This window comes from Dendrobates tinctorius, unplaced genomic scaffold, assembly GCF_039654945.1.
Source record: "Dendrobates tinctorius isolate UK_male_01 unplaced genomic scaffold, ASM3965494v1 ptg000104l, whole genome shotgun sequence".
In the NCBI taxonomy this organism is placed as follows: domain Eukaryota; kingdom Metazoa; phylum Chordata; class Amphibia; order Anura; family Dendrobatidae; genus Dendrobates; species Dendrobates tinctorius.
The window spans coordinates 7883521-8003751 of NW_027361772.1; the positions used below are offsets into that span (position 1 = coordinate 7883521).

Genomic DNA, 120231 nt, shown 5'->3' on the forward strand with positions numbered 1-120231 from the left:
GACAATGTGATTTTCTGGATTTTTTTTTCTCAGTTTGTCTCCCATAGTTGAGGTCTACCTATGATGTAAATTACAGACGCCTCTCATCTTTTTAAGTGGTGGAACTTGCACTATTGCTGACTGACTAAATACTTTTTTGCCCCACTGTATATATTAGGTCTCCCCTAAGTCTTCTCTTTTCTAGAGTAAATAGACCTAATTTTGATAACCTTTCTGGGTATTGTAGAGAACCAACTCCATTTATCATTTTAGTAGCCCGCCTTTGAACCCTTTCAAGTTCAGTAATGTCTTTCTTGAGCACCGGCGTCCAAAATTGCACACAATAGTCCAAGTGTGGTCTGACAAGTGATTTGTACAGAGGGAGAATTATGTTTTTGTCTCGTGTCCCCAGACCTCTTCTAATGCATCCCATGACCCTATTTGCTTTGGTGGCAGCTGCCTGACACTGGGCACTACAATTTAGCTTCTTATTGGCTAAGATGCCTAAGTCTTTTTCCATGTCTGATTTCCCCAGCAGTTTCCCATTTAGTAAGTAACTGTAGCATCTGTTTCTCCTTCCCATGTGCATAACCTTACACTTATCTGTGCTAAACCTCATTTGCCATTTTTCAGCCCAATTATCCAATTTACTCAAATCTGTTTGTAGTTGCAAACTGTCCTCCTTTGTGTTAACTACCTTACATAGTTTTGTATCATCTGCAAATACTGATATTTTACTGTGTAAGCCATCCACTAGATCATTAATAAATATATTAAATAGTAGGGGGCCCAATACAGAACCCTGTGGTACCCCACTAGTAACCCTGGCCCAATCTGAGTATGCCCCATTGATAACCACTCTTTGCTTTCTATCACTAAGCCAGCTACCTACCCATCTACACACATTTTCCCCTAGCCCAAGCTTTCTCATCTTACTTCCCAATCTTTTATGTGGGACAGTGTCAAATGCTTTAGAGAAGTCGAGATAAATGACATCCAATGATTCTCCTTGGTCCATTTGAGAGCTTACATCCTCATAGAAGCTGATCAGGTTAGTTTGTTTAGTTTGACAGGAACGATCCTTCATAAATCCATGTTGATATGGAGTTAAACATTTATTAACATTGAGATATTCCATAATGGTATCCCTTAGAAACCCTTCAAAAATTTTACCCACAACAGATGTTAAGCTTACCGGCCTGTAGTTTCCAGGTTCCCTTTTACACCCCTTTTTGAATATTGGTACCACATTTGCTTGCCGCCAATCAAAAGGAACAGACCCTGTTTCTATAGAGTCTTTAAATATAAGGAATAGAGGCCTGTCTATCACATTACTTAACTCCCTTAATACCCGAGGGTGAATGCCATCAGGGCCTGGTGATTTGTCAATGTTAATCTTACTAAGGCGGTTCTGCACTTCTTCCTGGGTTAGGCAGGTAATACTTAATGGGGAGTTAACATTATCACTCTGCATTTCCCCTGGCAAATCCTTTTCCTGTGTGAACACTGTTGAGAAAAAAGTATTTAAAACATTTGCTTTTCCCACATCGCTCTCTATGATTTCACCCTCATTGTTCTTTAACCCCTTCACTACCAAGGGTGGTTTGCATGTTAACTCCCGGGCCAATTTTTACAATTCTGACCACTGTCCCTTTATGAGGTCATAACTCTGAAACGCTTCCATGGATCCCAGTGACTCTGACATTGTTTTCTCATGACATATTGTACTTCATGTTAGTGGTAAAATTGCGTTCAAATAATTTGCGTTTATTTGTGAAAAAAACGGAAATTTGGCGAAAATTTTGAAAATTTCGCAATTTTCCAACTTTGAATTTTTATGCCCTTAAATCACAGCGATACGGCACACAAAAAACTTAATAAATAACATTTCCCACATGTTTCCTTTACATCAGCACAATTTTGGAACCAAAATTTTTTTTTGTTAGGAAGTTATAAGGGTTAAAAGTTGACCAGCGATTTCTCATTTTTACAACACCATTTTATTTTTAGGGACCACATCACATTTGAAGCCACTTTGAGGGGTCTATATGATAGAAAATACCCAATAGTGACACATTCTAAGAACTGCACCCCTTAAGGTGCTTAAAACCACATTCAAGAAGTTTATTAACCCTTTAGGTGCGTCACAGGAATTTTTTGAATACCGTATATACTCGAATATAAGTCGAGATTTTCAGCCCAAAAAATTGGGCTGAAAGTCCCCCTCTCGACTTATATTCGAGTCAAATACAAAGGGGTCGGAGGGGGCGGATGTGTCAGGTCATACTTACCCGTCCTGACGCTGTCTTGAGCCCCCAGCTTCTCCCCGTGCTCTCTCTTCCTGCCTTCAGCGGTCACGTGGTGCCGCTCATTAAAACTCATCAATATGCGCATATTGATGAGTTTTAATGAGCGGCACCATGTGACCGCTGAAGGCAGGAAGAGAGAGCGCGGAGAAGCTGGGGGCTCAAGACAGCGTCAGGACGGGTAAGTACAGCGATACTCACCTGTCCTGCGTCCATGGCTGCTTGCTGCTGTCTGTCATCGGTCAGTGACTTCAGACAGCAGAGGGCGCGATGACGTGGTTAATGCGCGCCACGCCCCCTGCAGTCTAAACGTCACTGACTGATGACGTGCAGATAGCGGTGAGCAGCCATGGACACAGGACAGGTGAGAATCTGACACCCAGCGACGGAGAGGTGAGTATGTCATTTTTTTATTTTTACATGCAGCAGCAGCAGCGGCAGCACATGGGGGAATAATCTAAGGAGCTTCTTATGGGGGCAGCATATGGGGGAACAATATGGAGCTTCTTGTGGGGGCAGCATATGAGGGAACAATATATGGAGCTTCTTATGGGGGGCAGCATATGGGGGAATAATCTGGAGCTTCTTGTGGGGGCAGCATATGGGGGAATAATCTGGAGCTTCTTGTGGGGGCAGCATATGAGGGAACAATCTATGGAGCTTCTTATGGGAGCATCATATGGGGGAATAATCTATGGAGTTTCTTCTGAGGACACCATATGGGGGAATAATCTATGGAGCATTTCCCACCCTAGACTTATGCTCGAGTCAATAAGTTCTCCCAGTTTTTTGTGGCAAAATTAGGGGGGTCGACTTATACTCGGATCGACTTATACTCGAGTATATACGGTATTTAAAAAAAAAAAGAACATTTAACTTTTTTTCACAAAAAAAATACTTCAGGTTCAATTTTCTTTATTTTACCAAGGGTAACAGGAGAAATTGGACTGCAAAAGTTATTGTGCAATTTCTCCTGAGTACGCTGATACCTGATATGTGGGGGGGAACCACTGTTTCGGCGCATGGCAGACCTCAGTAGGGAAGGAGCGCCGTTTGACTTTTTCAATGCAAAATTGGCTGGAATTCAGATTGGACGCCATGTCGCTTTTGGAGAGCCCCTGATGTACCTAAACAGTGGAAACCCCCCCAAGTGACCCCATTTTGGAAACTAGACCCCCCAAGGAACTTATCTAGATATGTGGTGAGAACTTTGAACCCACAAGGGCTTCACAGAAGTTTATAACGTACAGCGGTACAATTAAAAAATCATATTTTTTCCACAAAAATGCTCTGTTCACTCCCAATTTTTATTTTTCCAAGGGTAACAGGACCCTAAAAGTTATTGTGCAATTTGTCCTGAGTACGCTGATACCCCATATGTGGGTGTAAATGACTATTTGGGCGCATAGCAGAGCTCGGGAGGGAAGCAGCGCCGTTTGACGTTTTTGGCTAGAATTGAGATCGGACACCATGTCGCGATTGGAAAACCCCTGATGTACCAAAACAGTGGAAACTCCCCACAAATGACACCATTTTGGAATCTAGACCCCCCAAGGAACTTATCTAGATGTGTGGTGAGAACTTTGAACCCCCAAGGGCTTCACAGAAGTTTATAACATACAGCCGTACAATTAAAAAATCATATTTTTTCCACAAAAATGATCTTTTCACCCTCAATTCTTATTTTTACAAGAGTAACAGAACCCTAAAAGATATTGTGCAATTTATCCTGAGTGCGCTGATACCCCACATGTGGGGGTAAACCACTATTTGGGCGCATGGCAGAGCTCAGAAGGGAAGCAGCACCATTTGACGTTTTTAGCTGGAATTGAGATCGGACACCATGTCACGTTTGGAAAGCCCCTGATGTACCAAAACAGAAGAAACCCCCCACAAATGACACCATTTTGGAAACTAGACCCCCCAAGGAACTTATCTAGATGTGTGGTGAGCACTTTGAACCCCCCCAGTGCTTCACAGAAGTTTATAACGCCCGGGCGTGAAAATAAAAAAATCGTATTTTTTCCACAAACATCATCTTTTAGTCCCCATTTTTTTTATTTTCCCAAGGGTAACAGGAGAAATTGGACCCCAAAAGTTGTTGTCCAATTTGTCCTGAGTACGCTGATACCTCATATGTGGGAGAAAACTACTGTATGGGCACACGTCGGGGCTCGGAAGGAAAGTAGTGACATTTTGGAATGCAGACTTTGATGGATTGGTCTGGGGGTGTCATGTGCGTTTGGAGAGCCCCTGATGTACCTAAACTATTGAAACTCTCCACAAGTGACCCCATTTTGGAAACTAGACCCCCCACAGAACTTATCTAGATGTGTGGTGAGCACTTTGAACCCTCAAGTGCTTCACAGAAGTTTATAACGCCTGGGCGTGAAAATAAAAAAATCATTTTTTTCCGCAAATATGATATTTTTGCCCCCAATTTTTTATTTTCCTAAGGGTAACAGGAGAAATTGGACCCCAAAAGTTGTTTTGTAATTTGTCCTGAGTATGCTGATACCCCATATGTGGGGGTAAAACACTGTTTGGGCGCATGGCAGAGCTTGGAAGGGAAGGAGCACCATTTGACTTTTTCAACGCAGAATTGGCTGGAATTGAGATCAGACGCCATGTTGCCTTTGAAGAGCACCTGATGTGCCCAAACAGTGGAAACCCCCCAATTATAACTCCAACCCTAACCCCAACACACCCCTAACCCTAATCTCAGCCCTAACCCTAGCCCTAACACTAACCCTAGCCCTAATGGGAAAATGGAAATAAATACATTTTCTTTTAGTTTTATTATTTTTCCCTAACTAAGGGGGTGATAACGGGGGGTTTGATTTACTATTTATGGCAGTTTTTATGTTTGGCGGCTGTCAGACGCTAAAAGACGCTTTTTATTGTAAAAATAGTTTTTGCATCACCACATATTGAGAGCTATAATTTTTCCGTATTTTGACCCACCGAGTCATGTGACATCTTATTTTTTGCGGGACGAGTTGACGTTTTCATTGGTACCATTTTCGGGCACGTGACATTTTTTAATCGCTTTTTATTCCGATTTTTGGGACGCAGAATGAACAAAAACCAGTGTTTCATGAATTTCTTTTGGGGGGTGCGTTTACACCGTTCCACGTGCGGTAAAATTGATAAAGCAGCTTTATTCTTCGGGTCAGTACGGTTACAGCGATACCTCATTTAGGTCATTTTTTTAATGTTTTGTCAGTTTTTTGCAATGAAAACAATTTTATATAAAAAATAATTATTTTTGTATCGCTTTATTCTGCGAGCTATAACTTTTTTATTTTTTTTCGGATGATGCTGTGTGGCAGCTCGTTTTTTGCGGGACAAGATGACGCTTTCAGTGGTACCATGGATTTTTATATGCGTCTTTTTGATCGCGCGTTATTGCACTTTTTGTTCGGTGGTATGATAATAAATCATTATTTTTTGCTTCGTTTTTTATTTTTATTTTTTAAGGGGTTCGCTAAAGGGGTTAACTAATGGGACAGTTTTATAGGGCAGGTCGCTACGGACGCGGCAATACCAAATATGTGTACTTTTATTGTTTGTTTTTTTTTATTTTGAAAAAATGGATTTATTGGGGAATATTTTTTTTTTTTTTACTAATTTATTTAGCGATTTTTTTAAAATTATTTTTAACACTTTTTTTTTTTTTACTTTATTACCTTGTCCCATGTTGGACATAACTGTCCTGTGACAGATCGCTGATCTGTCACATCACAGATCACTGTGACAGATCAGCAATCTGTCACAGGCAGTTCTGCAGACTTCCTCATGCCTGCGCTTTGCAGGCAGTGAGGAAGTCAGCTCCCTACAGGCCCCCGAAGGCCCCCGTCGCCATCTTGGATCCGGGGGCCTGTAGGGAAAGAGCCCCCAGAGCAGCGCTGCACATTGCGCTGCCGTGGGGGGCTCAGGGAAGCAAGGAGGGAGCCCCCTCCCTGCCGATGCTTCCCTTTAACCCCCGGTACACCGCGATCGCGTTTGATCGCGGTGTACAAGGGGTTAACGTGTCGGGGGCGGTCCGTGACCACCCCTGACACATTGTGCCGGGTGTCAGCTGTGATAACCAGCTAACACCCGGCCACGATCAGCGGCGCTCACCACGTGGGCGCCGCTGATCGCTGGGACGTAATATTCCGTCCATGGTAATTAGGTCCAGGGTCACATGGACGGAATATTACGTCCATTGTAGGTAAGGGGTTAAAAGGCCGACACCATCAATTTTAATCTTTTTACTGTTTATATAATTAAAGAATAGTTTGGGGTTTGTTTTACTTTCCTTAGCAATGAGTCTCTCAGTTTCCACTTTTGCTAAATGTATTTGTTTTTTACACATTTTATTTTTTTCTCTATAACTTTTTAACGCTTCTTCATTGCCTTCTTGTTTTAGCTTCTTAAATGCCTTGTTCTTGTTATTTATTGCCCTTTTTACATCCTTATTTAGCCACATTGGTGTTCTCCTGTTCCTAGCCCTTTTATTTCTGTACGGTATGGCTAGCTCGCAGTGGGTGTGTAAAACTGATTTCAATATTTCCCATTTATTTTCTGTGCTCCTATTTTTGAGGACAGTGTCCCAATCAATTCGGCGAAGGTCCTCTCTAAGCTGATCAAACTTTGCTTTCCTGAAATTCAGCGTTTTTGTAACCCCCTTCCAGGGCACCTTACTGAAGGACAAGTGGAATTGTATTATATTGTGGTCACTGTTCCCTAGGTGCCCATCGACTCGTACTTCTGTTATTCTATCTGGCCTGTTGCTTAAAAGTAAGTCCAGAAGGGCTGTCCCTCTAGTTGGGCCCTGCACAAGTTGTGACAGATAATTATCCTTGGTCACTGACAGAAATTGGTTTCCTTTCTGAGATACGCAGGTTTCAGTTTCCCAGTCTATGTCGGGGTAGTTGAAGTCCCCCATAATAATCACCTCATTGTGATTTGCTGCTTTGTCTATTTGTTTCAATAATACATTCTCAGTGGTTTCTGTTATATTTGGTGGCTTATAACAAACCCCTATGAGGATTTTATTACTTTTCCCTCCTTGTATCTCCACCCATAGAGACTCCACCTCTTCATTTCCCTCTTGTATATCTTCTCTTAGTGTGGGCTTTAAAGTGGACTTTATATATAGACAGACTCCGCCCCCTTTCCTTTTTTTACGATCCCTCCTAAACAAATCATATCCTTGCAAGTTAGCCGCCCAGTCATAGCTGTCGTCTAACCATGTCTCAGTTATTCCTACTTTGTCGTATTTTTCCTCATACATTACCAACTCCAGATCTTCAATCTTATTGGTCAGGCTTCTTGCGTTGGTCAGCATGCAGGAAAGAGGTTTTGCTTCCTTTTTCTTAGCTTCCTTCTGAGTACCCTGTCTTGGGTCCTCTTTACCACATCTAGTATCCTTGATTAGTTTGTCCTTCTGCTGCATGTTCTTGTCTGCTGTTTTTCCTCCCATCCCCTCTTCTTCAAGTTTAAAGCCCTCCTGATGAGTGTGGCAAGTCTTCTGGCGAATGTGTGTTTCCCAGGTTTTGTGAGGTGTATCCCATCTCTTGCGAGAAGTCCATCGTAGAGGTAATTCACACCATGGTCCAAGAATCCAAATATGTAATGTTTTCGGACTTTTATGCTAGATCCGTTATCTTCGCTTTTAGTGTGTCGGCCATCTTGTTTCCTGGACTGTGCATTGACTTTTGCCCTCAACCAATATGGAGTCCTCAGCTTGTCGTTGGCCATCTTGTTTCCTGGCATGTGCAGTGACTTTGCCCTCAAATAACATGGAGTACTCAGCTATGATGTCCCTGCCCTGTTTCCTGCCAATTGTCCTTTTAATCAGCTCCAGCTGATTCACCTGTGCTCCTGAATCAGCTCTATTCCCAGTTTGTGACTTGGTCTGTGAAGCCTGGATCTCCTCTGCTTGGAACCATTTGTGGACACAGAACCCTTCTGCTTGCCAGCTACTTCTGACAGGAAAGTAATAGACTCTGAATATCGTTGGTTGTTTGCCTAACTCTGCAACTATCCTGCTACTGCACTACTTGTATGGAGTAATACAAGAAATGCTTAAGAAGCTTATGTCTCATGTGTCTTATTATACCCATGCGTTAGACTCTAGATAGACTGTATACCACATGACAAAATCCTTGCTGCCTGCACCACCGTCGTAGCCAGTTGTTCACCTCTAGTATCCTATTCCATCTTCTGATGCCATGGCCTTAGACTGGGAGGATTGATGAGAAAACAACCTGTACGTTCCGTTCCTTTATTTTCTTCCCCAGAATTTCAAAGTCTTCGCAAACAGTTGGTAGGTCATTTCTTGCTGTGTCGTTTGTGCCTACATGTATCAGTAGGAAAGGGTAGTCGTCCTTGGATTTGAGGATAGTTGGTATCCTGTTGGCCACATCCTTGATTTTTGCTCCTGGGAGGCAGCATACTTCTCGTGCGGTTATGTCCGGCCTGCAGATAGTTGCCTCCGTGCCTCTTAGTAGTGAGTCGCCCACAACTACCACTCTTCTTTTCTTTCCGGACACACTGCTTGTTGCTCGTGAGTGTTTTTGAGTGTCATTTGTTTCCGCTTTTGTTGACAGAGTAACTTTTGTTGATAGTGTGTCTTCTCTTGTAGATACGGTATCATCCTGAGCTGTGCCATTTTCGTTCTCCAGCATGAGGGCTTCATATTAGTTGCTAAGCTGTGTGGGTGGTGATGACCACTTGATCCGTTTGCTTCTTTTCGTCACATGGCTCCACTTTTCAGCCTCTGTATGTGCTCAGAAGCTTTTCTCACTTTCCGTATCCTGAATGGTTGCTTCTGCTTCATCCAAGAAGTCCTCATGTTCTTTAATTACCTTTAATGTTGCTATTCTTTCTTCCAGTCCCTGCACCTTTTCCTCTAAGAGGGCAACAAGTTTGCACTTCTGACAGGTAAAGTTGAGTTTTTGGGCCGGAAGATCCGTAAACATGTAGCATGTGTTGCAGGTGACCATGTGGATTTTCTTCTCTTCCATATTGCTGATGCAGGCTATTTGATGGGTGGAAACTCGCGCGCCTAACGGCGTGCGGTTTTGCGATGTCCTCAAACAGCGAGACCCGGCAAGTCCCAGCGATCGATCAGCTTAAAGGGAAGGTGCCGCAATTTTATATAATTTGCAAAAAAATAGTAAGTTACAAAACATGTTGTTTCAGCAAACGTTGTACTAACCAGGATTTATGGTTTGTTTGTAATAATGTTTTAATGTAGCCACTGGGCGCTGACATCTTGATTTGCAGATCTGTGGAGGACTCATACAGTCTGCAAATATGGCCGTCCCTGCACATAGGAAACTGCGGTCGGCTTCAGACCGCACATTGCAGCCTCAGTAGCAGAGAACTGGGCACGCCCCTGTGGGCTGCACCATTCACTGCTGTAGGTGTGGCTGGGCGCCATTTTACTGTAGCCCAGTGCTATCTGCTGAGCTCCACTTACCCTCTATCACAGGACCACTTGTGGCATAACGGGTCCTGTGTTGTGAGGAGAGGCTGAAGAAAAGGAGAAGGTGGTCAGCAGAGGAGAGAAGCGCTCACTGGAGCCGGAGGATGGAGAGTGGTGAGTGCGGGTGACTTTCATCTATGCTCCTCTGTACTGCTTACTCCAGGCTCAGCCCTGTGCTTCCTGCTCCAGCGTCCTCCTGCTCTGTCTCCTCACTCACAGCCCCAGTGATCTCCGGTAATCTGACACCTTTGCTTTTATGGCTGTCTGAGGAGGACAGTGACTTATACAGCCCATAGTCTTGTGTATAATTGGGGGGGGCTGGAAGTTTCACCAGTGTGGGCATATCTGTAATACTGTCTGCTGAGCCGTGTATCTAATCCTCTCCTGTGTGATACTGCCTGCTGAGCCGTGCATCTAATCCTCTTCTGTGTGATACTGCCTGCTGAGCCGTGTATCTAATCCTCTCCTGTGTGATACTGCCTGCTGAGCCGTGTATCTAATCCTCTCCTGTGTGATCCTGACTGCTGAGCCATGTATCTAATCCTATCCTGTGTGATACTGACTGCTGAGCCGTGTATCTAATCCTCTCCTGTGTGATACTGCCTGCTGAGCCGTGCATCTAATCCTCTTCTGTGTGATACTGCCTGCTGAGCCGTGTATCTAATCCTCTCCTGTGTGATACTGCCTGCTGAGCCGTGTATCTAATCCTCTCCTGTGTGATCCTGACTGCTGAGCCGTGTATCTAATCCTCTCCTGTGTGATCCTGACTGCTGAGCCATGTATCTAATCCTATCCTGTGTGATACTGACTGCTGAGCCGTGTATCTAATCCTCTCCTGTGTGATACTGCCTGCTGAGCCGTGTATCTAATCCTCTCCTGTGTGATCCTGACTGCTGAGCCATGTATCTAATCCTATCCTGTGTGATACTGACTGCTGAGCCGTGTATCTAATCCTCTTCTGTGTGATACTGCCTGCTGAGCCGTGTATCTAATCCTCTCCTGTGTGATCCTGACTGCTGAGCCGTGTATCTAATCCTCTCCTGTGTGATCCTGACTGCTGACCATGTATCTAATCCTCTCCTGTGTGATACTGACTGCTGAGCCGTGTATCTAATCCTCTCCTGTGTGATACTGACTGCTGAGCCGTGTATCTAATCCTCTCCTGTGTGATCCTGACTGCTGACCATGTATCTAATCCTCTCCTGTGTGATACTGACTGCTGAGCCGTGTATCTAATCCTCTCCTGTGTGATACTGACTGCTGAGCCGTGTATCTAATCCTCTCCTGTGTGATACTGCCTGCTGAGCCGTGTATCTAATCCTCTCCTGTGTGATACTGACTGCTGAGCCGTGTATGTAATCCTATCCTGTGTGATACTGACTGCTGAGCCGTGTATCTAATCCTATCCTGTGTGATACTGTATTCTGAGCCGTGTATCTAATCCTCTCCTGTGTGATGCTGCCTGCTGAGCCGTGTATCTAATCCTATCCCGTGTGATACTGCTCTCCTGAAATACTCTGTGCTGCTGTCACTCTGCTCCCAGAATCCTTGCTGCCTGCCATCCTCGGTGACCGAAGACCCCATTCCTCTCCTCAGATCCCGTCCTGGCGATGTGTGAAACCGAGGGGACAGGGGCCTGATGTATGGTGGAAGGAGCAGGGCGACAGCAGCACAGAGTATTTCAGGAGAGCAGTGTGCTGGTCTGTGGGGGGCGCCCTGTTCGGTGCCAGGGATTGTACAAAGAGCGCTGTGTTTTATTCACATGGATGGACCGTCTGCTTGTCTGCTCCACAGAAATCCAGGAAACATGTCTGCTGATTGATGGCCTGTTCTGATCCAGACTTTACATGCAAAGACAGTCAGTAACTTTGCAAGCCCCATCAAAATGGCTGCTCACTGTGTCTATAGATGTCATAGGTTTTTGTGCCAGATTTCAGTAGCTGCTCCCCCTAGTGTTAACAAGTGGAAATGCCAAACGTTTTAAAATTATTTTTCATATTTTGCAAAATTAAAAACAAACGATAATATTTTTTAAGAAAATGTAAACATTAATTCTTTACATTTTTTCAATTGCTGAAAAAAAATTTTTTGGATGGCACCTTCCCTTTAAGGCGACTCTTCTCCTCTTCCCAGAATGCACCGGAAATATGCAGATGAGCTTCCTGCTTCTCCAATCCCTGGTTTAGTGGGTCGCCCTCCCAGGGCTGGCGGGGTACTCGGTACCGGGCCTGAGGAGCTTCAATGGGAGATGTCACAGTAGCTGGGACCCGGCCCGTGGCCCTGGGCGCCCATTGTAAAAGGGGAAAAGTTCAGTGTGATTAAAGTTTATGAATGATTGTTTTGTGGCACCACCTGTGGTATTCGGCAATGAAGATGTAAAGCCGACGCTGCAGACAGATCCTCTGGGACAGATGTTGTGGTGCAGCAATGATAGTGTAGCCCTCCGCAGGCAGGGCTGTAGTCCCAGGACAGTGTAGATGAAGAGATAGGGGAGAGACATGGATGGTGCAGGGCTAGGCACAAGGATGTAGCAGTGCTGGGTGTGTTGACGCAGGAATAAGTGGAGGACACCAGGGCATGTAGTTCCAAAGCTTTACTCACAGTCTGTTGCAGGTACAGGTGCCTGCCTCGGTGCCGTGTCCTCCGGGTCAGGAGCTCAGCCAACTTCCAGGCAAGATGAAGTACTCCTCCCCAACACTCCGCCAACATATGTCCCTTTTCTGAACGTCTCCCTTTTGCGCCTATAGTGAAGTACTCACAGTAGTGAGTTACACTGGAGTTCCTCCTGTCAGATGTTCCTATGAACTCTACTTGTATGGCAGACAGCTGAAGCCTGCTTCGGGGACTCCTTGTTACTAAGTCCCGGCTCACTCACGTTGCTGTTGTGCCCCCAAGTCTTGTGTGGAATAAAGTGGTGACAACTTCTATTCCTCCGGTGTCTGCTGCAGGACCATTAGTATCCATACAACCTCGGGGACCGGACCCTGGCCTTGCGTTGTGAACTTGGGAAGGGTTCTGCTCTAACCCTAATCCTTAGTCCTCCTCTCCTCACGTTCCATACTAATCCTTTCTTATGGAGAGAGTCAGGCTTTCTATCAATGTTCCTTTCCTGTGCCAGTGGACCCAGGTCACTGAGGTCGGCTGCAGCACTTCCTTCATCCACCCCACTCAGGGGATCTTCACTCCTCCTCTGACTCTGTCAGACTGACTAAATCTCAAACTCTTCCCGCTCTTTTGATGCCAGCTAAACTCCACCCGCCTCCCAGCACGATTCATGTTCCAAGCAGGGAGCCACCAAAGGGTGCTTTGCTACACTACTGTGTTGTGTGGGATGCAGGTGTTGGAGTGTGGTCAGGTGTCTCCTCCTTACCTGGATGGTGGGGCACCACACCTCAGGAGGAGGTGCAGTACCTCTGTGGCGACTGAACCCTCAGGGGCACCACATAAGCACTAGTGATGGGTGAGTAGCATCGTTGCTTGGGTGGTCTCCGAGTATTTTGGCGTGCTCGGAGATTTAGTTTTCATTGTCTCAGCTGCATGATTTGCGACTTGTAGACAGGCTGAATACATATGGGAATTCCCTAACAAACAGGCATTCCACACATGTATTCAAGCTGTCTAGCAGTCGCAAATCATGCAGCTGAGACGGAAATCTAAATCTCTGAGCACGCCAAAATACTCGGAGACCACCCAAGCATGCTTGGGGAGACCCGAGCAACAAGTATACTCGCTCATCACTAGTAAGCACGTGTTGCACAACATCAGCCGTGCTCTGGCCAACACAGTCACAGGGAAGGTCTACTTTACCACAGACACATGAACAAGTTCTTGTGGACAACGATGATACATTTCCTTATGGCACACTGGCTGAACTTGGTGGAGTCTGGGACAGAGACTGGGACATCACACATCTTACCCACACCAAGAATGGCGGCCCCAACTTCCATCAAGGTTTCAGTCTCCTCATATTACAGTTTCTGTCTCTCCTCCTCCTCACCGAAAGTAGCCCCCCCATCACTCTCCAGCTGGGAGGTGTGCAGCACTGCCTTGGCGCAATGCAGCCGAGCTGTTGAAGGTGATAAAAGAACAGACCGATCAGTGGCTCTCCCCGCTGATCCTCTAACCAGGTCTGGTTGTGTGTGATAATGGGTGTAGCTTGTTGTTGGCTTTAAAGCTTGGCAAGCTGGTAAACATGTTCCATGCATGGCCCATGTGCTGAACTTGGTTGTATAGCATTTTTTTTAAATATACCCTGACTTGCCAGACCTACTTGCCAACGTACAGCGTGTCAGCACACTTTTCCAAAAGTCATCTCAGACTTTCGGTGGACTAGCTTTGCTGCAGCAGCGCTTTAATTTGCCTTGTTACCCACTGATTTGTGACATGCCCACACGCTATAATTCGGCGTTTAATAATAATAATAATAATCATAATCATAATAAAGAATAATAATTTTATTTATATAGTGCCAACATATTCCGCAGCACTTTACATTTTAGAGGGGACTTGTACAGACAATAAAAGACATTACAGCATAACAATAATCACATAAATCAACAGATGCAAAGAGGAATGAGGGCCCTGCTCGCAAGCGTACAATCTATGAGGAAATATGAGAGACACGAAAAGTGGATGGTAACAATTGCTTTCATTGTTCTGACCAGCTGCAATGTAATAAATCAGGTGTTCATGTAATGCTGCATGAACCGGTTAGCAACCAGTACATGTAAAAGTACAGACACAGAGTGCTATTAAATGCATATAGCGTGTGAAAACATGATACAAGGATCTTGGTTATGAAAAAAACTTTGAATGGGCAACACAGGGATAGTTAGATAAATGTGTTGAGGCGTTAGGCAGTTCATATGTTGGCAAGGCTTAGTGAGCAGCAGAGGGCAATCTCCGAATTCCAGCTTCTCAATGTCCATCAGAGTAACACTCAGCCCCCACACATAACAACTGCCGAATGGGTGTGGATCGACGACATTTCTGAGGTTTTTCAAAAACTTGAGTACTACACCAAGATGGTGAGCGCTGATGACGCTATTGTCAGTGTAACCATCCCGCTACTCTATTAAAATGTTTGCTGCATAAATCTCAACGAGGAACCTTTGAATGCCGAGCAGGTGGCTATGGAGCAAGATTTTACAATGGCTGATACCACACAGCTCAGCCTCACACAATATTCTCAAACCACATTAGGTGATGATGAGGAACAGGAGGAGGAGGCAAAACAGTTTTTGGTCTGCTCCACAGAGGAGACTCCCAATCCCAGCTTCATGCCTGTCCAGCATGGAAGGCCTGAAGACGATGGCTATGCATCATGAGGAGGAGAGTATGGTTAGTGTTCTTCCTGGTGAGGACGCTGAATGTTTGACCATTTGTAGTCTGCCACACATGGCAAAGTTCATGTCCTGATGCCTTTCCCAAGACCCTTGCGTGAAACACATTTTGTCCAACATGAAATACTGGCTGTGCACCTTTCTTGACCCTTGGTACAAGGAGAAAATGGCAAGTGTATGCACAGTTTGCCCGCTGAGATCTGGTGGCCGGCACCCGGCAACAATAGGAGATTTTTCCTATTGGTTCATTTTGATTACTGAGATAGACCCTATCACAGTGATCAAAATAACATAAAATAGTAAATCAAACCCCCCTTTATCACCCCTTTAGTTAGGTAAAATAATAAAATGTAAAAAAATTTTTTTCCATTTTTTTCATTAGGATTAGAGTTGGGGTTAGAGCTAAGGGGTAGGGTTTGGGCTTGGGTTAGGGCTGGGGTTGAGGTTAGGGTTGTATTGGGGTTAAGGTTGTGTTGGTATTAGGGTTGTGTTGGGGTTAGGTCTGTGGTATTGGGTTAGTGTGGTGTTGGGGTTAGGGTTGAGATTAGGGTTAGTGGTGTGTTGGGGTTAGGGCTGTGTTAGGGTTGGAGTTAGAATTGGGGGGTTTCCACTGTTTAGGTACATCAGGGGGTCTCCAAATGTGACATGGCACCCGCCAGTGATTCCAGCCAATTTTTCGTTCAAAAAGCCAAACGGTGCTTCATCCCTTCTGAGCCCTGCAATGCGCCCAACCATTGGCTTTCCCCCACATACTGGGTATTGCTAGCACAATGCAGGATCCCTGCTCTGACAGGCAGGGTCTCCGGCGTGTCACTTCACTCACCCGCGCTGCGGTCGGTTCTTCCCTTCTCCATGCTCTGCATGCTTCTGGCAGAGCTTCCAGCCCGGCCTCCAGCCATGTCCATAGGGCATGTGCACGCTCCCGCCTTCTTAAATTGCCAGTGTGTGCACCAGCTATTTCCTCCCCAGCCAATGGCTGTAGGGCATTATGTATATATTGCTTCCTTACCACTGGGGAGGTGCCTGAGCAACCTTCCAGTTCAGCAGTCTAAGTTGTGTAAGGTTGCATACCAGTCCCTGCTGCACTCTCTTGCAGATCCTGCTTGCTGCACTCTGGTGCAGATCCTGCCTGCTGCACTCTGCTGCAGATCCTGCCTGCTGCACTCTGATACAAACTGCCTGCTGCACCATCCAGTCTGTACTACTGGGTCCAGCAGCGGCGCGTCTGTTAGTCTGTCCTGGAGTGGCACCTGGCGTTCATCGGGAGCCAAGTCTAACCTCACCATCAGAGGCTCTATTGAACAGACCGGTGATTGCTTAGTCACGCCCCTCAAGGCTCTCCGCGATCCGTGGCACAGTGGTTCCACAAACCACATCCGTGACAGGTATTAGCGTACTTGGGAGAAATTGCCGAACAAATTTGGTGGGCCATTTTCTCCTCATTTTCTGTCATATTGACCCCCCAAACTCACTTCAAATGTGAGGTGGTCCCTAAAAAAACGGCTTTGTAAATTTCGTTGGAAAAATGAGAAATCGCTGGTAAACTTTTAACCCTTGTAACTTCTAACACAGAAAAAAATCATGTTTCCAAAATTGTGCTGATGTAAAGTAGACATGTGGGAAATGTTATTTATTAACAATTTTGTGTGAGACACCACTCTCTGATTTAAGGGCACAAAAATTAAAAGTTTGAAAATTGCAAAAGTTTCAAAATTTTTGCCAAATTTCCGTTTTTTTCATAAATATACGGGTCATATCGAAGAAATGTTACCGCTAACATGAAGTACAAAATGTCAGGAACTAACATTCTCAGAATCAGTGGGATCCGTTGAAGATTTCCAAAGTTATAACCACATAAAGTGACAGTGGTCAGAACTGTAAAAATTGGCTTGTCATTAAGTACAAAACTGGCTCTGTCACTAAAGGGTTAAAAGAGTATCTGCAGTTTTTTACATGCATTTTTTTTTTTAGAGATCCTCCCCTGTAGATATTAAAATTTTGTTTGCATACACCAAATGCATAGTCCCAAAATAGTGTGAGCAGAGCCCGACAATAAGGGTGTGTGCACATGTTGCGGATTCTGCTGCGGAATTTTCCGTGCGGATTTGTCTATATCCGCAGGTAAAAAGACCTGCGGTTTAGCCTGTGGGTTTCCCCTGTGGTTTGACACCTGTAATGGAGCAGGTGCCAAACCACAGCGGAATCCGCACAAAGAATTGAGATGCTGCGGATTTGAAACCGCAGCAAATCCGAGCTGAAAATTCCGCACAGTGTGCATTGCGGATTTCATTTCCCATAGACTAAAAGGGTACTGTACAACGCAGCAGAAACTGCTGCGGATCTGCAGGGCCAATTTCGCTGCGGATCCGCAGCAGAATCTGCAACATATCCACATACCCTAAGCCTATAACTTGTGTGATAAGGAAGCCCTGAGAACAGAACCCACCTTGTCTTACCGGAGTTGAGAAACAATGCATTAGGTCATACCCCATAGAATTGTGACACTTGTAGAATGTGATGACAAAATGATTTTTTCCTTTAAAAGTGTCGCTATTTAGAAGTTTGGTTAGGTAAGGTGAAGAAAGTAAGAGAAGCATTGTACTGAGAACTTGTGTTAGGCAATCATCTCTGCAGGAAATGGCCACACTATAGAGAAAAACGTCTAACCACATCCCTTCTTGACAATGTGACATATACAGCATGGAAGTAACAGAAATACTTATCACTTCATACAGCTACAGTTCGGGCTGGTCGGTTTACCCACAAGCTATCCAAGCTGAGTGCACGAACAAGGGCCCCAATGCATAATTTGTGATTTATTTAAGGCCTCTTTCACACTTTAGTTTTTTGCATCAGTTCAAATCCGCCAAAAAGTCAGACAAGCGGATCCGTTCTTAACTGATGTGAACGGATGGCACAGGATCCGTTTTCAGACGGATCCTGAAAATGAGGAAATTTAAAGGAAACGCTGGGAGAGAGAGAGAGAAAAAATTTTGTTGTCCGGCACCCAGAAAGAATTTCGGGTTAAATGAGTGTCTGGAGGATCCGCCAGAGAAAAAAACGTTACAAGCTCCGTTTTGAAATCTTTGAGGATGGTGACGGACAGCAACTTTTGGCGGATCCTCAAAAAAAACGGATGCAACGGACGGCAATCCGTCACAATCCGCCACTATTGCAAGTCAATGGGGAAAAAAAACGGATCCTCCAAAAAAATTGAGGATCCGTTTTTTTTCAAAACCTGGCGGATTGTGACTGATTGTAAAAAACTGAAGTGTGAACGAGGCCTAAGGCACTTTCCTATTTTTTTTGCCTTATGGTATTAGCTGACACTTTAGGTGCCAAGTTCTTCAAATTGGTGCAGGCGTATTATGAATTTGGCGCAATATCTAAAAATCCTCTTTTTTGTCTTCAACTGTTTTTTTGCGGCTTTTAATCTCAAAAGTTGCAAATCCTTTATGAAAAATAAAAGTTTCAAAAATGCCCACAATTAAAAACTGCTCCAAAATCTGTTCTCCGGGAACGGACTGGAACGAGATACACCGAAAAAGGTGACATTTGGCAAAAGCCGCATTTCATGAATCTGCCTAAAACATCTGGCTAAATTAAGTTGCTGAGGAAGATTAACAAAAGACTTAAAAAAGGCAGCTTAAAAAGACGCAAGTGCTAAAAAGGGAGGAAAATACTCCAGGAAAGTGGAGACACAGCAACAATGTATTGGGGCCATAGTCTACAACGGTTGTGGGCCAAGAAGATAACTCCAAAAGGAGAATCTTTTCCATTCATCCATAGGTCGCTCCTTCAGCCCTGGCAGAAAGCACATTTTCAGATTCCTTGTAATGTAAATGTATTGGCAGTGTTACTTTTCATAAGAGGCACACAGCATAATGTTTACACATCTGTTGAGGCACACAGATAAATGAGGCACATATCCAAAGAGGCCCACAGTCTTTGTGATTAAACACCCAACAAAGAACATGTCGTGGTGGTTATTTATGCAAAGAGGCACATAGCCTCAGTAGTGACACATCCGAAGAGGCACCCAGCCTCAGTAGTGACATATCCAAAGAGGCACACAGCCTAATTGGTGACACATCCGAAGAGACACACAGCCTTATTGGTGACACATCCGAAGAGACACACAGCCTTAGCGGTGACACTTCTGAAGAGGCACACAGCCTTAGTGGTGACACATCTGAAGAGGCACACAGCCTTTGCGGTGACACATCCAAAGAGACGCACAGCCTTAGTGGTGACACATCTGAAGAGGCACACAGCCTTAGTGGTGACACATCTGAAGAGGCACACAGCCTTAGTGGTGACACATCCGAAGAGACACACAGCCTTAGTGGTGACACATCCGAAGAGGAACACAGCCTTAGTGGTGACACATCTGAAGAGGCACACTTTATCATTGGTGACACGTCCAAAGATGAATAGAGTTTCAATGGTGACACATCCAAACATGCACAGAATTTCAATGGTGACACATCTGAAGAGGCACACAGCCTTAGTGGTGACACATCCGAAGAGACACACAGCCTTAGTGGTGACACATCCGAAGAGGAACACAGCCTTAGTGGTGACACATCTGAAGAGGCACACTTTATCATTGGTGACACGTCCAAAGATGAATAGAGTTTCAATGGTGACACATCCAAACATGCACAGAATTTCAATGGTGACACATCTGAAGAGGCACATAGTCTCTATGGTGAGACAGACAAAGATGCACACCTTCTGATTGGTGACACATCCAAAGAGACACATAGTCTTAAGGCTGTGATCACACACAGCGTTTTTTAAGCGGTATTTTTAGCGGTTTTTCCAATAAAACCACTATAAAACAGCTAAAAATAAGCTTCCCATTCAATTCTATGCATTTTGCACTTTTTGTGCATATTGATGCGTTTTTTTACGGCGAAAAAACCGCATCGCGGTAAAAAACGCAGCATGAGGTTGTTATCTTCAGTGATATGAAATTCGAAAAATGCTCCAGCCCACTAAGTGCTGGGAGGGGGTATCGGACATGTTAAAGGCTAGGTTTTAGTGAACATCTGAAGAGTGGGTAGGAGGATGTTCACCATATCGCCAACCCAAGGTGGAGTCCAGAAGTTAAATACACAGCCTTCTGAGTAAGCGTGGTGTGTGCCTGGAGATGAGAGCTCCAGAACTGTGTTTCATGAAAAGGAAAGCTGAACCTTTTTATGTTTGCTTCCTGAGCGGGCGGATCCCAGCAGCAACACAGACTGTGCCATTTGTTATGTTTTGCTTTGCCGTTAGAACGGCTGTGTTTATTTTGCTAACTCTGCACTGGTTTATGCAGTACATTTAATGAACCAGTGGAACATTTAGAAAAGACAGAGTTCCTGTGTCTACCTCTGTGTGCAGCCGAGTGAGCCGATCTACCACAGTTGGTGGCGAATCCGGGCAACTTTTCCAAGAAGCACATGTGACGGCTGTGGACAAACCGCATGTCTTGGGTGAAGGTGGTCATAAGCCAGGAAGGGACTTTAGACAGCATTAGAAGCTTATTAAACACCTGCAGTATCAAAGCAGCAGCTAGCCCAATGGTAGCAGCATCTAGCACAACAGGAAACAAATAAAATGTTTGTGCAGCAGCTCCAACGATAGCAGCAGCAACAGCAACTGGAGGTGCTTAACTCCTCACAGAGGCCGTTCATAAGCGGTGGCAGTGGGTGGAGGTGATAGCCCCTTATCTAACTGGCCAACCCAAAAGACTTATGATCTGCCCTAACAGGATGCACAGAAATATGCTAAATTAACTGAGAAATTGGCACGCTCAGGTGTGACTATAACTGTCAGAGCATAAAAGGTCCAGCGCCGGCCGTAATGTGGTGACAAACCCCTCACTCCCAAATGTTCGACTGCATCTTGTACAGAAGTGGTTGTAGCCACCACAGCCCAGATGGTTGAGCATGTTTTCATAGACAGAATTATCCACTCCCTTCCTAGGACAGTGCAAACCTAAGTTGCCCAGGGGGACCTCTGGAACGCGGATGACCCAAGAAGTCCTGAAGGAAATCTCGTGTTCTTGCATCCCTGTACTGGGGTAACCATAATGAGCCTGGTGCTCAAAAGAAGGGTAATAGAGCGACAACTGGGGGAGGACTTGAGGACTTGAGAAACCAAATTGTGAGGAAGCATGAGCAATTTCAAGGCTACAAGTCCATCTCCAAAGACCTGAATGTTCCTGTGTCTACCGTGCACAGTGTCATCAAGAAGTTTAAAGCCCATGGCACTGTGGCTAACCTCCCTAGATGTGGCCGGAAAAGAAAAATTGACAAGAGATTTCAACGCAAGATTGTGCGGATGTTGGATAAAGAACCTCCACTAACATCCAAACAAGTTCAAGCTGCCCTGCAGTCCGAGGGTACAACGGTGTCAACCCGTACAATCCGTCGGCGTCTGAATGAAAAGGGACTGTATGGTAGGAGACCCAGGAAGACCCCACTTCTTACCCCGAGACATAAAAAAGCCAGGCTGGAGTTTGCCAAAACTTACCTGAAAAAGCCTAAAACATTTTGGAAGAATGTTCTCTGGTCAGATGAGACAAAAGTAGAGCTTTTAGGGCAAAAGCATCAACATATTTACAGGAGAAAAAAGAGGCATTCAAAGAAAAGTACACGGTCCCTACAGTCAAACATGGTGGAGATTCCCTGATGTTTTGGGGTTGCTTTGCTGCCTCTGGCACTGGACTGCTTGACCATGTGCATGGCATTATGAAGTCTGAAGACTACCAACAAATTTTGCAGCATAATGTAGGGCCCAGTGTGAGAAAGCTGGGTCTCCCTCAGAGGTCATGGGTCTTCCAGCAGGACAATGACCCAAAACACACTTCAAAAAGCACTAGAAAATGGTTTGAGAGAAAGCACTGGAGACATCTAAGGTGGCCAGCAATGAGTCCCATAGAACACCTGTGGAGATATCTAAAAATGGCAGTTTGGAGAAGGCACCCTTCAAATATCAGGGACCTGGAGTAGTTTGCCAAAGAAGAATGGTCTAAAATTCCAGCAGAGCATTGTAAGAAACTCATTGATGGTTACCGGAAGCGGTTGGTCGCAGTTATTTTGGCTAAAGGTTGTGCAACCAAGTATTAGGCTGAGGGTGCCAATACTTTTGTCTGGCCCATTTTTGGAGTTTTGTGTGAAATGATCAATGTTTTGCTTTTTGCTTCATTCTCTTTTGTGTTTTTTCATTTAAGACAAATTAAATGAAGATAATAATACCAAAGAATTTGTGTTTGCAATCATTTTCAGGAAGAAACTGAGTATTATCTGACAGAATTGCAGGGGTGTTAATACTTTTGGCCATGACTGTATCTCTGCCGAACAGATGGACTGCCACATAGAGAGGCGCTCTTTGTATTATGCCTATACAGCCTGCAGTGTGGACTATCAGACTGGGGGCTGCAGGCATGTCCTATGACAATAAATGGTGTATTGGTGTCTGGACTCTTGTACTTGGGGAGTTTGGTGACCCTGGAAATAGCCACACTCCCCCACCAGATGATTTCTGGAAAGCTTGTGGGTGTCTGCTGTATTCATGGGGTCACCAAGGACTACCCAGAGTGACTAAAAACGAACTGTGGCATGGCGTCCCATGAGGTCAGAGTAGTTAAAGATCTGCTGCACCAGGGTGAGATTGTGAACCATGAGGCCAATGATCCTAAGTTTAGGGTTTCTGGGTGTATTTTTTGGACTTCTCAATTGGAGGAGCATATGTTAAAAGGGGCAATGTTACTGTGATAAATGGGGCTGCCCAAGAGCCGAGAGCCGACACCGGATTTTCAAATTTCGCGGTAAATGAGGTTTTGCTATATGGATCACTAAACTGAGAGGGGAAGTATTAGAGTAGCTGTTAGTACTGGGACCCTATAGGTGAAGAATAGAATAGACTTGGCCCATTCTCATGTCATGGGTGGGCACCTGGGCACAAACAAAACCAATAGCGGGTCCTTCATATATTCTACTGGCCTGGGTGTCACAGAGAGATTGTTAATTATTGCCGGTCCTGTTCTACCTGTCAGCTAATTGCTCCAGTCTCCAACTTCTGCAGTCCACTATTGCCATTACCCATTATAGAGGTCCCATTTGACCGGATTGTCATGGACCTTGTCAGGTCCCTAATTAAGTCCGCCAGTAGTCATGGACTATAAAACATGGACACCATAGAAAAACTTCTCCCCCAGGAGTATAGCTCAAGAGCTAGTTTATATTTTCTCCCGGTCGAGCCTACCAAAGGAAATCCTGATAGACCAAGGAATGCTGCTTATGCTCAAAGTAATGAGAGAGTTATGTAAGGCTCTCCAGATTACACAACTCAGGATGTCAGTGTACCATCGGCAGATGAACAGCCTTGTGAAGAAGTTCAATAAGTCCCTGCTTAAGAAGGTCGAGGGAAGAAGCATGGCCGAGAGTGGGACTGCCTACTTCCGTACCTGCTTTTCTCTGTGAGGGAGGTTCCACAGGCCTCTACGGGGCACTCACCATTTGAGCTGTTATACAGACGGCACTTTTGGGGACTTCTGGATATTGCAAAGGAGACCTGGGAAGCAGAGGTTACACCTCATCAAGCATGTGGCCCAGATGCGGAATTGCAAAGGTGATGCCGATTATGAGGGAGAGTGTCCTTCAAGCACAAGAGCCCCAGGCAAGGGTCTACAGTCGGTTTGTGAGGCTGACACAGTTTAGCCCTGGAGACCGAGTGTTGGTGTTGAACCCAAAGGCCGAAGTAAATTTTTGGTCAAGTGGCAGGGCCATTTGAGGCGGATGAGAAGCCAAGTGATGTCAACTGCAAGTGAAGTGCCCTCACTCACCAGGGCTGTGGGCCACTCGGTACCAGGCCGGTTGATCTTCTCAACGGGGGGTTGTCACGGCAGCAGTGACCCGGTCCGTGGCCCTGGGGCTCTATTACAAAAGGGGTTGTTTCAGTGTGCTTATGGTGGTGAAAGTTTATAAGTGATTCGTGACGCCACCTGTGGTGTTCGGCAATGAAGATGTAAGCCGACGCTGCAGACAGATCCTCTGGGACAGATGGTGTGGTGCAGCAATGATGTTATAGCCCTCCACAGGCAGGGCTGTAGTCCCAGGGCAGAGTAGGTGAAGTGACACTTAGATGGTGTAGTGTCGGGCGCAAGGGATGTAGCAGTGCTGGACGGGTTGGCGCAGAAATAAGTGGAGGACACCAGGGCATGCAGTTCCAAAGCTTTACTCACAGTATGTTGCAGGTACAGGTGCCCGCATCCGTGCCGTGTCCTCCGGGTCAGGAGCTCAGCCAACTTCCAGGCAAGATGAAGTACTCCTTTCCAACACTCCGCCAACATTTGTGCCTGTTCTGAATGTCTCCCTCTTAGCGCCTTTGAGTGAAGTACTCACAGTACTGAGTTACACTGGAGTTCCTCCTGTCAGATGTTCCTATGAACTCTACTTGTACGGCAGACAGCTGTAGCCTACTTCGGGGACTCCTTCTACCTAGTCCCGGCTCACTATCGTTGCTGTTGTGCCCCCAAGTCTTGTGTGGATATAAAGTGGTCACTACTTCTATTCCTACGGTGTCTGCTGCAGGACTATTAGTATCCATACAACCTCGGGGACCGGGCCCCGGCCTTGCGCTTAGAACTTGGGAAGGGTTCTCCTCTAACCCTGGTCCTTGTTCTCTTATTCTCCTCACGTTCCATACTAATCCTTTCCTTCTTATGGAGAGTCAGGCTTTCCTTCAATGTTCCTTTCTTGTGCCAGTGGTCCCAGATCACTGAGGTCGGCTGCAGCACTTCCTTCCTCCCTCCCACTCAGGGGATCTCCTTTCACAGACCCCTGTGACTAACTAACTGCCTCAATCCTATCCTCTTCCCGCTCTTTTAGTGCAAACTCAGCTCCATCCACCTCCCAGCACGTTTCGTGTTCCAAGCAGGGAGCCACCAAGGGGTGCTCTGCTACACTCCAAGCAGGGAGCTGCCGAAGGTGCTTTGCTACACTACTTTGTGGTGTGGGGTGCAGGTGTTGGAGTGTGGTCAGGTGTCTCCACCTTACCTGGATAGTGGGGTACTACACCTCAGGAGGAGGTGCAGTACCTCTGTGGCGACTGAACCCTCAGGGGTGCCACATACCCCCCCGTTAAACACAGCACGTCCGCGGGCTGCAAGAAAACAAAGATTGACAAATACAGGAACATACAAAATTGTTATAATGCTAATAAACAGTTCTTATCTATTCTCAATATGAGAGGCACTCATTCTTGAACATTGCAAACAATTTTAACTAACTATCTATATCTTACTACAGTTCCTAATTCAAAGTGCTATTTCAAGCATTATCATCAACACATTTCTTCATCACTTCTTCTTTCACATTTTCTACTTTCTTTTATTAACCTTAAGTGACAACTGTTGATGCCTGGTTTGTCACCCACATTTCTCAAATCTTCATCTTTATTCAAATTTCTTTATTAAAACATTCCTATTAGTCATTGCTATTAACTAGATTCTATATAAAAGCTATTCTCTATTAATACGTTCATAAGGCACATTATAAAATACTTCACATCAAAACTTCAATAATTCTTGTAAGTGCTGGACACCGCTCCCAGCCGGGATCTCTTGCAGTGTCCTTTTGGTAGGAGCCATGCTCCATGATGAGGTAGTTCTTATCCATAAAAGGGCTATGTAAAACCAAGAAAGGGCACCTAAAGAGGTGCAACTATATACATCAAAGTTCTGGATCACTCAGTGTCCATGATCTCCACAGTTCAAGTGCTAGAAACGCTGCCAATAAAACTGGGCAACCAAAAGAAAAACAGGGAAAAAACATGATGAACAAACAAAAATAACTTTAAAGCACAGCGGTGCAAATACCCTCCTGGGTAACAGAGTTAGTTATTTGAAATGGTATGGCTAGTTGTCCCCTCCTGGGGTTCTGGAAGCTGGTTGCTTGGGCTGCTTCCAGGGAAGATGCTCTGGGTGTCTTCATCCCGTTGCTGGCTGTCGACAAATTGCAGGTATTCCTTTTCTCCGGGAGTAAGGTTGTCATCTGCTGGTGTTAATGGGATGGCAGCAGAAGTAACTGCAGCCTGTGCGGGCAACACATCAACTGCCACTAATGGTATCCCAGGTGCCTGTGACTCTGCAGGAGTTGCAGCTGGTACCAAGGAATGTTGTTCTGTCACTTCAGGTGGTACTGCTGCCAACAAGTCAGCAAGGGCTGTAGCCGGCATCGATAGGTGCTGCTGCGATCTCCAGTGGTACCACAGTTGACGGTACTATGGCCGGTTGTTGCGGGCTGGATGTAATTTGAGTGCCACCTCTCATGGTCATGGCAATCAACGGACCATTTCTGTCCACTGGTACGGCTCCTAGTACCAGGATCATGGCAGGGGCGGCGACCATACCTGGTGCTTCCCGGTGATGTTCTGACTCCTGCTTAGGTACCGGGTGGCGAATGATGGCGGCCGTAACCCCTGGAGTGGGTTGAAGAACGGCCGGTTGCTTCATCCGTGTCGGCACAGGACTGGGGCATGCCGGTAAAAGCCTACGCGGCCGCGCCAGATCTGGGCTGGGACTCAGCTCCTGTCCCACAGCCTCCGGAACCCTCACGTACCTTCTCCTGGCATGCCGCATTCAGTGACAGCATCAGCCTAAACGTGGTGGCGGGAGCTGTAAAGGGTGTCGCAGCAGCCGTATGCTCCGCGGGTGTTGCCTGGGGGAGGGTTGCTTCTCCCCGCCATTTTCTCCTGGCCTCCGCGCTCCTTCCATCATGGCATTCTCTCCTTCTTCTTCCTGTCTGGCCTCTTTTCCCGCCACCGGCTCCCGCTCCTCCTTCTGGGGGCGACATCTTCTTCCTACTCCTCCATACCAGGCCAGTATACGAACCCCTCGGGGGGTGGGACATGTTGCTATCGCATAGAAGTTCAGACAGGGGAGGCCCAGGACAGTTCGCGGTCTTTTCTTAGAACCACCCATGTTGTCACGCCCTTCTTCTCCGCGCTGGCGGCCATTTTTAGCATTCATTTTACAGTCTATCAAATTGGGTCTTTTGCACATTTCAACAAACTTTTAAGTCCAATAAATCGTAGGCACACAGAACCCGGTGGCACCGGGTCTCGTCATCCTGTTCGTGACACCAAGTTGGAGCACCCTCACTCACCAGGGCCGTGGGGTACTCAGTACCGGGCCGGTTGATCTTCTCAACGGGGGGTTGTCACGGCAGCAGTAACCCGGTCCGTGGCCCTGGGACTCCATTACAAAAGGGGTTGTTTCAGTGTGCTTATGGTGGTGAAAGTTTATAAGTGATTCGTGACGCCACCTGTGGTGTTCGGCAATGAAGATGTAAGCCGACGCTGCAGACAGATCCTCTGGGACAGATGGTGTGGTGCAGCAATGATGTTATAGCCCTCCACAGGCAGGGCTGTAGTCCCAGGGCAGAGTAGGTGAAGTGACACTTAGATGGTGTAGTGTCGGGCGCAAGGGATGTAGCAGTGCTGGACGGGTTGGCGCAGAAATAAGTGGAGGACACCAGGGCATGCAGTTCCAAAGCTTTACTCACAGTATGTTGCAGGTACAGGTGCCCGCATCCGTGCCGTGTCCTCCAGGTCAGGAGCCCAGCCAACTTCCAGGCAAGATGAAGTACTCCTTTCCAACACTCCGCCAACATTTGTGCCTGTTCTGAATGTCTCCCTCTTAGCGCCTTTGAGTGAAGTACTCACAGTACTGAGTTACACTGGAGTTCCTCCTGTCAGATGTTCCTATGAACTCTACTTGTACGGCAGACAGCTGTAGCCTACTTCGGGGACTCCTTCTACCTAGTCCCGGCTCACTATCGTTGCTGTTGTGCCCCCAAGTCTTGTGTGGGAATAAAGTGGTCACTACTTCTATTCCTCCGGTGTCTGCTGCAGGACCATTAGTATCCATACAACCTCGGGGACCGGGCCCCGGCCATGCGCTTAGAACTTGGGAAGGGTTCTCCTCTAACCCTGGTCCTTGTTCTCTTATTCTCCTCACGTTCCGTACTAATCCTTTCCTTCTTATGGAGAGTCAGGCTTTCCTTCAATGTTCCTTTTTTGTGCCAGCTGACCCAGATCACTGAGGTCAGCTGCAGCACTTCCTTCCTCCATCCCACTCAGGGGATCTCCTTTCACAGACCCCAGTGACTAACTAACTGCCTCCATCCTATCCTCTTCCCGCTCTTTTAGTGCAAACTCAGCTTCACCCACCTCCCAGCACGTTTCATGTTCCAAGCAGGGAGCCACCAAGGGGTGCTCTGCTACACTCCAAGCAGGGAGCCGCCGAAGGTGTTTTGCTACACTACTTTGTGATGTGGGGTGCAGGTGTTGGAGTGTGGTCAGGTGTCTCCACCTTACCTGGATAGTGGGGTACCACACCTCAGGAGGAGGTGCAGTACCTCTGTGGCAACTGAACCCTCAGGGGCGCCACACAAGATCCACCGGCTAGGGAGAAGAAAGCCATATCAGGCGTACCACATCAACCTGCTTAAATCATGGTGAGACAAGAAACCAGTGAAAGCTAGGTGCGTGGGGGACAGTACTGAAGCCAAGGTGGAGGATGTCACAGTAGCAGAAACAATGTAACCGGCCCAGAAACAACAGTGCCGAAAACTGCTTTAGTGGAATCAGGACCTGATTTCGGAGTTGCCAGGACATACGCAGGTTGTTGAGCATGAAATCCTGATGGAACCACATGTGCGGGTGAGCCAAAATCCGTATCAAATCCCCGAAGCCTGCCGCAAAGTGATTTCAAAGGAGGTGAGAAGAATGTTGAGTCTGGGGAGAATGTTGATTCTGGGCATTATCAAGGAGTCAAAGAGCGGTTGGTCGAACCCCATTGTTCATGTGCCGAAGTCTGATGGAGAATGGCGTTTCTGTAACGACTACAGGAAACTAAATGAGATGTCCAAATTGGACGATGCCCCAGGTCGATGAACTCATTGAGAGGCTAGGGTCAGCCAGATATATCATCACTCTGGACCTGAGGAAAGGGTACTGATCGGGTTGGAAGTTGTGTTGTCCCAGGAAGTAAATGGAGAGGAACTCTAAGTAGGAAACTCTCCTCCCGTGATAAAAACTATGTCTTTGTAGAAAATGAATGCTTAGCCATCAAATGGGCAATTGACACCCTGAGGTGCTACCTGTTAGGCCGTAAGTTCAGGCTAGCGTCAGATCATGCGCCCCTGAGATGGATGAAGGAAAGGAAGGGAAAGAAAGCTCCAGTGACTGGATGGTTTCTAAGGCTCCAGGACTTCGTTAGCTTCAGTGATATGAACCTAGGAATATTCTCCAGAACACTAAGTGCTGAGAGGGGTTAATCAGCCATGTTTAGGGCTACGTTTTAATGAACATCTAAAGAGTGGGTAGGAGGCTGTTCACAAAATCTCCACACCAAGGTGGAGCCCAGAAGGTAAATACACAGTCTTCTGGCTCATTCAGCATTGGGTTTGCCTGGAGATGGGAGCTCTAGATCTGTGTTTCGTGATAAGGAAAGCTGAAGTTTTTGTTTTTTTACCTGAGCGGGTGGATCCCCGCAGCAACATGGACTGTGCCATATGTTTTGTTTACCATTAGGCCAGAAAAGTTGTGTTTGTTTTACTAACTCTGCACTGGTTTATGCAGTAAATTTAATAAACCAGCGGAAGATTTAAAGAGACAACGTTCCTGTGTCTACCTCTGTGTGCAGCTGAGTGAGCCGATCTAGCACAATGGCCATAAACTTTATATACCTGACAGATGAATTCTTTTTTTCTTGACCCCCCCATAAACACCCATGGAGATTTGTGCGCAGCTGAGCATGCATATGTTCTGTATGGGGAGAGAGGAGTTAACTGATGCCACATGGGTTGTGACTTATTTGCCCTTAAAAACAGAAGAATTCAGCATGTTAAAATACAAGTGTCTAAGGCCGGGGTCACACTTGCAAGTGTGATGCAAGAAACTTGCGCGAGTCTCTCGCATCAATACCCGCCACTGCCGCCTGCACTCGGGACCAAAGTGTGCAGCTGCATGTATTTCTATGCAGCCGCATACTCCGGTCCCGAGTGGCGGTGGCAGTGGCGGGTATTGATGCGAGAGACTCGCGCGAGTTTCTCACATTGCACTCGCAAGTGTGACCTCGGCCTAATACTTCTCTTCCCTGAGATTTCCACCAGGGGAGAGTAGGAAAGCCCCATACACATTAGACAGGTGTCTGATCCTGATGAAAACATCGGGTTTGACCGACATTGGTGTCATGCACATGGGCAAATGCAAAATTGCTTGTAGCATTTTATTCTGTTTCGACTCTGACTCATAGTGCATGACCTCGGCTGTCAGGTGTGGGATCCCTTAGTTTACATTGGTAGCTGTCACTTTCACTAGTGATTGGTGATAAGGATTATTGCTCCTGCGGTTAGTACATGACCATGTGCTCTATTTATGGCGGCTTTACGAGATTAGACAAATAGCGTGATACATCCCTGGGTACATACATTGGATATTCATGTGTTACAAAGTAAACAGTGTTAATCTATAAAAGAACCCTGTAAACTGTATGCCAAGATGAACTTCGTATTTACATTTATGACTTAATGTTTGCTGAAATCCTAAGGTATTAAAAGCAAATCTACACCAAACATAACACAGTGGCAATAGCGGTAATGCACCTGTGTACACTGCTGGAATAAATCATCGGAAGGGTATGCATGACCGCCATTATGGCTGCCATTCCAGGGCCTCATATGGTTTATCAGCTTTACCAGACCCCTCTATGACATGGTGATACAGATACAATCATGTATGACCACGCACAGCTAATATTCTTGAAAATAACAATTCTGGAACAACTCTGCAATCTGCTGTTCCTCTGTTATCCCTAAAGGAATTATATGAATAAATTAATGAATGCAAGTTACCATTCCCCTTAAAGGGGTTGTCCAGGATTTTAGTATCAATAGCCTATCCTTAGGAAAGGTCATCAATGTCTGACTAGTTGGGGTGCGCCACCCGGCACCTCCGCCGATCAGCTGTGCCTAGTGTTGGCCGATACTGCTCAGTTGCGGAGCTTCACAGCACAGCTCCATCAACTGTACAGTGGTCGCGGACAAATGCTACACATCTGCCCCCTATTCAAATCAGAAGGTGGAGGTTGCGCAGTACCCGGCACAGCCACTATTCAATCCCTGGAGCTGTGATCTGCTGTTCCGCCACTAAGCATTTCCAGCTGCCACCTACACCAGGAACTGCTGGTCAGAGGGGTGTCGCACCCCTCGCCGATCACACATTGATGAACTATCCTAAGGATAGGCCATCAATGTTAAAGTCAACCTCTTTATTAGATTGTTCATAGAGGGGGCTCCCAATAAGACCCTAAAAAGGGAATGGCCTGTCTAAGTATTTTAGAGATAAATCCTCTTTAAAGGTTGTCTCAACATCATAAATGGTTAAAATTGCAAAGAGCTTGTAAAAGCAAGCAACTTTTCAATTTACCTTCTATTAAAACTCATCTTCGTTCTCAAGAATGGGAGCTTTTTAGTTGTTTAGTTTATTGCTCGATGTCAAGGTTATCAGCCACCTCTGCAGTGTATCAGTAGTGGACGGTCTCCTGGTGCAGTGCTTACCAGCTCTTTGCTATATAGTGTGTGAGTATGGCTCTGAAACTGTCCAGATTGCTGGATGCAGCCTCCTTCAATGTCTGTAGAGGTAAAGCTGCTTGTGGTTTCAGTATCGAGTGGCACAACCATGCCACTGATGGAAACTGGCAACCAACCACCAGGAACATGGCACTCACTGACAAGCAAAAAAGTGGGAGGGAGGGGAGCGGTGCGCTCCTGAAGCACTGCCTTGAGACAATCCCTTTAACCCCTTTACCCCAAAGGGTGGTTTGCACGTTTATGACCGGGCCAATTTCATGACCCCGTGGTCACCCAGCTATCTGTTTTTATTGACACTTTTCGTCGGGAGTTTGACGAACCGGGTCGTCTAGCCTCTACCACTGAGGCTCTGTTTAATCTTTGCCAAGGTTCTCAAACCGAGGGCCAGTACGCCATCCAGTTCCGGACCTTTTCCTCTGATTTAGGCTGGAATAACGAAGCGTTGGTGGGCTCTTTTTGGCGGGGTCTTTCAGGCCATATAAAAGATGAGCTTGCTGGTCGGGACACTCCCACGGCCCTAGAAGATCTCATTTCTCTAGCCACCCAGATTGATCTCCGGAACGAGCTCGTGAGAGAAGGCTTTCTCGACCGTTGCCTTCAGCTCGCAGACCACCCAGTCCCCCACCCAGGACCTTCGCTCCCGCCTCTGCGCCCGAACCAATGCAGGTGGACCGCCTTAAGCTCTCCGACCAGCGTCGTAGGGAAAGGAGCCTCCGGGGTCTTTGTTTTTATTGTGGCAGCAGTTCCCATTTGCTTCGAACTTGTCCTGATCGTCCAGAAAACTTCTCCGCCTAGGCCAGGTAAGAGAGGCCTCCCTAGGTGCATGTGATACCTCTCAACCCCTCACTTTGTCTATCCTCTTGCATGTCGGTGGGAAGCGGGCTTCTCTGGTGGCCTATGTGGACTCGGGCGCCACCAGAAATTTTATTAGGCTTGAGGAGGTCAACAAATTTTCTGTCCCCGTGAGGACCTTGGAAAATCCCCAGGTTCTCGCATCCGTAGATGATCGACCCTTGCAAGAGACCGTTACGCTTGTTACCCAGGAGATAGAGCTGCAAGTTGGGGCCCTGCACAAAGAGAAAATTACATTTTATGTCTTAGCTGGTATCTCTCACCCTATCCTACTTTGTCTTCCTTGGCTGTGGCTCCACGAGCCCACCTTAGATTGGCATACCGGTAACATCTTGCGCTGGGGGGAGTCCTGTCGGGCTCGGTGTCTGCTGTCGGTGCGTCCTGTAGGTATAACCCGTCCTCCCTCAGTTCCCTCGGGATTGCCTTTTGCATACAGTGCTTTTTCAGATGTTTTTGACAAGAAAAAAGCTGAGACTCTTCCTCCGCACCGTCTCTACGACTGCCCCATCGAGCTCGTTCCGGGTACCACTCCTCCTCGTGGAAGGATTTATCCCCTCTCCCTGGCAGAGACCCAAACCATGTCAGAGTATATTCAGGACAATCTGGCCAGAGGCTTCATTCGGAAATCTTCATCCCCTGCAGGAGCAGGCTTCTTTTTTGTGATGAAGGATGGGTCTCTTCGCCTGTGCATCGACTAGCGTGGCCTAAATCGCATCACGATGAAGAACAAATACCCACTGCCACTCATCTCTGAGCTCTTTGATCGCCTGAGGGGAGCACGAGTATTTACCAAGCTCGACCTATGAGGAGCCTACAATCTTGTTCGCATACGTTCCGGGGATGAGTGGAAGACTGCGTTCAACACACGAGACGGCCACTACGAGTATTTAGTTATGCCGTTTGGTCTCTGCAACGCACCTGCAGTATTCCAGGAACTCGTTAATTACATCTTTCGAGATCTCCTCTACTCCTGTGTAGTGGTCTACTTAGACGACATCTTAGTCTTCTATCCCAACCTGTCCACGCATCGTCGAGATGTCCGCCAAGTCCTCCAACACCTCAGAGAGAACCACCTTTTTGCCAAGTTGGAGAAGTGCATCTTTGAGCAAGCTTCGTTGCCTTTTCTTGGTTATATCATCTCGAGTTTGGGGTTGGAGATAGATCCTGAGAAAGTCTCAGCTGTCCTCAATTGGCCTTGCCCCCTTGGAGTAAAAGCAATCCAGCGTTTTTTGGGGTTTGCCAATTATTATAGGCAATTTATCCCCCACTTTTCTTCTCTGACTAAACCTATTTCTGCCCTCGTCCACAAAGGAGCCAACCCCAATCTTTGGCCTCCCAATGCAGAGGTCGCCTTTGAGGCTCTGAAACAGGAATTTATGAAGTCTCCTGTGCTCCATCGCCCGGATACCAATAGACCATTCATTCTCGAGGTTGACGCTTCTTCAGTTGGAGCAGGAGCAATCCTTCTGCAAAAATCCTCCTCTGGCCGTTTACTCACCTGCGGGTTTTTTTCAAAGGCCTTTTCCGCTCCTGAACGAAATTATTCCATTGGAGAAAGAGAGCTGCTGGCCATAAAAATGGCTCTCGAAGAGTGGCGCCATCTTCTCGAGGGAGCCGTCCATCCGTTCATCATATTCACGGATCATAAGAATTTGGCCTACATTCAGTCCACTCAAAGGCTCAATCCACAGCAAGCCAGATGGTCCTTGCTTTTCGGGCGTTTTGATTTTGAACTCCACTTCCGACCCCAGGATAAGAACATCAAGGCTGACGCCCTATCACGGTAATTTTTGTCAGTGGATAAAGAAGATGGTCCGGCATATCTCATCGACCCTGCCAAAATCCTTACCGTGGCCCCACTGAGCGTGGTTTCCCCACCGGCTGGTAAAACCCTTGTTCGAAGTGGAGATAGACTGAAGGTCCTACGTTGGAGCCATTCATCGAAGTTTTCTGGACATGCAGGAGTTAAAAAAAACTCTCTCTCGTCTCTCGCTATTATTGGTGGCCCTCGCTTCACAAAGATGTCCAGGATTTCATCGCCTCCTGTCCCTCTTGTGCCAGGAACAAAGTCCCTCGTCACCCTCCTTCGGGACTCCTACATCCGTTACCTGTGCCTGGCGAATCCATGGACCCATATTGCTATGGACTTCATCACAGATTTGCCTCCTTCCTCAAGGTGTACTGTTATATTGGTGGTCGTTGATCGATTTTCCAAAATGGCCCATTTCATTCCTTTGCCTAGCCTTCCTACTGCTCCTGAGTTGGCGAAGATTTTTCTGCTCCACGTCTTCCGACTCCATGGCTTCCCTCAGTATATTTTCTCGGATCGAGGAGTCCAGTTTACCTCACGTTTTTGGCGAGCTCCTTGCGGATTGTTGAAGATAACTCTGGATTTTTCCTCAGCCTATCATCCCCAGTCTAATGGTCAAGGCGAGCGAGTCAACCAGGCTCTAACATCCTACCTCCGGCAGTTCTCCAATGCTCACCTAAGATGACTGGGTCTCTCTTCTTCCTTGGGCAGAATTCGCCTACAACAATCATCCAAGTGAGGCATCCTCTATGTCTCCCTTTTTTTGTGGTTTTTGGTCAACATCCCGGCATCCCCCTTCCTGTTTCCCCCGCCTCGGATGTACCGGCAGTGGACTCCTTGTCTGTGGACTTCTCTTAGATTTGGAGGGAGACCAAAGAAGCCCTTGAAAAAGCCAGTCTCAAGATGAAGAGGTATGCTGACAAAAAACGGTTGGATCCCCCCCATATCTCCCAGGAAATAGGGTTTGGCTATCCTCACGGTACATCAGGTTAAAGATTCCCTCCTATAAGTTGGGCCCACGTTATATTGATCCCTTTGAGATCTTGAGTCGTGTCAACGATGTGGCCTACAAGTTGAAATTGCCCGCTTCGCTGAAGATCCCCAATACCTTTCACGTATCGCTCCTCAAACCTGCGGTATTTAACCACTTTCACTTGGCTTCTTCTCAAACTCCCCAACCTAGTAGTTCAGATAATATCATTGAGTTGCAGGATATACTAGCTATGAAGACAGTTAGAGGGAGAACTTTGTTTTTGGTCGATTGGAAAGGTTTCGGTCCTGAGGAGAGATCTTGGGAACCCCGAGAAAATATTAATGCTCCTCTTATTATGAGACGATTTCTCACCGGCATTAGAAAGAGAGGGAGTAAAGGGGGGTACTGTCACGGTCCCTGCCACGAATTCTTACCGGCCCGGTCCCATCTCCCGGCGCGCTCCTGCTTCTCGGCGCGTCCCCGCGCCTGACCTCCGGGTACCCCGGCGTTGGCCCTGCGCGCCTGCGCACTACCTAGCCTCTGACACGCTGTCCTCTAGGAACTGTGATGCGGTGGCTCCGCCCCCAACATGGCGGCGCCCACCGGCTATTTCTGCTCGGCGTCAGGCCAGGTAAGACGCCTGACAGTCACTTGTGGTGACGCTGCCCTTCCTGTCAGCGCTCGCTTTGACTCAGGCCCTGCCCTCCATCCTCTGTCCCTGTTTGCGCTACCGCCGGTAGCTTCCTCTCTGCACCTTCTGCTTGCTCAGAGTCCGCCCTAGCTCCTGTGTCTCTCCCTGTCCTACCTCTCCCATCTACCTGCCTGTGCCTCCTATTCCCTGTCGTCCACCTCAGCCTCCCATTCGTTGCCTTACCTGTACCCTGCTCCCTCTCTTGCCTCCAGTCTCCGCCGTCCTCTGTGCCCTGGTTCTGTGTCCTGCCTTGCTCCGTGGTCCCCGTGTTTCTTCTGTGCCCTGGCGGCTCGGTTTCCTCTGTGCCTGATTTCCAGTGGTTTGCCCCAGTCGTCCCTTTGGCTCCAGATGTCGCGGTTCCATCCTCCGTGGGCCTGCCCCTAACACTCCCTGTATAGGTGGTGGCTATACCTGGTCCGCTCGCCCTCGGGGGCTCTGGGGCCGTGACTCAGAGGGTCAACTTCCGGGTTGTCGTCACATTTCCTCCCCTGTGACAGCATACCGTAACAGTAACAGGAGAAATTGGACCCCAAAAGTTGTTTTGCAATTTGTCCTGAGTAGGCTGATACCCCATATATGGGGGTAAAGCACTGTTTGGGTGCATGGCAGAGCTTGGAAGGGAAGGAGCACCATTTGACTTTTTCAACGCAGAATTGGCTGGAATTGAGATCAGATGCCATGTTGCATTTGGAGAGCACCTGATGTGCCCAAACAGTGTAAACCCCCAATTCTAACTCCAACCCTAACCCCAACACACCCCTAACCCTAATCTCAGCCCTAACCCTAGCCCCTAGCTATAACCCTAGCCCTAATGGGAAAATGGAAATAAATACATTTTTTAAATTTTATTATTTTTCCTAACTAAGGGGGTGATAACGGGGGGTTTGATTTACTATTTATGGCTGGTTTTTATGTTTGGAAGCTGTTCCATGCTAAAAGACGCTTTTTATTGTAAAAATAGTTTTTGCATCACCACATATTGAGAGCTATAATTTTTCCATATTTTGACCCACTGAGTCATGTGAGTTCTTATTTTTTGCGGGACGAGTTGACGTTGTTATTGGTACCATTTTCAGGCATGTGACTTTTTTGATCGCTTTTTATTCCGATTTTTGGGATGCAGAATGAACAAAAACCAGCGTTTCATGAATTTCTTTTGGGGGGGTGCGTTTACACTGTTCCGCGTGCGGTAAAATTGATAGGGCGGTTTTATTCTTCGGGTCAGTATGATTACAGCGATACCTCATTTATGTATTTTTTATGTTTTGGCGCTTTTATGCAATGAAAACAATTTTATATAAAAAAAAATTTTTTTGCATCGCTTTATTCTGCGAGCTATAACTTTTTTATTTTTTTGCTGATGACGCTGTATGACATTTTAAGCGGTACCATGGATATTTATATCCGTCTTTTTGATTGCGCGTTATTGCACTTTTTGTTCGGCGGTATGATAATAAAGCATTAATTTTTGTTTTGTTTTTTATTTTTTAAGGGGTTGGCTAAAGGGGTTAACTAATGGGAAAGTTTTATAGGGCGGGTTGTTACGGACGCGGCGATACTAAATATGTGTACTTTTATTGTTTTGGGTTTTTTTATTTCCAAAAAATGAATTTATTAGGGAATTTTTTTATTTTTTACATTTATTTAGCGATTTTTTTATAAATTATTTTTACACTTTTTTTTTTTTTAACTTTATTACACTGTCCCAGGGGGGACATCACTGTAATGTGACAGATCGCTGATCTGTCACAGGCGCTTCACAAGGCTTTGCAGGCAGTGAGGAAGCCGGCTCCCTGCAGGCCCCCGCCGCCATATTGGATCCGGGGACCTGCAGGGAAGGGGGTTCCTGCAGCAGCGCTGCACACTGCGCTACTGTGGGGGTCTCAGGGAAGCACGGAGGGAGTCCCCTCCCTGCCGATGCTTCCCTAAACCCCCGGTACACTGCAATCGTGTTTGATTGCAGTGTGCCAGGGGTTATTGTGCCGGGTGTCAGTTGTGATAATCAGCTGACACCCGACCGCGATCAGTGGCGCTCCCCACGGGGGGCGCCTCTGATCGCTATTACGTATTATCCCGTCCCCGGTCATAGGGGCCCGGGTACCGTGGACGGGATAGTACGTCAAATGTCGGGAAGAGGTTAATAAATACTCTGATCATCTATGATCAGATCAATCATTTATTCATTGTTTGTGTATGTTTCCACGGTCAATAAACGCTGCGGGTTGGACGTTGCATACAGCCGCAGAGGCCAGATATTACAGCATAGTGGAGGGGATTTCATGAAATCCCATCTCCACTATGTGTGCAGGGACGCCTCAGACTTCCCTGCGTAACCAGACATGCGGTGCGTCTTTATACACCGCAGAATGTCTATTTATACAATGTATTGGATGCGGTGATTCTGCACGGTTCAATGAACACATGCGGAATCACCGCGCGTATAAACGCCGGCAGCGCTTTGGACGGAGCGGACACCCGAATGTCACAGATTTCCAGACACTACATACGTACCCCTTTCTCGAGAGCAGTCCTGCCTGGTTCCCATTGAGGAGCTAATGAGATGTACAGTACTGCTGCCTGACTCCTGATGACGGCGCTATGCCCAGCATTACACGGCAGGGATGTAGGATCAGTACAGTACCCTGATGAACTCGCCGGGCCGGTTCCTGCAGATTCCTAATGCTCCATATAATGAGATTTTTTTTCTTGGACTTTTCTGAATAACACTAATGATGAAAATGCAGGACTGACATCTAGGTCATTGGGATGTTTAACACCCAGAGATAATAGCTGGACTGATGCGTAATAATGATCAGCTGTCGTGCACCGCAGGTTCAGTCGCCTCTCATCCCGCAGGATGCCAGCCATAACTGGATGAATTGAGTGATGGAGGGTAAGAAGACCTGTGCAATGAAAAAGAGCTGCAAATAAGGGGCCAATGGGGTAAGCAACCAAAACTCCAAAAATGCATCATCAAACGGTGACCCCACTGAGGATAGTATACTGTTATGGGGCATCTGTGGCTGCCACACACTGTTATGGGGCATCTGTGGCTGGCACACACTGTTATGGGGCATCTGTGGCAGACACAAACTGTTATGGGGCATCTGTGGCTGGCACACACTGTTATGGGGCATCTGTGGCAGACACAAACTGTTATGGGGCATCTGTGTCTGGCACACCCTGTTATGGGGCATCTGTGTCTGGCACACCCTGTTATGGGGCATCTGTGTCTGGCATACACTGTTATGGAGCATCTGTGGCAGACACACACTGTTATGGGGCATCTGTGGCTGGCACAAACTGTTATGGGGCATCTGTGGCTGGCACACTCTGCTATGGAGCATCTATGGCAGACACACACTGTTATGGGGCATCTGTGGCTGGCACAAACTGTTATGGGGCATCTGTGGCAGGCACACACTGTTATGGAGCATCTGTGGCAGACACACACTGTTATGAGACATCTGTGGCAGACACACACTGTTATGGAGCATCTGTGGCAGACACACACTGTTATGGAGCATCTGTGGCAGACACACACTGTTATGGGGCATCTGTGGCTGGCACACTGTTATGGAGCATCTGTGTCTGGCACACACTGTTATGGAGCATCTGTGGCTGGCACACACTGTTATGAGGCATCTGTGGCAGACACAAACTGTTATGGGGCATCTGTGGCTGGCACACACTGTTATGGGGCATCTGTGGCAGACACAAACTGTTATGGGGCATCTGTGGCTGGTACACACTGTTATTGGGCATCTGTGGCAGACACACACTGTTATGGGGCATCTGTGGCAGACACACCCTGTTATGGGGCATCTGTGTCTGGCACACACTGTTATGGAGCATCTGTGGCAGACACACACTGTTATGGGGCATCTGTGGCTGGCACAAACTGTTATGGGCCATCTGTGGCTGGCACACACTGTTATGGGGCATCTGTGGCTGGCACACACTGTTATGGGGCATCTGTGGCTGGCACAAACTGTTATGGGGCATCTGTGGCTGGCACACACTGTTATGGGGCATCTGTGGCTGGCACACCCTGTTATGGGGCATCTGTGGCAGACACAAACTGTTATGGGGCATCTGTGGCTGGCACATACTGTTATTGGGCATCTGTGGCAGACGCAAACTGTTATGGGGCATCTGTGGCTGGCACACACTGTTATGGGGCATCTGTGGCAGACACAAACTGTTATGGGGCATCTGTGTCTGGCACACCCTGTTATGGGGCATCGGTGTCTGGCACACCCTGTTATGGGGCATCTGTGTCTGGCACACACTGTTATGGAGCATCAGTGGCAGACACACTGTTATGGGGCATCTGTGGCTGGCACAAACTGTTATGGGGCATCTGTGGCTGGCACACACTGTTATGGGGCATCTGTGGCAGACACAAACTGTTATGGGGCATCTGTGGCTGGCACACACTGTTATGGGGCATCTGTGGCAGACACAAACTGTTATGGGGCATCTGTGGCTGGCACACTGTTATTGGGCATCTGTGGCAGACACACACTGTTATGGGGCATCTGTGTCTGGCACACACTGTTATGGGGCATCTGTGGCAGACACAACTGTTATGGGGCATCTGTGGCTGGCACACATTGTTATGGGGCATCTGTGGCAGACACACACTGTTATGGGGCATCTGTGGCTGGCACACACTGTTATGGGGCATCTATGGCAGACACAAACTGTTATGGGGCATCTATGGCTGGCACACACTGTTATGGGGCATCTGTGGCAGACACAAACTGTTATGGGGCATCTGTGTCTGGCACACCCTGTTATGGGGCATCTGTGTCTGGCACACCCTGTTATGGGGCATCTGTGGCAGACACACACTGTTATGGGGCATCTGTGGCTGGCACAAACTGTTATGGGGCATCTGTGGCTGGCACACACTGTTATGGAGCATCTGTGGCTGGCACACACTGTTATGAGGCATCTGTGGCAGACACAAACTGTTATGGGGCATCTGTGGCTGGCACACACTGTTATGGGGCATCTGTGGCAGACACAAACTGTTATGGGGCATCTGTGGCTGGTACACACTGTTATTGGGCATCTGTGGCAGACACACACTGTTATGGGGCATCTGTGGCAGACACACCCTGTTATGGGGCATCTGTGTCTGGCACACACTGTTATGGAGCATCTGTGGCAGACACACACTGTTATGGGGCATCTGTGGCTGGCACAAACTGTTATGGGCCATCTGTGGCTGGCACACACTGTTATGGGGCATCTGTGGCTGGCACACACTGTTATGGGGCATCTGTGGCTGGCACAAACTGTTATGGGGCATCTGGTGCTGGCACACCCTGTTATGGGGCATCTGTGGCAGACACAAACTGTTATGGGGCATCTGTGGCTGGCACACACTGTTATTGGGCATCTGTGGCAGACACACACTGTTATGGGGCATCTGTGGCAGACGCAAACTGTTATGGGGCATCTGTGGCTGGCACACACTGTTATGGGGCATCTGTGGCAGACACAAACTGTTATGGGGCATCTGTGTCTGGCACACCCTGTTATGGGGCATCGGTGTCTGGCACACCCTGTTATGGGGCATCTGTGTCTGGCACACACTGTTATGGAGCATCAGTGGCAGACACACACTGTTATGGGGCATCTGTGGCTGGCACAAACTGTTATGGGGCATCTGTGGCAGACACAAACTGTTATGGGGCATCTGTGGCTGGCACACACTGTTATGGGGCATCTGTGGCAGGCACAAACTGTTATGGGGCATCTGTGGCTGGCACACTGTTATTGGGCATCTGTGGCACACACACACACTGTTATGGGGCATCTGTGTCTGGCACACACTGTTATGGGGCATCTGTGGCAGACACAACTGTTATGGGGCATCTGTGGCTGGCACACACTGTTATGGGGCATCTGTGGCAGACACACACTGTTATGGGGCATCTGTGGCTGGCACACACTGTTATGGGGCATCTGTGGCAGACACAAACTGTTATGGGGCATCTGTGGCTGGCACACACTGTTATGGGGCATCTGTGGCAGACACAAACTGTTATGGGGCATCTATGTCTGGCACACCCTGTTATGGGGCATCTGTGTCTGGCACACCCTGTTATGGGGCATCTGTGTCTGGCACACCCTGTTATGGGGCATCTGTGGCAGACACACACTGTTATGGGGCATCTGTGGCTGGCACAAACTGTTATGGGGCATCTGTGGCTGGCACACTCTGTTATGGAGCATCTGTGTCTGGCACACACTGTTATGGAGCATCTGTGGCTGGCACACACTGTTATGAGGCATCTGTGGCAGACACAAACTGTTATGGGGCATCTGTGGCTGGCACACACTGTTATGGGGCATCTGTGGCAGACACAAACTGTTATGGGTCATCTGTGGCTGGCACACAATGTTATTGGGCATCTGTGGCAGACACACACTGTTATGGGGCATCTGTGGCAGACACACACTGTTATGGGGCATCTGTGGCTGGCACAAACTGTTATGGGCCATCTGTGGCTGGCACACACTGTTATGGGGCATCTGTGGCTGGCACACACTGTTATGGAGCATCTGTGGCAGACACACACTGTTATGGGGCATCTGTGGCTGGCACAAACTGTTATGGGCCATCTGTGGCTGGCACACACTGTTATGGGGCATCTGTGGCTGGCACACACTGTTATGGGGCATCTGTGGCTGGCACAAACTGTTATGGGGCATCTGTGGCTGGCACACAGTTATGGGGCATCTGTGGCTGGCACACCCTGTTATGGGGCATCTGTGGCAGACACAAACTGTTATGGGGCATCTGTGGCTGGCACACACTGTTATTGGGCATCTGTGGCAGACACACACTGTTATGGGGCATCTGTGGCAGACACACACTGTTATGGGGCATCTGTGTCTGGCACACACTGTTATGGGGCATCTGTGGCAGACACAACTGTTATGGGGCATCTGTGGCTGGCACACTCTGTTATGGGGCATCTGTGGCAGACACACACTGTTATGGGGCATCTGTGGCTGGCACACACTGTTATGGGGCATCTGTGGCAGACACAAACTGTTATGGGGCATCTGTGGCTGGCACACACTGTTATTGGGCATCTGTGGCAGACACACACTGTTATGGGGCATCTGTGGCAGACACACACTGTTATGGGGCATCTGTGTCTGGCACACCCTGTTATGGGGCATCTGTGTCTGGCACACACTGTTATGGGGCATCTGTGGCTGGCACAAACTGTTATGGGGCATCTGTGGCTGGCACACACTGTTATGGGGCATCTGTGGCAGACACAAACTGTTATGGGGCATCTGTGTCTGGCACACCCTGTTATGGGGCATCTGTGTCTGGCACACACTGTTATGGAGCATCTGTGGCAGACACACACTGTTATGGGGCATCTGTGGCTGGCACAAACTGTTATGGGGCATCTGTGGCTGGCACACCCTGTTATGGGGCATCTGTGTCTGGCACACACTGTTATGGAGCATCTGTGGCAGACACACAGTTATGGGGCATCTGTGGCTGGCACAAACTGTTATGGGGCATCTGTGGCTGGCACACACTGTTATGGGGCATCTGTGGCAGACACAAACTGTTATGGGGCATCTGTGGCTGGCACACACTGTTATTGGGCATCTGTGGCAGACACACACTGTTATGGGGCATCTGTGGCAGACACACACTGTTATGGGGCATCTGTGTCTGGCACACCCTGTTATGGGGCATCTGTGTCTGGCACACACTGTTATGGAGCATCTGTGGCAGACACACACTGTTATGGGGCATCTGTGGCTGGCACAAACTGTTATGGGGCATCTGTGGCTGGCACACACTGTTATTGGGCATCTGTGGCAGACACAAACTGTTATGGGGCATCTGTGGCTGGCACACACTGTTATGGGGCATCTGTGGCTGGCGCACACTGTTATGGGGCATCTGTGGCTGGCGCACACTGTTATGGGGTATCTGTGGCAGACACACCCTGTTATGGGGCATGTGTCTGGCACACCCTGTTATGGGGCATCTGTGTCTGGCACACACTGTTATGGAGCATCTGTGGCAGACACACTGTTATGGGGCATCTGTGGCTGGCACAAACTGTTATGGGCCATCTGTGTCTGGCACACACTGTTATGGGCCATCTGTGGCTGGCACACACTTATGGGGCATCTGTGGCTGGCACAAACTGTTATGGGGCATCTGTGGCTGGCACACACTGTTATGGGGCATCTGTGGTTGACATGAGCTGTTATTTGGCATCTGAGGTTGGCACACACTAGGCCGTGATTGTTATTATTACCCTTTGCTTATATAGCGCCATTAATTCCACAGCGCTGTACAGACATTATCATCGCTGTCCCTGTTGGGGCTCACACTCTAGGTCAGGGTTCCCCAACAGGTCATGTTTTGAGGATTCCCCTTGTATTGTACAGGTGACGCAATCATCACCTGAGCAATACTCAGGAAATCCTGAACACATGACCTGTTGCTGGGCCCTGGAGTTGGGGAACCCTGCTCTAGATTCCCCATCACTAGGTCTTTGGATTTTTGCAGTGTCCTGAAGTATTGCCGTATCCAGTACGAATGATCCAACGATCGCAGCTTCGTGTCCCTTGGGGGGCTGCAACATACAGTCAGGACGAAAGCTTAAGGCTGTGTGCACACGCTGCGGATTTTACTGCGGTGTACAGTACCATGATTCCCTATGGGAATCAAAAACCGCAATGCAGACGGTGCGGAATTTTCCGCGCGGATTATCTGCGGTTTTCAATCCGCAGAAAGAATTGACTTGTCAATTCTTTCTGCGGATTCTCCTGCGGTTTGCCATCTCCTCCATTGAGGAGATGAAAAACCGCAGGGCAAAACCGCAGAGCAATCCGCAGGTAAAACCGCAGGTCTTTTGACCTGCGGTTTCACCTGCGGATTTTACAAAATCCGCGCGGATGAATCCGCAGCGTGTGCACACAGCCTTAATCTCCCCCTCATTTTTCTCCATTTAAAAATAAAATAAAAAATGGCTGCATCCATAAAAATCCAACCTATGAGGATATAAAGCGATGTAAGCTGCACGGTAACGGCCCTGAGGGAAAAAAGGCAAAATCCAAAACCCGCTGGTGCTCGATACTACACAATGTCCCCCGTCGGGCCTCGATACCACACAATGTCCCCCGTCGGGCCTCGATACCACACAATGTCCCCCGTCGGGCCTCGATACCACACAATGTCCCCCGTCGGGCCTCGATACCACACAATGTCCCCCGTCGGGCCTCGATACCACACAATGTCCCCCGTCGGGCCTCGATACCACACAATGTCCCCCGTCGGGCCTCGATACCACACAATGTCCCCCGTCGGGCCTCGATACCACACAATGTCCCCCGTCGGGCCTCGATACCACACAATGTCCCCCGTCGGGCCTCGATACCACACAATGTCCCCCGTCGGGCCTCGATACCACACAATGTCCCCCGTCGGGCCGCACCCGGCGCTGCCACAGAAACACCAAGGGGCGCATTGTGGAAAGTGCCGGAAAACCAAAACGTTCGGGGTCTTTTTTTTTTTTTTTTCACGTGTTCTTAGTTTTTTGGCCCCACTAAAATAATAATAAAACTATGCTACAGGTCGGTCCGGCCGCACTCGTACAGGCGCTGGGTCATTACTAGCGTACGGAGACCGCGGAGAAAACAAAACCGGAGAGAACGCGCAGAATGGCGGCTTGTTTCCTCATTTCTTCCCACTTCAGTCTTTTTTTCCTTTATGGTAAAGTGAATGGTGTCATTCAAAAGTACAACTCGTCCTGCAAAACACACACAAGCCCTCACAAAGCCATGGGGACGGAGAGGCACGGCGGTGTCCGCCATGGGGACGGAGAGGCGCGGCGGTGTCCGCCATGGGGACGGAGAGGCGCGGCGGTGTCCGCCATGGGGACGGAGAGGCGCGGCGGTGTCCGCCATGGGGACGGAGAGGCGCGGCGGTGTCCGCCATGGGGACGGTCTCCGCTCCCCTCAGTGACCTCTGCGCCCGCCTCCGCCATTACTGCTCAGTGCCGCACGCTGTAATGTGACCTCTCTCTCGGCTGCTTTTATTATTTCCGGTAAACACAGAGAGAGAGGCTGCTCCATCTGTAGAGCGAGGAAGGAGCCTCTCACCGACACTACCGGGCGCCGCACTCAGGGGAGTCGCCCCATTTATTACCCAGAGCACAGCGCCCCCGCCGGAGACCGGGCGGCCCCGGGACAGCACACAGCCGCAGGCAGCGCTAGGTAAGGAGGGCTGCTGCTGGGACTTGCAGTGCTGTGGACATGGCAGGGATTAGGGTCCCCAATGGCTGCGCTGTATGAATGGGATGTGTGCCGCCCCCATGTACAGTGGCGGACACGGCAGCACCCCACAGTGCGGACCCTCTGGGACCACCCGGACACCGGGGGCATCAGGCACTATTTTATTCCCCCACATTAGCTGCTGTGTGTTTTATATCCCCCATTATGGTGGCACCAATAATATATTTGTTGTTGTTTTTTTAGAGCAGAGAAAAAACAGAAAAGCTGCGGTTTTATATCCGCAGTAAGAATTGACATGCCAATTCTTTCTGCGGCTTCTGCTGCGGTTTGCCACCTATTCCATTATCCAGGTGTCAAACCGCAGGGGAAAACCGCTGGCCAATCCACAGGTAAAACCGCAGGTCAATTTACCTGCGGATCCACACGGAAAAATCCGCTGGTGAATCCGCAGCATGTGCACGCAGCCTAAGGATGCACCCATCCCACTACACATGTGGGCGCTGCGGGGGCAGTAGATTTATTTCATTTAGTTTACTCACTTATATAGCGCCATTAATTCCACAGCGCTTTACACACATTATCATCGCTGTCCCCAATGGGGCTCACAATCTACATTCCCTATCAGTATGTCTTTGGAATGTGGGAGGAAATTCACGCAAACACGGGGAGAACATACAAACTCCTTGCAGATGTTGTTCTTGGTGGGAGTATATGGGCACTGCAGAAACTGGGGTCAGTATATCTGACTATATGGGCACTGCAGGAACTGGGGTCAATATATCTGACTATATGGGCACTGCGGGGGCTGGGGTCAGTATATCTGACTATATGGGCACTGCGGGGGCTGGGGTCAATATATCTGACTATATGGGCACTGCGGGGGGCTGGGGTCAGTATATCTGACTATATGGGCACTGCGGGGGGCTGGGGTCAGTATATCTGACTATATGGGCACTGCAGGAACTGGGGTCAGTATATCTGACTATATGGGCACTGCAGGAACTGGGGTCAATATATCTGACTATATGGGCACTGCAGGAACTGGGGTCAGTATATCTGACTATATGGGCACTGCAGGAACTGGGGTCAATATATCTGACTATATGGGCACTGCGGGGGCTGGGGTCAGTATATCTGACTATATGGGCACTGCGGGGGGCTGGGGTCAGTATATCTGACTATATGGGCACTGCAGGGGCTGTGGGCAGTATATCTGACTATATGGGCACTGCAGGGGCTGTGGGCAGTATATCTGACTATATGGGCACTGCAGGGGCTGGGGGCAGTATATCTGACTATATGGGCACTGCAGGGGCTGGGGGCAGTATATCTGACTATATGGGCACTGCGGGGGGCTGGGGTCAGTATATCTGACTATATGGGCACTGCAGGGGCTGGGGGCACTATCTGACTATATGGGCACTGCGGGGGCTGGGGGCAGTGTATCTGACTATATGGGCACTGCAGGAACTGGGGTCAGTATATCTGACTATATGGGCACTGCAGGAACTGGGTTCAGTATATCTGACTATATGGGCACTGCAGGAACTGGGGTCAATATATCTGACTATATGGGCACTGCGGGGGCTGGGGTCAGTATATCTGACTATATGGGCACTGCAGGAACTGGGGTCAGTATATCTGACTATATGGGCACTGCAGGAACTGGGGTCAATATATCTGACTATATGGGCACTGCGGGGGCTGGGGTCAGTATATCTGACTATATGGGCACTGCGGGGGGCTGGGGTCAGTATATCTGACTATATGGGCACTGCAGGGGCTGTGGGCAGTATATCTGACTATATGGGCACTGCAGGGGCTGTGGGCAGTATATCTGACTATATGGGCACTGCAGGGGCTGGGGGCAGTATATCTGACTATATGGGCACTGCGGGGGGCTGGGGTCAGTATATCTGACTATATGGGCACTGCAGGGGCTGGGGGCACTATCTGACTATATGGGCACTGCGGGGGCTGGGGGCAGTGTATCTTACTATATGGGCACTGCGGGGGGGCTGGGGGCACTATATATGACTATATGGGCACTGCGGGGACTGGGGACACAATATCTGACTATATGGGCACTGCGGGGGGGCTGGGGGCACTATATCTGACTATATGGGCGCTGCGGGGGGGCTGGGGGCACTATATCTGACTATATGGGCACTGCAGGGGCTGGGGGCACTATATATGACTATATGGGCACTGCGGGGGCTGGGGACACTATATCTGACTATATGGGCACTGTGGGGGCTGGGGACACTATATCTGACTATATGGGCACTGCGGGGGGGCTGGGGGCACTATATCTGACTATATGGGCGCTGGGGGCACTATATCTGACTATATCGGCACTGTGGGGGCTGGGGGCAGTATATCTGACTATATGGGCACTGGGGGCAGTATATCTGACTATGGGCGCTGGGGGCAGTATATCTGACTATATGGGCACTGTGGGGGCTGGGGACAGTATATCTGACTATATGGGCACTGTGGGGGCTGGGGGCAGTATATCTGACTATATAGGCACTACGGGGGCTGGGGGCACTATATTTATTATTATTATTATGCATTTATATAGCGCCATTTATTCCATGGCGCTTTACATGTGAAAAGGGGAAATATAGTCAAGTATAATAAACATGTGTAAGACAAGGGACACACGAGTACATAAGGAGAGGGGACCCTGCCCGCGAGGGCTCACAGTCTACATCTGACTATATGGGCACTGCAGGGGCTGGGGGCAGTATATCTGACTATATGGGCACTGCAGGGGCTGGGGGCAGTATATCTGACTATGTGGGCACTGCAGGGCTGGGGGCAGTATATCTGACTATGTGGGCACTGCAGGGCTGGGGGCAGTATATCTGACTATGTGGGCACTGCAGGGCTGGGGGCAGTATATCTGACTATGTGGGCACTGCAGGGCTGGGGGCAGTATATCTGACTATATGGGCACTGTGGGGGCTGGGGGCAGTATATCTGACTATGTGGTCACTGCAGGGGCTGGGGGCACTATCTGACTATATGGGCACTGCGGGGGCTGGGGGCAGTGTATCTTACTATATGGGCACTGCGGGGGGGCTGGGGGGACTATATATGACTATATGGGCACTGCGGGGGCTGGGGACACTATATCTGACTATATGGGCACTGCGGGGGGGCTGGGGGCACTATATCTGACTATATGGGCGCTGGGGGCACTATATCTGACTATATCGGCACTGCGGGGGCTGGGGACACTATATCTGACTATATGGGCACTGCGGGGGCTGGGGACACTATATCTGACTATATGGGCACTGCGGGGGGGCTGGGGGCACTATATCTGACTATATGGGCGCTGGGGGCACTATATCTGACTATATCGGCACTGTGGGGGCTGGGGGCAGTATATCTGACTATATGGGCACTGGGGGCAGTATATCTGACTATGGGCGCTGGGGGCAGTATATCTGACTATATGGGCACTGTGGGGGCTGGGGGCAGTATATCTGACTATATGGGCACTGTGGGGGCTGGGGGCAGTATATCTGACTATATAGGCACTACGGGGGCTGGGGGCACTATATTTATTATTATTATTATGCATTTATATAGCGCCATTTATTCCATGGCGCTTTACATGTGAAAAGGGGAAATATAGTCAAGTATAATAAACATGTGTAAGACAAGGGACACACGAGTACATAAGGAGAGGGGACCCTGCCCGTGAGGGCACACAGTCTACATCTGACTATATGGGCACTGCAGGGGCTGGGGGCAGTATATCTGACTATGTGGGCACTGCAGGGCTGGGGGCAGTATATCTGACTATATGGGCACTGCAGGGCTGGGGGCAGTATATCTGACTATGTGGGCACTGCAGGGCTGGGGGCAGTATATCTGACTATATGGGCACTGCAGGGCTGGGGGCAGTATATCTGACTATGTGGGCACTGCAGGGCTGGGGGCAGTATATCTGACTATGTGGTCACTGCAGGGGCTGGGGGCAGTATATCTGACTATGTGGGCACTGCAGGGCGGGGGGCAGTATATCTGACTATGTGGGCACTGCAGGGCTGGTGGCAGTATATCTGACTATATGGGCACTGCAGGGCTGGGGGCAGTATATCTGACTATGTGGGCACTGCAGGGCTGGGGGCAGTATATCTGACTATATGGGCACTGCAGGGCTGGGGGCAGTATATCTGACTATGTGGGCACTGCAGGGGCTGGGGGCAGTATATCTGACTATGTGGTCACTGCAGGGGCTGGGGGCAGTATATCTGACTATGTGGGCACTGCAGGGCGGGGGGCAGTATATCTGACTATGTGGGCACTGCAGGGCTGGTGGCAGTATATCTGACTATATGGGCACTGCAGGGCTGGGGGCAGTATATCTGACTATGTGGGCACTGCAGGGGCTGGGGGCAGTATATCTGACTATGTGGGCACTGCAGGGCTGGGGGCAGTATATCTGACTATATGGGCACTGCAGGGCCGGGGGCAGTATATCTGACTATATGGGCACTGCAGGGCCGGGGGCAGTATACCTGACTGTGTGTGCAGTGGTAGTAATCTCTATATGGGTATGGCATGCAGTTAATATATTAATGGACCCTACTAGGTAATAAAATTGACTCGTGTAGGATAAAATTACAGATATTGAAGACCTATCCTTAATGGGGTTTGCCAATTGACACTCAGTTATTACATTTGCCACAGGGGCGCCAGACTAGAAGTGATGATGTCCCCAAATTTATTGACCTAACTGCTGTGGCCACTGATTGGTTGCAGGGTCACGCTCTCAGCCAATCAGTGGCCACAGCAGATAGGTTACTAGCGGTCATTGATCCCGGTCTGGCGATGAGTCCCGGAGTGAGTATATCTTCTTTATTGTTTTACCACCATTTGGCCTCTGGCAAATTTAACAATTGAGTAGAGAACCCCTTTAAATCAGTGTTAGACTGACCCCCATCACACACACTGATATGGCACCAGGTCCTTGTATGGAGCAGCACAGTGCCGTACACTGTATAGTGGCCATTCTCGGGTACTGCTGCTCATTGATGTGAATGAGGGCTGAGCCGCAGTACCAGAGGACGGCCACTACATAGTGCATGGCGCTATTGTTTTTCAGCTATGTACACTTCTAGTTGTCATGGAGTTGTCAGGTGTCAGACCCCCACTGATTTCAGCCCTGGACAAGTCTTTTAAAAGTGTTGTCCAGTTCAGACAGTTCCTCTTTGTCCAGAAGATTCCTTCACAATTTGCTGATAATTAGTGACCTGATGCAGGGCCCCTCAGCAATCGACTGTAATATAAGTGGAGAAACCAGGCAGCAAGTGTATGGCCACCACAGGGGAAATGAATCATGAGACTCTGTGTTACGGGGCACTCCCAGTCCATTTCCAATTGCAAAATGTACATTTCCAGGAGGAGTAACTGAGGAGTGTCAAAATGCATAATTGTAAGAAAACATGCTCCAGAATTGGTATTTCATAGGGAACACAGGTACTAAGACAAGCCTGGCAGGAGAGATGGAAGGACCCTATTAAGGAACTTCTCTATCAGTTGATGTGCATGGGTTTTCTGGGGTTAATACTTACTCATTCTAGCTTTAGGGCTATCCATTTTAGTTCCTGTGCATCTGCTGTAGATGTGCAGATCCAGTATAGACATTGCTATGTGTCGCTACATGTCCTGGTAGGTCTGCAGATCTACGTGAGATCCAGGCAGCGGCATGTTCCTGCAGGACCGGATGCTGCCGCAATCTGATCTTGTAGGGGCTCGGGGTCTGGTGCCAGGATTGTGTGTGATTTTCTGGAATGAATCCCACAATAATTACTCCCACAGAAGTGAGAGCCGGCCGTGGGCACGAACAAAGGAGCCAGTGTATGCGGCTCTGCCCCAGCTGCTCTGTGGTGCGGACGTCATGGGCATCTATATGTCCGCGTGTCAGTGGTCTCGCTATAAGGCCCATTCATTGGGAACCAGAATCGTCCTATTGTGGGGACATAAGGGGTAACCGCGCTTCTTCCTCCTGAACGTCCATTACTATAAGGAGCACTGTGGATGTGATATTGATGGTCAGCGGCGCTGCACGTTCATTATCATTTCCTATAGAAGTCCTCTCACTTTAAAGGTGACATTTACGGCGAGTCCATCTGTGCTTTGGATGGGACGGAGACTTCATTTCAGCATGGTCTGATGTTACTAACGGGAACGTAACTTAGCAGGCAAAGGACAATCAAAAGAAAGATTTTAGCTCTGAAGTCTTCAAGATGTGAATGTAGCTCAGAGCTACAATGTACAAATCAAACAAAAATTGGGTATCAAAGTATTTGGCACCTAATGAGTTATCAGCTAGTTCTCACTGGGGGCGTGTTCTTCTGCCTCCTGTATGACACTGACCAATCATAAGCAGGCAGCAACATCAGGAAGGCAAATTTCCAACGGATGAGAGATGATCTTGGTGTAATTAACTGGGACGATATCCTGAGACATAAAAATACACAAAGAAAATGGGAGACGTTTATTAGCATCCTGAATAGGACCTGTGCACAATATATACCGTATGGGAATAAACATGCGAGAAATAGGAGGAAACCACTATGGCTAAATAGAGCTGTAAGGGGCGCAATAAGAGATAAAAATAAAGCATTTAGAGAATTAAAGCAAGTAGGTAGTGATGAGGCATTAACTAAATACAGAAGATTAAATAAATTCTGTAAAAAGCAAATCAAGACAGCAAAGATTGAGACAGAGAGACTCATTGCCAGAGAAAGTAAAAATAATCCCAAAATATTCTTTAACTACATAAATAGTAAGAAGCTAAAAAATGATAGTGTTGGTCCCCTTAAAAATAGTCTGGGTGAAATGGTGGATGAGGATGAGGAAAAAGCCAATATGCTAAATGACTTTTTTTCAACAGTATTTACACAAGAAAATCCCATGACGGATAACATGATCAGGGATAAAAATTCTCCATTAAATGTCACCTGCTTAACCCAGCAGGAAGTACGGCGGCGTCTACAAATCACTAAAATTGACAAATCCCCGGGCCCGGATGGGATACACCCCCGAGTACTGCAGGAATTAAGCACAGTCATAGATAGACCACTATTTTTAATCTTTAAAGATTCCATAATAACAGGGTCTGTACCACAGGACTGGCGTATAGCAAATGTGGTGCCAATATTCAAAAAGGGGACAAAAACTGAACTTGGAAATTATAGGCCAGTAAGTTTAACCTCAACTGTGGGTAAAATCCTGGAGGGTTTTCTAAGAGATACTATACTGGAGTATCTGAAGAAGAATAACCTCATGACCCAATATCAACATGGGTTTACAAGGGACCGTTCCTGTCAGACTACTCTGATAAGCTTTTATGAAGAGGTAAGTTCCGGACTGGACCAAGGGAATGCAGTGGACGTGGTGTACATGGACTTTTCAAAGGCTTTTGATACGGTGCCACACAAAAGGTTGATACATAAAATGAGAACAATGGGGATAGGGGAAAATATATGTAGGTGGGTTAAGAGCTGGCTCAGGGATAGGAAACAAAGGGTGGTTATTAATGGAGCACACTGGGACTGGGTCACGGTTAGCAGTGGGGTACCACAGGGGTCAGTTTTGGGCCCGCTTCTTTTTAACATATTTATTAATGACCTTGTAGGGGGCATAGAGAGTAGAATTTCAATATTTGTAGATGACACTAAACTCTGCAGGGTAATTAATACAGAGGAGGATAATTTTATATTACAGGAGGATTTATGTAAACTAGAAGCTTGGGCTGATAAATGGCAAATGAGCTTTAATGGGGATAAATGTAAGGTCATGCACTTGGGTAGAACGAACAAGTTGTATAATTATGTGCTTAATTGTAAAACACTGGGCAAAACAGTCACTGAAAAAGACCTGGGTGAATGGGTGTACGACAAACTCACATTTAGTGGCCAGTGTCAGGCAGCTGCTGCAAAGGCAAATAAAATAATGGGATGCATTAAAAGAGGCATAGATGCTCATGAGGAGAACATAATATTACCTCTATATAAGTCACTAGTGCGACAACACTTAGAATACTGTGCACAGTTCTGGTCTCCGGTGTATAAGAAAGACATAGCTGAACTGGAGCGGGTGCAGAGAAGAGCGACCAAGGTTATTAGGGAACTAGGGGGTCTGCAATACCAAGACAGGTTATTACACTTGGGGTTATTTAGTTTGGAGAATCGAAGGCTTAGGGGTGATCTTATTACAATGTATAAATTTATGTGGGGACAATACAAAGACCTTTCTAATGATCTTTTTACTCTTAGACCTGTGACGGGGACAAGGGGGCACCCTCTACGTCTGGAGGAAAGAAGGTTTAAGCATACTCACAGACGCGGATTCTTTACTGTAAGAGCAGTGAGACTATGGAACTCTCTGCCATATGATGTTGTAATGAGTGATTCACTACTAAAATTTAAGAAGGGACTGGATGCCTTTCTTGAAAAGTATAATATTACAGGGTATATACACTAGTCTCCTTAATATTGCGTTGATCCAGGGAGCTAGTCTGATTGCCGTATGTGGAGTCGGGAAGGAATTTTTTTCCCCAATGTGAAGCTTACTGTTGCCACATGGGGTTTTTTTGCCTTCCTCTGGATCAACATGTTAGGGCAAGTTAGGATAGGATATGGGTTGAACTAGATGGACTTAAAGTCTCCCTTCAACCTTAATAACTATGTTACTATGTTACTATGTAGAAGTACAGAAAGATCTGTGATGATGTCATCTTGGATACATGACCTGAGTCCACGGGTGTGCAACCTAAATAACTGAGATATATTACACAGCACAGAAGTTAATATTTCTACACTTCTGGCGCTGTGTAATATATTGTTGCCCCTCACAGGCTGTACAGCATGGTCTTCTGCACTATAAATGCCGTCAGTCAGTAGAGAAGACGGAGCAAATAGAAGAAATTCTGTCTAAATCGTATGTCAATTTAGTAGATATCTCCTCCATTAATCAGCCCCTCCTCACCATCATGGGAATTAAAGGGTTATTCCTGAAATGGTAAAAATTGCAAAGTGCTGGTAAAAACAGTAATAATAATTATTATTATTATTAAAACACTCTGCTCTCAAAAACTGAGAAATTTCTAGTTTTATAGCTAATGCTCATTACCAAGTTTACTGATCTCCTCTGCAGACCATCAGCGGTAGCCATTCTCCTAGCTCTGTACTTACAAGCTCTCTTCTATAAATCTTGTAAGCGCTGCAGTGAAGCTTGATGGAGCGTTGGGTTCGGCCAGCGTCCGTGCCCCTGGGCTCCTCCCATGCTACAAAGGTAAAACTGCCTCTGCTTGCAACATTAGAGACTACACAGTGTGAGCCAGCAGCAGGTAAATATTTCTCCCATGAGCCGCCGGCTAACAGTCGTAGGGTTGTGCCCGATGCAGCTCCTGTGAGCCGCAACTGTAAGCACTTCCCGGCATTTTCATTGGCAGCCTGCTCTGCACAGATGCGCCGCCCCGCGAGCTGTCAATCAATCTGGCTGCTCTCGGGAGGAATAAAGCTCATTTTCTCCCGGCGGCCAGGCAGCATTATAGCGTTATTTACCTACAGATTTACCCTATATCTGCAGGTAAATAGTTTTTTTTTCAAGGTGACAGGTTCCCTTTAAATAAAATAGCTAACTCCAATGATGGAAATATTAAAACTTTTGGGATCTAAAATTTTAATTTTTTTTTTTTTTTCAAGACTTCTTTATGATGAATCCATTTTTTTTTTTAACTCTTTACCCCGCAAATATTTTTTTCTCCCTTTTTCCAGTAAATTATATGATACACCATCTCTGTATATAAATCTGAATGTGTGTATCACCAACCAATCACGAAGCAGCAGAGTGGGACGCGGTTGGAGAGCAGGGCTGAGGACGGATACAGCAGGACAGTGCATGGAGAGCGGAGCTGTGAGGAAGACAGTCTTCAGGACAGGGGCCGAATAGTGCCGACACCCTCCCAGCCCTGTCCAGGCTCAGTTGGTGCTCCCCGTCGCCAACTGCGCTATCCCCCCTCTCCCCTGCAGCTTCCCAGCCTAAATTTAGTCCCCGGCTTCTACTGCGGCCTAATACAGCGCTAGGCCACTCCCCCACAGGCCGCCCAATCACACGCGCTGCAGCTCCGCTCTAGCTCCACCCACTCCAGCAAGCTCCGCCCGCACTAGGCCACGCCACCCGCAGACTGCCCAATCACATGCTGCAGCTCCGCTCTAGCTCCGCCGAACGAATAATCTGCGCACCTCTCTCCTGGTCCCGGCGTCACCACATGTGATGCATGGAGAGCGAGGCTGTGGAGGAAGGAAGACAGCGGGGCTGTAGAGGGAGAGAGCGGTAGAGCAGGGCTGTGAAGGAAGAGAACGGAGCTGTGGATGGGGAGAGCAGGGCTGTGAAGGAAGAGAACGGAGCTGTGGACGGGGAGAGCAGGGCTGTGAAGGAAGAGAACGGAGCTGTGGACGGGGAGAGCAGGGCTGTGAAGGAAGAGAACGGAGCTGTGGAGGGAGAGAGCGGGAAAGCAGTGCTGTGAATGAAGAGAATGGGGCTGTGGACAGAGAGCAGGGCTGTGAAGGGAGAGAGCGGTAGAGCAGGGCTGTGAAGGAAGAGAACGGGGCTGTGGAGGGAGAGAGCGGTAGAGCAGGGCTGTGAAGGAAGAGAATGGGGCTGTGGAGGGAGAGAGCGGTAGAGCAGGGCTGTGAAGGAAGAGAACGGGGCTGTGGAAGGAGAGAGCTTTAGAGCAGGGCTGTGAAGGAAGAGAACGGGGCTGTGGAGGGAGAGAGCGGTAGAACAGGGCTGTGAAGGAAGAGCGGGGCTGTGGAAGGAGAGAGCGGTAGAGCAGGGCTGTGGAAGGAGAGAGCGGTAGAGCAGGGCTGTGAAGGAAGAGAACGGGGCTGTGGAGGGAGAGAGCGGTAGAGCAGGGCTGTGAAGGAAGAGAATGGGGCTGTGGAGGGAGAGAGCGGTAGAGCAGGGCTGTGAAGGAAGAGAACGGGGCTGTGGAAGGAGAGAGCTTTAGAGCAGGGCTGTGAAGGAAGAGAACGGGGCTGTGGAGGGAGAGAGCGGTAGAGCAGGGCTGTGAAGGAAGAGAACGGGGCTGTGGAGGGAGAGAGCGGTAGAGCAGGGCTGTGAAGGAAGAGAATGGGGCTGTGGAGGGAGAGAGCGGTAGAGCAGGGCTGTGAAGGAAGAGAACGGGGCTGTGGAAGGAGAGAGCTTTAGAGCAGGGCTGTGAAGGAAGAGAACGGGGCTGTGGAGGGAGAGAGCGGTAGAACAGGGCTGTGAAGGAAGAGCGGGGCTGTGGAAGGAGAGAGCGGTAGAGCAGGGCTGTGGAAGGAGAGAGCGGTAGAGCAGGGCTGTGAAGGATGAGAACGGGGCTGTGGAAGGAGAGAGCGGTAGAGCAGGGCTGTGAAGGAAGGGAACGGGGCTGTGGAGGGAGAGAGCGGTAGAGCAGGGCTGTGAAGGAAGAGAACGGAGCTGTGAAGGAAGAGAACGGAGCTGTGGATGGGGAGAGCAGGGCTGTGAAGGAAGAGAACGGAGCTGTGGACGGGGAGAGCAGGGCTGTGAAGCAAGAGAACGGAGCTGTGGACGGGGAGAGCAGGGCTGTGAAGCAAGAGAACGGAGCTGTGGACGGGGAGAGCAGGGCTGTGAAGGAAGAGAACAGAGCTGTGGAGGGAGAGAGCGGGAAAGCAGTGCTGTGAATGAAGAGAATGGGGCTGTGGACAGAGAGCAGGGCTGTGGAGGGAGAGAGCGGTAGAGCAGGGCTGTGAAGGAAGAGAACGGGGCTGTGGAGGGAGAGAGCAGTAGAGCAGGGCTGTGAAGGAAGAGCGGGGCTGTGGAAGGAGAGAGCTTTAGAGCAGGGCTGTGAAGGAAGAGAACGGGGCTGTGGAGGGAGAGAGCGGTAGAGCAGGGCTGTGAAGAAAGAGAACGGGGCTGTGGAGGGAGAGAGCGGTAGAGCAGGGCTGTGAAGGAAGAGAGCGGGGCTGTGGAGGGAGAGAGCGGTAGAGCAGGGCTGTGAAGGAAGAGAGCGGGGCTGTGGAAGGAGAGAGCGGTAGAGCAGGGCTGTGGAAGGAGAGAGCGGTAGAGCAGGGCTGTGAAGGAAGAGAGCGGGGCTGTGGAGGGAGAGAGCGGTAGAGCAGGGCTGTGAAGGAAGAGAACGGGGCTGTGGAGGGAGAGAGCGGTAGAGCAGGGCTGTGGAGGGAGAGAGCAGGGCTGTGGAGGGAGAGAGCGGTAGAGCGGGACTGTGGAGGGAGAGAGCGGTAGAGCGGGACTGTGGAGGGAGAGAGCGGTAGAGCGGGACTGTGGAGGGAGAGAGCGGTAGAGCGGGGCTGTGGAGGGAGAGAGCGGTAGAGCGGGGCTGTGGAGGGAGAGAGCGGTAGAGCGGGGCTGTGGAGGGAGAGAGCGGTAGAGCGGGGCTGTGGAGGGAGAGAGCGGTAGAGCGGGGCTGTGGAGGGAGAGAGCGGTAGAGCGGGGCTGTGGAGGGAGAGAGCGGTAGAGCGGGGCTGTGGAGGGAGAGAGCGGTAGAGCGGGGCTGTGGAGGGAGAAAGCGGTAGAGCAGGGCTGTGGACGAAGAGAGCGGTGCTGCGGAGGGGGAGAGCAGGGCTGTGGAAGAAGAGAGCGGTGCTGTGGAGGGAGAGACCAGGGCTGTGGAGGGAGAGAGAGCGGGACAGCAGGGCTGTGGAGGGAGAGAGAGCGGGACAGCAGGGCTGTGGAGGGAGAGAGAGCGGGACAGCAGGGCTGTGGAGGGAGAGAGAGCGGGACAGCAGGGCTGTGGAGGGAGAGAGAGCGGGACAGCAGGGCTGTGGAGGGAGAGAGAGCGGGACAGCAGGGCTGTGGAGGGAGAGAGAGCGGGACAGCAGGGCTGTGGAGGGAGAGAGAGCGGGACAGCAGGGCTGTGGAGGGAGAGAGAGCGGGACAGCAGGGCTGTGGAGGGAGAGAGAGCGGGACAGCAGGGCTGTGGAGGGAGAGAGAGCGGGACAGCAGGGCTGTGGAGGGAGAGAGAGCGGGACAGCAGGGCTGTGGAGGGAGAGAGAGCGGGACAGCAGGGCTGTGGAGGGAGAGAGAGCGGGACAGCAGGGCTGTGGAGGGAGAGAGAGCGGGACAGCAGGGCTGTGGAGGGAGAGAGAGCGGGGCTGTGGAAGGAGAGAGCGGTAGAGCAGGGCTGTGGAAGGAGAGAGCGGTAGAGCAGGGCTGTGGAAGGAGAGAGCGGTAGAGCAGGGCTGTGAAGGAAGAGAGCGGGGCTGTGGAGGGAGAGAGCGGTAGAGCAGGGCTGTGAAGGAAGAGAACGGGGCTGTGGAGGGAGAGAGCGGTAGAGCAGGGCTGTGGAGGGAGAGAGCAGGGCTGTGGAGGGAGAGAGCGGTAGAGCGGGACTGTGGAGGGAGAGAGCGGTAGAGCGGGACTGTGGAGGGAGAGAGCGGTAGAGCGGGGCTGTGGAGGGAGAGAGCGGTAGAGCGGGGCTGTGGAGGGAGAGAGCGGTAGAGCGGGGCTGTGGAGGGAGAGAGCGGTAGAGCGGGGCTGTGGAGGGAGAGAGCGGTAGAGCGGGGCTGTGGAGGGAGAGAGCGGTAGAGCGGGGCTGTGGAGGGAGAGAGCGGTAGAGCGGGGCTGTGGAGGGAGAGAGCGGTAGAGCGGGGCTGTGGAGGGAGAGAGCGGTAGAGCGGGGCTGTGGAGGGAGAGAGCGGTAGAGCGGGGCTGTGGAGGGAGAGAGCGGTAGAGCGGGGCTGTGGAGGGAGAAAGCGGTAGAGCAGGGCTGTGGACGAAGAGAGCGGTGCTGCGGAGGGGGAGAGCAGGGCTGTGGAAGAAGAGAGCGGTGCTGTGGAGGGAGAGACCAGGGCTGTGGAGGGAGAGAGAGCGGGACAGCAGGGCTGTGGAGGGAGAGAGAGCGGGACAGCAGGGCTGTGGAGGGAGAGAGAGCGGGACAGCAGGGCTGTGGAGGGAGAGAGAGCGGGACAGCAGGGCTGTGGAGGGAGAGAGAGCGGGACAGCAGGGCTGTGGAGGGAGAGAGAGCGGGACAGCAGGGCTGTGGAGGGAGAGAGAGCGGGACAGCAGGGCTGTGGAAGAAGAAAGCAGTGCTGTGGAGGGAGAGAGCGGGAGAGCAGGGCTGTAGACGAAGAGACCGGGGCTGTGGAGGGAGAGAGATCGGGAAAGCAGGGCTGTGGAAGAAGAGAGTGGTGCTGTGGAGGGAGAGAGATCGGGAGAGCAGGGCTGTGGAAGAAGAGAGCGGTGCAGTGGAGGGAGAGAGCGGGACAGCAGGGCTGTGGAGGGAGAGAGATCGGGACAGCAGGGCTGTGGAAGAAGAGACCGGGGCTGTGGAGGGACACGGATGTAGAGCGCGGCTGCGGATGGATATAACGGGACAGTGGGTAGAGAGCGGGGCTGCGGAAGGAGAGCCTGATGGCGGGTGGGGAGCGGGACTGTTAAGGAAGACAGTGGGACCCACAGTTAAGTACTATGCCCGGGCAACGCCGGGCTCTTCAGCTAGTTAAAGAATAAAACTCAAAAAAATTAAAGCCGGCTGAATCAGCAAAAGATGAAATGAAAGTTATGGCTCTTGGAAGAAGAAGTGAAAATGAGCTAAAATTGGCGTGGTGCTTAGAGGGTTAAGCTTTGCCCCAGGGGGGTGCTGGTAAAACCTCTGCCCTTCTACCTTGCACTGCCCGCTCCCACTTCATTATCCTCTGGGAGAAATGCCACTTCCCCTTTCGCCCCGAACATTGTGCTCTGGTGGGCTGCGAGCTTGCCAAGAACAGCTGGCGGCCTGCGAGCTTCCTGCCCGGCAGACTGACAGCACCTGTGTCTCAGCTGCTCGTGTCAGTTTGGGCTCCTTGATCATCCAGTGAAGGGTGACAGCGCAGAACAATAGGAAGGAGACGTCTACGGCCAGGTAGGAGGAAACTTCTGGTTTATGGGAAGGTCAAGGGTGCAAAAAGCGACTAAAATCCATAAAGAAAAGCTGTGAGGCAGTGGTTATAGAGGGCTGGTTACAGAGAGGATCAGCCTGATCCACAGCTGCTGGGAATCGGATCTGTGCCATCTCCTCCTCTGTGACCTCAGATTAGTTTACAATAAAACAAAAAGTTTCGAAAAACGTTTGCTACTGTAACTTTGTTGAAAATCATGTAGGTTTCCTTTAAAAATACGAGGCAGACCTGACATGTGCGATCAGATGTCTGATCACTGAGCGTCACGCGCCTGACGTGCATGATGAGACTTGATTACCCCTCCTGCTTTGTCTATTAGACGCCACTCCAAACACCAAGGGGAGCGACACGAGTCTCACGTGCTAGTCACATCTACGGCGATCACTTCTACATGGCATTATAACATCCTGCAAATACTGCATATCTGAACATAGTCCGATTTTTGCAGCGCCCTGCAGGTTCCATTACGGAGTTGCTTAAAGAGCAATTCCATAATGTAGTGAATGGACACATTCACATTGGCATTCAGATGAGTAGTGTTTTCAGTAGACTATAACTTCAAGTATGTGCTGGTTCTCTTTAAAGGACTTTTCCAAAATTTTATGTTTTCCCCTATCCGTATGATAGCTGATAACTTGCTGACCGCTGGGACCCCCCATGATCCTCAGAGCTGGGCTCTGCGCTTTGTCATGAATGGTCTAGGGGTGATCGTGCTCGATCTCCTCCATTCCTTGTCTATGGGACTGCAGGGGGCGCTTTATTCACAGAAAATCCTACTCCTATAAAAACATTTCTTTACATTGCAAACTCACAAATGTGGTACAAATCTGGAAAAATGTGGGTTAATCTACCGGACCTATTTGTCTGTGTGTGTGTATGTATATATATATATATATATATATATATATATTATACACACAAAGGGGTTAGAAGATCGCGGTTATCCTATTGTCTATAAAACCACAACAAGGAAAAAATACCCTACCTGACTGAAGTTGGCTCCCTAATGTACGGTGTGCCGCTTCGTTCCGGCATCGGGGAGTGTGCCACTTCGTTCCGGCGTCGGGGAGTGTGCTGCTTCATTCGGGCAACAGGAAGTCATGTCACCTCCAGCACATCCAGAAGTACCTCTGATGGGTTGGAAATATGTCACTGCTCCAGCCTGGACCGCAAGTATATGGTGTAATGAATGACCATAGTCGGGTAAGGGTCCAAAATATCAATACGTTCCAGCATGAAGCGCTTAGGGGCCTGAAGTCAGCTTGCTACTTAATTACTTGGGCCTTATTAGCGCACTACAATAAGAAACGTTATTGGCGGCCATAAAATTATATGAATTCAATTAAGCAAAGCCACCTCAATGAGTGACCGGTATCAACAGAGAACGTTACCCCTGTCCATACAATGGGTAATATACACTAAGCCAAATAGTCACCAGATTTTCATCTTCAATAGATATATACTACCCCAGTATCGTAATATGGGGAAAATATTAAATTCATCCTAATACCCATCTGGGTCAGTGGGATTTTAGCGGGAAAAAGGAGTCCTCGATAAAAATCAAGATTATGCTAGAAATGTAGGCCTTAGAAGTGTTTACAGGAATTATTGAGAATATCAAGCTGAAAAAAGGGGAGGAATCAACCTATTGGGTCAGCTGAACTTATAAAAAGCAGCCAAAGTGGATCTGTTCGTTGAGGCCCAATGATTTAGTGGTCCCCATACGGTAGATCCACCTTGTCTCCTTTTGGAGGATCCTTCGGTTCCAATCTCCTAGTGGGTGGATTACTTCTGCGACACTGAAATAAAAAACAATCAAGGCCCCCCCCCTATACTTCCCTAACGTTTTCCGAGATTGGCGTATCTCTTGCGTTCCTTATCTCCCAGGTGGTCCCTAATTCTGGTCCTCTCATCAGCCTGGTTGGGTAATGGCTGTTAGTGGATGTTGGTTTCCTATATGTCTTAGTTGATAGAGGCCCTGTTTCATCCCTGCTATTTGTAATGTCTAAACAAATGATATCATAGTTGATCTCTTAAGTTTCATTGCATTAATATTCAGATGGAATGAGGTTGTGTCCCTCAACCACAGAACAAGCAAAAAATTGCTCCTCGGATACAGTCTTCCATTAACAAGCACAACAAAAGGGACTAGTGAACAATTTTTAACGATTATTTGGCAGATTTTATTTATTTATTTTTTTTAAATTTCTTTGGAACTAGATTGGGGCACCATCTGGAGTATCCTGCGTTACAACCTTTCATCAGTTTTTCTCTGCCGTCCCCGTCCAGGGAGATTAGCTACCTTGCCATGGTTTGTAATCCTCTTCATTATGTTGCCCAACGTGGACAAAGGAACATCAAGATTTTTCAACAATTTTGGTTCTCAAGTCCTCAGACAGTTCTCTTCTCCTCTTTCTGTTCTTCATGCTTGGTGTGGCACACACAGACACACAATGCAACTTCTCCCCTTTTTATCTGGTTTCAGGTGTGATTTTTATATTGCCCACACCTGTTACTTGCTACAGGTGAGTGTGAATTAGCATCACATGCTTGAAACAAAGTTGTTTACCACAATTTCTGAAAGGTGCCAAGAATTTTGTCCAGCTCATTTTTGGGTTTTGTGTGAAATTGTGTCCGATTTGCCTTTTTCCCCTGTTTTTTTTTTTTGTGTGTTGTACCAATACACACAAAGGAAATATGTGTATGACAAAATACAGCTCTGGCAAAAATTAAGAGACCACTTCCAAATGTTCAGTTTGTCTGATTTTTCTCTTTATAGGTATATTTTTGAGTAAAATGTAAATTGTTCTTTTAGTCTATAAACTTCTGACATGTCTCCGAATTTCCAAGCAATAAATTTTGTATTTTTTTTCTGACAAAGTAAAATGGTCAAAATAAAAAAAAAAACAGTGCTTTCAGACCTCAAATAATGCAAAGAAAACAAGTTTATAATCATTTAGAAACAACAATACTAATGTTTTAACTCAGGAAGAGTTCAGAAATCAATATTTTGTAGAATAACCATGATTTTTAATCACAGCTTTCATGCGTCTTGGCATGCTTTCCACCAGTCTTTCACACTGCTCCTGGCTCAAAAATGTAAGCAGTTCTTCTTTGATGGCTTGCGACTATCCATCATCCTTTTGATTACATTCCAGCGGTTTTCAATGGGGTTCAGGTCTGGAGAATGGGCTGCCCATGACAGGGTTTTGATGTGTTGGTCTCTTAATTTTTGCCAGAGCTGTATATGTAATTGCAATACTTTTCTGGTAGAAATACTTCATTTTCTGGAAAAATTTGAGGAGTGCCAATACTTTCGGCCCTGTATGTATCAAATAGATCACCATCATGAGATCAATGTGGCCTGGCACCACCATCAATCAGCTGAAAATCTACTCTGGCAGAGGCCACAGACAATCTTCCAAAAGGATCTAGCAAACGTATGTCAAACTTTGGCCCGCGGGCCAAATCTGTCCCTCAAGGTGATTATATTTGGCCCACTATGTGGGGGACATTATACAATTTGGGGGACTATGTGGAGGCCATTATGCAGTACGGAGGACTATGTTCAGGCCATTATACAGTACGGGGGACTATGTGGAGTCCATTATGCAGTGTGGAGGACTATGTGGGGCCATTATGCAGTATGGAGGACTATGTGGGGGCCATTATGCAGTAAGGAGGACTATGTGGGGGCCATTATGCAGTATGGAGGACTATGTGGGGGGCCATTATGCAGTATGGAGGACTATGTGGGGGGCCATTATGCAGTATGGAGGACTATGTGGGGGGCCATTATGCAGTATGGAGGACTATGTGGGGGGCCATTATGCAGTATGGAGGACTATGTGGGGGCCATTATGCAGTATGGAGGACTATGTGGGGGCCATTATGCAGTATGGAGGACTATGTGGGGGCCATTATGCACTATGGAGGACTATGTGGGGGCCATTATGCACTATGGAGGACTATGTGGGGGCCATTATGCACTGTGGAGGACTATGTGGGGGCCATTATGCAGTGTGGAGGACTATGTGGGGGCCATTATGCAGTGTGGAGGACTATGTGGGGGCCATTATGCAGTGTGGAGGACTATGTGGGGGCCATTATGCAGTATGGAGGACTATGTGGGGGCCATTATGCAGTATGGAGGACTATGTGGGGGCCATTATGCAGTATGGAGGACTATGGGGGGGCCATTATGCAGTATGGAGGACTATGGGGGGGCCATTATGCAGTATGGAGGACTATGTGGGGGGCCATTATGCAGTATGGAGGACTATGTGGGGGGCCATTATGCAGTATGGAGGACTATGTGGGGGGCCATTATGCAGTATGGAGGACTATGTGGGGGCCATTATGCAGTATGGAGGACTATGTGGGGGCCATTATGCAGTATGGAGGACTATGTGGGGGCCATTATGCAGTATGGAGGACTATGTGGGGGCCATTATGCAGTATGGAGGACTATGTGGGGGCCATTATGCAGTATGGAGGACTATGTGGGGGCCATTATGCAGTATGGAGGACTATGTGGGGGCCATTATGCAGTATGGAGGACTATGTGGGGGCCATTATGCAGTATGGAGGACTATGTGGGGGCCATTATGCAGTATGGAGGACTATGGGGGGGCCATTATGCAGTATGGAGGACTATGGGGGGGCCATTATGCAGTATGGAGGACTATGTGGGGGGCCATTATGCAGTATGGAGGACTATGTGGGGGGCCATTATGCAGTATGGAGGACTATGTGGGGGCCATTATGCAGTATGGAGGACTATGTGGGGGCCATTATGCAGTATGGAGGACTATGTGGGGGCCATTATGCAGTATGGAGGACTATGTGGGGGCCATTATGCAGTATGGAGGACTATGTGGGGGCCATTATGCAGTATGGAGGACTATGTGGGGGCCATTATGCAGTATGGAGGACTATGTGGGGGCCATTATGCAGTATGGAGGACTATGTGGGGGCCATTATGCAGTATGGAGGACTATGTGGGGGCCATTATACAGTATGGAGGACTATGTGGGGCCATTACACAATTTGGAGATGCGGTATGGAGGACTATGTGGGGCCCATTATACTGTGCAGAGGTTTGTGTGGGGATCACAGTTGGGGTATCATACTCTGATGGGTTGCAATACTTTGCTGGGGGGTGTGGTGTAATGACCACTGTGTCCGCTAGGAGGCGCTGTGTGGATGTCCCAAGAGAGAGGATGAGTGGCAGAATACGGAAGGACCGTTATGTATCTCAAGGTGGGTGGCCTTGAGATGGAGACTGATGCGTGTATTGATCAGCAGTGATACTGCTGAGGTGCTGGTTCAATGTGTTAGGGAGAAGTCTCCAGGTAACTAGGGAGACTGGTGGGCCTAGTTACCGTGTTTCCCCGAATATAAGACAGTGTCTTACATTCTTTTGACCCCCAAAAGTCCCACTATGTCTTACTTTCGGGGTTTGTCTTGTATTAGAAAAAAAAAATGACGATTTTTGTTTTAACCAAAAAATAAAATTTATTAACAAGCTGAACAGTGTGGTGTTCAGTATCCCACAGCCTGCCATTGTACAGTATCCCACAGCCTGCCATTACGGTATGGTACAGTATCCCACAGCCATTGCTTACCGGATGGCGATTCCTCTGCGGTGCGGGACAGGGCAGGGCAGGCTTCTTCTTCCTCGTGCAGGGGGACACTGGCCATTGAGCGGTGACGTCAGGGCGGCGGCCGGCGGGCGGGCTCACAGAAGCCGCTGGGCCAATCAGCGAGGCCCTGACTTCTGGCCGGGCGGGGGACACAGGGGGACACTGCCTACCTAATGAGCGGTGACGTCAGGGCGGCCGGCGGGCGGGCTCACAGAAGCCGCTGGGCCAATCAGAGAGGCCCTGACTTCTGCCCGGGGGACACAGGGGGACACAGGCACCGGTACCGGTATGTTAAACCTAATGCATTATACCGGTACCGCACAACGTCTTACTTTCGGGGCACCGCTGATCCGCTATGTCTTATAAACGGGGGATGTCTTACATTAGGCATCCCCCATTATTCCCCTAGTACGTCTTACATTCGGGGGTGTTTTATATTCGGGGAAAGACGGTACCTACAAACCCACCCAGGGGGTGTGTTTAGTACACTCATACACACTCTACCATAGTGTATGAAGGACCTGTGATGAGGTCATAGCCATGTGACCCGGTGGGCGTGGCTACGGACCATATAAGGTGGCCAGGGTAGGTCACATGTGGTGAATGTAGGGACCTGGTTGGTCCAGTGTGGAAGGTCCCGCTAGGAGATGTCTCCTGGCACACAGCATGAGAAGTGGCTGTGTGGAATGACTGCCAGCGTCTAAGAGATCCCAGAGGAGGGAAGGAACGTCTGCAGCGAGCTGTAGCAGCCATGAGGTAAACCCTGATGGGGTGAGAAGTCTGTGAGGCTGAAGAGCCTGAGTACTGGACATTGAGACCCTGTGTCACCACTGGCTTAACAGAGGGAAGCTCTGTAATGGACACTATGCTGGTGATATAATCTGTATGTTATTGGTCACAGTTTATGCTGCATAATAAACCGCAGGGACTGATATGGTTTTATGGAAAACCTGTGCCGGATGTGATTATTGGGCTGCCAAGCGAGAATCCCCTATCCGAATGACAGCGCAGCCTCACAGGGGGCACAGTAATGCCGTCATACCGTGCGTGTGGAGGGTATTGTGGGGGTATCATACTGTGTTTGGGGGACACTTTTGTTGGCATCATACTTTATTATCTGTATTATTTGTTAATTCAAGGTTTTTTTTATCCTTTGTTATTACATATTTAAATTAGGCCATTGGCTCACATGCTTGTACTGCTCTTACATAGCATATTAGGTTATTCCAGTACGCCCCATTTATGATTATCTGCTAATTTTATTCTAAGATTTATTGATTAAAATGTCCTTTGCCCATGGAACAAGCCCTTTAAGTTTGTTTCCATATGGAAAGGTTTATCATTATATTTGACAATAAGGAAAAATTTCCTCAGTTGTAGATATTCTTTTTAATGTATGAAAGTTGGCCCACGACTTTGTCCAGGTTTTTAGTTTTGTCCCTCTGTGTATTTGAGTCTGACCTCCCTGATCCAGCATGTCTGATCTTATGCTCTCAGTGAGATGGGCCGGCCAGCGGAGGAGCCGGCCAGCGGAGGAGCCGGCCAGCGGAGGGGCCGGTCAGCGGAGGAGCCGGCCAGCGGAGGAGCGCTGGGCAGAGTCTGAGGTTTATAAAGAAATCCCTTAGGACGTGTGCTGATATCATGGCGTGTTTCAGAGGCATCCATTGGAGTCACTACATGCAAATCCTCCTGACCTAAAGCCCCGACATAGACTATAGAATGCAGTGTGACTAGATCCCTAGAAATGGCCGTTTTCTCTTCTAGACTAGCTTGTAAAGGCGAGCCGCTCAGTTAAAGGGGAAGTCCATGTGCTATTAGTGACTATGGACATCCTAGAGTAAGGTCCTCCTATCAGGCCTCTCCTCCGTGACAGGTCCGTCAGCCATTCTCTATCCGCTTGTTACATGATCTCTGACTGCAGTGGTCAATGTGTAATGCTTCATTCCTCCTGTGGGGGCGCTGCAGGGAAATTTGGCTTTTGCTGTTGGTTTTCCAGGGGTCAGTAACACAGCAGGGCCCCATGAGCATTTTTCCAAAAGTGGATGACCCCTTTTAGAGAGATTTTTTTTTTTTGCCCAAGTACTTATATCTCTGCCCCTTATGATGTTGGTGTTAACCCTTTCATAAACCGACCTTCACGTGATCTGCTATGTATCCGATATATGAAACATCGGGGACTTGCACCGGCCCCGTGATGGGCTGCATGAATCACTGAGCCGTCACTATTTTGTCAGGCAGAGCTGTGCTGAATGTGGAAACATGGAGTCACCGATCGGCTGCAGAGATTTCCTGTACCTGGCCCATTCGGGAGCGCTGGCCGGTGATGCGCTTCCTCTGGAGGTGAGCTGATTTCCTGCCAGCCCGCTGCGTAGCTGACAGATAACACACAGTCATCGGATCCTCTTTACCTCTTCTGGCTCCTGTGACATGACACGCTTCCTTCTGCTCTCTTGCTGTGGTCATTGTGCTAGTATAGCGGCTACGAGACAGAGTTCGGACAGCCCCTGTCCACTGCCTGCTTCCACAACGAGATAGCACTTGCCGTAGCTGCGTTAGATCCCAACTCCAGGAGTGATTCCTTCACTCCTGCGGGTGCTGAATTTTCCTTAGGTAAGTTGTACGTCCTCAAGTCCACACAATTGTTTCCTTTTTAGTTGCGGGTTTGCGCTGCCAGTATGCAGCAGAATCCACCCCATGCAGGTTGTTGACCAACCACCACTTGCCATAAATAAGTAATTTTCTCACCTGTTGTAAATGCCGCTGTTCTCCTGAATCCGGCAATGGTTTTCTTTTCTTTCTGCTCCTCTCCGTTCCTGAGATATGCCCCTTTTCTTCCCTGTATATAAAACTGGCCTTGTTAGCCATCTGGGTGTGGTCTTCAAGAAGAGTAAAGGACGACGCCCACTTCGATAAAAGGGGTTAGATTTACATAGAGGGAAGAAAGGGCCATATCTCAGGAATGGAGAGGCCCAGGAAGATAGGGAAAACAACGTCGGATTCAGGAGAACAGCGGCTTTTACACCAGGTGGGACCAAAAATTATTCATGGCAAATGATGGATCCCCTGTAAGCGTGGGATTTTACCAATTTTTCACAATTGACTTCAAATTGGAAGAAACAGCCTGCCATCAAATTGGCCTGTAATGTTAGGTTGCAGTTTTGTCGTGTTTCGGCATAATCCATAAATACGGAGTTTGATAGAAAAAAAAAAAAAATATGTATATATATATATATATATATATATATATATATATATATATGTATATATATATATATAAAACTCCGTATTTATGGATTATATTAAATGTATTAAAATAAATATATATATATATATATATATATATATATATATATATATATATATATATATATATATATATATATATATAATTTTTTTTTTTTTTTTAATCTGCAGAAGTAAATCCACAAGATATAGTGGAAAAAATGAAATCTGTGTAGGCTTGTCTTTAAGGATTTTTCCAGCTATGAGCTCAGACTTGTACTGCAGGACTGTCCAAAAACAGTGCCACATGTGTCCACAGGTCGTGTGTGGAATTGCAGCTCAACCCCATTCACTACAATAGAATGGAATGCAATGTCGGATACAATCTATTGACATGTGCCTCTGGGATGGAACGCAGCCATGCTTTTCTAGTCTTGGTGAACCCCTTGAATATAGACACGAAGGCGCTGGGCGTCAGCCTTCTGTCTAGCACAGCTGACATTGCGGTAACCAGTAGTGTGCGGATGTGAGGTTTTCCTGTTCATCTGGAGGGAGCCGATGGTGGTGCCGATATATACTGTACATGTACACCTTCCTCTGCTGCCCTCCCCTGTGTCTACATGTACCGTATATCTAATGCGCCTTCATCAGGTGTCTGATACAATATCCCATATAAACTATTTACACCCTGTGATCAGCCGCAGCACATGCAGGGATTATCTAACAGACAGACAATCCCTGCATGTGTTGCGCCTGTCGAACATCCGCGAGACCTGCAGCCGCGGGGACTAGAACATATTTTTCGAGCACGTCGTAGACACTCAGTTTGCACCTGAGCATGCTGAGATAACACCTTCTCCCAGCACGCCCGCTCATCAATATTAACAATATGTTGTAGAAGTAATCGGATGTTTTACACATCAGGTTCCGCTTGAATGTAAAATTAGAGGCTCGCATATATTATACATATCCATATGAATGGGATTTGGATATTTATTTTTGGCTTTATGCGTTCCTACACTTATATTAGGAGCCTGCCAATAATGTCGGTTCTTTATTGGATCTCAAAATTTCAAACTTTTATATTTAAAATTTAAACGTTTATCCTATGAGACCTTTAAAAAAAAAAAAAACGGTCACAGTGATTGGATAAGGGTGTACATAGTTGATATGGGGCTTATTGTATCAGGCACCTGATGAAGCCTTTTATAGGTGAAACGCGTTGTGCGTAATGGTTTTTTTTTTTTTTTTATTATTATTATTATTATTATTATTATTTCTATCTTGTTTATTAATTTGCCTGTGAACTGTAATCACAGCAAAAATAATAAAAAAAAAAATAAAAATATTTTTTAATAATTGCTGAACATCAAATCAAAATCATGGCTGATATCCCTCTGACTACCTAGTGGGACTCCTTCCTACAAGCAGAAGCGCCTTCTCGATTTCAACTGAAAGCTATTTAGTTCTCCAGAAAGGGGTCTGCTTATACAGAAAGGCTCTTAGAGGGGGTCCGAATGTCCATGTTTCCTATTAGGTAATGTATATACAGTATGTATACTGTATACCACTAGGTGATGGCATCATTTCATAGGGTTCTGTGTTTCCGTGCACATTCAACTTTGATGTAGTCATAAATTAGATTAGAGACCAGAAAAAAGACAGATAAACGATTTTCTAACTGTCCTGCCAGAAGAAGCTCACTGCTGGATTCCCCGTTAACTCATTCTGCAGCTATCAAAAGACAGTGCAATTCCAAATGCTGCAAAATGATGATTGAATTCTAATTGCAAAACTGATTTTTGCCATAAATGTTTCCAAGATAAGAAGGAGCTGCCCACAAGCATGGCCCTAGGACTGCTCCCATCACTGTGCTGGTTTCCAGTATAGCATCAGCACCAGTGGTACTGGGAGGGAGCGGAAGCACCACATGAGAGAGTGTCCCCTGTGTGTCATGGGGCCGAAGGATGTGATCAGTCATGGATTTTGTGTGAAGGAGCCTGAGGGTGAAGTTCTTGCTTCATATGCCGAAACATGGTTATTTTCTCGTAACAACAGCGCCACCCTTGTCCCCAGGCTGTTCCTGGTGTTACATCCCAGCCTACAAGAAGGCAGCCATGTTTTTCTGATATACAATTTTTAGTATCCTATAACTAGATATAAATGGACATTATACACGGCATTGTAAGCACCGGTTCAGAGAGGAGCACTTCACGGTCCATATACCCTCGATACCCGGACTGGCATGGAGACCCTTGGTCTGTCCGGGCATTGTGGTCAGTATACTCTTGTCTGAACCCGGCCTAGATGTCAGGGCGGAGGGCGAATAGATATTTGCTGTGTGGGCAGACATCACAGCGTCCTACTGCACAGACCTCCAGCGATCAGCGCTAATATGGGGCAAAACATGGCAGGAAGTGTTTCACTTCCCTGCAGCGCCACCACAGGGGAAATGACAAATGACACTGTGCCCATTGAGATGAATGGGTTGTTTGTGTAGGACAGGATGGGGTCGGGTCCTCCAGAGAGAGGCGCTGTAACCGCTTCCCACATTGCCCAAGAGATGAGGATCCGGAACTACAGACCCCCCCATGTCACCTCAGAAGTACTGAATTGTTATATGTAAATGGCCTGTTGGAACTGAATAGGGGCAGTAATAGGTCATAAATGGTCACAGGCTCCATAGTGGGACATCTGCAGTCTGCTGAGGCTATGCTATCAGTAGTGATAGATGAGACCCCGCTGTACTCCAGGTAGTACGTCCCATTGTGGTGCCGTAGTCCGGGGCAGTGCCGTATGCAGCCAGTGACCGGGTCATGTAATGTCTCACGGTGCCCATTGTACATTGGACTAGAACGCTTCCTGTTACACATTTACTGAAGAGGTCACAGCAGCGATGAGGACACCGGCCTCCTGTATACTGGGGGCAGGGAGGGCAGCCGGCCTGCTGTATACTGGGGGCAGGGAGGGCAGCCGGCCTGCTGTATACTGGGGGCAGGGAGGGCAGCCGGCCTGCTGTATACTGGGGGCAGGGAGGGCAGCCGGCCTGCTGTATACTGGGGGCAGGGAGGGCAGCCGGCCTGCTGTATACTGGGGGCAGGGAGGGCAGCCGGCCTGCTGTATACTGGGGGCAGGGAGGGCAGCCGGCCTGCTGTATACTGGGGGCAGGGAGGGCAGCCGGCCTGCTGTATACTGGGGGCAGGGAGGGCAGCCGGCCTGCTGTATACTGGGGGCAGGGAGGGCAGCCGGCCTGCTGTATACTGGGGGCAGGGAGGGCAGCCGGCCTGCTGTATACTGGGGCAGGGAGGGCAGCCGGCCTGCTGTATACTGGGGGCAGGGAGGGCAGCCGGCCTGCTGTATACTGGGGGCAGGGAGGGCAGCCGCTACAGCCGGCCTGCTGTATACTGGGGGCAGGGAGGGCAGCCGGCCTCCTGTATACTGGGGGCAGGGAGGGCAGCCGGCCTGCTGTATACTGGGGGCAGGGAGGGCAGCCGGCCTGCTGTATACTGGGGGCAGGGAGGGCAGCCGGCCTGCTGTATACTGAGGGCAGGGAGGGCAGCCGGCCTGCTGTATACTGGGGGCAGGGAGGGCAGCCGGCCTGCTGTATACTGGGGGCAGGGAGGGCAGCCGGCCTGCTGTATACTGGGGGCAGGGAGGGCAGCCGGCCTGCTGTATACTGGGGGCAGGGAGGGCAGCCGCTACAGCCGGCCTGCTGTATACTGGGGGCAGGGAGGGCAGCCGCTACAGCCGGCACCTCTCTGCAGCAGGTGATAAACTGAGGAAAGTGCATGGATTAGCTGCAGTGGGAAACATTCACTGCATATGTATGAGGTGACTGTAGATCTGTGTGTGTATGGCGTGCTCTGTGTGGGGCCAAGATTGGATGTTACCTCCAGAGATCCTGGGTAATGTGTGCGTCTCGTGTATCTCTCTCGCTTGTATTTCTCCATGATGTCTTTCTCGCATGCTCCCACCTCTCTGGTCTCTGTTTCCCTCTGGTATCTCTTTCATTCTCTAATGAATCTTCCTCTCATCTCCCTCTTGTCTCTCCCCGTCCCGCTCTGGTATATTGTTATATCTCTCCCTTCTGTTTCTTTTACACCTGTGTATCTCTCTATTTCAATTTCATACCTCTCTTTTGTACCTATTATTTTCTTGTGTATCTTATTCTCTTCTTTCTTTCGATCATTCATTCTTTTGCTCTAGTTTTTTTCTCTTTCTCTTTTCTTTCTCTTTTCTTTCTCTCTTTTCTTTCTCTTTCTCTCTTTTCTTTCTCTCTTTTCTTTCTCTCTCTTTTCTTTCTTTCTCTTTTCTTTTTTTCTCTTTTCTTTGTCTCTCTCTTTTCTTTGTCTCTCTCTTTTCTTTGTCTCTCTCTTTTCTTTGTCTCTCTCTTTTCTTTGTCTCTCTTTTCTTTCTCTCCAGCATTTCTACCTCTGATCTCAATCTCTTAGCTCACGTACATTTTAAGGCCCCCATACACATTAGACGAACCTCAGCTAACCCAGATTGTCTAATGTGTATAGGGGCTTCTTACTCTGATGCTGAGTTAGAGAAATATCCGGCATGTCAGATTTCCAACGGCCGATCCTTTTCTTCTTTGGTAGAGGAGCCGCTGCCAGAGGAATGAATAGCATCTTCCACTCGGAGAGCACAGGACCGAGCCGAGTGTTCCTGTGTGTTGGGGATTCGGGGTAGACAGCTGTTGGTCGCATGATCATACCATGTTATCAGCACCACATTGCCTGTTTACACAGGACGATGTGCTGCAGAGAAGGAAGATTTATACGCAGGATTAAATATCGTTTCGCTCCTTCATCAGGAGATGGCGAGCTGTTTTGACGAGCTGATAACCGAGGAAACGGGATTTTCTAGGAAGACTTATTTCCCCATTATCAGCCAGTATAAAGTCTCCTTATTCTGGTGTCTCGTTCTTGTCTATCTCTCGTGCACTTCTATCTGGTATCTTTCTCGTCTCTTATATCCCTGCCTTTCTTTCTCTTACTCATCTCTTTGGTGTTTGTATTTCGGTATTTTTCCCCCTCAGCCATATCCATCATCGGAACATCCTGCCTTTAAGAACTTTCTGATCTTAGCTACAAATAGTTTTTTGTTTGCGGCTGTGGAGCGGCCTCTGACGTCAGATATTTTATGTATTTTTTTTTTTCCCTCGAACAGTCTAGATTTCCAGGAGACCTCTCTCTTTTTTTTTTTTTTTTTTTTTTTCCATTTCAGTCATTTTTATCCTCTGTTGCTTCTAGACTTGTAGCATTCGTTACGATTCTGCAGATTTGTAGAGGAATTTTGCTTTGTGCATAACATAAGCCTATGTCGCCCGGCTTTGCTTATGCCTTTCTTTATATGTGGCAATCACATATTTAAGCTACTTGAGTCTTTACTAGTTTTACTATTCCTGATTAACCATTAACCTTTCCTCTCTGTTTGCTTTTCTTCCTGTGTCTTCCAGGGCAGATGTTAATGCCAAAGCCTCCAAAGTGGCTATGAAAACTCAAGCTCATCCAGCCCACGACTCCAGGAATCCATATTTTTGGGGTCAAACTAGAAACCCCTAAATACAAATGAGCAGCGTAAAATGGAAAAGCAGCAGCTTTCGGTGGATGATGACCTCCTGCCTATATATTATCTGCAACCTGACCTAAGAACTACTACCTTTTCTAGGGTTTGTGAGGAACACGAGGGATTAACATTTGGTGCTGATGCCAATCTGGGCCCCTCAAAGACCCGCGAGAGGTCTTTGCCCAGTAAGCGTGATCACAAACACCAAACGGAGACCAAAGAGTTTGGTTTTATCCCAGGTACTAATGCTGAGAACTGTTGTAGAGACCAGACATATTCGCAAGTCCACAAAGAAGTCCGTCAACCCACCAACATGAAGACCCAAGTCAACCCGTTGGCCAAGGACTGCGCTGCTCCGGATGTGTTTTTGGCCAGTTTACTTCAGGCACAGCTGTGTTTTATGGATCTCCAAGACGAGATCGAACACTCTGAGATCTGTCCGCCCCAAGGATGGACTCCGGAGACCAAACCTCATATTGAGGTTAAGGCTTTAATGGACGAGGAACTTCCCACCTTAGAAGAGGAGCAGGAGAGCGATGACGCTTCCTACTCTGAAGTGGAGGTAGAAGACGAGAGCTTATTTTGTGATAATCCTTTGTTTAGGAACTCGGAGAATTCAGATCCTACGTCTTGGAGTAAACCGCAATGTATTCCTGCAGGCAATTGTGAATATGGATTTGACACTTGTGGCAGAGCAGAGACCCCCGAGACCAGGCTAGCATTGGTACAGAACGTTTGGGATATTAAAATATCAGGTACGAGAACAGATGGGTGGCATCAGATCGCAAGGGAAGAGTCACTGGAAGAGCTCCAGATTTACGAGGATGAGTGGGAGGAGAGGAGGGCGTTGTCTGCCAACCCAAGGACCAAGAAGTGGCAAGTTCCTGAGTGCCAACACAGTACACAGAAGGTATGTGACATCCATATTAAATATCGTCATGATATGCATATCATGCATATTGCATTCTGCACAGTTCCTCCATAAAAGAAGCAGCCCTCCCATGAAGTTCTTTTTCACTATATCTGTAAATGGGAGTGCAGTGTCAGTGCGTCATACTCGCCTACCTCAGCTTCTCCGGGACTTCGCACTGTTCTGCTCCTCTTCTCAGTGATGTCACCACTCTTCAAACCCTTCCGGCACTCTCTGTACGCTATGCATGAGCCGCAAGTCTCTTTTAATGTAGACCTTGGTCTGTCAAAGCCTTTTTGGGGTCACACAGAGCGCAGCGTGACCCGCAGAGGCTGCTGAGCGGTGACTTCACTCAGAAGAGGAGCAGAATGGTGATGGACACCGGAGAACCGACTGTAGGTGAGTATACCAACACACTGACACTACACTACTAGCACATACACACAAGTTTAGTGAAAAATTTTTTTTTAAAAACTACACGGGAGGGCTTCTTTAGTTACACTGTACACACAGGAGGTACTTTCTGTGGATGTGACATTATTGCAGTTTTTGCTTACTTTGCTACTTTAGGCTATGTTCACACGTTGCATTTTTGCAGCCTTTTTTATGTAAATTTTCTGTGTTTCACAGTATCAGCAAAGTCTGAGATTTCAGAAGTCTCATGCCCACACCTTGTTTTTTCCTGACTGTTTTGTCAAAGAGCTGCATTTTTGCAAAATGTAGCATGTCACTTCTTTCAGCGTTTTTTTTTTCCAGTGCTTTTGCAGCATTTTTCACACATTGAAAGCAATGGGTGGTGAAAAAAAAACCTCCCCAAAAAAAATAAAAAATTGCAGATATCAGATTTTGCTGCGTTTTTGGTGCTGAAACCTGATGACTTTGGAATCAGATTATTTTTTTTATGCACAAAATTTTATCAGCCTGTACATGAGGCAAAAAAAATGCAACAAAAACGAAGCAAAACCTGCTTTTCGTAAGCAACTTAAACTTTGCATAAAAAAGCAGCAAAAATGCTACATGTTAACATCGCCTTACTGTCAGCAGATTTCATCTTCGAAGGACTCAATCAGGTTTAAAATAATGGAGAAAGAGCTCCTCAGCTGCACCGATGCTCCACAAGTCACATTTCTGGTCTTCTCTGGTCTGTAAGACACAGGAAATGGCAACTTAGCAAATCACTGGCAGAGACAGGTCACTTGAGTGGTCATTTCCGAAGTGTCCAGAGTGGGACCAGGAGCTAATGTGGACCGGGTAAGCGCTGAAATGACCCCTGCGGATACAATTGATTATTACTTCTTTTACCATGTTTATCCGGTCTTAAAAGAAAATATTTTTTTTATCACCTGCAAAACACCTTTAAAGGAAATCAGTCACGAAAATCAATTTTCACCCCTAACCATATATATGGGCAGGCAGCTCTATAAAATGTAAATCCACTGACACCTTTATATAATCTATCTGTTGCTGCATTCTCGAGAAACCAGCATTTTCATTCATATGCAAACAATTAGTTAAGTGCTCTGGGGGTGACAGAGCACATCCCAAGGTTCTGCTTCCTGAGGTTGTTTCTCTGCCCAGCACCAGTGACTATAACTTGATTGATGTCACACAAACCGATCTATCAGGTGCTAGGGAAGGAAATCCGAGAGTGAACGATCAATCAAGCTGGAGAAGGTGGTGCTGGACAATGTGGGGTGGCAGAGGCTCAGGAAGTGCTCTGCTATGCACAGAACATGTAACTCCTCATTTCTGTTAACTCAATGATTTTTCGGGAATGCAGCAACAGATAGAAGATATAAAGGTGTCGATGGATTTATTTTTCAAAAACCTGCATGCTCCGATATGTGGTTTGGTAGGGGTTGATCTTAGTGACAGATTCCCCTTAAAATTGTGCTGGGACTTCTGGGTCAGAGAGCTGCTCCATTCACGTCGTACTTGTGATCTAATCCACTAGCGTTGGTGACGTTGGACTTTTTTAGACCACCGTTATGCATACAGCCACAATTGGAGGTAGTAAGGCGTTGATCGGACGTCCTGGCTTTTGAGCTGATCAGAGACATGAACGCTGCTGCGGTGGATGTTTTCAGACAGATTCATACGAATTGTGATCGATTCTGTTTTAGTTCCAAGACAGGAAATCCCAAAACTTTTTATTTTCTCTACACATCTGTGAATTTTAGTGTCGCCTTTCCCCATTTGTGGTACAGATTTGGTGGTGGCCTACATGATGCAATGCTTTATGGCGTTTGCTCTTCCTCTGCTGGTACCAGCGGTTGTTACACAGACGAGAGGAGAGAGTCACATGTCTCTGCTTTCATTGTGGCGGTCGTCGTGCTGACATCCGTTTTCAGCAGAAACCACGGGTGTGTGCAGCCCTCGCTGTAGGTGACATCAGTATGGTGTCGTCAGCTCTGCACGGCGAGGACTTCTCGGCACAGCATACAACAGCAGTCATTCTCTGATGGTCTGTACCTTTCAGGATGTCCTAAGCAACAGAGAAGAACCGGAGAACATTATGACGGCCTTCACCTCTGCAGCGACCATGCCGGAAACTTGTAAGTGTGAATTTCCTTTCCTCTTGATCATGTATACACGCCGGTTTTTAGCTTGTGACTCAGTGCTGCAGAGTCAGTCGGTGTCCATTTTAGTGGGGTCGGTATAAAATGGGCCCACTCAGACTCCTAGAATATACTCACAGAAAGATAGAGCTATTTGGCTTTCGGGCTAAATTTATTGGAAATGTTAAAAGTTCACACTACAGTGATATTTTATCATGACTGTAGGGCATTTCACTAGAAGCAATGGTGATGTCCTCATCTCAAACTATTTTTGAAACAAAAGCCAACAATAGTGGTGGCTATACCCTCAACAAAAAAATGTCAAGGTCTCCCATAACTTGTCATGGGGCCTTGAGCTTCAAATACAGCTGGACAACAACATCTCGTGCCGTTCTCAAGTGGAGTTCTTGTCTGCCGAGGCTTGGCATCCCACTCTTCTTCAACGGTGGCCCTCACGTCATTGAGGTTCTGGGGTACAGGGCTACAAACCTCTGCAGGGAGACTCCGCTGATCCCATAGGTTTTCTATGGGATTCAGGTGTGGAGAAAGTGAAGGCCGCTCTATTTGAGGTCCCCAGTCTGCACCAGCCATTCCCTAATGATGCGACCTCGATGAGCTGGAGCATTATCATCCATGAAGATGAAGTTAGGCCTGTGGTGTTCGTGCAGAGGCACAATGACTGGATTAATGATGTTATTCAGTAGTAGGGTCCTGTCACTCTACCATTCATAATGTGTAGGGCAGTACTGTATTGACTAGACACCTCTGCCCACACTGTAACACCACAACCACCAAAGGCTTGTCTGGTGACAACTGTGGCTAATACATAGCGCTCTTCTTGACGCCTTCAAATTGACGGCCATGATTTCTGCTCCGAGTGAATCGACTTTCATTGGTTAACAGCGCTGAGGCCCACTGGTCCCTCGTCCAGCATAGATGCTCCCTGGCCCGTGCAAGACGATGATGCCTGTACTTGGTGGTGTGGTCAGGTACCCTTGCAGGTCATCTGGCACCAGACCACGCTGATGTAAATTGGTTTCGAATGGCCTGACGTGACACTCGAGTGCCTCTCACCTCCCTTACATGTGTCTGGAGTTGTGAGGACTTCATCAACCGGATCCGAAGGGCATTGTTCACACAATGAAGCGATCATCAGTGTGGGATGTGGCCAAAGTACGTCCACTTCTCTGCCGTTCTGTGACTCTTCCATTCTCTCTGTATCTCTGTTGCACCCTGCTGATGACTCTATTACCCTCTGAGCTCAGTGGCCTCTTCCATCTGAGAACATCCTGCTTGAAGCCTCACAATAGGGAGGTACTGTTCATCAGTTAGATGTCGTCTTGGTCTCACGAAGTCAAAATGTGAACAGTGTGATGAGGAGGACTGATTAATACCAATACTAACTAAACCCTTAAATGTATTGGTCGATTCATGGATCAAACACCTGTTGTGAATTTTGCCATTAAGCTCCTTGTGAGAGAACAGCAAGTTGTTCACAAAGTACTGAAACATTGAACAGTTGGACATGTGCATCCAAAAGTGTAGAGACGGTCACATTAAGGTCACCTGGAAAAGTTAGAGTGTGCATTATAGAAGCCTAGAATGTTAGAGTTGGAAGGGACCCTCCAGTGTCATCGTGTCCAACCCCCTGCTCAATGCAGGAGTCACTAAACCATCTCAGACACATGTCTGTCCAGCCTCTGTTTGAAGACTTCCATTGAAGGAGAACTCGCCACCTCTCGTGACAGCCTGTTCCGCTCATTGATCACCCTCACTGTGAATAAGTTTTGTCTAATATCTTATCTGTATCCTCTCCCTTTTAATTTCAGCTCTTCTCTGAACTTGCTCCAATTTTTCAATGTATTTTTTAACATGTAGTGTCCAGAACTGGGCACAGTATTCCATATGAGGCCTGACCAATGAGGAGTAGAGGGCAATAATGACTTCACGTTATCTAGACTGTATGCTTCTGTTAAAACATCATAGAACTGTTTGCCTTTTTTGCTGCTGCATCACACTGTTTATTCACATACCGTCTGTGATCTATTGATACGCCCAAGTCTTTTTCACACGTGCTGTTGCTTAGTTCTATTCCTCCCATTCTGTAGATAGAATTTTCCTTTTTCTTGCCCTGATTTAGAGTCTTGCATTTCTCCCTGTTAAATACAATTCTATTAGTTGCTGCCCATTGTTCAAGCTAATCTAGATCCTTCTGAATCCCTTCTCTGTCGTCTCCAGTGTTAGATATCCCTCCTATCTTTGTATCGTGTTCTAATTTGATTAGTTTTAAGTTTATCCTGAAACTTCACCCGAAAGCCAAATATAACTAACTTTTTGTGAGTAGTGTATATAATACATTGGGTGCAGTAGCACAATGCAGGAAGAGTTGTAAATATTTTCATAAGAATTCGGGAAAGTTCTGAAATGTCCTATAAATGTCTGTTCTGTTCCTGATCTAAGGATCTCGGCGTTTAGTTGAGGTGAATCTGTGCAGCACTTTATGTACCTGCTCAGTAGTCAGGCAGTGCTGTGGGGTTGGGAGTCAGGGAAATTGAGGATTCGGAGGTTTGGCTTACCGACTCCACAGCCCTGGTTATTAATATATTAGGAAGCAAAAGTCTGCAGCACAAGCAGATTTGAAGGGAAAGCTTCCATGAATGCACTTGCTCTACTTGAGTATTTTATAATAGATTTTTGTTTTTCACTGGAATTACATTGCTTTCTTGGTAGTTTTTAATAAAGTCTTGTGATTACAGCAGCATAGACACACATTCATATTGAGAGCAACAAGCTGGTAGGAGCAGTGGCTATAACTAATTGGTTGAAGGTAAAGTGTCCATTAAGGTACTTACTGTATATGAGGATTGTAGAATGCATTTTTGTTACTGAACACTTTAATTTAAAGGGGTTGTACTGAGATTGTAAGTAATGCCTTAGCCACAGAATAGGTAACATACTGATCAATGGGGGGTCCGACCAGCGGATCCTCCAGCAATTCCAGTGGAGCCAAGATCGTACAAGACCACCGCTGCTCCATTTATTGTTAATGAGACTCCCGTAGAAAGCAGATTACGGCGCGGCTATGGTTGGCGGTCCCATAGCCCATTGATTCAGCAGAGGTATTCATGCTTGACCTCCTGTGCACCATTCAGAAGAGGAGAGCCCTTTTTTTAGGATTGGTGCAGGTCCCAGTGGTCAGAGCCCACTGATAAGCAAATTATCCCCTATTTTGCTGACGGGGTAGAATTGAAGCAATAGATGATTCCCGTTTCTTCATTCTGCATGGTGGACCATTATCCCAAGTTCTGTAGACTCCTACTCATTGTGGTTCATTTTTAACTTTCCACCCCCTAAGAAAAATCCATATATTGCAAAATTAGTGAATGGTATGCTGAAAAACGCATTTCCTAAAAATTTATGGATTCCTATGTGTCTAAAACCTTACCCCACATTTCTTGCGGATGGTGGGGGTTTTTTTATGCTTTTTTTCTAAATAATTGCTCACCGCGGCGTTTCCCTTTTAAGTGCATAATTGCCATCGTTTGCCGTGACACTTCATACAGATGTGGTGTTATGTGAGAGATGTTATGTGACCCACATTTCCCCAAGTAATAGCATAAATACCGCAGTCATTACGGAGCGCTTGCTCGCTGTGATGTGGGGCGTGCTCCACGGCTATAAATCCAGAGTTTACAACCTGCTGTACAAATACCACAGTAGATGTGTGCACATTCATGAGATGACGATGTGTTCGGGCTCGTTACGGCAGATATCACCTAGGAATCTGTAATGTGTGTTGTGTCATTCACGCCGGCGGTGTCCCCGTGTAATTAGGACACCAGTAATTTACCAAAATTACATGAGATGTTTGGCAATTGCAGGGAATTTTTTTTAGATTATTGCCTTTATAAACTAACGTGTTTTGCGTTATTGTTCATATTAAAGAAAAAAAAAATTGTGCCGATGCTGCTGTAATCACAGGACTTTATTAAACTACCAAGTCCCACCTACAGACACACACAAGCTGAAAAACCTGAACTAAAATTGGCTGGTCATTAAAGCCCTTTCTGTACTGTTTATTAAGGGGTTGAAAGGTTTATCCACATCATTATTTTTTTTTTTTCCAGGAGTGCACTGCTCCCCAGCCTCGCGGCTTCCTGCTCACAGTATGGGAGGTGGTGTGCTCCTGAATGATGGACAGATCAGAACTGTGCTCTCTCCATGCAACTAGCAGATGAATATTTGCCTCTGCAACATCAGACGAGCACACCGATAATTAAACTGGCCCCAGTGCTTTATAACTAACCCTTCTTCTTGCCTAGGAAACCGGCCATCGCTGATAGACGGCAGAGGTGGCCGATAACCTTGGCAACAAGTAGTAAACTATAAAGTTAAAAATCTCTCTACTCTTGAGAGCTCTTGTTTTTACAAGTATTTTGCAATTTTTTTCCCCTTTTTATGATGATGAAAAAAATTCCTTGAACTGTTGATTGGTTTCTATCCGTATTGGTGACTCCTACATGTCTGTACCAGCAATGGCTAACTCCCGCTTACTCTTATCGTAGCATCCAACCACAAGACGGCTGTAGAAGACGAGGGATTACTGTTTTCCGATACGGGTTTCTGGGCCAAATTGTTAATAGAAGATGATAATTTTGACCAGAAGAATCCACCTTCTCCTTCATCTGTGGACCGTACGCTCCTTCCTCCATCAGAAGAGACCAGAGAAGAACTTGTGCTCCTGCATGATGGAGACATGCTCATGGAGGACCATGATGAAGATGGCGCTCATCTGCTGTGTCAGGGCTGCCAAGGAAAGGAACATGTGGCCAGCAGATTTCCATCAAAAGATAAAACGGAAGAAAAGGATTGGAAACCTCTGCAGCAATCTCCGGGGATCGAAGTGTCTGATGATGTGTCCACAGATTTGGAGACTTCTGGGTAAGTTCTATGGAAGTGATGACACAACTAAAGGTGACCACACAACTTCATAAGGTGGCTATTTTTCATAACTCCCCCATACGCATGCACTCTCGATTTGGCCGCGTATGTGTCTTCAAGCCGCTGTACCTGGAAGCAGGTTATCTCCTGTAGAAATGGTTCCCATTCATTTCTTGCCTCCTTATGGACGTAATCCATGGGTGAAATCCAGGTGCAATATCTGGAAACCTCTACATACCTATATGTGAACACTAAGTAGTTTTTTTGGTTGGCAGGTCTGAGGAGGTGACCTATGTGGAGGCCATAGCCCGGACTCAGGATGTGGAGGCCGCCCGATGTTTGGCATTGAAATTATTCCAGCTGGACGGTTTTGAAAAATCTCAGGTCGCTCCCTACCTGCAGAAAAAGTAAGGCAAAGGACAGCAGTCTCACAGCATGCCCATAGGCTACGCAACAGACAGTTCTGATCATGTCGGACGAGCCCTTCCTGGGGAAACATTGCCCCTCTTAAGAGTTGGTTTTGGAGAAGTTGCTTATGAGCCTAGGCAGGAGAAAGTAGTCGCTGTCCAGCACACACTACGCTAAATAGCTGTGACATGGTGGGACGAGCAAGGACCTCCACAGCGAGACAGCAGCGCTCCATTGTGACAGATAGCAGACCTTCCCAAGTATCAGACAGCCCTATTGATGTGCTCTAGGTTCTCTGCAATGAGTCATAAAGGAAAAAGACAGATCCTATTTCTGTTGTAAGAATTAACACTTCCTACGGTCAGGACTAATCATTTCAGGAACATAATTGGTAGCCACAGTTATTTCCTTATCGGTTCTCATCACATGTATGATCACATTTAAAGGGGTTGTCCAAGAGACGGCCGCTGTCACTTGTTTTAGGCTACAACCTGTCCTAGTGTGTCCGTGCCACCCTGAAGAAACGCTGCTCGAGACATGCATCTCGGCTGGCAGGCTGCGGAGCAGCATCCTGAACTAATCTGCTCACTCCACCTGACAGGTTTACAATGGGACACGGACCAGGAAGAAAAAGCCGGTGTGCACTCCTCCCCTCTCTGCTGTAAGCGGTAAACCGCATAATAATAATCTTTATTTATGTAGCGCCAACATATTCCGCTGCGCTTTACAGTTCAACAGTTCATATACAGTTGTGGCCAAAAGTATGGACACCCCTGCAATTCTGTCAGATAATACTCAGTTTCTTCCTGAAAATGATTGCAAACACAAATTCTTTGTTATTATTATCTTCATTTAATTTGTCTTAAATGAAAAAACACAAAAAGAATTGTCCTAAAGCCAAATTGGATATAATTCCACACCAAACATAAAAAAGAGGGTGGACAAAAGTATTGGCACTGTTCGAAAAATCATGTGATGCTTCTCTAATTTGTGTAATTAACAGTACCTATAACTTACCTGTGGCACCTAACAGGTGTTGGCAATAACTAAATCACACTTGCAGCCAGTTGACATGGATTAAAGTTGACTCAACCTCTGTCCTGTGTCCTTGTGTGTACCACATTGAGCATGGAGAAAAGAAAGAAGACCAAAGAACTATCTGAGGACTTGAGAAACCAAATTGTGAGGAAGCATGAGCAATCTCAAGGCTACAAGTCCATCTCCAAAGACCTGAATGTTCCTGTGTCTACCGTGCGCAGTGTCATCAAGAAGTTTAAAGCCCATGGCACTGTGGCTAACCTCCCTAGATGTGGACGGAAAAGAAAAATTGACAAGAGATTTCAACGCAAGATTGTGCAGATGTTGGATAAAAAACCTCGACTAACATCCAAACAAGTTCAAGCTGCCCTGCAGTCCGAGGATACAACAGTGTCAACCTGTACTATCCGTCAGCGTCTAAATGAAAAGGGACTGTATGGTAGGAGACCCAGGAAGGCCCCACTTCTTACCCCGAGACATAAAAAAGCCAGGCTGGAGTTTGCCAAAACATACCTGAAAAAGCCTAAAACGTTTTGGAAGAATGTTCTCTAGTCAGATGAGACAAAAGTAGAGCTTTTTGGGCAAAGGCATCAACGTAGAGTTTACAGGAGAAAAAAAGAGGCATTCAAAGAAAAGAACAAGGTCCCTACAGTCAAACATGGCGGAGGTTCCCTGATGTTTTGGGGTTGCTTTGCTGCCTCTGGCACTGGACTGCTTGACCGTGTGCATGACATTATGAAGTCAGAAGACTACCAACAAATTTTGCAGCATAATGTAGGGCCCAGTGTGAGAAAGCTGGGTCTCCCTCAGAGGTCATGGGTCTTCCAGCAGGACAATGACCCAAAACACACTTCAAAAAGCACTAGAAAATGGTTTGAGAGAAAGCACTGGACACTTCTAAGGTGGCCAGCAATGAGTCCATACCTGAATCCCATAGAACATCTGTGGAGAGATCTAAAAATGGCAGTTTGGAGAAGGCACCCTTCTAATATCAGGGACCTGGAGCAGTTTGCCAAAGAAGAATGGTCTAAAATTCCAGCAGAGCATTGTAAGAAACTCATTGATGGTTACCGGAAGCGGTTGGTCGCAGTTATTTTGGCTAAAGGTTGTGCAACAAAGTATTAGGCTGAGGGTGCCAATACTTTTGTCCTGCCCATTTTTGGAGTTTTGTGTGAAATGATCAATGTTTTGCTTTTTGCTTCATTCTCTTTTGTATTTTTTTCATTTAAGACAAATTAAATGAAGATAATAATACCAAAGAATTTGTTTGCAATCATTTTCATGAAGAAACTGAGTATTATCTGACAGAATTGCAGGGGTGTCAATACTTTTGGCCACAACTGTACAAGTCATAAGTAACAACGTTAAAGATAATAATACAATAATTAAAGCAAAATAATGACGAGCCTGCCCATAAGAGCTTACAATCTACAATGAGGTGGGGGGAGACAAAGTACAGGGGCTTATTTACAATGATGGTCCAGCCATCTGGAGAGAATGGAGATAGCTAAAGGCTGCATGAGGTTATCACCAGCTAGTATGTGTGGTGTTTTTGGGTGCAATGCAGTGATAGGCCGCTCTAAGTCTTGGAGTCGGGAGTGGGAGGTACGGATTAGTGCAGATGTTAGTCGAAAGTTGTCTGCGGAGCGTAACAAGCAGTTAGGTCGATAAACCGAAATGAGGGAGGAGATGAAATGGGGTGCCGCACTGTGGAGAGTTTTGTGGGTGAGAACAAGCAGTTTAAATTGGATCCTATAATAAATGGGCAGTCCGTGCAATGACTGGTGAAGAGCGGGCGTGTCCGAGTACCGATTAGCCGGATGGACGACCCTGACTGCTGCATTAAGGATGGACTGGAGAGGGAAAGTCAAGTGAGGGGGAGGCCAGTAAATAGAGCATTACAGTAGTCCAGGCGGGATTGGATCAGGGCGACAGGGTTTTCATTGTTTCCATGGAGAGAAAAGGGCGGATTCTAGAGATGTTCTTTTGGTGTAAGCTGCAAGAGCGGGCAAGAGATTGTATATGGGATGTGAAGGAGAGATTGGTGTAAAAAGTAACACCAAGACAGCACGCCTGCTGCCGGGGTGTTATTATGGTGCCACCCACTGAGATGGAAATGTCAGATTTAGGGAGGTTAGTAGACAGCAGTAGCAGAAGTAGTTCAGTTTTGGAAAGGTTGAGTTTCAGATAGAGAGTGGACATGATATTGGAGACTGCGGACAGAAAGTCACTGGCGTTCTGTAGTACAGAGGGGGTAAGGTCGGGGGAAGACGTATATAGTTGTGTGTCATCAGCATAAAGATGGTACCGAAAGCCAAATCTGCTGATGTTCTGTCCAATTGGGGCCGTGTAGAGAGAGAAGAGAAGGGGGCCAAGGACTGAGCCCTGTGGTACCCCAACAGCGAGAGGAAGAGGAGATGATGTGGAGCAAGCGAACAAGACACTGAAGGAGCGGTCAGAGAGATAGGCAGAGAACCAGGAGAGAGCAGTGTCCTTAATGCCTAGTGACTGGTGCCTAGAGAGTAGGAGACGGTCGTCAACAGTGTCGAAAGGTGCAGAAAGGTCGTGAAGAATGAGCAGAGAGTGGTCACCGTTACGTTTTGCTGTCCGAAGGTCATTGGTCACTTTGGTGAGTGCAGTTTCTGTGGAATTTAGGGAGCGGAAGCCGGACTGTGAAGGGTCTAGGAGGGAGTGAGTGGAGAGGTAACGGAAAAGGCTGAAGTAGACTAGGCGCTCCAAGAGTTTAGAGATGATGGGGAGATTGGAGACTGGTCTGTAGATATTTGTGCAGGATGGGTCGAGAGGTTTTTTTTAATAATGGAGTAATGATATAGTGTTTGAAGGAGGAGGAAAAGATACCAGAGGAGAGGGAAGATTGTAGTTAGGTGAGTAGTGACGACTGGAGGAGATGTGAGGGAATGGGGTCAGTAGTGGCTGTAGTAGGATGAGAAGAAGAGAGGAGCCTGGAGACTTTCTGTGATTGGATAAAATGTGGAGAGTGAGCCAGGGGAGATGCAGGGAGGGGTGGGAGTCAAAGCACTTGGCTGGGAGCGGATTTCCAGACAGATATTTCCTATTTTCTCTGTGAAGTGTGAGGCAAGGTCATCAGCACAGATGTCTGTAATAGGGGCCAGTGTTTTCGGACTGAGTGAAAGGTGTCAAAGTTTTTTGGGTTGATAGATAATGAGGAGATCAGGGTGGTGAAGTAAGTCTGTTTGGTGGAGCAAGGAGACTTTCAGAGGGTCTTTTTTTTTTTTTTCCCTTTTTCTTCCTTCTCCGTGACCCATTTTAAACCTGTCAGGCTGAGTGAGCGGATAAGTTGTTTATTCACGCCAATACTCCTCAGCCTGTCAGTCGAGACCCATGTCCCAAGCAGTGCTTATTTAGGCTGCAACTTCGTCCTAGGACGTGTTGAAGCCTGAGACAGTTAACACAGGCCATCTTAGTTCTTGGAAAACTTTTTTAGGCATCTGTAGATATCTAATTTTGTATCCCCCAAAAGGCCGGAATAGTTTCTCTTTTTAGGCCTCCTGAGTGTGATACTAGGGTCAATGAGCTCTCCAAGCGCATGTACTGTCTTTGTACTTCTGTTTGCCCACCCCTTCAGTGTCAAAGAGAAAGGGCGAAACTGCAGCTGCATCCCCTTCCTCCCCCTCCTCTTTTCTACTGTTAGACTTTGGAGGCCAGAAAGGATCTAAGCATTTGCACACTAGGAAGTAGATATGGATTGCTGGAAGGTGAGGGAGATGTCACGTCCCAGATGTAAAAAAAAACAAAAAAAAACGAAATTAGGTTCGTGGAGTCCATTATATACGGAATCTTGCAAAATAATAATGACCAGTACACGTTAATGACGTGGGGTCAACTACTACATTATATATAATAAAAAGGAAACCCTGACACTGTACCTATGAGATAAAATGGCCTCTGAGTTTTATTAAGAGTTAAATATAGCTTTAACAATCCACCTAATTACATTTGGAGCTCGGCCAGAACATTTCAAGCTCGTAATAACCATAGACCATAAAAAAATTACCCAATAATTCAGTCCATGCGTAACGCTGGATAACAGGAGCCTGTAATGGGCCCAAGACAGCAAAGGGGTCTATGAAGAAATAGGGAGGGTCTTCAGCCTTCTTAAAAGGGATTTGTAAGCCAAGGTTCTTTTCCCTCCACAGGAATGAACCAGGGCGATAGTCACACTTAACAAGCCGCAGCAGGAAGATTCTGGGGGGTCGCCACTGAACCCGTTCATAGCCGTAAAATAGAGATCAATTTAATTAATAATTATTAGCTTAAAGGGGGTTTCCACTTTAACAAAAGTGGACCCCATAAGCTTTTATTTCTGTAAACTAAAATCAGAGCAGTTAGTCTCTGTCCGGGCGTCCTGCTCCAGCCCCCCATCACTGTTCCGGGGTCAGAGTTTTGGCTGCAGCGGTGATGTCACATGGCCAGCACTGCAACCAATCACTGAGGGGGCGGCTCGTGCTGTCTACATCGGCAGAGCCAATGAGTTTAATGATTGGCTGCAGCGGTGATGTCACATGGCCAGCACTGCAACCAATCACTGAGGGGGCGGCTCGTGCTGTCTACATCGGCAGAGCCAGTGAGTTTAATGATTGGCTTCAGCAGTGATGTCACATGGCCAGCACTGCAACCAATCACTGAGCGAGGCGGCTCGTGCTGTCTACATCGGCAGAGCCAGTGAGTTTAATGATTGGCTGCAGCAGTGATGTGAGCTGTTGACCTGACATCACCGCTGCAGCCAATACAGCAGACGAGCCACGTTATTGGACCCAGGAAGGATTACAACCTGATCTGATATGGTGTGTATATAAAAGCTTTAGGTTCCAGTGGGAAAATTCCTTTAAATAAAACACTACTTGCTTTACGGGCGGGAGAGAAGTGGCCATAATCCCATGTGCCTCCTTGTCCTTAAAGTGGCAGTCGGAGGCTGTCATTAGGGGAGATCATCTTCCCCCTCGGCCTGTGTGTAGAGAAGTAAGTGATCTGTATGGCGGAATATGGGCTAATAATACGTCTTCGTTCTGTTCAGCAATGACTTCAGTGCCTTGGTGGCTGAGGAATACCTTGCACTTTTCGACTTCGCAGGGAAAAGCCTGGATGCGGCTCTCAGGTGAGACACCATTTTTTTTTATTTTGCAATTACATTTTTTTTCATATTTTTGGGGGGTTTTACTCTTTAGAAAGTTTGGACGGTGCCATAAATTTATACATACGGTCATAGAAAACACAAAATCGGATCCTCCTTTACTGCATCACTGAGCCCCCTGCCTCCCATAGATCCTGTATGTAAACGCTGAACCCCGGGTTGCCCTGTCCGTAGCTCCTAAGAAGGAGGCAGTCACATAATTTGGCCTTGTTTTGCATGGACCAGTGATTAGTAAATTTGTAGGCTGCGTATCTCTGCGTATTCCAGTCTGCATTCTATCCCTATAGATATGAGGGTCACATCACTTTCCACAATTTAGGTCTCTGCTGCAAGAGCTGGTACTGACTGGCGAAACACAGGAGCGAGAGCGGGTCCTCTACCACTTCTCCAAACGCTTCCACCACTGCAACCCTAAGGATTTCCGATCCGCAGGTGAGTGATCCCGGTATTTGGACCGTATAGATCATGTTCTGGTCATTCGTGATCCGGAGCGGAGCTCATCAGATGTCATTGTATTTCAGATGCTGTTCACACTATGACCTGTGCCCTCATGCTGCTCAATTCAGATCTACACGGACAGGTAATACGCATGTGATACTGACCTGTCTATTAGATCTGTGTGGTTGTAAGTGCACATGGAGAAGGCTTCTGTAAGGCGCCGGTCACACAGATACGTGTAGCCTCCAATATCAGATTGCTGGAGGTCTGACAGCTTTCATGGTGGCTGGATGTGCCCAGTGTACAGAACTGGAAAGTGGCTCAGCTCCCATTCACTTCAGTAGGAGCTGAGCAGCACCCGAGATCTGCCGCTACACTGTGCACGGAGATGTGTGTTGTAAATTGTGTACATCCAGCCGCCACTAGAGCTGCAGATAGGTGACTGAGTGCCGAGAGTGGGTGATCAATATTTGTCCCGGAAAGCCTCTGGTTCTGCTAATGAAGGCATCGGCTGCCAGAGAGATATCCCCCTATACATCTAAGAAGCCAGTCGTGTCAGGAGCTCCCTACTGACGTTTGTGTTCTATGCAAGATGGAGGTAAGGCTGGTCCCCCCGGATTTACAGTACTGTGCAAAAGCTTAAGTTTGAGCCATTTTTTCCACACCTGCCTAAGATTATCTTGAAGAATAGAAGAATGGTTTATTTTTAGCAATTACCAAAATTCAAAGTGAATAAATAAAAGGGAAATTAAATCTGATCAATATTTGCTGTGACCGCACTTCGCCTGACAAAGTGTCACTTCTAGGTACTTGTTGCTTGCACACAGGTTTTGAAGGATCTCAGCAGAGAGTTTTTTCCAAACATCTTGGAGAACTAACCACAGATCTACTGTGGATGTCGCTTGTACAAATCCTTCTGTCTCTTCATGTGATCCCAGACAGACTGGAGGAAGATGTGATCAGAGCTCTGTGTGAGGCATATCATCACTTCCAGGATGTCTTGTTCTTTACACTGAAGATAGTTCTTAATAACATTGGCTGTATGTTTGGGGTCATTTTCCTGCTGCAGAATAAATTTGGAGCCAGACGCCTCCCTGATGGTATAACATGATGGATAAGTGTCTGCCTGTAGTTGTCAGTATTGGGCACACCATTAGTCCTGACCAATTCCCCAACTTCATTGGCTGAAATGCAGCCTCAAACTTCCAATGACCCTCCACCATGTTTCACTGCTCCTGCAGAAACTCATTGCTGGTCTGCTCTCCAGCCCTTGGTGAACAAACTGCTTTCTGTTACAGGCAAATATTTCACATTTTGACTTATCAGTCCAGAGCCAAGGCTGGCATTTTTCTGCACCTCAGTTCCTATATTTTTTACATAATTGCATTGTTCGGTTTTGTTTCCATGTGGAAGGTATGACTTTTTGGCCGCAATTCTTCCATGAAGACCACTTCTGGACAGACTTTTGGTGTATCTGGGTCTCACTGGTTGCTGTTAAATCTGAACTGATGGCACTGCTGGACATCTTGCAGTTTTGAAGGGAAGTAGCCATGTAGTGTCCTTCAGCTGCTGCATTAAGTTTCCTTGGCTGACCACTAGGTCATTCCTCAACGTTGCCAATTTCTTGGTGCTTCCTTAAAAGATCCTGAAGAGCACATCTTGGTATTCCAGTCTTCTTTGGAATCTTTGCCTGGGAGAGACTTTGCTGATGCAGTGTAACTACCTTTCGTTTTATTTTTGCGCTCAGTCTTGCCATGATGTATGATCTGTGCCATGAAACTCTTCCACAACCTCACCTTTGTAGCGGAGTTCAACTGTTCCTCACCCAGCTTTTTACGCCTCTTGCAACTTTTACTGATTGAGTTAATGACAACTTATATATGAAAATGATGATAATTATTACCTGTTTGGTGTATTTGTTTACACATACACTTGACTGAAATCTTACAAAGTACCTGAGTTTGTGTAAATGTGGCTAGAAGAATTGAGGCTGTTTTGGAGGAAAATATCGGTCACAACAAATATTGATTTTATAACAGCACAATGGCATGTGACGCGCCTTGCAGGAAAATTGCAGGATGACCACCATGCAACGTAATATTATTCTAGTGAAAAAAGTCACAGGCGACTTTATGACTGTGCAAAAAAGCCATCATGAAGCAATCTGCCTCAGTTATTGGTGTCATGAGTCTAGTGCAGAAAAACTGCATAAAAAGCGTGTCTTACCAGAGGTTAATGTAGAAGCGGCTGCTCTAGCTGGAATCTGTACACTGATAAATGAGAAAATTGTGAATGAATCAATGATTGCATCTTATCTAGACTCAAGGGAAACTATATCCTACAGTCATGGCCAAAAGTATTGACACCCCTGCAATTCTGTCAGATAATACTCAGTTTCTTCCTGAAAATGATTGCAAACACAAATTCTTTGGTATTATTATCTTCATTTAATTTGTCTTAAATGAAAAAACACAAAAAGAATTGTCCTAAAGCCAAATTGGATATAATTCCACACCAAACATAACAAAGAGGGTGGACAAAAGTATTGGCACTGTTCGAAAAATCATGTGATGCTTCTCTAATTTGTGTAATTAACAGCACCTATAACTTACCTGTGGCACCTAACAGGTGTTGGCAATAACTAAATCACACTTGCAGCCAGTTGACATGGATTAAAGTTGACTCAACCTCTGTCCTGTGTCCTTGTGTGTACCACATTGAGCACGGAGAAAAGAAAGAAGACCAAAGAACTGTCTGAGGACTTGAGAAACCAAATTGTGAGGAAGCATGAGCAATCTCAAGGCTACAAGTCCATCTCCAAAGATCTGAATGATCCTGTGTCTACCGTGCACAGTGTCATCAAGAAGTTTAAAGCCCATGGCACTGTGGCTAACCTCCCTAGATGTGGCCGGAAAAGAAAAATTGACAAGAGATTTCAACGCAAGATTGTGTGGATGTTGGATAAAGAACCTCCACTAACATCCAAACAAGTTCAAGCTGCCCTGCAGTCCGAGGGTACAATGGTGTCAATCCGTACTATCCGTCGGCATCTGAATGAAAAGGGACTGTATGGTAGGAGACCCAGGAAGACTCCACTTCTTACCCCGAGACATAAAAAAGAAAAAAGCCAGGTTGGAGTTTGCCAAAACTTACCTGAAAAAGCCTAAAACATTTTGGAAGAATGTTCTCTGGTCGGATGAGACAAAAGTAGAGCTTTTAGGGCAAAAGCATCAACATAGAGTTTACAGGAGAAAAAAGAGGCATTCAAAGAAAAGTACACGGTCCCTACAGTCAAACATGGCGGAGGTTCCCTGATGTTTTGGGGTTGCTTTGCTGCCTCTGGCACTGGACTGCTTGACTGTCTGCATGGCATTATGAAGTCAGAAGACTACCAACAAATTTTGCAGCATAATTTAGGGCCCAGTGTGAGAAAGCTGGGTCTACCTCAGAGGTCATGGGTCTTCCAGCAGGACAATAACCCAAAACACACTTCAAAAAGCACTAGAAAATTGTTTGAGAGAAAGCACTGGAGACTTCTAAGGTGGCCAGCAATGAGTCCAGACCTGAATCCCATAGAACACCTGTGGAGAGATCTAAAAATGGCAGTTTGGAGAAGGCACCCTTCAAATATCAGGGACCTGGAGTAGTTTGCCAAAGAAGAATGGTCTAAAATTCCAGCAGAGCATTTTAAGAAACTCATTGATGGTTACCGGAAGTGGTTGGTCGCAGTTATTTTGGCTAAAGGTTGTGCAACCAAGTATTAGGCTGAGGGTGCCAATACTTTTGTCCGGCCCATTTTTGGAGTTTTGTGTGAAATGATCAATGTTTTGCTTTTTGCTTCATTCTCTTTTGTGTTTTTTCATTTAAGACAAATTAAATGAAGATAATAATACCAAAGAATTTGTGTTTGCAATCATTTTCAGGAAGAAACTGAATATTATCTGACAGAATTGCAGGGGTGTCAATACTTTTGGCCATGACTGTATATGTTTTATCTTTAGAAATAAAATTTATTATTATTACCTACTTTTTTCGAAACCTCTTAAAAGGAACCTGCACAATTGCAGTCAGCAATTCCGCGGCATAAAACTTACCTGGTTGCAATCATGTCCATGGTTCGGGCACAAGGAATTTAGTAGCACGTTCACTTGACGTGATCCAATACTCTGGTGTGATTCAATTGAAAGGGTTTTCAGAGATTTTGACATTGCTGGTCTTTTTTGATTAGTCTTACTGCTGGCACCTCCACGATCTGCTGATTGAAGGGACTGCGGCTCTTCAGCGAGTGCTACCGTCTTGTCTGTCAGGTGCAGTGCTGCACAATAATCTGTGGCGATGCATGGCATTACTGTTCACTTCCATTTACTTAAATGGGGCTGAGGTGTAATTCGCTTCAGTGTTCGGAGCTCATGGTACCGCCATGGCCACGTTAATCACCCCATCTGTGGAGGGGTCTGTGGAGGGGCCAGCAGTCAGACACACACCAATCTGATATTATTGTTGTATCCTAAGGATTGATCATCAATATCTAAATGTCAGAAAACTCCTTTAAACGTGTGACTATCTTTGCACAATATTAGTTGTCGGTTCTTACAATGACCCTTCACGTTGACCACCATCACATGCTTTTCCACATTGGACAGTATAACATTTAACCAGGTGCAGTGTTCTGATTTCCGACAACTTTCCTTTCTGCAGAATATCGGGAAGAGTATGACATTACAAGAATTCATTAATAACCTTGATGGGATGAACGATGGGACCAGTTTTCCTCGGGAGCTCCTGAAGGTAAAGAACTGCTCTTTCTTTTTTTTTTTTTTTTAACCGGAGACACTATGTATGCGTGCACATTTTCATTATTGTGTCATTTATGCACCATATGACCCTATTTTCTTTTCTTGTAGGGCTTCTACAACTCGATCCGAACGGAGAAGTTGGAATGGGCAATGTGAGTAGACCTAAAACAAATTCACCATAGCCTCTTTCAATTTATTTCCAAGCCAATTGTCTTATATACGTCATATAAGGAGACAGGTCTGGCTCTGCTGTCCGATGTGTGGCTACAAAAGAAAGTTGGCCCTGGTGGGGGAGTGTATTGCATGGTCAACATTGGGATGTACAGACGTCCTAAGTCCAGCAAATAAGAGCTATTTGGTAGACCCAGTAATAGGGTGTGCAAACATGAGATAATCTTATGGGACAAGCCATTATAAAGGGGCTTTGCCCAATCGAAATTGTTCTATACAATAGAACAATGGCACCTAGTCCTATTGTGTGTATGTATCCAGCTCCGTTATATCTTAAGTATCTCTTGTATATGTTCCTTGCTTATATAGCGCCAACATATACCACATCCCTGTACAGAAATCGTCACTGTCCCTATTGGGGCTCACAATCTAAGTTGCGAGAGTGGGAGGAAACCCAGGCAAACACGGGGAGAGCATACAAACTCCTTGCAGATGTTTCCTTGGTGAGATTTGAATCCAGGACCCCAGTGCTGCAGTGCTAACCACTGAGCCACCGTGCTACCTCATCACCAACATAACAAATGATTATACAGAAAGTGTCTTAGTGGCTAAAGTAGAGGCACGGTTATCCGTCTGGATTCGATCATTATCTCCTTCCTACAGACTGCTGTCACATCCATGTTTTTACCTTTCTCTCCCCCTCGTGTTGCTGACCTGCTTATTGTTGTTTAGGAGTGAAGAAAAGCTAACAAACCCTCTGCTCACAAGACCGGAGAGCATGATGTCTATCCGAAAAAAGAGCAATCCTTTCCTGGACATACCCGCTCCCAACCCTGATGATCCAGTATACAAGCAAGGGATGCTGTGCCGGAAAGTACACGCTGATACCGACGGAAAGAAAAGTGAGTCAGCGCCTGGTTATAGGCCTATGTGTATAACCATCAGACTCCCTCCTACTATAGGAGCAAAAGAGAATATGACCATATACAGGACTGAGAACCTTTTAGCAGGTGGGGGAAAATATGCTGCAAACGAAGAATAATTTTTAAAAAATAGAAGTGTTAACTGGGTTGTACGCTACTCGGACAACCCCTTCTCAATCCCTATGTTTCCACCTTTTAAAATATTAACGCTTATACTCTCCTCCAGTACTTGCTCCATTCCAGCGTTGTCGGCACAGGTTCTCGCGAGGATCACATTGTTGCATAACGCAATCTCTTTGACCAATCAGCAGCCGGTTCACTCTCCCTGCCATTGCATGCTTTACTGCTGGAATGGCGCTGGCAACGCAATTGAGTATAAGTGTTATTATTTACTAGGGCACACATATGTATTGAGAAGAGGTGACTTGAGTAGTGGACAACCCCTTTTAATAGTTTATTTTTAACAGTTAACAAAATGCAAAGTGAGTGTACAAAAGAGAAATCTAAATCCCATCAATATTTTGGTGTGGCCGCCCTTTGCCTGTGAAGCAGCATCACATCTCCAAGATGCACTTGTAATTTTGAAGGAACTTCACAGAGAGATTGTTCCAAACATCTTGGAGAACTAACCACAAAACTTCTGTGGATGTCGCTTGTGCAAATCCTTCTGTCTCTTCATTTAATCTTAGACTGGATGATGTTGAGATTAGGGGTCTATGGAGGCCATATCATCACTTCCAGGACTCCTCCTTGCTCTTCTGAAAATAGTTCTACCTGGCATTTTCTGTATGTTTGGCGTCCTTGTCCTGCTGCAGAATAAATTTGGAGCCAATCAGACGCCTCCCTGTTAGTATTACTTGATGGATGAGTATCTGCCTGTATTTCGTAACTTGGAGGACAGCATTAATCCTGACCAAATCCATTTGAGCCCTGGAGGTGATAACCCAGCTCCGCAGAGCCCTGATCCAGTCTTTCTGGGATCACTTGAAAAGACAGAAGGACATGTACAAGCGACAGCCACAGAAGATCTGTGGTTAGTTCTCTAAGATGTTTGGAACAATCTCCCTGCTGAGATCCTTTAGAAACTGCAAGTGACAAGTACTGAGAAAAGGTGATGCTGTTTTGAAGACAAAGGACAGTCACACCAAATATTGATTTTGATTTAGATTTCTCAGTTGTTCATTCACTTTGCTTTTTGTTAATTGATAAAAATGCCCTATTAACCTTTCTATTTCTTAAATCATTCTCGCTTTGTAGCATTTTTTTCCACAGCTGCCTAAAACTTTTGCATGCTACTGTATGTAAAAAAAAAAAAAAAAAATTTAGCTGCAGCTTAGTTTCCTCCTCTTCATCTTGTGACACTGTAGGGAACAAAATGGAGCAAGAAGTTTAGCTCCTCTTTTCCCTGTACAATCCCAGGTGGATCCAATGCACGGATTTCTAGGCGCACAAGATTGACTGACTAATTTACAAAAACAAATTCTAGCATCTAGTTCTTTGCCCTTTTAAGACAAATCTAGTTAAAATTGCCGGCTTTCTAGTGTTGTACGGTGACTACCAAGGTTTGTAAAATGGTGAAATAAAGAGTAATACTTTTGACAAGGCAAAGAACTGGACTCCGGGGTTTGTTAGGGAAGTGACTGCGGCTTGTACTGAGCGCCGTGCCCCCCGATCCCCTGACATTAACCTGCTTTTTTTATTCCATTTCCGTATTATTTTCTGAAGGGGGAAGTAATGTAATATCTAGTGCACAAAGAAAATTCTCCTTAACGAGTATCTAAGTGTTTAAGTGGATTTTTTTCATACATCTACTTTTGTAGGCACTTTAAATGCCTGTAGATCAATGGTGGTCTGTCTGGGTCCTGAGACCTCCCCCCCCCCCCCATCCCAACGGCTGAGAAAGGCAGAGATAACGAGGCAGGAGCGCAGCTCCACTGCCTGAGCAAGTTGGCGGAGTGGATCATGGGATTCACTAAAAAGTCATAGGCCGCTATGTGCGCTGCTGCCTCCTTAGTTGCACACTTCTCAGCCATCTTCCGAGCGATTGGTGAGGGTCCCACTTCTGAGACCCCCTCCGATCTACTGACACTGATCTATAGGAACACAAATAAAGTGCCTACAAAATATTTAAAAAAAAAAAAAGCATGTAAACCATGTAGTTACTCATTGTCCGCTACTCTGTCAACTTTTTCTGAATCTCTGTTTGAACTCACGTGAGCTCCAGAAAATTCTACAGGTAACAACTGTTTTTGTTTTCATAGATTTTTTCCCCTTCAGCCATTGCTCCCACATAAGCCTACTGCTCACATTAGTGTCACAGCTTCTGTTATTAGCACAGTCATGTTGGCTATAACAGATCTGTGTCCAAAGGGTTAAGGACAAATTGTAAATGGCCCCCATTAGCTTTGATGGGGATAGTCGGGGGTCCTAGCATTTTGAGCAGCAACATTAGTCTTGTTGTTTTGTTATTTTGCTTACATGCACATTATATGATATTGGAGCCGTTACCTAGAATTCTGTGTATCACACCTTGTTCTTGTATCATTATAGCTCCATGGGGGAAAAGAAGCTGGAAATCCTTTCACGCTGTGTTAAAGGGGATGCTGATCTTCTTGTTAAAGGTGAGACATCTACCAAAAAGGAAAAACGGATGTCCTCTAGTTGCCGCCTTTGCGAAATGCAATGAATAACTAAACTTTAAGAAATATATATATCCACATATCAGAACTTTTGATTGGTAAGGACTCCGACGGAGGGGCAGCAGGGGCTCAGCAGACCCTCGGAGCACCGATGGACCACCTGTGAGTCCATACCCATTCCGCATGCTCTTTCTGTGATGGCTGAGAGTTTCTGCGATTGGTAAGGGGCTGAGGATCAGGCCGGCCATCGATCAAAACTTCTGACATTTCAAAAGTTTTTAAAAAAGTTTAATCACCCTTTAAAGTGATCCACCCAGTTATGATATATGAAAAGGCTGCTGGTATTGGTGGGAGTGCTGTGCCGCTCATCAGTAACCAACACAAAGGGGCTGCAGGGGCGCACTGGGACATTTCTTCTTATGGTTATTACTGTGTTTTATTTTTGAGGGGCTCAAAAAAAATGATTGTATGTTTTAAGAAAGAATGATCCTGTGTTACACTTCTCTTTTGGGCAGGATGAGTACAGATCGGACTTCCAGTTCCCAGAGGAGGTGATCAGTGTGCACCATTCTCTGGCTGAGAAAGCCAGCGAGTACACCAAGAGGCCGCACGTCTTCCGGCTGCAGACCGCTGACTGGCGGGTATTTCTTTTCCAGACTCAGTAAGTATCGTGCACCCACCTTTTACCGCCACATCCTGAGTCTTATTGTCTATAGGTTCAACCAAATTTTCTATTGAGCCACTCTTACCTCTCGGAGGAGCTTCTGTCCCTCTGTTTTACCACCCGACTCCTCTCTGATCTAAATTTGTGACATCTCTACATGACATTAACTCTTTTCTGAAAGTGCAGTTATATGTACCCACAGTGGCAAGAAAAAAGCCGCCGAGCTCCGTATCGGCACAGACCAGAACAAGACGACGCCAATCAAATGCATGGAAGAAATAAATCCTATTTATTCTTAATCACCTCCACTAATAATGAAATATGTCATCTGCCTCTCATTAGGACGCCCGAAGAGATGAACTCGTGGATCACCCGTATTAACTTGGTGGCCGCCATGTTTTCATCACCGCCATTTCCAGCTGCCGTAGGTTCTCAAAGGAGATTTTACAGACCAATCCTCCCCTCCACTCCGTGCAAACTGGACCTGGTAGGTGCTGATGTAACACTGTAGCCCATCACTTCTGCATGAAGGCTGCAGGCGGCTACCACGGCATCGTCTGTCGGTTCCACAATGGTGGATACAGGAACCAGTATTCATCAAGAGATTAGAGTATGGCGGTGGGATGTGACACGTAATATTAACACTGAGGATGTGTTCTGTCGCCTTCACAGGAAGAGCAGCTTCAGTCCCAAGAATCCTTGATGGACAGGTTTACAGACGACCTGACGGAGCACCAGCGAAATCTTCCAGACTCAAAGAGCAAAACTCGTGAATGGGAGGACTATCATCTGCGCGGAGACTACCTGCGATTTGAGGTGCGGCTTGGATTATTATACATCTCATTACATTTGTGCATGACGGGTTGTCAGATTTCCGACCACGTGAATAGTTCATGGTCAGTGATGAGGACTGTTAGGAGGACGTTCCGACGCCCAATCGTCGCTCCCTTCGCTCTCTTTGGGGCTGCCAGATAAATGCGAGTGCAGCGCTCGGCAGCCCCTTAGGGAATGATGGAGCGACGGTCGAGCGTGCGCACTGTGACTCCATTGTAACGGGGGAATGAGCTCCCCGTTCTGCAGTCAGACACCCCCCATCAATAAGTTATCACCTATGTTATGGATCGGCGATAACTTGTCATTTAATGTGGATATATACAGTGCCTTGCGAAAGTATTCGGCCCCCTGGAACTTTTCAACTTTTTCCCACATATCATGCTTCAAACATAAAGATACCAAATGTAAATTTTTGATAAAGAATCAACAACACGTGGAACACAATTGTGAAGTTGAACGAAATTTATTGGTTATTTTAAATTTTTGTGGAAATTCAAAAACTGAAAAGTGGGGCGTGCAATATTATTCGGCCCCTTTACCTTCAGTGCAGCAAACTCACTCCAGAAGTTCATTGTGGATCTCTGAATGATCCAATGTTGTCCTAACTGACTACTGATGAGAAATATAATCCACCTGTGTGTAATCAAATCTCCATATACAGTACAGACCAAAAGTTTGGACACACCTTCTCATTCAAAGAGTTTTCTTTATTTTCATGACTATGATAATTGTAGATTCACTCTGAAGGCATCAAAACTATGAATTAACACGTGGAATTATATAATTAACAAAAAAGTGTGAAACACCTGAAAATATGTCTTATATTCTAGGTTCTTCAAAGTAGCCACCTTCTGCTTTGATTACTGCTTTGCACACTCTTGGCATTCTCTTGATGAGCTTCAAGAGGTAGTCACCGGAAATGGTTTTCACTTCACAGGTGTGCCCTGTCAGGTTTAATAAGTGGGATTTCTTGCCTTATTAATGGGGTTGGGACCATTAGTTGGGTTGTGCAGAAGTCTGGTGGATACACAGCTGATAGTCCTACTGAATAGACTGTTAGAATTTGTATTATGGCAAGAAAAAAGCAGCTGAGTAAAGAAAAACGAGCGACCATCATTACTTTAAGAAATGACGGTCAGTCAGTCTGAAAAATCGGGAAAACTTTGAAAGTGTCCCCAAGTGCAGTGGCAAAAACCATCAAGCCCTACAAAGAAACTGGCTCACATGAGGACCGCCCCAGGAAAGGAAGACCAAGAGTCACCTCTGCTGCGGAGGATAAGTTCATCCGAGTCACCAGCCTCAGAAATCGCAGGTTAACAGCAGCTCAGATTAGAGACCAGGTCAATGCCACACAGAGTTCTAGTAGCAGACACATCTCTACAACAACTGTTAAGAGGAGACTTTGTGCAGCAGGCCTTCATGGTAAAATAGCTGCTAGGAAACCACTGCTAAGGACAGGCAACAAGCAGAAGAGACTTGTTTGGGCTAAAGAACACAAGGGAATGGACATTAGACCAGTGGAAATCTGTGCTTTGGTCTGACGAGTCCAAATTTGAGATCTTTGCTTCCAACCACCGTGTCTTTGTGCGACGCAGAAAAGGTGAACGGATGGACTCTACATGCCTGGTTCCCACCGTGAAGCATGGAGGAGGAGGTGTGATGGTGTGGGGGTGCTTTGCTGGTGACACTGTTGGGGATTTATTCAAAATTGAAGGCATACTGAACCAGCATGGCTACCACAGCACCTTGCAGCGGCATGCTATGCCATCCGGTTTGCGTTTAGTTGGACCATCATTTATTTTTCAGCAGGACAATGACCCCAAACACACCTCCAGGCTGTGTAAGGGCTATTTGACCAAGAAGGAGAGTGATGGGGTGCTATGCCAGGTGACCTGGCCTCCACAGTCACCAGACCTGAACCCAATCGAGATGGTTTGGGGTGAGCTGGACTGCAGAGTGAAGGCCAAAGGGCCAACAAGTGCTAAGCATCTCTGGGAATTCCTTCAAGACTGTTGGAAGACCATTTCTGGTGACTACCTCTTGAAGCTCATCAAGAGAATGCCAAGAGTGTGCAAAGCAGTAATCAAAGCAAAAGGTGGCTACTTTGAAGAACCTATAATATAAGACATATTTTCAGTTTCACACTTTTTTGTTAATTATATAATTCCACATGTGTTAATTCATAGTTTTGATGCCTTCAGAGTGAATCTACAATTTTCATAGTCATGAAAATAAAGAAAAGTCTTTGAATGAGAAGGTGTGTCCAAACTTTTGGTCTGTACTGTAAATGCACCTGCTCTGTGATAGTCTCAGGGTTCTGTTTGAAGCACAAAGAGCATCATGAAGATCAAGGAACACAACAGGCAGATTCGTGATACTGTTGTGGAGAAGTTTAAAGCCGGATTTGGATACAAAATGATTTCCAAACTTTAAACATCCCAAGGAGCACTGTGCAAGAGATCATATTGAAATGGAAGGAGTGTCATACCACTGCACATCTACCAAGACCCGGCCGTCCCTCTAAACTTTTATCTCAAACAAGGAGAAGACTGACCAGAGATGCAGCCAAGAGGCCCATGATCACTCTGGATGAACTGCAGAGATCTGCAGCTGAGGTGGGACAGTCTGTCCATAGGACAACAATCAGTCGTGCACTGCACAAATCTGGCCTTTATGGAAGAGTGGCAAGAAGAAAGCCATTTCTCAAAGATATCCAGAAAAATTGTTGTTTAAAGTTTGCAACAAGCCTCCTTGGGAGACACATCAAACATGTGGAAGAAGGTGCTCTGGTCAGATGAAACCAAAATTGAACTTTTGGCAACAATGCCAAACGATATGTTTGGCGTAAAGTCAACACAGCTCATCACTCTGAACACACCATCCCCACTGTCAAATATGGTGGTGGCAGCATCATGGATTGGGCCTGCTTTTCTTCAGCAGGGACAGGGAAGATGGTTAAAATTGGTGGGAAGATGGATGGAGCCAAATACAGGACCATTCTTGAAGAAAACCTGTTGGAGTCTGCAAAAGACCTGAGACTGGGACGGAGATTTGTCTTCCAACAAGACAATGATCCCAAACAAAGCAAAATCTACAATGGAATGGTTCACAAATAAACGTATCCAGGTGTTAGAATGGCCAAGTCAAAGTCCAGACCTGAATCCAATCGAGAATCTGTGGAAAGAGCTGAAAACTGCTGTTCACAAACGATCTCCATCCAACCTCACTGAGCTCGAGCTGTTTGCCAAGGAAGAATGGGCAAGAATTTCAGTCTCTCGATGTACAAAACTGATAGAGACATACCCCAAGCGACTTGCAGCTGTAATCGCAGCAAAAGGTGGCGCAACAAAGTATTAAGTTAAAGGGGCCGAATAATATTGCACGCCCCACTTTTCAGTTTTTGTATTTCCACAAAACTGTAAAATAACCAATACATTTCATTCAACTTCACAATTGTGTCCCACTTGTTGTTGATTCTTCACCAAAAATTTACATTTGGTATCTTTATGTTTGAAGCATGATATGTGGGAGAAGGTTGAAAAGTTCCAGGGGGCCGAATACTTTCGCAAGGCACTGTATGTAGATCCTATAACACTGATCCCACAACGCCACCATTTTGGAGGATGTTTTCTTCAATTCCAATTAATCTAAATCAAATAAGACTTATTTAATGTGGATTTTTTTCTCCATCACATGCAGACTAAATCCACCCGCAATGCTCGTACCGAATTACTTTCCACCCAAAAAGTCTATACCGCCGATCTGTTGCTGATCCGACCCTCGTGGACGTGCTCATTCACTCCTGGATTTTTCACTATTTTGTTTTTCCTCTCTAGAAATTACGGTACGAAACATACGTGAAGCTTTTAGCCTTACGGATGGAGAATGACTGCGGAGATCTCCAGGCCTTAGAGTCTCGCCTTACAGAATCTGACGGAGGACAGGAGAACTCCGGCCTAAAAAGGTCCTACTCCAGCCCCTCGCTGAACCCCGAGAACTCTCCCATGGCGGTGAAGGTGAAACGTAACATCTCCGAGCGCCGGACGTATCGCAGGATTATCCCCAAACGGAATAAAAACTTAGTGTGACCGGAGATCCCTGCTCAGGACCGACACTGAATGGACTTTCTGCACTTTTCATGGTACCTCTGCATGTGCAGCACAACAGGAAATCTGTCCTGGGCTGCAAGAGGCTATGACGCAAGGCTATTAGCCGAGTAGGAACCCTATGGGATTCCTGATCAGTATTCATGGTATTGTCTGTGTTTAATAATTGGACAAGATGGCATTTTACAGATTTGTGGATCCATAGCTACTTACCTAGGAGCCAGATCCTCTGCAAGCCTGCGTCATCCTGCACTTATAGCCTTGTGCCACTAGCTGGCACTGTTGCACCACTGAGCCGCCGTACACTTACTGATGACCAGGATTTCGGAGGAGAACGTCCCCTATGATAGGAGAGGAGCCAGTTATTAGGTTGTCCTCAGAAATGGATCCGATGGCTCTCTGTCTGATCTGTTCCGAAGAAAGCTGGGTAGCCAGAATGCTCCTTCTGTATTAAAAGGGCCGTCTATTATGTGACCACCCCTTTAAACGTAGTTATCCATTTCTGTAAAGGATACTGAAACCTTCAGGGACATTTGTTTTTCTTGTTGAATGCATGTCTTTTAGGCTAAAAATATATTTTGTTTTCAATAGAGTTTGATTAAAAATGTTGCACCGGTCGCCTTCTATCGCTTCTGTGTTGCACAGTTTATTGCTGGCTGCAGAATGAGTTTTCTGAGAATCTGTCAGTGAGCTCCTTCCGACTTGCAGTTTCATCAGTATTGTTAAGCTCCTCTCTGCTGATTTATGACCACTGAACTTTGTTGGCTGAGAGGAGCTCTGAAAATGACAAATAAAGGAATTACAAAACTCTGCTGTCAGAACCAGCTCACTGATGGACACTCTGTTAACTCATTCTGCAACCAGCAATAAAAAAAAAAAAGCCTGTAAAAGCCAAAAAGGTGCACACTTTTTAATGAAACCCAATGTAAGAATAATATTTAGCACAAAGCGCATGCATCTAAAAGGGATAAACATATATCAGTTTGGTTGGGGGTCCGACACCCATCACCCTCATCTAGCAGCTGTGGTGGGAGTCGGATGTAAGCAATGTAGGGAGTCAGAAGAGCCAGCGCTGCTCCCTAGTACTGCACCACAGTAAGGTGAATCCAGCTAAGCTGCAGTACCAAGCATGGCCACTAGAACACAGGCTGGTGAACAGCAATGCGACCAGCGCTGTGGCCCTTTAATCAGCCTATTAGTGGGTTTGCCAGGAGTATGGCCCCTGTAATCTATATGGATGACATATTCTAAGCCTTCAGTTTCAAAATCAGATGCCTCCTTTAAGGGGGATGTAAAAAAAATGGCTTTGCCAGGGACGTCTGTTTTACCCAGCTTTCCTAGAAAAGGATATATCTAGGTATTTATTACCAGTGGATTTGCTTCTGCTGTTGACCGTTTATGGTGACGCTCTTCATTCCAGTTCTTTCTCTTTTAAAGGGATTGTCACGTATACGACATCTGTCACCCGTCCCAGGATGGTGATAAATGTCTGATCGCTGGGAATAAACTAATCCCCTATGTGAATGAAGCGGATGTGTGACCACCACTCCTGCAGACAGCCAATGAGGGAGCGGTCACACATGCTCGGTACTGCTCCATTCAGACAGGACATTAGTACCCCCATCTTGTGATCAGTGGAGTCCCAGCGGATCATACATGGGAGAACCCCTGGAATTTGTATGACTATCGAGGTGGACAACCAGAATGTACGAGGGAGATGCCGGCCACGCCTGATTTTGGGTAGTCATGACTAGGTGCTACCCTTGCCGGACTGATGAAGGCAGTGCTAGGCCGTGCCCTCCTCGCACAGGTATAATATGTACATTGCTTTGTTTGGTACTGTATCTATGTAATGACGATGTGTTCTGTCCTGGTGTATTGCGGGGGGACATCTCGGCTCACGTCCCCTTGGATCTCCTGTTTAGCGTATACTTGAACATCCCGGTTTTTTTTTTTACTTAATTCTGAAGACTCTGTTCTTAAGAGAAGTTGTGTTATCCTCCTGTTATTCCTCCTGGAAATGTAGGACTGAAATGACAAGTGGCTGATCCCATTTCCCTCACCGCTAAGACCTGTCCCTATAATGACGCGGTCAGGTCAGTGCTGACCCCTTCAGACTCTATAGGGATAAGGCCCACTATATATATTGTCAATGTATTTATATGTTTCCAGGAAGAGTAACAGAGGAACAACGTAAAGCCGAGTACGGCTCCTGGGCGAATACGAATCCATACCATGTGTACGTGCGGGGACGGCGTCATGCACTGCTCGTTCGGTGCTTTCTGTACAGGGCAGTTTGCTGTTAGACCATCTCCGTGTTCTCGGTGCCCTCCGCAGCCATGTTACCTGCCTGTATGATTGTATGTGCACATTACGGACCCCCGTAGTCCTTCCCAGGGGCCGCCGGTCACATGTTTGTTATATTTAACCCTTTCTCTGAGCCTGATCTAAAGCCACGGCCCTCGGCCATCCTGCCAGGTACTGAACGTCAGGCCTTCGTATCCGCAACGGGGTGCGGCCTCATTGCCATCTGCATATTGCACTGGAAAATCAATAAAACCATTGAAATTATTCCGGGGCGTTTATTCTGTGTAATGTCTGTGCTCCCAGACACAGGTGGGAGCACAGAAGGCGTGGGGAATCACACAGGTGGTCCCGGCTTTTCGAGCCATTTTAGGTAAGCCATGGTGATCCACTGCGATTTTGCACAAGCTTTCCTCCGATACAGACTCCACTCTGCTACCTCTGTACCTGGGACAGAGGGTTGTAGGAGTTCAGACGTCTGTTATTTAGGAGGAACATCGGGTAACGTGGAGCCCAGGAGGTCATCACCGGGGCATGTTTCGGTAAGTGACTGTACTAGGCTTGCACCACTCCTTGTGCTCTGACGTAGGTCTGACTCTTTCCTAACCTCTCGAGCAGTTGAAAGACCGCAGAGAAGAGCTGCCGAATCACACGAGTGAGCCCTCATCTCCTGCCGGATCAGACTGTTCTTTGTATTCCCCGGCTGTCCCATCGATTGTGCTTTGGAGCGGTCAAGGTGCTCTTTATTTTTTTTTAACCTTTTTCTGACATCTAGAGAGTAAAAATGCTCAGATTTGGTGTAAAAAATAATAAATAAAAATTTTTAAAAAATAATATTCACTTGAATGATCCCTGCCTCTCCGTGCCTGGTCTCTCCTTCCTTCTACAGTCATGATTTCAGGGACACCTGGCTGCCCAAAATGTAACACCGTGGAGGTTTTAGGGTTAACGTTCTGCGTCCATTCGTTACCGAACAACCACTGGGGTGGATTAGAATGATTATCGTGAGCACGACCCTTTCCTCCAACATCAGGGTCTGACTTCAGAAATGCTCTTTTGGATGAATGGGCCAAGATTCCCCCAGACGCCTCCAAAATTTTGTAGAAAATCTTCCCCTAAGAGCGGAAGTTGTTATAGCTGCAAAGGGGGGAACCAACTCCTTTAATGCCTCTGCATTTAGAATGGGAGGTCATAAAAGCTGCTGTGGGTGTAATGTGCAGGGGGCATGATACTTTTGTCCATATACTGTAGCCCCATGTTACAGAGCTGTGAATAAACTGTTAAAATTGTGGCTCTCTGCAGCCGCCACTAGAGGGAGCTAACTGCATACAGTGTTTTTTATATATATATATATATATATATATATATATATATATATATATATATATATATGTGTGTATATGTTAAAAAAAATATTCATATTAAAAATATTAATAAAAATTACTAAATCCCCTTTTTACAATAAAAATGTTACTACAAAAAAAAGTCATCAAAAAGTTCTATGCACCCCAAAATGGTACCAATAAAAAGTACAGCTACCCCATGAAGAAGCAAGTCCTCACAGCCAGATCTATGGGAAAAATGGGTCCTCCGTACATGGCGACAAAAAGTTTTTGATTTATTTGAAAATTGTAAAACATAAATTTTATGTCACCGTAATTGTGCTAAAATAAAGTGGACTTCAATTATACAGCATGGGGAACTAAAAAAAACAAAAAAAATTAAACTACAGAATTCCTTTTTCAACTTCACACCTCCTAAAAAAGAATAAGAAACATTCCGGAAGGTTTTAAAAAAAAAATGGTGACATTAAAAATTTCCCCAAAATACAAGCTCTCGTATGACTTGTGCTGATTTTTTTTTTTTGAAAATGGGTACAACTGGTGGAATGACGGGGAGAAGGCCAAAAATTATTCCTCCGTCTCCTTTAGGGTGTACATGAGGGAGGAGAAAAATGGACCAATGTCCATCATTGTGTTAGATCCAGTTTTTTTTTTTCGAGTGCAAAAAAAAAAAATCCAAGCTACACAAATAGTGAAAAGTGGCCAGTTCTCGCACCGCAGCCGCCACGTGAACGCAGCGTCACCGCTTTCCCCTGTGGTTTCTCAGGATTTTTCCCATTGTTGTCAATGGTGGGGGTGAATTTTTCTGAGAATGATAAAAAGTTGCAGGAAGTTGTATTTTATGTGGAATTTGTATGAAACCTTTCTTCCATGTACAGCGCCACCCTTGTGCGTGGGCTGTGTCTGGTACTGCAGTGGCGTAGCATTTTGGCGGGATCTTGGTGAGATGAAAGCCGTCCATTTCTGTGCAGAGCGACTGTAGAGGGAAATCTTGGTAGACAAAGGCTGTCTTTGTTTTTGAGCAGTGAAGCTTGTTACGGAGCTTCGGGAGGTGCAGACATTAGTGATACGATGTGGTGAGGGCTTTCTGGGACTATTACCCGTTCCTGCCATCCGCGCCCGCTCTCATGCCGGCTGGAGAGGTTTTGCCATTAGAATAATTGGCGGTATTCTGGGATGTTCTCCTCTGGCTGTACTATAGAGGGGTCGCGGGGTACGGCGTGGGTACGATGTGTCGCGGATTGGCACCATATGTCACAGAACCTTAATTTAGGCTTGTATCTCTGGCACGATTGTGAAGGTCTATCATTTACAAGTTGGGCGGGATAGTCCCTGTTCTGGGGTAAAGGGTCCCCGAGGGCCCACCCTTTACCACGCAGAGAGGGCGGCCGGAGCAATGATCCTGAAAATTGGCACATCTGTATGATTTGCTTTTTTATTTTCTGCTTCGTGAACTTTTATTTGCAAATCCTCACCCTCCGCTGCCACCCCCCATCTTAACCTCCTTAGCTTTCAGCAACCCCCCGCCCCCCGAGACCCCTTTTATGTGACTGATTGTCCGCATCCTCCAAGGTAATCTGTAATTTGGGTTTTGTAGATGAAGGGGGTACTGATCTTTCGTTTATGGAGAACAGGAATCGTCGTTCTTTTTTTTTTTTTTTTTTTTTTAGGTCTGGGACGCGGAGGGTTAACCTGAAGGTACTTATATTCCTAACCAGATGAGGGGCAGTGAGCGCAGCAGCAGCGTTTTGGCTCTGTGACTCCATCTTCCCCATCATGATCCGGGAGGAGGCAGAATATTCAGCATCTTATAGGTGGTGGGGGGCTCGGGGTGAGGGAGGGGGCGCCGCTGAATGCTGGGTGTAATGTTTCTGCTTCCTGCTGTTACTGGTTTGATTTATCCCTAATGAGTTCTCAGCACATGAATGATCACAGCTCTCTGAGGAGCCTGCCCCATAATGCCGCATCCTGGGGCTCCCAGACACCTCCCTGACGCTGGTGGGATGGATACAGCTGCACAGAGCCGCTATATACTGTGCCCTAATGTACCGCCACACTACTGTATGCACCTCATGGTATCTGCACACCTGGGGCTGGTGTACCGCAATACCGCTCTATATACTGTACCTACCGTTAGTGTACGGCAATACCACTCTATATACAGTACCTAGTGTACCGCATACCACTATATACAGTACCTAGTGTACCGCATACCACTATATACAGTACCTAGTGTACCGCAATACCACTCTATATACAGTACCTAGTGTACCGCAATACCACTATATATACTGTACCTACCGTTAGTGTACGGCAATACCACTCTATATACAGTACCTAGTGTACCACAGTACCTAGTGTACCGCAATACCACTATATATACAGTACCTAGTGTACCGCATACCACTCTATATACAGTACCTAGTGTACCGCAATACCACTCTATATACTGTACCTACCGTTAGTGTACGGCAATACCACTCTATATACAGTACCTAGTGTACCGCAATACCACTATATATAGTACCTAGTGTACCGCAATACCGCTCTATATACTGTACCTAGTGTACCGCAATACCACTCTATATACTGTACCTACCGTTAGTGTACGGCAATACCACTCTATATACAGTACCTAGTGTACCGCAATACCACTATATATACAGTACCTAGTGTACCGCAATACCACTATATATACTGTACCTACCGTTAGTGTACGGCAATACCGCTCTATATACAGTACCTAGTGTACCGCATACCACTATATATACAGTACCTAGTGTACCGCAATACCACTATATATACAGTACCTAGTGTACCGCATACCACTCTATATACAGTACCTAGTGTACCGCAATACCACTCTATATACTGTACCTACCGTTAGTGTACGGCAATACCACTCTATATACAGTACCTAGTGTACCGCAATACCACTATATATAGTACCTAGTGTACCGCAATACCGCTCTATATACTGTACCTAGTGTACCGCAATACCACTCTATATACTGTACCTACCGTTAGTGTACGGCAATACCACTCTATATACAGTACCTAGTGTACCGCAATACCACTATATATACAGTACCTAGTGTACCGCAATACCGCTCTATATACTGTACCTAGTGTACCGCAATACCACTATATATACAGTACCTAGTGTACCGCAATACCACTATATACAGTACCTAGTGTACCGCAATACCACTCTATATACAGTACCTAGTGTACTGCAATACCACTATATATAGTACCTAGTGTACCGCAATACCACTATATACAGTACCTAGTGTACCACAATACCACTATATATAGTACCTAGTGTACCGCAATACCACTATATACAGTACCTAGTGTACCGCAATACCACTATATACAGTACCTAGTGTACCGCATACCACTATATACAGTACCTAGTGTACCGCATACCACTATATACAGTACCTAGTGTACCGCAATACCACTATATATACAGTACCTAGTGTACCGCAATACCACTATATATACAGTACCTAGTGTACCGCAATACCACTCTATATACAGTACCTAGTGTACCGCAATACCACTCTATATACAGTACTTAGTGTACCGCAATACCACTCTATATACAGTACCTAGTGTACCGCAATACCACTCTATATACAGTACCTAGTGTACCGCAATACCACTCTATATACAGTACTTAGTGTACCGCAATACCACTCTATATACAGTACCTAGTGTACCGCAATACCACTCTATATACAGTACCTAGTGTACCGCAATACCACTCTATATACAGTACCTAGTGTACCGCATATCACTATATATACAGTACCTAGTGTACCGCAATACCACTATATACAGTACCTAGTGTACCTCAATACCACTCTCTATATAGTACCTAGTGAACCGCAATACCGCTATATACAGTACCTAGTGTACCGCAATACCACTCTATATAGTACCTAGTGTACCGCAATACCGCTATATACAGTACCTAGTGTACCGCATACCACTATATATACAGTACCTAGTGTACCGCAATACCACTATATACAGTATCTAGTGTACCGCAATACCACTCTCTATATAGTACCTAGTGTACCGCAATACCGCTATATACAGTACCTAGTGTACCGCAATACCACTCTATATACAGTACCTAGTGTACCGCAATACCACTATATACAGTACCTAGTGTACCGCAATACCACTCTATATAGTACCTAGTGTACCGCAATACCACTCTATATACAGTACCTAGTGTACCGCAATACCACTCTATATACAGTACCTAGTGTACCGCAATACCACTCTATATACAGTACCTAGTGTACCGCAATACCACTCTCTATATAGTACCTAGTGTACCGCAATACCGCTATATACAGTACCTAGTGTACCGCAATACCACTCTATATACAGTACCTAGTGTACCGCATACCACTATATACAGTACCTAGTGTACCGCAATACCACTCTCTATATAGTACCTAGTGTACCGCAATACCGCTATATACAGTACCTAGTGTACCGCAATACCATTCTATATACAGTACCTAGTGTACCGCAATACCGCTATATACAGTACCTAGTGTACCGCAATACCGCTCTCTATACAGTACCTAATGTACCGCAATACCACTCTATATACAGTACCTAGTGTACCGCAATACCACTCTATATACAGTACCTAGTGTACCGCAATACCACTATATACAGTACCTAGTGTACCGCATACCACTATATACAGTACCTAGTGTACCGCAATACCACTATATATACAGTACCTAGTGTACCGCAATACCACTATATATACAGTACCTAGTGTACCGCAATACCACTCTATATACAGTACCTAGTGTACCGCATACCACTATATATACAGTACCTAGTGTACCGCAATACCGCTATATACAGTACCTAGTGTACCGCAATACCGCTATATACAGTACCTAGTGTACCGCAATACCGCTATATACAGTACCTAGTGTACCGCAATACCACTCTATATACAGTACCTAATGTACCGCATACCACTATATATACAGTACCTAGTGTACCGCAATACCACTATATACAGTACCTAGTGTACTGCAATACCACTCTCTATAAAGTACCTAGTGTACCGCAATACCGCTATATACAGTACCTAGTGTACCGCAATACCATTCTATATACAGTACTTAGTGTACCGCAATACCACTCTATATACAGTACCTAGTGTACCGCAATACCACTATATATACAGTACCTAGTGTACCGCATACCACTATATATACAGTACCTAGTGTACCGCAATACCACTATATACAGTACCTAGTGTACCGCAATACCACTCTCTATATAGTACCTAGTGTACCGCAATACCGCTATATACAGTACCTAGTGTACCGCAATACCACTCTATATACAGTACCTAGTGTACCGCATACCACTATATACAGTACCTAGTGTACCGCAATACCACTCTATATAGTACCTAGTGTACCACAATACCGCTATATACAGTACCTAGTATACCGCAATACCATTCTATATACAGTACCTAGTGTACCGCAATACCGCTATATACAGTACCTAGTGTACCGCATACCACTATATATACAGTACCTAGTGTACCGCAATACCACTATATACAGTATCTAGTGTACCGCAATACCACTCTCTATATAGTACCTAGTGTACCGCAATACCGCTATATACAGTACCTAGTGTACCGCAATACCACTCTATATACAGTACCTAGTGTACCGCAATACCACTATATACAGTACCTAGTGTACCGCAATACCACTCTCTATATAGTACCTAGTGTACCGCAATACCACTCTATATACAGTACCTAGTGTACCGCAATACCACTCTATATACAGTACCTAGTGTACCGCAATACCACTATATACAGTACCTAGTGTACCGCAATACCACTCTCTATATAGTACCTAGTGTACCGCAATACCGCTATATACAGTACCTAGTGTACCGCAATACCATTCTATATACAGTACCTAGTGTACCGCAATACCGCTATATACAGTACCTAGTGTACCGCATACCACTATATATACAGTACCTAGTGTACCGCAATACCACTATATACAGTATCTAGTGTACCGCAATACCACTCTCTATATAGTACCTAGTGTACCGCAATACCGCTATATACAGTACCTAGTGTACCGCATACCACTATATATACAGTACCTAGTGTACCGCAATACCACTATATACAGTACCTAGTGTACCGCAATACCACTCTCTATATAGTACCTAGTGTACCGCAATACCGCTATATACAGTACCTAGTGTACCGCAATACCACTCTATATACAGTACCTAGTGTACCGCATACCACTATATATATACAGTACCTAGTGTACCGCAATACCACTATATACAGTACCTAGTGTACCGCAATACCGCTATATACAGTACCTAGTGTACCGCAATACCACTCTCTATATAGTATCTAGTGTACCGCAATACCGCTATATACAGTACCTAGTGTACCACAATACCACTCTATATACAGTCATATGTAAAAGTTTGGGCACCCCTATTAATGTTAACCTTTTTTCTTTATAACAATTTTGGTTTTTGCAACAGCTATTTCAGTTTCATATATCTAATAACTGATGGACTCAGTTATATTTCTGGATTCAAATGAGGTTTATTGTACTAACAGAAAATGTGCAATCTGCATTAAAACAAAATTTGACCGGTGCAAAAGTATGGGCACCCTTATCATTTTCTTGATTTGAACACTCCTAGCTACTTTTTACTGACTTCCTGAAGCACTAAATTGGTTTTGTAACCTCATTGAGCTTTGAACTTCATAGCCAGGTGTATCAAAGCATGAGAAAAGGTATTTAAGGTGGCCACTTGCAAGTAGTTCTCCTATTTGATTCTCCTATGAAGAGTGGCATCATGGGCTCCTCAAAACAACTCTCAAATGATCTGAAAACAAAGATTATTCAACATAGCTTTTCAGGGGAAGGATACAAAAAGTTGTCTCAGAGATTTAACCAGTCTGTTTCCACTGTGAGGAACATAGTAAGGAAATGGAAGAACACAGGTACAGTTCTTGTTAAGCCCAGAAGTGGCAGGCCAAGAAAAATATCAGAAAGGCAGAGAAGAAGAATGGTGAGAACAGTCAAGGACAATCCACAGACCACCTCCAAAGACCTGCAGCATCATCTTGCTGCAGATGGGTCACTGTGCATCAGTCAACAATACAGCGCACTTTGCACAAGGAGAAGCTGTATGGGAGAGTGATGTGAAAGAAGCCATTTCTGCAAGCACGCCACAAACCGAGTCGCCTGAGGTATGCAAAAGCACATTTGGACAAGCCAGTTACATTTTGGAAGAAGGTCCTGTGGACTGATGAAACAAAGATTGAGTTGTTTGGTCATACAAAAAGGCGTTCTGCATGGAGGCTAAAAAACACAGCATTCCAAGAAAAACACTTGCTACCCACAGTAAAATTTGGTGGAGGTTCCATCATGCTTTGGGGCTGTGTGGCCAATGCCGGCACCGGGAATCTTGCTAAAGTTGAGGGTCGCATGGATTCAACTCAGTATCAGCAGATTCTTGACAATAATGTGCAAGAATCAGTGACGAAGTTGAAGTTACGCAGGGGATGGATATTTCAGCAAGACAATGATCCAAAACACCGCTCCAAATCTACTCAGGCATTCATGCAGAGGAACAATTACAATGTTCTGGAATGGCCATCCCAGTCCCCAGACCTGAATATCATTGAACATCTGTGGGATGATTTGAAGCGGGCTGTCCATGCTCGGCGACCATCAAACTTAACTGAACAGGAACTGTTTTGTAAACAGGAATGGTCACAAATACCTTCATCCAGGATCCAGGAACTCATTAATAGCTGCAGGAAGCGACTAGAGGCTGTTATTTTTGCAAAAGGAGGATCTACACGAAATATTAATGTCACTTTTATGTTGAGGTGCCCATACTTTTGCACCGGTCAAATTTTGTTTAAATGCAGTTTGCACCTTTTCTGTTAGTACAATAAACCTCATTTGAATCCAGAAATATAACTGAGTCCATCAGTTATTAGATATATGAAACTGAAATAGCTGTTGCAGAAACCAAAATTGTTATAAAGAAAAAAGGCTAACATTAATAGGGGTGCCCAAACTTTAACATATGACTGTACTGTACCTACCGTTGGTGTACGGCAATACCACTCTATACAGTACCTAGTGTACCGCATACCACTATATATACAGTACCTAGTGTACCGCATACCACTATATATACAGTACCTAGTGTACCGCAATACCACTATATACAGTACCTAGTGTACCGCAATACCACTCTCTATATAGTACCTAGTGTACCGCAATACCGCTATATACAGTACCTAGTGTACCGCAATACCATTCTATATACAGTACCTAGTGTACCACAATACCGCTATATACAGTACCTAGTGTACCGCAATACCACTCTATATACAGTACCTAGTGTACCGCAATACCACTATATATACAGTACCTACCGTTAGTGTACTGCAATACCACTGTATATACAGTACCTAGTGTACCGCAATACTACTGTGCATATATAGTACCTTCCACCTGTGTACTGCAATACCAGTGTGTATATGTGTATATATATATGTGTGTGTATGTATATGTGTGTGTGTGTGTATGTATGTATATATATATATATATATATATATGTATGTGTGTGTGTATATATATATATATATATATATATATATATGTATATATATGTGATATATATGTGATATATATATATGTATATATATGTCTCTGAGCTTTCCACACCTTGACACTGGGATTTTTGCTCATTCATCAAGACAAAACTGCTCCAACTCCTTCAAGTTAGATGGTTTCCTCTGGTGAACAGCAATCTTCAAGTCTGACCACAGATTCTCAGTTGGATTAAGGTCTTGGCTCTGACTAGTCCACTCCAAAAAAAAAACTTCTGAAAAACATCCCAACAGCATAATGCTGCCACAATGTTTCACTGTGGGGATGGTGTTCTTGAGGTGTTTAACTCTATTGGTTTAGTACCAGTCATAGTCTTTACCTTGGTGGCCAAAAAGTTCAATTTTGGTCTCGGCTGACAACAGCACCTTCCTCCATATATTTGGAGAGCCTCCCACGTGTCTTTTGCCAAACTAAAAATGAGCCTTACAATTTGTGTGTGTAAGTAAAGTTTTTTTTTTTCTGCTCCCTCTTCCATAAAGACCACCTCTATGGAGTGTACGACTTATTGTGGTCGTATGGACAGATACTCCAGTCTCTGCTTGGGAACTCTGAAGCTCCTTCAGGGTTCCTTTTGGTCTCTGTGCAGTCTTAATGTTCTCCTTGCCCGGGCTGAGAGTTTTGGTGGGCGGCCCTCTCTCGGCAGGTTTGTTGTGGTACCATGCTCTTTCCATCTGATGATAATGGATTTGATGGTGCTCCGGGAGATCATCAGATATTGGGATGTTTTTATAACACAACCCTGACTTGTATGGAGATCTTCTTGGTCTTCACGGTGTTGTCTGGTTAGTGGTGCCTCTTGTTAATGGCTGCAAAACCTTTCAGAAAAGGTAAAGTGTATATACTGACTGACATGTGAGACAAAGATCGCACACAGGGGGCGTCCTGTGACTAAGCATGGGACTTATGAAGGTAATTACTTGCACCAGAAATTATGGGGGGCTTCCTAGCAAAAGGGATAAATACATATGCCCATGCCAATTTTTAGTTATTTGATCCCATAAGCTTAATTTATGTCTTTATTTTTCTCACTTCACCAGCTTAGACTATTTAGTGCTGACGCATCACACACAAACCGGATTACAAAAATATTTAAGCACCGATTTGCAATTTAACAAAACAGGTAAAAAACCAAAGGGGGGTGAATACTTTCGCAAGCCACTGTATACACCCCTGTCTATACAACAACTACATCTAATGTACTGCAATACCAGAGTATATATGCACCGCTGTACATACGACACCTTCTTTAGTGTACTGCAATACAACTTTATGTACCGCAAAACCCCTATATACACACACTACTTTCTTTAGGCTATGTGCACACGTTGCGGAATTCCATTCCGTGGGAAATATGCGAGAAAACCGCATTTTAAATTCCTGCGAATTTCCCGCGGAAAAACTAGCGTTTTGCAAGCGTAATTAACTTGCAGGAATGCTAGCGTTTTCCTTGCGATCTGTAGCATTGCTTGGAGAACTGATTGACAGGTTGGTCACATTTGTCAAACATAGTGTTTGACGAGTGTGACCAACTTTTTACTATGAGGCTGCCTATGCAGCATCAGTTGTAAAAGATAAAATGTAAAAAATAATAAAAAATGGTGTTTTTCTCACCTTCCGACGTCCCACACAGCGTTCACGATCATCGCGATGCTCCCGTTCCCAGCGATGCCTTGCGACAATGACCCCAGATGACGTAGCATCACGCAAGACCGCTACGGTATCGCGAGACCGCGACGTTATCAAAGGTCATTGGTGCAAGGGACCTGCCGGGAGCATCGCTGAGGCGTGGTGACGCTGCGCGGGACATCGGAAGGTGAGATTATGACGATTTTTTTATTTTAATTCTATTTTTTACAGGGATATGGTACCCAGAGCCCGGAGGACAGTCTCCTCTCCTCCGGACCGTGGGTACCATCCGCAAATGTTCTGCTTACTTTTCGCATGGTTGGCACAGCACAAAGAATGAGCATGCTGCATATTTTTCCGCGATGCAATTCCGCCGCGGAATAATCCGCAGCGTTAGCACAGCATGTGCGGAATGCCATAAGATTGCATGGGATGCTGTTTTTTTGCGTTTTCGCGGCAAAATTGCGCATTTAAAATCGCCGCGAAAACGCAAAAGAAAATGCTAAGTGTGAACACAGCCTCACAGTCCTGAGGGGCTACTACTTGACTACCACACCACCATTATAATTGAAAGACCAAAAGGGAAAAACCAATCTAGGCCATCAATAGCAACAGCTGATTGGAGGGGGCTGATGAGCGCCATGTCCTACACTCTTCACAGCGCCATGCACTTTGTAGTGGCTGTGCATGGTATTGCAGCTTGGTCCTATTTGCTCGAATGGGACAGAGCAGCAGTGGTGTCGTGCCCAACAGTCACTGCAAAACGTCTACCGCTATGTCTGCTTTACAACCAGTGACAAGGATGCAACGCGATGGAGCGCCACCATCAGTTATATAGCATTGGATAA

The 120231-nt window shown here is 46.7% G+C and overlaps 1 protein-coding gene across 5 annotated transcripts; it reads left to right on the forward strand.

Annotated features, from left to right (window-relative positions):
• The first annotated feature begins 8107 nt into the window (after nt 1-8107).
• LOC141100311 (uncharacterized) lies at nt 8108-107928 on the forward strand. Of its 5 annotated transcripts, none has more exons than XM_073588699.1 (16): nt 8108-8271; nt 75649-76668; nt 79148-79223; nt 83792-84167; nt 84443-84574; nt 90670-90750; nt 91106-91218; nt 91308-91366; nt 95923-96012; nt 96129-96172; nt 96924-97093; nt 99665-99735; nt 100269-100414; nt 100760-100904; nt 101090-101233; nt 105088-107928. In XM_073588699.1, exons 2-16 carry the CDS (start codon nt 75775-75777, stop codon nt 105337-105339), a joined length of 2793 nt encoding a protein of 930 aa, XP_073444800.1. In that variant the 5' UTR covers nt 8108-8271; nt 75649-75774; the 3' UTR covers nt 105340-107928. The 5 variants fall into 5 exon arrangements, with proteins under 5 accessions (XP_073444800.1, XP_073444797.1, XP_073444799.1 ...); XM_073588696.1 differs by lacking the exon at nt 8108-8271 and adding an exon at nt 9674-9879; XM_073588698.1 differs by lacking the exon at nt 8108-8271 and adding an exon at nt 38806-39025.
• Nucleotides 107929-120231: the final 12303 nt, after the last annotated feature.

Coding starts and splice junctions, on each gene's coding strand:
- LOC141100311 (XM_073588699.1), top strand. CDS start 75,775: ATGGAAAAGCAGCAGCTTTCGGTGGATGATGACCTCCTGCCTATATAT. Junction 96,013..96,128: donor TTCCTCGGGAGCTCCTGAAG/GTAAAGAACTGC, acceptor CTTTTCTTGTAG/GGCTTCTACAACTCGATCCG. Junction 97,094..99,664: donor TGATACCGACGGAAAGAAAA/GTGAGTCAGCGC, acceptor GTATCATTATAG/CTCCATGGGGGAAAAGAAGC.